Raw genomic sequence first — 143,794 nt, 5'->3', positions numbered from 1 at the left:
CATCCTACAAAGTTAATTTCTTCGAGAAACAGTTCAGCTATCTTTCGTCTTTCATTGTTAAAATTCAACCTTTTAAAAAAAATGCATAGTTTTCAAATTACTCAGCCATGTTTGACGCATGTAACATCAATTTTAGTGATATTTAGAGTGTGGCAGAGTGGAGGAGAGGGAATAAAAAAGAACACCAGAAATCTAAACGTAAACTGCTCTCAACTAAAAAGTTTTTACATTAAAGAAACACATTTGACACTGAATATTAATTGGAATCTTCTGATTCTCAAAGTACGATCATTTTTTCTGTCAGACAAACGGTTTGCGAGATATGAGAAGCAGTTTGGGCTTATGCGTTCATTTAAAACCTCTGTCTGTGTGATCTGGTTGGGGAGACAAGTGGCCGTACGTGTGTAGATTACCAGCTGTTTACAATTGACACTGATTAGCTGTCTGTTACCATGGTGACCCCTGAACGTGCACCTGCCTTTGACTCAACGATGACATTATTGGCTAATGTAGGTCAAACTCCAATCCCTTATGCTCCATAGAGAGGGAGAGGGAGAGAGGGACACACACACACACACACACACACACACACACACACAGACACACACACACACAGACACACACACACACACACACACACACACAGACACACACACACAAACACACTACACAAACACACACACTCACACCACACACACACCACACAGACACACACACACACACACCACACAGACACACACACACACTCACACACCACACACACACACACACACACACACACACACACACACACACACACAGACACACAGACACACACACACACACACCACACAGACACACACACACACACACACCACACAGACACACACACACACACAGACACACACACACACACACACCACACACACACACACACACACACACACACCACACACACACAGACACAGACACACACACACACACCACACAGACACACAACAGCCACACACACACACACACACAGACACACACACACACACACACACACACACACACACACACACACACACACACACACACACACACACACACACACACACACACACACACACCAGAGAGAGAGAGAGAGCGTATGGAGAAAATTCAAGATGCGTTAACTCAGTAATTTTTCATCCGATAAACTTCATACCACATTTTACATGTTCAGCTCCTTCAGGGCATTACATGGTAGTATCCTGATTGAGCTGAACACAGGGTTGGGGGTTCGATTCCCCTTTCCAACACCAAATTTTAGACTTCACCGGATTTTCTTAAAAATTTGCACAGATGTTGAGTATGACTCAGAGATGACATCACAAGAGTTTAGAGGTCAAAGTTCAAATTTCAAGGTCACTGTGACATTGCCTTTTGTGACTGCATTATCTCATGAACGCTTCCACGGTTTTTCTTCAAATTTTGCACAAATGTTGATTCTGACTCAAAGATGAACTGATTACATTTTGGAGGTCATAGTTCAAGGTCATAATTCATTCCTAATTCCAGCTAGAAAGTCCATTCAAACTTCCAAATATTCCACATTTCTCAAACATTCTATTTTTCAACCATTCTGTTCATTCAGATACATTCATCCTTCGTTCTTCATCAACATTCAGCAGTGAAGTTTATTCAGCATCAGCTTCAGTTCAGCAGCGCAGCATTCACACCGCAATTTCTTCAGGAATTGCATTTCTAGTTCTTAATATTATTGTGTGGGCTTCCTCAGGCCTTGGGTCTCATTAACCATATCAAATGTTGAGAAGATCAGACTGAGTATAGTGGAGTTACAGCTACTTCCTGTTTACTGGCGAAGACGCCAAGTTACGGCGAAGGCGTTTTGACAGGTGGCGCTCTCACTTTCTATGAATATTAGTGTTTGGGCTTCCTCAGGCCTTGGGTCTCATTAACCATAAAACATTTGGAGAAGATGAGACAGAGTATGGTGGAGCCAACTTCCTGTTTGTTTGGCGAAGATTTCAAATTAAAAGACTTCCTGTTGATTTTGGGGCGGGGCATCAAGAGGCTTTTTTGTTTGTCCTGGGATTGTACATTGCTATATCAAATATTGTGCATCTAGGTGTAACACAGCCTGATCAATTAAAGGGTTCATGAGGTCCGTTTCTGATGTTTTTTGCCGATTGGCGCGCCAGTGCTGCAAGACGGTTGTTTCCGGTTAAAACAAGCTTTCAGGTATATCATCTTCCATGTCGGAGGACTTACCCTATCATGTTTTTTTTGCACAAAAAGTTGTTACGTGGGGGACTTCCGGGTTACAGAGCATGGAGTAGGTACGATCGCTTTCTAGCTCCCACTAACTATTTCAGACTTAACTTGTCTTTTAAAGGTTCCTAGAGCTCATTCAAAGCTGGGAACAACTGCTTTTAGCTATAGTGCCCCCACCTCTTGGAATGCCCTTCAGAGCAACTTCAATATGACCATTCTCCCCACTTTTTCTTCTTTTAAATCTATGATTTCTGATTTTCACCATCACCACTGCATTTGTTTTAACTGAATTAATTTTTTAAGCTCTTTTATTGTAATTCTTTATTTATTTTGATCTTTTTTATCTTGCTAGGATTTTGTGTTTCTCTGTTTTATTCTGTCACTCTGTTGTTATTGTTGTTGTTGTGTTTGTTGTGCGCTCGTCGGCGTTGTAAATGAGGGGAACCTCAATGCCTTTCGAGTTTGTTTAAATAAAGGTTTTCATTCATTAACTGGTTAAACCCTATTTTCATCGATTTTTTTTGTGCTTGTATTGCCGGTAACACTAACACTGATCCGGAAAAATGCCTAGAGGAAAGAAAATCGCAAAAAGAGATTCGGCAGAGTCAGATATGTCATTGATGTTAATGCTAGCTCAATGGCTTCCATTCCGGACTTGCTTGAGCAGCATAGAGCAGCCATAGCCGCAGAGTTTAAGTCATCGTTCGCCAGCATGGACACTAAGCTAGACAACATCCAGGCCGTGGTCTCAGGCCAGGGGAAACGTATAACCGATCTCGAGGAGAATGCAGAAACTGTTTGCGGACGCCTGGAGCAACTTGAGGCTACGTGCTCCTCACTGCAGGAAGATAACAAGTCGCTGAAATCTAAACTATCGGATTTGGAAGGGAGAAGTAGGAGACAGAATGTACGTATTGTGGGCTTACCAGAGTCACTTGAGGGCGCCCGCCCCACCGCCCCACCGCCTTTTTCTCCGAGCTTCTCGTCAAGGTTTTTGGTGATCAGGCTCTCCCTTCTTCCCCGGAGCTGGACAGAGCTCACCGCACTTTGGCACCCAAACCGGGTCCGCGTGAGAGACCGCGGCCCGTCATCATCCGCTTCCACCGATACCAGACTAAAGACTTGATCATGAGAGAGGCACGTAAACGAGGCGAGCTGGAATACCACGGCCACAAGCACCGGTTCTACGAGGATTACAGCGCGGAGGTCTTGAAGCAGCGGGCTGAATACAAGGGGGTCATGGCTGAGCTTTATCAGCGCGGTCTCCGACCCTCTCTCCTCTTCCCTGCGAGGCTTCGCATTACTCTCCAGAGCGGCGAGAGAAGGTGGTTGCGGTCCGTCTCTGAAGCATCTAACTACATCTCTACATTGGGTGTGAGTCCGTAGTAAATACGATTGCCTGCTGTGAGTATACAAATGTGGACAAATGCTCTTTTCATATCCCCAGCCAAACTCTCAGACCGATGGTACTACACGCATTTTTTCTCCCTTTTTTTAAAATGAGTAAATCAGCTGGGTGAGCGAGACATTTTTGTTGCTCGTCATTTTGACGTATTGTCTAACTCACTCGCTTTTTTTTATTTGTATCTCTATTTTAAAACGGCTGGATAACGGCCCCCACACACATCCTGCGTCTACCTCTGGAGCGCGTCGCGTTACCTTACTGCTGCCTCTCCGGACTTTTCTCGGACACACATGCAACGTCTCAGCAGTTGCTGCTGCTGCAGCGCTGCTTCTAAAAGCCCTATCTTTCTACATAGAGTTTTCATAGATAATTCCCATTAAAAATGAAGTTCTTTCATGTCATCTATGATGCATATGATTTATATTGAGTCTGGACAGTAATCCGTGCGCCCCATTGCCATTTTTTTTCTTTTTTTTTGCCATATTTTCGCTTGTTGGAAGTTTTATTTTGAAGGGGACACACCAGGAAATGGTGAAACTACAGCGAAAGATGCCAGTATGAAGTCAATGCGACTCTCAGCAGAGTATTTAAAAAATCACTTTACTGATTTATACGGGAGAGAGAGGGGGGGTGTGGTCGGGGAAGAAGAAGGCCGTAGACACAGATAGAGCAACGGAAAACTGTTGCGCTCATCATGATCTTTTTTATTTCTTCACTATATTGGATCTCTATATGTGTCATTTATCCAAAAATGAAATGCCAGAACTAATTGAAAATTAGGTTTTAAATCCCTCGGATTTTGATTGCACAATTAAATCGTGAAATAAAGGGATTATTCGCGTATACGACTGAGGGATGTTTTATTTTGAAATAAACACACCGGGTAAACGTGTAACTAAAGTGAATGCTGCTGGTATGACCGTCAGCAGAGTATTTCTCTATCAGTTAAAGCACAGACACGCGAGAGAGACGCGCTCCTCTCAGAAAAAAATAGGCGAGCCTCCTGAGGTGAAGGGGAGCGTCGCTGCAGACATGCCTCCGACGCGCCTCAGCAGTGCGTCTGAGGTTGGATGTGTGCTCGCTCTACGTTGATTTCACAGTCTGTGACAAAAAGTCAGACGCAGACGCGAGGTAGACGCAGACGCGAGGTAGACGCACAGTAGAGGTAGGATGTGTGTGGGGGCCGTAAGCGTGTTTTTTTTTTGCCATTTGGACAGCTTGTCTAACTCACACCTTTTTCTTTTTTTTGTATTTTGAATTTGTTGGGTGAGCACGATATGTTTGTTTAGTGTGTTGTCATTTTGACAGTTTGCTCGATTGTTCATAGTGTTACTAGCTGTTATGGGGTGAATTGTACAAGACTTATGTGGGAAGCTAGCACAGGTCAGAAAGTTAAGGCTTGGAATGTTTGTTGTGAGACTAGTAAGGGTCTTTTGGGGTTTGCTGTTTAGAGCAATATATGGGGTGGGTTCTGGGTGGGATGGGTTGGGGTTTAGCTGATAAGTCATCACCTGCTGTGTTTTCAGTTATTTATGTTTTCCTTTTTTTTGTGTGTGTTTTTCCACTCCTCTGTATTTTGCTACTTTTTTTCTTATCGGAGCAACTCTTTTTATTCTCACTATAACTGAGCTAGATGAAGGGCAATCTTAATTTAATTAGTTGGAATGTCAAGGGGCTAAATCACCAAGTGAAAATGGGTAAGGGCTCAGGGCTCAGGGCTGGAATAGTTTTCCTTCAAGAAACCCACTTACATGACTCTGACCATGGGCGATTAAGTAAATGCTGCCGTGTACAATTTTTTCATTCTAATTTCAGGGGTAAGGCTAGGGGCACAGCTATCCTTATTGATAGTAATATTCCTTTTGAGTCCTCAAACATTATATCAGATAAAAATGGACGTTTTATTATTGTTTCAGGCAAACAATAATAACAATAAGTCATCTTGGCCAATGTCTACGCGCCTAACGTCGATGATGTAGAATTCCGATCACAATTCCCATTCTCTTATTCTTGGTGGGGATTTTAATTGTTATCTAGATCCAGTCTTAGATCGCTCTTCCCCCAAACCTGCCACTCTTAGCAGATCTGCAGGTTATATCAAATCATTTCTTGCTGATTATAGCCTCTCTGATCCATACAGGTTTTTATACCCCACAGGAAGAGAATATTAATTATTTTCACATGTCCACCACACTTACACCCGAATTGATTATTTTTTTGTTGATAATTCATTGATGTCAGACCTAAAGTCATGCAGTTGTGATCTCAGATCACGCTCCTCTGCTCCTTCAATTGGCTTTCTCTGACGTTGAGTATACAAGAAGACAGTGGAGACCGGATACATTGTTGCTCACAGATGAGAGTTTTCTTTCACACATCTCTACACACATTAAAACTTTTTTGAGTATAAATAAAACACCAGATGTGTCCAATGCAACAATTTGGGAAGCCCTGAAAGCCTATTTGAGAGGTGAAATTATATAATTTGCAGCATACAAAAATAAGTGTACAAAACAGAAACAAGCTGAAATAGCTGATCAGATTCTGAACATAGACAGACAATATGCTAATTCACCTTCATCTGAACTTTACAAAGAACGTTTAAAACTTCAGACAGAATTCAACCTTTTTTCCTCTCGTCAGGTTGCTGACCAGTTGCTTAGGAGCAGAAGTACTTTTTACGAGCATGGTGACAAGATTGGCAAACTCCTGGCCAATCAACTGCGCGGATTTAGAGCGAAGCAACTCATCCCTGGAATACGGACAGACAGTGGGTGTACAACATCAGATCAGAAATTGATAAACGAAAAGTTCAAAACATTCTATTCAAATTTGTATAGTTCTGATTGTACAGTAGACGCAGCGGTGATGGAAACCTTTTTCAGTAACCTAAACATGCCTTCCCTTTCTCAAGACCTGAGACATAGCCTTGAGGCACCTATTACTCAGAGGGAAATTATTGCAGCAATAACATCTATGCAATCAGGCAAATCTCCTGGTCCAGACGGACTTCCATCTGACTTTTTTAAGAAATTTTCAGCCGAATTATCGCCTTTTTTATGTTCAGTATTCTCAGACTCATTTGACTCAGGTAAACTCCCGCCTTCGTTCTACCAGGCCTGTATTTCCCTGTTGTTAAAAAAGGATAAAGATCCTCTAGATTGTGCATCATACCGACCAATTTCACTATTAAATACGGATGTGAAGATACTTGCTAAAATTCTCGCCCACAGATTGGAGGATGTTCTCCCCTCTATCATATCCCCCGACCAAACTGGGTTTATAAAGGGACGCCAATCATTTTATAATATCCGCCGGCTAATGAACATTTTATATTCCCCCAGAAATATTGAATCAGAATGCCTCGCTTCTATGGATGCTGAAAAAGCATTTGATAGAGTAGAATGGAATTATTTGTTTTTCACCCTTGAAAAATTTGGTTTGGGTCCTGTTTTCACTTCTTGGGTTAAATTATTATATGCATGCCCTTCTGCCTCAGTATTAACAAACAGCCGTTACTCAAGTAGTTTTGATCTGCACCGTGGGACCCGGCAGGGTTGTCCTTTGAGCCCGCTCCTTTTTACTATTGCAATCGAACCACTTGCGATTGCCATCCGCGGTAACAAACAGATTCAGGGGATATGGAGAGGAGGAATTGAACATAAGGTATCATTATACGCCGATGACTTACTTTTGTTTGTCGCCAAGCCAGCCACCTTTTTACCGGAGGCACTTTCTGTGTTGGAGGTCTTTAGTCAGTTTTCTGGCTATAAACTTAACTTGAGTAAGAGCGAACTCTTTCCGATTAATAAAGAAGCTCTTAAACTTGATTATACAGCTCTCCCACTCAAAGTGTTGACAGACCATCTGAGTTACCTTGGGGTATGTTTTACCAGAAATTTTAAAAACCTATTTAAATCGAACTTCCTCAAATTATTGGATCAGGCGAAGCAAATATTATCGAAGTGGTCTCCTCTGGCTTTCTCTCTCATAGGTAGAATTAGGGCTGGGCGATATGGGCAAAAATCAATATCTCGATATTTTTTTACTATATCTCGATACACGATATATATCTCGATATATTTCAAATCTCCTCTAGAGCACATCCTAAATGCTCAATTAAATTATTTTTTTGCATAACATCACACCAGTAATATGATTTAAATAGTCCCTGCAAAATGTGTCTGCACTAACAATGCATTAGGCTACATGAAACATGTTTATATTCTTTAGTGCTTTCTATTGGAACAATTTGAAACTTGCACATGGCAAAGAGTTTGCACATTGTATTGATTATTCCACATCCTTCCACTCCCATACAATGGATCCAGCATTATTTTATTTGGAAACTGTTTTTTCCATTTTCTGTTAATCTGTAAACTGAGAACAATAATTATGACTCATTACAACCACTTTCTAATTGTTTATCACCACTAACCCGCTGAAGATAGCAGCCACACTTTAAATGTAGAACAGGTTTTGCTCCATAATAGTAGGCCTAGTCTATGTGTATAAAAGGCTCTGACATTTATTATGGTTACTGTCACTTTAAGAGCAGTTGCTCCCAGTCTGTAGTGTATAAGTTAAGTTTCGTTTTCTGCCTGTTAGTACGAGAGGGAGATTCATGCGAGCGCCCACCAGCTGGTGGCTCATCGTCCCTCTGTTACCTGCCTTATTGTTTAATTAGCCCGCCTGCATTTTCACTAAAACACTATGTTTTGTTTATAAAAAATACTCGCAAATGTAGCCTACTTTACATAGACTTTTAGTTAATAAACGGTGTGCACCTCCCTTGGTGCTGACATGGACCTATTATAAGAGGCTGCCCGTAATAAATGTGATGCCGTTTGACGTTGGACCAAAAACTCTCCGTGAAGTCGGAGTAATCCGCCCCCCGGCGCTCGTTCACCTTCCTCTCATAAGGACCAGGCTGTACAGCGGCCGCTTATGCTGTCAAGCGGCCGCCTCCCCCGTTCTTTCGCATGTGTAGCCACCATAGATAGTATATCAAGTGTAGCCACTAGCCTTCCTCTCATAAGGACCAGGGCAGGCTGTGCTGTGTACAGCGGCCGCTAATGCTGTCATCTGCGCCCGCCTCCCCCTGTCGTTCGCCTGTGTGCTTCTTCTCATAAAGCATGGACCTACAAAAAAGGTCCATGCTATGAACGACGGCCACCATCGCCGTCTTTCGCGCCCCCCTCCACTCGCTCGTTCGGCTGTCATAAGAGCATAAGAGCCCTCGTCTTTTTTTCTCCCCCTCTCGTCGTTGTTTTCACATGGCGATTAAAGTAAACACTCACAAGGCACAGACTACGTCACAGGTGCACGCCCAGGAGACTCTGGTTGGGAGGGGTGAGTGAGTGAGTGAGTTGCCAATGCATGTAGTCTGAGGCAGAGAGCCACAGGAAAGAGCGAGAGAAGCGAACACCAGCGAGTTTGCCGGTGGCGGCGGCGGCTAAAAAAAACACATTACGTGCCAATTTGTATTCGATGGTCGCGATAGGGTAATTTTATACATCCCCTGGAGCACATCTCGCGATACATCGAATATATTCGATATATCGCCCAGCCCTAGGTAGAATAAATTCAATTAAAATGACATTACTCTGACATAAGTTCCTATATCTATTCCAATGTCTCCTCATCTTTCTCCCCAAATCCTTTTTTCAGGCCCTTGACTCTTTAATGATAAATTATATTTGGAATGGTAAACACCCTCGGTTACGGAAAGCATTTCTTCAAAGACCAAAACAAACAGGCGGAATGGCCCTCCCTAATTTCCAATACTATTACTGGGCTGCTAATATCCGTTCTTTAGTGTATTGGGTGCATTTTCACCTTGACGACTCAGCCCCAGTCTGGGTAACAATGGAGTCCAGCGCTGTTAGCCTATTGTCTCTATCTGCCCTCTTAAGTGCCGCACTTCCACTCTCTTCGGCTATTCCCAACAGTAATCCCGTGATTAAGCACTCCCTTAGAATCTGGACCCAATTTAGGAAGAATTTTGGAATGCAGAATTTTTCACTTCTCAGCCCAATTGCAGCTAATCATTTGTTTATTCCCTCGACGGTGGATGGTGCATTCAAGATCTGGCATAAAAAAGGCTTAAAATGCATCGGTGATTTATTTATTAATGATCTATTTGCTAGTTTTTCTCAATTGACAAAACATTTTGGTATCGAAAAGACTAATTTTTTTCGATTTCTGCAAATCAGGCATTTTACGCAGAAGTTAATTCCCCAATTCCCTTATAAACCGCCAGCCAATCATGTCGATTTGTTTCTTTCTGTAAACCCCACATTAAAAGGCTCAATTTCTGTGTTTTTCAACCTTATTTCAAAGTTGCATAGCCCCTCTTTAGCAGCTATAAGAACCCTGTGGGAGCAGGACCTAGGTTCTGCCTTCACAGATCACATGTGGGATTCAGTCCTGGACCGGATACACTCTACCTCCATGTGCGCCCAACATGCTCTTGTGCAATTTAAAGTAGTACATCGTATCCACATATCTAAAACTAAATTAGCTCGTATGTTCCCCGATGTAAACCCGACCTGTGATAGCTGTAAGAGCGCACCGGCATCACTCTTTCACATGTACTGGTTGTGTCCCATCTGGACTGAGTTCTGGACATCAGTTTTTCAAACAATTTCTGAAGTACTTCAGCATCAAATTGAGCCGAACCCTTTCACTGCAATTTTTGGCATTGATCCAAATCCGGGCTTGCCTAAAGTGAAGCTGAAGGTACTGGCCTTTACCTCATTACTTGCTCGTAGGGTTATCTTACTCAAGGGGAAAGATCCTGCTCCTCCTTCCCACTCACATTGGATTAGAGACATTATGTCATGCATGAATCTAGAGAAGATACGTTACACTACCCAGGGATCTGAGAATAAATTTGACAGAATTTGGCGCCCCTTCTTAAATTATTTCAAAAAAACAACGACAACAATAGAAGAGTAGCTACCCCCTCCCCTCTTTTATTTAATTCAATTGTATTTCTTTCTTTCGTTTTTTGTTTCATGTTGATTGTTTGTTTTTGTTTCTTTGAAGTGTGTATTTTGTTTTGTTTCGGATTGTGTGTGGTTGGGTGTGAGGGTGGGAGGTGGGTGGGGTGTGTGCGGGGTTAGAAAAGGGGAAAAAATTTGTATTTCATTGTCCTGCAATTGTTCTGCAACTGTCAATCAATAAAAAAACCTTTGAAAGAAAACTGAAAAGATGTAGTAGGATGAACTTTCAAGGATTACCTCAATAAATCCAACTGTTGGGGTGCAGTCCTTGAACTGGGGATAACCAGTTTGCTGCAGCATTTGGAGGGCCTTTGCCACAGACCGGCTTAGAGTCTGGGCTGCCAGAGACACCTTCAAGGGTTAAAGCAAGAAAAGATGTGTGAGCCTGTGAGGAGGAACTTTGTAAGATCAAGGTATTATTATTATATATATTATTGAATTAAACATTATAATTAGGGCTGTCAAATTAACGCATTAATTTCGATTAATTAATCACAGAAAAATTAACGCGATTAAAAAAATTAACGCAGATTAATCGCACTTCTATAGTGCCCTTTGACCCGGTGCTAAAGGGGTGAGACGAGAGCGCAGCTTGTGGACGCGGCCCGCACGGGATTAAACAGTAAAGAAAGAAGCAGGGCAAAGGGGCCGAGGTCTCTATGGATGTGTTATGGGATGTTTCGGGAAAATAAGCATGAAGGTAAGAAGACAGCTTATTTTATTCTCCGCAGTGTCTGTGAATTATTCATTTAGTGGCCGCCAACAATGTAGGTTCAAAACTCAAGTATCTCTCAATCTTCCTCCGTGTCTCACTTTCGTTTGCTAGCTGTGTGTGCACTGTTAGCCCGGATGTTATATCTACGTAAAATATTTATTAGAATGTACTTAATGATTTGAGTTTTATTGCATAACTAATACATGTTAGTATATTGTACTTTTTTGTAGACATAGTTGTATGTGTGAATGATTTTAAGTTGAATGGCTTGACATTTTAAAGTTTTAGTCATGGTCACCTGCATTTTTAAGTTTTAGACAGTCTGTTGAGATGGAGCCTATTTTTTCAAACATTCAGACATGCGCAGATCACGTACTTGGCCGTGCTACGTGACTCTCACTCTACGGAACATGGTTGGAGAGGAGGTGGTGCAGCTGGACCTCGCTTTAGAGTCTACGGTTATTTTCATCGGACTTATCGTGCTTCTTGTTCTCTGCACACTGCTGTGGTGAGTAGCTATTTTATCCCTGTGCAAACCGTGTTGCTATCTTGTTGTAATAGCCTAATGCACGAGGTTTAGGCCTACGTTAGCTCACTGCTAGTCGCGGAGCTAGTTAGCTTACTTGCAACTGTTGCTGATAGCCAACCATGCTGTTAAGTAGTTTAGCATCATGGTCGGAGCTCAACTCAACTTTGATAACGTAATTTTGATAAACATGTGCCAGAAGATTCAAAAGTAACCTAATATTATTGCAGCATATGGAGTGTTTCCCCCAGCATTTATTTAAAAAAAAAAATGTCATGCTGTAGCGCTGTGTATATCCACGTGCAGATGATGCAGGCCCTTAATCACATGTGTCGGAATAGCTTAAAATGAGTAAAACGTAGGTCTACCTTAAAATGGTTATAGATAGTATTAGTTATGTGATTTATATGATTGTGTGTCCTAAGTAGGCCTACCAGCTTTTTACATTTGTCTGTGGAAAATGAATACAGCAAATTGCTGCGACACAATTACTTAAACCATACAATTATGTGACTTGAGAGATTCTCATTGATTTTTTTTTTTTTTTTTTGTATAGCTGAATAGTCTTCGTCGTTTTCAATTTATGCACTATATTGAAGCAGCGCGATCCGCCTTAACTTCAGTGCAACCTCGGCCATGGCAGAGCGTCCGTCTCCGAGCCCCTCTCCCCCCTAAAGTAAAGTCAGTCCCCGCTCCGCTCCACTGAGTCACCGTCAGCTCGACGGTCCTTTTTATCAAAGCTCTGAACGTGAAGCTCATCTCCCATCTCTCTTAACGCTGACAGTTTCTGTCGCCATCAGCTTTCAATAATAGATTAAATCGACTTGATCTGCAGATAATTCGCCTTTTTAGTTCATACAATGTATTTGTAACTGAGATTTCAGTAAAACATATTATTTTTGTGCATATAGATTAGCCTACTTGTCAATTACTATGATGTGTTCTGCTATGCCTATTTTCCCCTTTTTTTACTTTCTGATGGTCAATGTCTTTAATTCAAAGGGATGTTGTCAACATTTTACTTTCTCGCATGTTATGTGTGGAAAAAAGTATTATGGTAGAGCATTTAATACGAGTTTAGCTTTGACCCAAAATGTTGTCATTCTTTGCTGTCCTTGATATCCATATTTCATTACTGGGCACTGTGTGGTTAAGGCCTCATATCTTTCACCTGCACTTAAAACAACATTTGAGGTGTAGTGATGATAGTGTGTACTTTTGAATAGTTGCCTAAAATGTTTGTGTTCTTCTTAACTACCTCCTATTCAGGCTCAAACAGAGGGTGACATCCCAAACTCCCCAAATTGATCTAAGCAGTTAAAGGTATATCAGCTGTGCTTCCACATTTAACAGTTATACTCAGTATTTGTATGTATTTTTTTAGTCGGAGTAAAAGTTTTAAGCTTACTGTGCCACAGTTGGATTACATCGAAAGCAAATACATTTTAGAAAAGGAAAATTAATTGATTCCTTCAACAGAGTGGTGGGGGAAAAAAACTTCTTTGATGCACGTGACCATTTCTCTCCGGGCCTGATGGACCTCTTCAGGAAGAAGAAAGGTTCCACCGGACAGCTTTTGACTCAACTCTTTAGTTAGACAAAGGTGGGTTCATTTGACTACTCTCTCTGTTCATCCTTGCTCCTATCTATTCAGTCTGTTCTCTCTTCTTCTCTTTTCTCCACAGTTTTTTATTTCCTCTTATCTCCTCTCCTTACTTTTTTTAACATCTGCTATTGCACTCTTCTATACTTGCAGTCCTGAAAATGCACAATTTAGCCATAAAAGATGGTATGTCAGTTCTGGAATTTATTTGATAAATACATGTGAATATCCCAGCAAACTGTGTTGTACTGTTCACTATCTTCTAGACAACACATCCAACGGATATCAGGTGCCTTTGCCTTCGGGGATTACCTGTCATCTTGGGGGATGATCCTTCTGCCTTTTTCAAGACCTGCTCTGTAAGTAATTGTTGTACATTTAGTTCATTTAATTTAGTTTGTTAATGAGGACTTGTTTATTAATTCTCAGAATCATTTAATTGGCTTTCAGTATTTCCCAGACTTAGACTTGTTTTTTATGGACAAACGCATTTTAACAAAGATTTTCGAGTATCTGTGTTGTTTATTTATGACATAGCTGAAACTGGAAAGATTTGACTTTTGAAAATGAGCTCAAATTAACAATGGACATCATTTTGATCTTGGATTCTTGCTTCTGTCTTTTACTTTGTGTGTCTGTCAAATCATTTTCTAGCTAGTGTGCCATCGAATATGGTTTGGTAGATTGGCAGCTAAGGAGAGCTAACCCACTTTTAAGTCCAAGTTCTGAAAAACCTCTCCCAGAAACTTATGTTGTATGACTCCCTTTTAATATTTATCCACATGTACACACACACATACACACACACACCCCGTACTGTCAGTGGTTAAAAGTTGCACTCATGTCAACTGAAGGTTGGTAATAGCTCCTTGGCTGCCAAGCTACAAAATCATTCATTTTAATGTACATATCCAATATGGCAGTTGACAAAACGTCCGTTTAAGACCAGTATTGTTTTAATAATAATTTTCAGTGCCATTTATATTGTACAAAGCTTTTCATTATAAACATTCAGAGGTACTTTTGGGTGACAAACACAGCATTAGCTCAATATGTCTTCTCCCTGTGAATCTGTTTCTTGTTAGGATGTGGACGACAATGACTCCTACAGCCAAACTCCAGTGGGGATTCTCAGCGTCGATCAAGAAAATCCTCAACTCAGCCCTTCCGGAGTAGGAGTCGTCTTGGAGGGGAGTGTGGTAGTGGAAGATCTGGCCAACCTTCCTCAAGACTTCTGTGCCCTTTTCGGACTGATTTATGCCCTTCACCTGGACTATCCTAAGTACATGAAGAACACTTTCCACTTCATCCAGCATGTAATGCTCAACCTGGGAAGGAATGTGATAGGGGGCAGGGGTGTTTTCGAGCTCGAGGGCTTACACTTTTATAGTAACATGTTCAGAGTTGGGAATAACGCCGTTTAAAATAACGGCTTATATTGTTTTGATGTGTTTTATTCAGTGTGGATGACATTTTAACTGTCAGTTAGCGCCATCACGTCAGTCAGCCGGAGCGCCTGTTTAGGGAAGTTTCTTTTTTGTTCTCTCTCTGTTGTGTGAGCGTGCACGTTCCCGCAGTAACCATCTATCAATCCACGGTTGAAACGTGCTCTCCCTGAGTTCTTTTGCATCGCCCTTGTGAGTAAGTGCATGGAGTTTCCCGATTTCTATAAATTATAATTTATGCACGTTATTAAACGGCCGCGGTTCGCCGGTTGCAACAGCTGTTTAGCGTGTCATCATGAGCCGAATATTGCTATTGTTATTTTCCTGGGATCTGTATGCTGCTGTGCATGTTAAAGAAGGAAATAAACAGCGGATAAATCCTTACTCCTCCTCTCATTGTTTCATGCTTCATAGTCTGACGTGTTTGGCCTTAAGTGGTGTTTTAGCCGACACCCCTGAAGTGAATCCAGTGATATTAGCAGATCAGCACGGTACATCCAGCTAAAGATAATGTTCCTTGAATTTTAAGTTTTATTTCCAAGAATATGGTTGGATTTAAATCAATCTAAATAAGAATGTACTTTTGTTGTACTTTTTTCTTTAACAAATCAATCATTTAAAGTATAAATACAAATATTACTCCCAAACTTAAAATGTTAAGTGGAGAAATTGGGTAAATCAATTGATACTACAAGAGATTTTAATTTAAATGAAATTTGCATATAATCTATTGAACTTAAAAATAATATTCACACAAACTTAAGAATTCAAGTGAAGTTACTGTGCAAAGCAATTAATACTACAAAAGATTTTAATTTAAATCAACTTTGCATTTATTGTATTGAACTTAAAATAACAATTGCAATCAACTCAAGTTTTAGTTTTACATTACTTACTTTTTTAAGGCAACCGGTTTACTGGAAAGTTTGAGTAAACTCTACTTGTCCGGGCTTACAGTGTGTGTGTGTGTGTGTGTGTGTGTGTGTGTGTGTGTGTGTGTGTCGGTGTGTGTGTGTGTGTGTGTGTGTGTGTGTGTGTGTGTGTCTCTATTTTTGGCTTTGAGTAGTACGATGGCGAATGAGTCGGCGCTATGCGCAGCTTTATTTCATGTAGCCTAGAAACCTGGCTAGAGAGAGAGACAGAGAGAGAGAGTCTACAGCTGAGACAATCTCTCAACGGCGGCCTATGCAGCAATAGCCAGACAACGACAAACCGGGACATTCACCATTTAGAAACAACAGCCGGCGAAATCGTAAAGTGCATGCGGAAGGAAAAAGGCGAGACGCGCAACTTTACAGTAGCGGACCTCTGGAATGGAGGAGATGCTGCGAAGCGCCACATATAGGCCTCTAGTAGGAAATTAAACCCAAACGTGACACCAACAGTAACTTTCAGTGCATCGTAAACCCAAAGCAACTGCAGGAAAAGGAACTTAATAAATATTTTATTATATACATTTAATAAATATAAATGTGTCTATACTTTCTAAATATAGCTTTACTAAGATCATTAACCCCTTACAGCTATCCAAAATACCATCAAATGGTTGTCTGTGATTTACTCTTAGTGACTTAGGAGTCCTCTTGATAGATTTAGGAGCTAGTTTTAGCGCTAAAATGCTTTGTGAATTACACTTATTTAAAAAAGTTAGGAGTCCTAAAATTAGGAGTGAAACGCCCCTTATTTTTGAGAGTTACTCCTAAATCAGCACGTTAGGACCTACTCTTAGCCGTAAAATGTTTTGTGAATACGGCCCCTGGTCGGCTCAGTAAAATGATTATTAGGCAAAGGTCAATAAATGGACATCATGATGTGTTCAAATGTAACATCAAGAAAAGAAGAAATTTGAGTTTTTCGCGAGAAGCTTGAATAACACAGTTTGGGTGAAAAACTCCCAGCAATATAAAATAAATAGTAGGCCTAAAGGCAAGGCAAGGCAAGTTTATTTATATAGCACAATTCAGACACAAGGCCACTCAAAGTGCTTTACAGGGGCAAGATTAGAATACATAAAACACATTATAAAACATTTAAAAGCGAATAAAAGAAGCAAATAAAAAAAAATGAAAACTCGATTTAAAAACATAATAAAAGAAGCAAATAAAATGAAAATTGCAGGTTAAAATGGAAACAAAAAAGTCTTCAGACTCGATTTAAAAGAACTGAGAGTTGCAGCAGACCTCAAGTTCTCTGGGAGTTTGTTCCAGATTGTTGGTGCATAAAAACTAAAAGCTGCTTCTCCTCGTTTAGTCCTAACTCTAGGGACTGTAAGTAGACCTGTCCCAGACAACCTAAGGGCTCTGGACGGTTCATAACTTATCAGCATATCAGTAATGTATTTTGTCCCTAAACCATTTAGTGCTTTATAAACCAACATCAGAATTTTGAAATCAATTCTTTGAGTGACTGGAAGCCAGTGTAAAGACCTCAGAACTGGGGTAATGTGATCCACTTTTTTGGTCCTAGTGAGGACTCGAGCAGCAGCGTTCTGAATTAGCTGAAGCTGTCTGATAGATTTTTTTGGAAGGCCAGCAAGGACACTGTTACAGTAGTCAAGTCTACTAAAGATAAATGCATGGACAAGTTTTTCTAAATCTTGCTGAGACATAAGCCCTTTAATTCTTGATATGTTTTTTAGGTGGTAGTAGGCTGATTTATTAATTGATTTTATGTGTTTCTTGAAATTCAAGTCGGAGTCTACAACAACACCAAGATTTCTGGCTTGGGGTGTAGTTTCTAACATAATGGATGTAAACTGTGCGCTGACTTTTAATTGTTTATCTTTGGCACCAAAGACAATTACTTCAGTTTTATCGTTGTTTAATTGAAGGAAATTTTGGCACATCCAATCATTGATTTGTTCAATGCACTTACTCAGTGCCTGTATCGGACTGTAGTCTCCTGGTGATATGGTTATGTAAATTTGTGTGTCGTCTGCATAATTATGGTAGCATAATTTGTTCTTATTCATAATCTGAGCTAGTGGGAGCATGTAGATGTTAAATAGAAGAGGGCCAAGAATGGAACCTTGGGGGACCCCGCATTCAATATTTGTCCGCTCAGATGTGAAATTGCCTATTGACACATAGTAGTCTCTATCCTTTAAGTAGGATTCAAACCAGCTTAGTACAGTTCCAGAAAGTCCAACCCAGTTTGCTAGTTGATCTAGTAATATGCTGTGGTCAACTCAACTGTGTCAAAAGCGGCACTGAGATCCAGTAAAACTAAGACAGAACTTTTGCCACTGTCTGTGTTTAAATGGATGTCATTGAGGACCTTAACCAGAGCAGTCTCAGTACTGTAGTGTTGTCGAAATCCTGACTGGAAGACATCAAAGCAGTTATTCATTGCTAAGTAGTTATTTAGCTGTTGATAAACAGCTTTTTCAATGATTTTACTTAAAAATGGTAGGTTAGATATGGGCCTATAATTTTTCATGTGTGATGTATCTTGATTGTTCTTTTTTAAGAGTGGCTTGATGACTGCTGTTTTCAGGGCCTGTGGGAATACACCTGTCTGAAGGGACATGTTGACAATTTGTAGAACATCTGAGGCCATACAGCTAAAAACAGTTTTAAAGAAGCCTGTGGGCAGAATGTCAAGGCAACAGGATGAGGAGTTCAGGTGTTGTATAATGTCCTCCAGGTTTTTGTGGTTTATAAGATAAAATTCTGTCATTGCATTTGAATTGATTTTAAGAGGGAACACATATGTTGAACTTGGTATTGATGCAGTGACAGCTTGTCTAATTTTGTGAATTTTCTCAGTAAAGAAGGAGGCAAATTCATTGCAGGCCCTCGTGGAAAGATGCTCAGACGCTACTGGCACAGGAGGGTTTGTTAATCTGTCGACAGTAGCAAACAGGGCACGTGCATTGTTGTTGTTTTTGGTGATGATGTCAGAAAAGAAAGAATGCCTTGCATTTCTCAGTTCTGAGTTAAACGTGCACAGTTTCTCTTTGAAGATGTCATAATGAACCTGGAGATTTGTTTTTCGCCACCTGCGTTCTGCTTTACGGCACTCTCTTCTTTCTATTCTGACCTGCGGGGCATTTCTCCAAGGAGATCTTTTCTTACCAGAGACAACCTTCATCTTAATGAAATAAATATTGCATTATGACCTGTTTTAAAGTCCTATCCTGAGCTCTGCTCATCTTATAAGCAATTAAAGCAATAATACCAGTTCTCTTTTAACACAATAATAGAAAAGTAACAATAACGATTTGGATTGTGGAGTCTTGATAATGGTATCAATATGAACAGAAATTAATGATCCCCCTCCCTACTTACAGTATAATTGGGCAATAGCTTTAACATGGTGGACTTCAATCATTTTATGGCACACAATCTCTTTTTGGCACAATGGGACTGTTTTAAATAAGTTAAATGTTTCTGAACACATTTGTGTGGAAGCTAACATTCAGCTTGACTCTGAGCTAGACTGAGTTTTCTGAGCCCCCCAAAACCAGGCCAGGTGCATGGCAAAAAGAGGCCCTTTCACGATGCTGCAGCAGGACCAAGCTCTTGGCTGTATGTGTGATGTCATGATATCTAGGCTTATATGAATTGTTGTTGGTTGTATGTGGTCAGGATGAGACAAGTAAGCAGTGTTTGCATTTAAGAGATACCGTTCGCTAAAATATATAATAATTTAATTAGCCTATATATCATTGTTTAACATTTTTATTTTTAATTTTTTTGGGAAAGTGAACACGACATTCGGGCAAGTAAGACATTACCTGTACTTGGGCAAGTGCTTTGGAAACCTTAGTGTCAACCCCTGTCCTGCCAGAGGGGGACCGCCCTTCGCTCCTGCCAGAGGGGGACCGCCCTTCGCTCCTGCCTCAGGGGGACCGCCCTCTGCCTCGCCTTCCTCCGGAAGGGGTCCGCCCCCGTCACAGTGGCCGCTGGCGTCCTTGGGGGTTCCACCTAGGCCGTTCTGCAGAGGGGGTCTGCCTTCGCCGTGGCCGGCCGCCTGAGTGGTTCTGCCTTCGCCGGTCTCCTGCGGGGGTCCGTCGATGCCGGCTACCTGTGGGTCTTCGCCGATGCCGGCCTCCAGAAGGGTTCCCTCGCCTTCATCTTCGTCGCCACCGGCCTCCTGAGTGGTTCCGCCCTTGCTGTCCTCCTGCGGGGGTCTGTCTTCGCCGATGCCGGCTACCTGTGGGTCGTCGCCTCTGCCGGGCTCCAGAAGGGTTCCATCGTCCTCGTCGTCGCCGAGGCCGGCCTCCAGAAAGGGTTCCTCGCCTTCATCTTCGTCGCTGCAGGCCTCCAGAGGGACGGAGCCCTCACCGACCAGGCCGTCCGCCTGAAGCTCCCGGCCGTGTCCCTGCTTGCCCCCCAGGCCGTCCGCCTGAAGCTCCCGGCCGTGCCCTGGGGCCTTTTTCTGGCCGCCCGCCTGACACCCCTCCATTCTGCCCCACTCCAGCTCCCAGGCCAGTCCGTCACCCCGTGCACTGTCCCACTCCTGGTCCCTGGCCAGTCCGTCACCCCGTGCACTGTCCCACTCCTGGTCCCTGGCCAGCCGGTCACCCCATGCTCTGCCCTGGTCCATTTTTTATTTTATTTCCCTCCTCCTGGCTCCCCTCCACCCACCCTGTTTGGGTTTGAATTTGTTAGTTCCAGTTTAAGGTCGCCTGGTAGTCGACCTTTAAGGGGGGGGGGGGTTCTGTCACAACTTCAGCCAGTATTTAGTTTGTTTTCATAGGTCTGTTTTCCTGGTTTCCTTTCTAACTTTCATGTAATTTAAGACCCGGCCACTCCCTCCTGCTCTGCACTCCCTGTTAATTACATTCACCTGGTCTGCCCCACACTCACCTACTCCTCATCAGTTAATCAGCCCCAGTATATATCTCAGTTCAGTTCCCTCAGTCAGTTGCCAGATTGTCAGATGTACTAGTGTTTTACCTAGCGCTCCAGCATTCAGATATCATCCTGTGTTCCTATCCTGCCTGCCTGCCTGTTCATGTTTCAACCTGTCTTTTGGACTTTGCCTTGGATTACCCTTTTGCCTGCCCCAACTCGACTTGTTCGCCACGCTTTCTTACCTGGTTTGTCATCCACTTTTCATTAAATTTTTCATTTTGAATCTGAACTGTTTCCTGAGTCTTGCTATTGGGTTCTTGTCTGTCATTATCCTGAAACCTGACATGTAGTTGACATCACAGGCTCCAGTACTGATGTTTTTTGTGTAACATTAGATTTTCCGTAACACTTAATATTAATGATACATGAATCATTAATTAATGCCTGCAATCATGTATCAGCTGATGCATTCATTAATGTATTGTCCTGCATTACAGCATGCATGAGATCCAATTAATCCTAATGACTGAGAGGTCATGAAGTACTACATGAATGAATTCATGCATTTAGGCATGAATACTGGACATGATTATTCATGGGAAAAAGTTATTTTAATTTTAGGCACTCAAATGGACCTCAAGCAACTACATTTTCATGTGCTTTATACATAAAGGACATCTTCAACGTTTTATACAAGGCAAAATGTGGACAAGCATGAAGAGAAGAACTTTTACACTCGCGTAAACTAGGTTGTGAACAAAATAATTGCTGTCTGCCCTTGGCTTGTAGACTACAGCAAAAAGTTGTTCATTTTGTATCTTATGCTGTAACACAATGTGATATTTCCACAGATACATTTTTGCTTTTACAATAACACACATTTATAAACGGTAGGCCTACATTAAAAATGAAAACCTTGACATTTGATTTCAGTTGGAAGTTGATGTTTGCTGATCTACTTGTCTTCAAAGGTTTCATTTAACTCGGTACAGGCGTATGTCATTATTTCATTCTTTTCCCCTATACAGTGTAAGCTATATTTAATTGCAAAGTGTATTACAGATGTGCTGAAAAAAGTTTGAGCATGTTGTCAATAAAATCCAGATAGGAACATCTCACATGAGAAGATATGAATTTGGGCAGGGATAGGGCGGGTTTTAGGAATTTGCAATGATATAATATTCTATGTAGGCTACACATAATTCTGTTTATTCCCTCAGGCACATGTTTTATCTGTAGCCTGCTTGTCGTTTGTGTATCCGTAAAGGTAATTTGTATTGACATCATTTTGCAATTATTAAAAGAAAAATTAGATAATTTAATTACATTTTATTTTTTTTGTTACCTGAAGTAAAGCCCTGACGTTACAACTCCATTGCAGTAGGTGGCGGTATGCACTTATTCACATAGATGGGTCTCCAAATAGGTACTCTTGGAAAGTTCAGTGAAGAAGAAGACAGAAAAAAATGACGTACTTCCTCTCTCCCCGCGCGCCGGGTCATTTTGGTGTTTGGTTTGGTCTAGGAACATCACACTTTAACTTGCAGCCGTGAAGACAAGCAACGCACAACCGTGAGAGCCAGCCCAGGAACACAGTGATACCGAAGTGCAGAAGGGCTCCTTATACATTGGAAATAAAGCTAGCTTCAGTTGGTTTTCCAGACGGAGTTGCCTCAGTAGATACCATTATGGCCAAAGTACAAGTGTTAAATGTTGCTGTGCTCGACAACCCGAGCCCATTTGGAAACCCGTTTCAGTTTGAAATGACGTTTGAATGTATGGAGGATTTACCGGAAGGTAGGTGTTGTGTTCAGCTAACGTAATGCCAGTTATCCGTACAATAGCCTATTAGCTATTTCACTGGGCGCATTCTGCTTAGGCGGTAACTTAAATATTGCTGTTACATAGGGTACATCGTAAGTCAACGAAAGGTACGATATTCATTTCTTAGATATAGCCTACTACCAATATAAATTAGGGTCGATAAGTGATATTTCATTTGACGAGTAGTTGTAAATTGGCGCTGGCGCGTTTGTGTTCAGCGCCCCGCCCACTGCCTGCGGTGATTGGTTTGAGAACGTTTTTCGGAGAAGCCCATTGGTTGATCACGTTATGTTACTGCAGCAACGAACGACCTCAACGAGTTGCCCCGAACCGCGCGCTAAAAGACAACAGAGGAGCAGCAGCACTAGTATATTGGGAATGCAATGCAGTCGGTTTACTTGCGGTGACATCAACTATTGATACAGTGAAAAAAAAAAAAGCTTGTGCATTGGTTTTCTAGGGCATATTTGAGATTAATTTTTTTGTAGTGGTGGTTTAAAACATCAAATTAAACCATACTGTTTCGATATACACCCATCAACTCATGTGAAGCAATATCAAATTACTTACTTATAGAAACACTTATAAAAACATAGTATTAACATTTGCTTTTATTGAGTACATACCCATGTGTATTTCAGTGAATGTGTACCACTGCAAACAGGAACACAACATTTCCTTTGTACACTATGTGGGCCTTCCTTAATTAAATTGTAATTCATCTGAATTGCAGTGTGGTGGTGTCAGACATGTCAACAGCATATATGTCAAAATCTGGGCTAAGAACCATATAGACAATAGTTTGAAAGCAAGACCTGAGGTAGAGTTCAAAAGCATCTCCTGAGTCCTGATAGTCCCAAGCCCAGTATCAACTGATGGGGTTAATACCCATTCATCACCATCATTACCGTGTGTGTGTGTGTGTGTGTAACTCGATCCTTAACAACAGAACTGTATGTGTCTCTATTGTGTGATGTCAGACCTTGAGTGGAAGATCATCTATGTGGGTTCGGCTGAGAGCGAGGAATATGACCAGGTCCTGGATTCCGTTCTAGTTGGACCGGTACCGGCTGGCCGACACATGTTTGTGTTTCAGGTGAGTACGCTGTGGCCATGTCTTAACCTTTTTTCGTCCTTTAAAAAAAATGAAATTAGAACGCAGAGCCTTACTAGGGCTAAGAATTGTAGGAAATGTTTTGTTGCTAGGTAGGTGCTGCATTACTGTCATGATTACTGTGATCTGATGTCTTGCTCTTTGTCTGCCCTCTCAGGCTGATGCTCCTAACACCGGGCTGATCCCAGAGAGCGACGCTGTAGGAGTGACTGTCGCCCTCATAACCTGCACCTACCGCGGACAGGAGTTCATCCGCATCGGCTACTATGTCAACAACGAATACACAGACCCTGAGCTCCGGGAAAACCCACCTCTCAAACCAGACTACACTCAGGTAACCCACAGGACATTGTCATTGATTTCAGTCATGGATAGTGTTAGGATCTGCTCTCATGATTTTGCATTTAAAAAAATGACCGCAAGATGTAGGTTGTAGGGCTGCCTCTGACTAAGACTTTTCCTAGTTGACCAGTAGTCATCATTTAGGTCCATCACTTTCTGACTGAACAGCCCCATGGAAATGATATTTTAAGCAATTGTTCATGTTATAAACTAACAACATTTGGCGAAGCAAGTTATTTAAAGTCATGATTATAGGCTAGACCAGTGGTTCTCAATTATTTTCTGTCATGCCCCCCCTAGGGGACAGAATTTTTTCCGCACCCCCCCTAAATTGAAATACTATTGAGAACCTGCTAATATTTATTTATTTATCTGTACAAAACCACTGTATGAGTTTCTGGCACGAGCATTCTGCATACAATCACCTTATTATCAAATTAGATAACAAAAATTAGCTGAGATAACTTCTGCAGCAAAAAAATTCAAGGTGCAGTTTATTAGCTCAATTTGTAACATTTAAACAAGACTGCTCAGTCTGTGTGAATCTCAGGACAGAGAAACAAGAGCAAATGATTCACTGAGGTTTGCATTTCATTCAAAAAAAAATTTAAACTGTAAACATAGTTAAGGTGGTGTTTTTTATTATTATTATAGGCCAATAGGCCTTCTGTGATGAGATAACCAATAATTAATTAATGTTATTATTAGTCTACATGCTTGATTTCTTTTTAAATAGTCTACAGAGACACTTGGAGACACATGTGGACATTTATTTACTGCAAATCGCAGCCTTTCGCACGGATATGACCATACACAAGCGCACATCGGGCTTGCTAGCACTTACATTTTTTTTTTTTTTTTTTTGGTCAGTTGGAAATCAAGGCAGCCCGCGCCCCACCATTTGAAAAGCACAGGGCTAGACAAATGAGACACATTCCATGTTCTGTTCCCAGTCCGACTTGTCTCAGCAGGCACTCCGCAGTTTTAGATAAAGTCATCCTAATTCAGTCAGTGAAGATCACTCTACATTAAATAGTAAAACTATATTTAAAAAAGTCTCTCCGTCTGTCTCTTTCTCTCTTTTTCTCTCCCTTATCCTGATCGAACTACTAGCTATAAGTCTGCTTATGTGCAAGATGCCCGCTTACAATTGTTTGCGGCAAGTTTTTATTTTTTGCCGGTGTGTCAGGTTCACAAACTGTTGCTATTAGGATTTTTATATTTTTTGCTTTTTAACCCAGCGCCTCAGCCAGGGTATATGCAGGTTTCAGCAAGTCAAATTTAAGACTTTTTAAGACCTTTTTTTAATACCACCTTGAAAGAAATTTAAGACCTAAAACCCAATACATATCAGCGATATTTGTGGGGTCCAGCTGTATTAATAAAGAATCAATAAAGTTTAATCAATAAAGAAAATGTGTTAGCTGCAGCATTAGAAAAAAATTGGGGAAGAATGTCCCTCAAATTTGATTTATATTTATTTCGTCCATGGATGTCTTCCAACAAAACTCATTTCAACATTCTCACATGTACAATCCATAAAACCATGACAAAAAGGAGGCAGGGTGAAGAATATCTTATATTTCCTGCCCCCTCAAAACAAAACAAACAAAAAGAAAAAAAAAACTCTACATGTCAACTCATGTCAGTGCATGACGATAATAAATGAAACAAAATAGAAACCAAAACATCAATCTGAAACTGATTCCAAAGCAAACCATGATCACAACCATCAATATAGAAATCATCAATTTCTATAAGTGCTCATACAAATTCATTGTTTTCTCTTTAAATCGTTTTTTAAACTGAAATATATTTATACATTGCTGTAGTTCACGTTGCAGAGAATTCCATACTTTCACTCCTACCACTGAAGTACACATTTGTTTTGCTGTTGTCCTTGCAACTTGATGCTTAAAGTGTCCTTTTCTTCTTCCTTCATTTTCTATAAGGATAAACAGATTTTGAAGATTTGCTGGCAGTACTTTATTTTTTGCTTTAAACATAACAATAAGTGTCTGTAATTCGACCAATTCTTTAAATTTCAAAAGTTTAGAGTGAAAAAATAAGATATTTGTGTGCTCTCTCTATAACCAGTTTTAAATATAATTCTTATTATTCTCTTTTGTAGCAGATAGAGTAACTTTGTGTTGCTTTGGTATGTGTTTCCCCACACCTCCACACAGTAGCTGATGTAGGGCAACACTAGCGCACAATACAGGGTTCTCAATGCCTTATAATGTAACACATATTTTACTTTATTTAATACAAAAGTACTCTTAGATATTTTTTTCTGTATGTGTGAGATATGTGGTTTCCACGTCAACCCTTCATCTAGAAGCACACCCAAAAACCTAATTTCCTTAACTCTTTCAATGATTGTTCCTGCTATGGATAGTACAGTACTTTGATATTTTTTTCTATTACCGAAAAGCATGAACTTCGTTTTCTTTAAATTTATCTATTAATATCAAACCATTCCTTCAGTTTGACCATTTCTTGTTCCATACTTTCTACTAATTAATTTAAATAATTTCCAGAGAGGTAAAAGTTTATCATCTGCTAATAGAACAAAATTCAGTAACTTGGATACATCACAGATGTCGTTAATGTAAAGTATAAATAATATCGGTCCTAAAACTGAACCTTGCGGTATCCCACATAGAATTTACATATTATTGGATTTGTTATCGTAATACTGAACATACTGTTGTCTTTTGTTCAAATAACTACTTAACCAATCCAATACTATTCCTCTCACACCATATGATTGTAGTTTTGATAGCAAAATTTAATGATCGAATGCTTTCTTTAAGTCGATAAATACACCTATTGTATGCTTCTTATTGTCAGTTGCATTTACTACGTCCTCAACTATATTCATGACTGCAGAGGCAGTAGATCTCCCAGAACGGAATCCATATTGGCTCTCGTTCAACAGCTGCTTCTTTTCAATAAAATCATCTAATTTTTGAACAAAAATCTTATTAAGGATTTTAGAAAATTGAGATAATAACGAAACTGGTCTATAATTTGTAAACATATGCTTATCACCATCTTTGTAAAGTGGGACCACCTTTGCTACCTTCATCCTATTAGGGAAAACCCCTGTTTGAAAAGAAAGATTAAATATGTAACTTAAAGGTTTAACAATGCAATCAATGTTTTTCTTCACAATGAACATATCTAACCCGTCCGTATCTGTAGATGTCTTGTTTTTTAATTTATTTACAATGGATAGAATTTTGTTTTCATTAATGTCTCCAAGAAACATGATTGGAGTACTCAACTCCCCCTTATCCCTCCATCCTGTGGCCGTGCGTTATGTTTATCAATATTTTCTGCTAGCTTGGGCCCCACATTCACAAAAAAGGAATTAAATTCATTTACTACTTCGTTTAAGTTCTCAATTTTCTTATTATTCTCGTTTATGAAATGGTGTGGTACACTGGCCTGAACTGAAGTAGGCCTACTTTTCCCAATCAGCCTATTCAAAATATTCCATGTTCCTTTTATATTAGTTTTGTTTTTTCTAAAAGGCTACCAAAATAATATTTTTTCGCTTGTCTCATTATTGTTGTTAATTTATTTTTATACAACTTATACTTCAAATTTGAGTTACTTATTCAATAAACAACACACTTAGTCCATTAACTTTCTATTTCAGAACTTATAGCAGAAACTGTTTAAAAATTGGTTCCACAGGTGAATGTTTTTGCATTTTCAATATTGGAAAATACTGTAGGCCTAGCCTACTGTAGATATAGGCCTACAGGTTTGCATAACTGGGATGCCCACGGGACCTGAGGTAATTTGCGAAAAAATAAAAATGTCTTCATATTGTTGCAGGCGGCCAGGCTAATAAACGGCGGGTATTAGGGTTGTACCGATTGGTGATGGAAATGTGGGCTACTGTCTGCGATTGATGGGACAATCGGCAATAGTTTTTATATAGCCTAGCCGTCAGAGAGGGAGGCAGTGGAGAGAAAGAAAGCGACAGACAGAGAGAGAAGTTGATACCATGGTTGAGACTCGCGTCTCACTCTGTGAGCTCACGGCAACGCGACCTGAATGATGAGCAGCTATTAATTAATAAATATAGATAAATAAAAATGTTTACTAAACACAATAAATCTGTTTGTTTCTGTGTGAGTTGCGTTTGGGTCAGTAGCCTACCTACATCGCCAGCAGGCGGGTGGTTGCGCACCTACAAGTAGCGGCTGCAGTGTAGTTGCGGTCGCGGGGTGAATAAAACCAGCCATATGTCGTCCTCCCTCCACCTCACTGAATTTATAATAGCTGGGCATGCATTCCGCTGCGTCGTTCTCTCCTTTCTTGCTTTCCCGCGACCGACTTCAAATTCGGAGGCAGGGGACACACATTCTTCTTCTCCGTTTAAATGCGAATCACAGCCACTCACGGCTGTACTGCCTCTAGCGAAGTGTCAGACTTTTATATGAGCAGTTAGTTAGAAAGTAGCCTCTACATCACCTCCTCGGAAAGTCCCGGAAGAAGAAAAAAAAACATTAAATTGTCCTGCCGTGACAAATTTAAGACCTTTTGAGTAATGGATTTAAGACCAGCATATAGCATTTTTAATGAATTTAAGACTTTTTAAGGCCTTCATTTTAGATACATGAATTTAAGACTTTTTAAGGATCCGCGGACACCCTGCTCAGCTGTTTGTCTCAGGTTTTGAAGCAGAAAAAAATTAAACCTAACTAACGGTGGTCTGTCTGATCTTAAGGTTCATCAGCTATTAATTCATTTATATCAGCGGGCGGATTTTGGGAAGGAAACCTTGCGACTTTGGGCAGCAATGTTAAATTAAGGTGGACTGCTGTTGAGCGTGTCTGTCCTTTTCAAATAACATTCTTACATGGTCAAGTCATATTGGTTGTGATGTATTTTGAAAAAGCGCATTTACTATTAGACATAAATGTATTCATTAATTTTTCCTAAGCGGCCAGTGAACTCTTGTTCGGCTAATGTCCTTTCTGGTCAACTACCGTTTGGTCGACTAAGGGGGCAGCCCTAGTAGATAGTGTGAACATATGATACATACTAGTGAGACGGTTCTATTGAAATATACAGAATTCTGAGTCTATTGAAATATACTGTCCCTGGGTTCCAATTCCCATACTTCCCTACTATTTAGTATGCCAAAAAAAGATTTAGGATGTCCCAATATATGCACGTCAATTGTGGTATGCTGAAAAAACATAAATGCCACACTAACTCCAATAGCATTTTGGAGTATTCGTCTTTTATTCTTGACATTTCTCAACATAATGAAAAAAAAAAAAAATCTTATCTGATTTTTTTTTTCTCTCCTGTGGCCCTTAAACTCATCTCTACTTTAGTATGTAGTGTAGTGAAAAGAAAGAGTATGTGACTGATTTGGCACGCAGGGACTGTTTTGGGTCTATTCAAATATACACTGTTTTCTACTGCCCTCTGGTGCTCTGAAATTGAAGTAATTGGGAAGTTATTTATCTTTTATTGTTTAGTGCAGGGGTGTCAAAGTCAAATGGACGGAGGGCCAAATAAAAAATTTAGCTACAAGCCGAGGGCCGGACTGTTCGAATGTTCATTGAAAAATTTTTAAATGACGCATATAGTCTAGTGAACCTAATTGAACCTACTGAAAACCTAACAAATATATTCCAATATGATCAGATAAATAAAGCAATATTTTCTTATGGCTCTGTCAGTAATCTTTAATTTTCAACAGACACAAAAGACAAATTTCCTTTATATAAAAATCCCCATAACATGAACATTAAATGAAAGAAACCGGTATTCAAGGCATCATCAGTAGCCTATATTTTCTATTTTAGCAAAAGTGGGCTAAATTTACTTCAAAGAAAAAAACAATAATAGCAATTTTCTATCATCCACTCAACTGAAATATTTTTAAAATATAATTGGATTGAAATACAATAAAATAAAGTGCAAAAATCTATTAATCAAAAACAACACTTTGTTTAAGGAGAAGTAACATGCAGTGAAAACAAATATTAAACTTTAACTTTTAAACTTGAACTGAGTAAAAACTCTAAATATGTGATTGCACAGTAATGTTCACTTGTTTGAGGTTGAGGGTGATACTTGGTGGTGTCCCATCTTTTCCACAAGTTCATCAATGTTCGGGGTAAGGCTCTGAGCTGAGGAAATCCTCAGAATTGAGTGGAGGTGTTCAGCAGTAAGTCGACTTCTGTGTGATGTTTTGTTCAGGTTCATCAAAGAAAACAGTTGTTCACACAGGTATGTGCTGCCAAACATAGACAACGTTTGAGCAGCCTGGATGCGCAGCTGGGGCATTGTGTCGGGGAGGAAACGGGCGAACTCCGCAGCACCCACTGCCGCATATTTTGCCCTCAGTGCATCATTGCATTGGAGGTCAATCAACTCCATTTGGAGGTTTGGTGGTGAGCTTTCCACGTCAACAGCAAATGGGTTACCGAGCAGTTCCAACCTGCTTTTTTGTGCTTCAAAGTCAGCAAATCGGCGTCGAAAGTCAGCGGCAAGCATACCTATTTTATCAGCCAACTGTGCGCTCGGGAACGCACTGGTAGAGAGCTTCTCTTTCATGGTCTGGCAGCTGGGAAAGTGGCTCAAATTTTCTTTCCGCATCTGCGTCTCCCACAGAGTCAGTTTGGTTTTAAATGCCTTCACTGTACTGTACATATCAGAGATGACATGATCCCGACCCTGCAGCTGCAAGTTCATTGCATTCAGATGACTCGTAATGTCACACAGAAAAGCCATTTCACACAGAAACATTTCGTCTCGGAGTTGTGTTGTGTCTTTCCCTTTGCTGTCCAAGAACAGACAAATCTCCTCACGAAGCTCGAAACATCTTTGAAGCACCTTTCCCTGGCTTAGCCATCGCACCTCTGTGTGATAAGGCAAATCACCATGCTCCGTTTCTAACTCCGTCAGAAATGCCTTGAACTGGCGGTGATTCAAACCTTTGGCTCTGATAAAGTTAACTGTGCGCGTGATGATGCTCATTACATGCTCCATTTTCAAGGCTTTACCGCACAACGCTTCCTGGTGTATGATACAATGATAAGCTGTCAGCTCACCTGTCGCGTTTTCCTCTTGCATCTTTTCCCGTATCTTCGCCACCAGTCCGCTCCTGTGTCCACACATCGCAGGTGCTCCGTCGGTTGTCAAACCCACGAGTTTTTCCCAAGGCAGCTCCATCTCATTTACACATCTTGACACCTCTTCATACAAATCATGCCCCTTAGTTGTGCCATGCATAGGACGTAAAGCCAAAAACTCCTCTGTCACGCTTAGGCTGGAGTCCACTCCGCGGATGAAAATTGACAACTGGGCAATGTCAGAAATGTCGGTGCTCTCATCCACAGCCAAGGAATATGCAATGAAATCTTTTCCCTTTTTCACAAGCTGCTCTTTTAGATTGATGGACAACTGGTCTACTCTCTCGACAATGGTGTTTCTGCTCAGACTCACATTTAAAAAGAGTTGCCTTTTTTCTGGGCAAACTTCGTCACAAACTTTAATCATGCAGTTTTTGATGAAATCCCCCTCCGTAAATGGCCGGGCTGATTTAGCGATCTCTTCTGCCAAAATAAAACTGGCCTTGACAGCAGCCTGGCCTTGTGATTTGGCTTTTTTGAACAGAGCCTGTCGAGATTTGAGGCCTCGTTTTAATTCCTCTGCCTTTTGTAGCCTTTGTTCCATGTCCATATTCTTGTTTTTGTCCGCGTGTTTCGTTTCATAATGTCGTCTCAGATTATACTCTTTCAGTACCGCCACACTTTCTCCACACAGAAGACACACAGGTTTTCCAGCTACCTCCGTGAACATATACTCCGACTCCCACCTTGTTTGAAACCCCCGGTTCTCAGTGTCCACCTTCCGTTTTGCCATTTTTGATGGGTATCTGAAAGTTAATTTTACTGTGATGCTGACGACTGCTGTGCCAATAAATATTGAAATGAAGCAGCCTACTGCTCGGTGCGTCACCGTTGCATTGTGGGAAATGTAGTATTGGTGCGTGTAAAAGATCTGCGGGCTGCCGGCTTGCTGCGGTCTGCGGGCCGGTTCTAATAATAAATCAAGATCATCCCAGGGGCCGTAAAAAACCTTCTCGCGGGCCGGATGTGGCCCGCGGGCCTTGACTCTGACATATCTGGTTTAGTGTATCAGTTCAGGCACCATGCAGGTGCATTATATAATCAGATAAGCAAAATGTAAATGATAGATTAATCCATAATAAGGATGTTTTTTTAGTAAGCAGTGTAAAAAAGAATCCTCCTCAACCTTTTCTTAATTTTTCCAAAAATCAAACATAAAATATAATATCAATAGGATTTTAGCAGTTGTGGAGAAACTGATTGAGACCATTCATTTGTGTTAAAATATGATGGTCGAGCTTAAACAGTAATGGCACTTTTACTTTATACATTAGGAAATTGTTTGAGTGCTGAAATCATTTGTCAATTAATTGTTGGACTTGTGATTTTTACAATCTTAGTCAATTCACTAGTTCTAGCTCCTCCAATGTAAGAATTTCAGGTTTTTTGTTTATATTATTAAAATTGTAAAATATCTTATAGGTTTGAAGGCGACATCCTGTGCCCTACGAGGTTGTAATGGGCATTATTATTATTTTTATTTTCTGATGTTGGGAAGATTTGACTCTTAATGGATAAACTATAAAAAGAATACATTCACTGATGTATGAATAATCCCCAATGTGCCACACTTCAGCGTTTTTCACCGATGTTGCTTTCATTCCCCTCAGCTCCAGAGAAATATTTTGGCCTCCAACCCCCGTGTCACTCGCTTCCATATCAACTGGGAGGGCTCTGCGGACAAGATGGAGGACAACGAGAACGTGGACCCATCCCCAAACGTCAGCGGCATGCTCCCTCCGTCCTGTATACCAGGAAAGATGCCAAGTCTGGGACTGATGCCGGACAACTCCATGGACTGCATGTAAGAATCATCAGGTTAAGATAATGGACAAGAAGTTCTTACCAGTACACTCACCCACAGCCCCAACACACATTTGGACTTCGTAACACGTGGACACTATCAGAAAGCAGGGACATTATTTTTATACCGCTAACACAAGTGGGACGGACCTCGAATTGTTAGCCCTCTCTTTTCAACACTCACAGATCTGCACACACGTCATTACCTTATTTTACCGTATTTCTCTTGGATTATGTTAAGGCTGAGCCAGAGAAAGGGTGGTCTCTTAACTATTGGCTGCCATATCCTCACAACCCGGAGACTTGTCAGTCGCACTCATGCACTGCCGTTGACCTGTTTGGTACCCACACTGTGCAGGTCATTTTGTCCAACTGAGCACAGAACAGATGTAGCTCTTGCTGCTTACAGGGAAGCATTTCATTGTTCTGAAGGTTTGTCAAATCTGGTGTAAATGTGTAGCATCTGGATAACCTCTGGACATAAATCTTGGGGTTAAAATAATGGGCCTGTTGTAAGAAGTAGCTCCACTTATAGTAAAACCACATACTTGCCGGTTTTACCCTTGAGTTTCCCATGCTTCTTATAACAGGTCACAGTTCAGATAATGTTATTTAAAATGTAACATAAAATGTTTGTAATTATACCCTAAAACCTGTAGGTGAAGGACTAGCAGGTGCCATACTGCAGTCGAGTTGTTTGGATGATTTAAGCATACTGTAAATAATGTATTACAAGCGCTTATTTTGTCTTCAAGATTAGAGGACATATTTTTCTTTTTGTACTTATATATTCTCTGCCTCAGTATTTGTATCAACAGCGATGGGGTTAATAAAGTTTGTTTTGTGGACCTTGTGCTGCTTCATGGTAATCACCTCATTGTACTTTACACTGCTGCTTTCACCTGGAGAAGAACAGTAGTGAGACTAGGCTTGTGTGTCTGTGTGCACGCATCGGCCCACTCTTACCCCTCCCCACTCTGGCTCCTTTATTTTTTCCTTATTTCATTCATAAAATGCAGCAGGATCGCTCCGCCATTTTCACTCCAGCCTCACGTTGCTTGGCAACTGCAACCCAAAAAGGGAGGGGGGAACTGTCTGCTCTCACCCATTTTATCTCTTCTTGGTTGAAGGGACTAGCTCTTCCATCCAGCCATCCATCTGTTCCCTCTGTCTGCTTTTCACGTCTACATTGTTTAGAAAGACGCAATGGAAAATGTGGTTAGCTAAAGGCCAGATAAAAGTAAAAGTATTGCTCACAGCTATCAACATCTACAGTGATTTGCTATTAAAATGAACTTTGTTCATGTTTAGGAACGTTTGATTTTTGATTATTTTTTACAGCAACAATACAATTTCCCTTTGGGGGTGTATAAAGTATCTATCTATATTCTTTCCTGTAGCAGTGCTCAAATGAGTGGTAAGTGGCCATCAAATGAATCAAATGTTTGATTACTATTGTCTCTCATTGTAGGGGCATGCAAATTGACAATGGAAACAAGCTAAATGCTGACCAAGACTTGTTTTTTGAAATGTGCCTGAGAAATTACCAAATGAACCTGACGGTGTCTCCCAGATCACAACATATGCCAGACAGAGACTGGTAATCATTTTCAAAACTTGTTTTTCATAACAAATATTAATATATTTAAATTTCCCCTAAACGTAGGGATTTAACACATACAGCTGTGGTCGTTAGGGCACCTTTTACATAATAAGGTAGATGGCTATAGAGCCTCAATATTATGGTGTCATACTCTGCAGTAGTTGTAGGCACCTCCTATTTATAGCACAGGTTCCATTTTAAATGTGTATTTTTACCAACACAAGCTCAAATGTATTATTGAAATTAGATATTCAAATGCAAACGTGTTGAGCTTTTTGAGGATCCTGATAGTACAGGGCCCTGGGGCCGTGCTACACTCCCCTGGTAGGTTCACCCGCTTTGGGACAAGTATGAAGGATGCTGTTTGAAGATTCTGTAAAGGTCGTTGGTACAAAGACTATGTGCCTCCGTTTTGTTTTTTATTCAAAACCGATTGTCAAAGGGTTATTTATTTCCTGTGATTCATGTCCCACCACATACACTATTGGAGGTTCTGACCAGCCAGACCGCGCCGCGCGTGCGTTTCATTCTGACCAACGTTTCTAAAAATAGCTTGCTGTTGACGTCACATAGCCAAACGCGTATCAGTCGCTTGGCGGTGTACGGTTGGTTGGGGGGGGGGGGGGGGGTGAGGGGGGACATTCCTGTCAGTCGCTACTGACAGCCAATAGATGTCCTCGCATTTCCCAAGATTCCCACGGTTCGACCGCGCCAAGCCAATGGTGGAGAGAGACAGGGAAAGTGGGCGCGTACATCGCTGGGAGGAATATTATCGGTGACGTTTCCCTTTTTTCTACGTTCGGTTTTGTAGGGCGGCTGTACGCCTCCGTCTGTGATGGATTGCGAAGGGCCAATCGGTGGGCTCCGTGCGACAGCTCCGTTGAGAGGCGACCAATCCGTAGCCTTGCCCCAGCTGTCAATCAACCCTTGTCCTAACGAGTAGGCGGGATGTTCGCTCGGCTGTAGTTCCGTCATTTCGCTCGTCTCCGAGGCTACAGCAGGGGGGGGGTGCAATGTTGATTTGGGCGAATTCCTGTCGTTGTCGGACCCCGCCGAGGTTTACTTTTTAGAGCTGGGGTCGGTAACGAGAGGCGGCGCGTTTTCGCTTGAGAATATCGCATTCCCGCCGTCGGTATCTGTGTTTTGGGGGTTCTGGGGGAGAGGTGGGGAGCCGGGGGGCCTCGCTCGGAGGGGGCTGCGAGGAGGGACAGGAGAAGACTGGATCCTCCGTGCCCAGGCCAATTGCGCCGAGGTCGGCCTGACAGCACCGTGAAGCGCCAGCGACCGAGATACCACAACGATCGCTCCCCGTGGATTTAAGCGCTATATCGGTCGCCGGTTGTTGATGGCTTTGGAGTGAGTGCACTACCTCGTCTCGCCGTGGCACTGCATCATCAGCTGTCAGACTTGTTACAAGATCAAGACCTCTGCGTGAGCGCTTGCTAAATGTTACAGCTGGATTCAGGAGATACAGTTCAGACATAATCGAGCTTAGACCGGCTTGGGAAGGCTGCAGGGCGGCCAAAACGCCACGGATCGCCCGTTGACAAGTTGTCATCATGGGCAACGCGCCCACGGCCAGGAAGGGCAGCGAGATGGAAAGCGGTGGGTACCGTCGCGAGCACACATCACTAGTCTCCTGAGCAGCACTCGCTCTGTTACAGCCTAGTAAAATTATCTGAGACGGTGTGATAGCAGCTATATGTAAGATAAAAAGGAGCCACACAATGCTGATTAGAGGCCTATTGCTGCTTTCCAAATAATTAAGAATCCACTATAACGTCCTTGCTGCAAACAAATGAGCTTTTCCCATACAATATAGAACCTGGGTGTAATAAACCCGATGTTTAGATAAAAAGGGAACCTTTGTTCAAATGAGTGTCAGAAGCACTGTTCAGTTTGAGACAATTTTTTGTTTTATGTAGTCACAATGGTAGGAGGATGAAGCAGGATGTAGGCTACTACTTCTCCTACAGCAGCCATCTGTAAGAGATGTGCATAACAGCTCAATGCAATTGTAAGCATCCTGGGATTTTCACCGTACTGTCATTTTGGCAACTGCAAACTAATGTATGTGTCAGATATTTCCATAACACTCCAGGCCTGTCCCTCCCTCTATTGGAAAGAGATGCTACTGAAAGTGTGGGTGAGCTGAATCTAAACTATGTGTGGTGGACTATTTAGTTTAGTCAACCCATCACAGTCTGCAGGTATGGCTGAGCTGGTCTGAATTTCTCTTTTGCACTGGAAGGTTACTGTTATACAAGAGGGTGAGAGTAGGCCTATGCTCATGTCTAAGGCGACTGGTGTATTTATTTTAATACATTATTTACCCTTTAACAGCATGTCCTTACAAACTATTAAAAAAAACAGATCCACGATCCATATCTTTTTCCTTGGGGCATATCTGTGTTAGTTGAGTAGAGTAGTTGATCTTAGTCTAATGTCCCTGTGCGAGCTAAGGTACGTACCATTAAACTCCCTTTATATAAAACCACAGTGTCACCTCTTTATACGTAATGTCATCCCTGCCATTGCCATTTGTTCCTCTTTCTATGTGCTGTGTAAATATTTCAAACAAGGGAAATCGTGCATTTGAAAACCAGTATACCAGCCTTTAAATTGTAAGCGAGCTGTAAATAGTATAAATGGGCTATATTTTCAATAAAGAAAAAACAACAGCTCTCTACAATCGTCTCTGATGATATACTAAGGTGTCCTACTGTTACGGTTTCCTTAATTTTTTACACACACACACTCCACTAAAGTTTTTTTCTTGTGTTTTTGTCTTTCACAGTCAAGGAGTTCCTTGCTAAAGCCAAAGAGGACTTTCTCAAGAAGTGGGAGAACCCTGCACAGGTTAGTGTTTGGATGGATGTGTGTTCATGTAGGAATGTGACTTCTCTTTCTTCTATTCTAATCAGCTTCTCTCTTTTTTTTGTGTGCGTGTGTTAGTGTGCATTCAAACATGTAGACGTTTTTTTTTTTTATCGGAGTCCGTGTAACTACATCAAGTTCATGTGTGGCATCTTCCTCTTGCAATTAAAAAATGCCTGTCATCGCAATTGGAATTTCACTCATTTTCTAAATGCATTCCAAAGTGGTCATTTGTAAATGTACTGTATGTACATTTTAACATCTTTGGATGGAGAAATAAATGTTGTTATAAAAAATACATGGACGATGCAGGGCTTTCATCAAGGTTCTTCTCCTAAGTAAGTTAGTAGTAAAATACTTGAGGTGGTGACAACTCTGTGTTGTTTAATTTGATCGTTTACTGACTTCAATTAAAATCACATTGTGCTGATACTAGGATCATATCGTCTTCTCATTTAGCAAATTCCTGTTTTCTCCGTGAATAATGTGTCTGAAGAGCTTTGTCTGTGTGTGTATTCAGATGCACCGCCCCATTAAAAATTAACAATATTTATCTTCTGATCGTTCGTGTGTGTGTGCTTATGGTAAAAGGGGATATTTTGCTCTTGACTTCTCTTGTTATGAAACTAGATCACACTGACTGTATTTAATGTAAACTTCCTGCAGATGATCTCTAAATTATTTTACAGGCTTACATAGCAGTTGTTGATTTGCATAGGATCTATATTAATTTCACCGTTAAACACATTTTTTTTCTAACCAACTAGTCTAAAATTTAAGGAAACGCTCAGAAAACCGCCAAAACTTAGCATTTTTAGATTTTTTTTGAGGGCAAACTTTGTTGGAAGAAAAGATTGTGAGTGTATATAAAAGCCATCTGAAATGCTTAATATAGTATTCGTAACAAAATCTCAGTCAAATGCATCAGAAAAGTTTGGCCTTTTTGCTACCACCATGTACTATGCTCATCGTGGGTATCCTACAAATTAGTTAATTTCATAAAAAAACATCTTCACGTTAAAACAAGTTAGTTGTTTGAAAGCATTGCTTTTCAATAAAGCTGAGTGGTACCAGGTATCTTGCGGTTAAAGCTATTCTTACCTTTGTAGAGTTTTTACACTTATTTTAAATGACTTTAAAATGGTATAAATAAGGTTTTTACACTCTAAAATGCATGGTAGACCCACCAGGAATAAAAAGAAACAATTATTTCAGTCTCATAATATTAGGTGAAAACTACAACCAATCAAATCGTTCGGACCGAACGATTTAATTGGCCGACAGACCTGTCTGTTTGCCGTCTGCTTGTGTACCGCGCATTCGTGCACGCGCGTCCTCAACGAAAGGGTTTGTTTTGATTCCACGGCAGACAGTAGCCTAGCGAGTAGCGACCATTGTAGAAAAGGTTACAGTGTTGTTATTTCTTGTTATTTCTTACAGTGTGTTAAGCTGTGTTTTGTTTAGTGTTGGGCCGTGACGTCAGTCGGCCAGAGAGCCAGTTCAGTAAGTTTCCTTTCGCTTCTCCCTCGGTGAGATGTGTGTGAGCAAGTTGCCACAGTAAGCCATCATTCGTGTTTATCTGAGTGTAAATGTGAATCACCCGTGTGTGAGTATGTACATGTAGTCCCGATCGCTGTTATAAGTTATAGTTTGTGCATGTTATTAGCGGCTGCGATTCGCGAGTCGCAACAGCTGTTCAAACGTCTCCTCACGAGCGGAGTTTAAGCCTTTGTTCTTTTTCCGCGATCTATATGCGGCTGTGCCTGTGAAAGAAGGAAAATAAAGAGCGGATAAAACCCTACTCCTCCTCTCCTAGTGTCATTATAAGCATAAGTGGTGTTCTGGCCGACATATCTGAAGTGAAACCAGTGATACAAGCAGATCAGCGCGGTACCGGTAGCCTACTACAGCCACCAGTTTCTTCAGCCACAATATAACTCACTTTGTGCACGGAGACAGTATTAAGCAAGTAAGTCTGCTTGTGTAGCCTAAATTAAGTTTCTTCAAAAACAAAACAAAAAAAACGGGGATAGGAATGAGGGGGTGGGGCTGCATTGGAGGAAGGCGGGATATTATGATTGTGCTGAAATGCTCAAACTCACATCCATCCGAACTGCTTTAACTGTGTGAGGAGTTCAGTTATTTAGTTAAATCAACTATTATTTCCAAGCTGTTTAACAGGATCTGAACCGTTAAGGCGGCTTACTGGGCACATCCCTAATTATCATAAACCACATCCGCCAAATTTCATATACAGTATATTATGTGATAACTACTGTATATAGCATACACATGATTGCTTGTATAAAAAAAACATACAAAATGACACACTGTAAATTAAAAACATTAAAAAAAATTATTTAAAAATTAAGCTAGTTTTTGTTTTGTCTGCTCAGAACACTGCTAGCCTGGAGCAGTTTGAGAGGTTGAAAACCCTGGGCACGGGCTCGTTTGGCCGTGTGATGCTTGTGAAGCACAAAGAGACGGGACAGCATTACGCCATGAAGATCCTCAACAAGCAGAAGGTCAGTCTGGTTCAGGAGGGGACCGGTGGGATGGAGGGTGTTTAAAGGTCACATATTATGCTAAATGCACTTTTTAAATGTGTTCTAACATATCCATGGGTCCACGGTGTGCCTAGAGACTGCCAAAATATTTTAAAAAATAACTATCTCTCCTTTTCTCACTCTCCCCCTTTCTGAAACCCACACCCCTCCCCCCCAATATACTCCAGTGGGCGAGGCGTATCTGGCTTCGCTTCCGGACAGGGGGCGGGGGGAGCTCAAAGATTGTATATTTACGAGGGGAGCTGCAGCTCTTTTTAAAAAATAGGCCATTGTGAGATTAGCTGAACATCAGCATAGTACAATAAATTATCTGAAAGTTTTTTTCAGCAAACAATTAAAGAAAAACGTATTAGGGACCACTAAGACCATATAATATGGTGTATAATAGTTCCGAAAAGTGTATAATATGGGAGCTTTAAATAAATGTACACACTCACAGCACGCTCACAGAAAATATAGAAATGTTATTCATGGGAAAAATTGGTACTCACAAGACATGAGCCATTCATGCATATTGGAGAAAAAAAAGGCTCGGCGCTTTCTCAGAGTAACATGGCCGTGCTCTCTGCTGTATACAAGTAGATGTAACTGGCCAATTCAATTCATGTATCCTACCTTAATCCTGCTCCGTCTCATTTTTTCGGTATATAAAATTTAAAAAATTAATGATTAATCACATACATGTGTATATGTTATTCGTCCAGAATCACAGATTTGGGGCTTTTGGTCTTCTTCGTTGGGTCTTTCTGTCCAAGCCAAAACTACTACAAAGAAGTACAACTACGTAGCATCTTAGAACAGTGTCGCACAGTGTTCACAGGGACTGTTGACTGTTAATGTCCATGTTTAAAAGAGTAAAAGTAGTCTATTTTTGGTGATAAATGATTTAAATCCCACGTTCATTACTTGTAACGCTACAGTATAACATCTCATTCTCCCTTTCTCTCTTTCTTTGCCTTCCAGGTGGTAAAGCTCAAGCAGATAGAGCACACTCTGCATGAGAAGAGGATTCTTCAGGCTGTCAGCTTTCCTTTTCTAGTGCGGTTAGATTTCTCGTTCAAGGTACGGACACATTTAGTTTGTGTGTGTGTGTGTGGGCTAGGGTTGCTGGACGGGTCCCGGGATTTCGGGATTCCCGTGAAATGAGTCAGTCCGGGAGTACCGGAAATTGGCCGCGGGACCCGTCCTCCCGTTTTTTTTTTTTTTTTAGTTTTTTTTGAGGGGGGATATATTTTTAAATATTATTTGGACAGGCAGGCATACGAAATACCAGCGCCTCTACAATACTGAAAGTGCTGTGTCCGAGGAAGAGTCTGATGATACCCAAGAATATGCGTATCAGCCAGAGCCAAGCGAGCAGACGATGACCCAGAGCCTTACTGCACATCTGCAGCAGGCAGTCATTAGCCTCGTTAGAGATGTTGCCGTCTTGCTCAGACCTGCGCAATTATGACGCTCGGCTTGCTGAGCGCACAGCATTTTTGTTGTGCGCTCAGCAAGACGGGCTTCATAGTTGCGCAGGTCTGAGCAAGACGGCTCCAAGTCGAACGAGGCTAATGACGGCATGCAATGTCCCGAGCCAGACCAGAGGTATGGGAATGACCTCCACAAAATAATTTCAAAAGAGTTTGCGCTCTTCGAGGCAACCAAAGAGCGACCCAAACACCTGCAGCAGCTCTACTCTGCACTTTCCACCATACAGCCGACGTCCGTGGAAGAAAGAGCGTTCTCGGTGTGGTCAGTTCGTGACAAAGCTCAGAAACAGGCTGAGCATGTTTCTTGAAGTCACACTTCATGAAAATAAAAGAAAGGAAAGCTGGAAAGTAATCTTGCTTAGCGTGTCAGTTTGAATAGGCTGTTAGTTCTGTCATGTCTTATTTCACACGTTAAGAGCAATCGGTAGTGCATTTTTTGTTATTTGCCTATCCTTTGAGGAAAATATTCAATTTAAACTGATTTCGTTCATAGAAATAAAAATAGATTGTTTGAAATACATTTGTTCGCCAAACACCGTTTTTTGGCCATGTTTTGATATTGAACCTCTGTGAATTTTTTTTCGTTTTTTCTTCATAAAAACACCGTTTTCAATAGGCATCTTCTGGAAAATATTTTGCCTAATTTGAATGGCTTTTCTTCATGTTATTTAAGTAGAAATAAAACGTGATGTAATATAGCATCGTTCTGCTGCATTTATTTATCTATTTGCATTGATTTAGTCCCATTAAAGTAGTATTAAAGGGCAATAATGGTTTCAACGGGAAATCCCGGGAAATCCCGTGAGGAGCTCTGAAATCCCGGGATTTGAAAAGGGGCCATTTCGGGAAATTTCAGCAACCCTAGTGTGGGCCCCTCTCGAATCGTAGCGCTGCCCAAATTATTGCCCACTGTTAAATGTTATCCCCACACCCAGTGTTTTCTGCTAGTGCATCCAAAATCCAGATGGGTGAAAATATATGACAGCTGAGAACCCGACCCTCCTAGGGGGATCCGGGGGTATGCCCCCCCGGGAGATTTTTTTTTAAAGTTTTTAAAGTGAAATGCATGAATCTGGTGCACTTTGAGAGAAAAATTAAGAGGCTAAATCTGAGAAAGTTTGTGTGAACAAATAATTTGGAGACACTGGGTCGGATGAATTAGAAGCTATTGAAGAAAGGCACATGTATTTTCCATGAAAATATTAATTTAAAATAAAATATTATGGAGGGTCCTCTGGGATGGGCTTGGAGCTCTTTATCTTTTATGGGACATATTTCTCTGTAATATAATGAATGGATTTAAATGCAGTGAGAGGAACGAAGCAGAAGAACTCTGTTGTCCAGCTTTCTTTTTTTACAGACAAGGCTGAAATAGGCTATAGACTATACACAGTGCATGGGCAACTGAGGGCAGCCCCATTTCCAAATGTTTTTAAATAAACTCAACATGACAACTCAACGTGATCAGTTAATTTCGGATTACCTCCCAGATAAACTGATTCAATTATTAGGCTATTAATTATCTAGACCAAAACATTGTATTGCTTTTTTGTATGATGACTTGCATTTGCATAATATGATGTCAATATCAAACACAGAAACTCAAAAAAAAAAAAGTTTTTTCTTTTTTTGGGAGGGGGCCCCCTGGCGGTATTGGGCCCCAAGCAACCGCTTAGTTCGCTTATGCCTTATACCGCTTAGTTCGCTTATGCTCTCTGTGTGTGTGTGTGTGTGTGTGTGTGTGTGTGTGTGAGATGAAGATACATTTTCCATCCGTCCGCTCATCATCTTGCCCTCCACCCGCATACCAGTGTGTATGTTTGTCTTGCTCTACATTCTAATTTTGTGAAGGTCTGACTAAACTTTGTATGAAATAATAATTTTCTGGCATAACTCGATTCTTAAGGTGCGAACACACCGGGCGCGTTGGCGCTTTGGGCCAAAGCGACCAACGCGCCCGATCTGGCGCTTGGTCATTTTGTGTCAAAAAATTGTCCAACGCGCCCAAAAGCAACGCGCCTACGTCATGGCCTACGTAGATGAGCCCGCCCGAAACTTATTTTCCCCCGCTTTTTCTATTGCTGATCAACCATGGCTGAGATAATCCCCATCGCTGCGCTCTATCTTTTGTGGGAGTCCGAGGAACGGAGCTACGCAGCTAGTCTCCCCCGATATATTTAACGCAGGTGGCCTTGATTTCCAACTGACCAAAAAAAAAAAAAAAGCGCAATGTGTGCTTGTGTATGGTCATACCCGTGCGAAAAGGCGCGATTTGCGGTAAATAAATGTGCACATGTGTCTCCAAGGCTATTTAAAAAGAAATCAAGCAAGTAGACTAATAATAACATTAATGAATTATAGCTTATCGCATCACAGAAGGCCTTTTGGCATATAATAATAAAAAACACCACCTTAACTATGTTTACAGTTTGAAAATGTTTTGAATGAAATGCAAACCTCAGTGAATAATTTTCTCTTGTTTCTCTGTTTTGAAATTCACAGACTGAGGAGTCTTGTTAACAAACTGAACTTCAAAATTGCAGTATGCTCGTGCCATCGACTCGTGCAGTGGTTTTGTTAAAAAGATAAATAAATAAATATAAGCAGGTTCTCAATAGTATTTCAATTTAGGGGGGGTGCGAAAAAATGTCTGTCCCCTGGGGGGGGGGGGGGGGGGGGGGGGCTCATGACAGAAAATAATTGAGAACCACTGGGAAAAGTCTTGCTTTGACCACTGAAGTCTCTATTAGTCAATTTGTGTGGAAGAGTTTTTATTCTATATACCGTATACTAGGGCTGGGCGATATGGATCAAATCTTATATCACGATATAGGTAATTTTATATCACGATATGGATTTATATCACGGTATAGTAATTTTCCTTTAAATTCAATGGATTACAATAACCGTACTGAACTTTAATCACATTAGATTATTTTCATCTTTTGCTTGGAACTTAAATTTCCATACAAAAGAAAAACTGGTGCAAAATACCACACCAGTCTGGCTTTAGTCAGTCAATGCAAAATAAAAATGACAGCATCAACCAAATAGCCTACATTTTCCAATTGATAGTAGCCTATATCAAAATAATGAAAGACTTTTTCCTGCAGTATTTGCTCATCTTCATTTAAAAAAGCTATCAAAATTAACTCCAGCTTCAACACAAATAATATTTTCAAGTTTGCCATGTTTTAAAGTTACATAAAACCAGCCTTGCTGGCTGTCTCCAACAATAACAGCACGGAGGCGAAGCCCCGAGTAGGCTAAATATGTCATTATTAGCCAGCTAGCCCACGAGAGCTAACCCATGTAGTTTGCGGCTTAAAACAAGCCAACTCTGCGTCACGGCAACAGCACGCTGAAGCAGCAAGCAAGTTTCCTATGCCCGATGACATTTTTGACCGTTAATACCAGCTGCTCTGCCACCGTGACTCGGAGTTGGTTTGTTAACTGTGGTGATGGCGCACCGGAGCTAGACAACTAGAGCAACAGATGAGGCTTCTTCTGTTGAGCGTAGAGAAGCTGTATTGCAGCCCAGAACTCTGCTGCAGAGCCCCCGTGTGGCGCGGCGGTGTAACTGCAGTGTAACTGTAGGGACTCGGAGGGACAGCTGCCTCCCGCTCTATCTATCTCCGCGGTATAAACGGTATGGCCAAATCTCTCCCGGTAGACACTTTCATATCGTCCATGATATGATATCGTCATATCGCCCAGCCCAACCGTATACTATACTATACCTGTAGGGGAGAGTGGGGGGAGTTGTGCCAGGGGGCAAGTGCCACCCCTTGTTTCTAGAAATCCTTAGGAGAAATTGGTCATGTGACCACATATTTTTGAAGAGCCATCCATTTGACTCATCCTGTAAAGGATGGAATGAGATGTAATTTTTGATGAACAAGTATAGACAGGTTTGAAAACATTTGACACATGTTTTAGTGCTTTAGTATGCTACACTATGAGTCTATACAAAATGCTGGGGTTGGGGTGATTTGTGCCAAAGGGCCTGGGGTGAGTTGTGCCAGTGGCATGGCTGTATACACTGGTCACAAAAAAGAAAGTGATTGTCTACAGTAGCTCATAAGAGACTGACATCTCCATTCCACTTAACGACACCACTGACGAGAGTTCAGATGGCCTGAATCAGTGCTTCTCAAATGGTGGGGCGCGATGTGTGCTTGTTTATGGTCATATCCGCACGAAAGGCCGCGATTTGCAGTAAATAAATGTCCACATGTGTCTCTGTAGGCTATTTAAAAAGAAATCAAGCAAGTAGACTAATAATAACATTAATGAATTATTGGTTATCGCATCACAGAAGGCCTATTGGCCTATAATGATAAAAAAACACCACCTTAAACTATGTTTACAGTTTAAAAATGTTTTGAATGAAATGCAAACCTCAGTGAATCATTTGCTCTTGTTTCTCTGTCCTGAGATTCACACAGACTGAGCAGTCTTGTTTAAATGTTACAAATTGAGCTAATAAATGAATAATAAATAATGTGATCCCTCCTGGTTGAGTTTATATTGTGATCCACAACAGAAGCCCATGTCATCACAACACAGACCCATTGTTTGTTTTTTATAAAACTCGACTTCTGACTCTTCAGCCTTAAACTTGTCACCCCAGGCAATTCCAGATGCAATAATCCATACATTTTTCTGATCTCGTCCTCATCATCATCGCCACCATGATTGACCAATTGTCCTATTTAAAGATGCTTCGAGGAACTTTTAAATATTTCTGAAACAGTCTAATTTTTCCTCTGGTGATCATAAATTACATGTCACAGCAAACGAGACCATCAGTGCAAAGAATGCTATTTTTCTTAAGTTTATCTTAATGCCTTTGTCATGGGTACGCTCAACCAGGAACAACAGCTGGCGTAGTAAAAACATTACCACCTTTGTCAAAAGGGGTGCAAGAATGAACGAAAACTGAATGTTCCTCGGAGCACCAGTGGCTGTTAGTACTCACACAGACCAGCTGATGGCCGTGCTCCAAATGAGGCCTTATTTAGGTTAAGCTGTTTAGATGCACCTTGGATACCCAGGGAACAAATATCCCTGATGCCTCAAATAAACCTATTAACAGAATATTCCAGTCCATGTGCCTCGCCCTTCGCACAGATAGAAGAGTCAACAAACGAATATAATCACAATTTTGGCCATATCATAATTTTTATGCATATTTCCCAACTTCAAGCTGTATACACCTAAGTGCTTATTGGATTTAAGCATACCAGGTGATGTGTATTTGTGTAATGAGTGAGGGTGTGGCCTAAGGAGAACACTCTATCAAGGTGTGCATAATTATTAGGCAGCTTCTCTTCCTGAGGCAAAATGGGCAAAAAAAGAGATTTAACGGACTCTGAAAAGTCAAAAATTGTAAAAAGTCTTTCAGAGGGATGCAGCACTCTTGAAATTGCTAAGATATTGGGGCGTGACCACAGAACCATCAAACGTTTTGTTGCAAATAGCCAACAAGGTCGCAAGAAACGTATTAAGAAAAAAAGACGCAAATTAACTGCCAAAGATTTGAGAAGAATCAAACGTGAAGCTACCAGGAACCCATTATCCTCCAGTTCTGCCATATTCCAGAACTGCAACCTACCTGGAGTGCTCAGAAGTACAAGGTCTTCAGTGCTTAGAGACATGGCCAAGGTAAGGAAGGCTGAAACCCGACCACCACTGAACAAAACACACAAGTTGAAATGTTAAGACTAGGCCAAGAAATATCTGAAGACAGATTTTTCAAAGGTTTTATGGACTGATGAGATGAGAGTGACTCTTGATGGACCAGATGGATGGGCCCGTGGCTGGATCAGTAACGGACACAGAGCTCCACTTCGACTCAGACGCCAGCAAGGTGGAGGTGGGGTACTGGTATGGGCTGGTATTAATAAAGATGAGCTAGTTGGACCTTTTCGGGTTGAAGATGGCCTCAAAATCAACTCCCAAACCTACTGCCAGTTTCTAGAAGATACTTTCTTCAAGCAGTGGTACAGGAAAAAGTCTGCATCTTTCAAGAAGACCATGATTTTTATGCAGGACAATGCTCCATCACATGCATCGAAGCACTCAACTGCATGGCTAGCCAGTAAAGGCCTTCAGGATGAAAGAATAATGACATGGCCCCCTTCCTCACCTGACTTAAACCCTATTGAGAACCTGTGGGCCCTGCTTAAACGGGATATTTACAGTGAAGGAAATCAGTACACCTCTCGGAACAGTGTCTGGGAGGCTGTGGTTGCTGCTGCACAAAAAGTTGATCGTCAACAGATCAAGAAACTGACAGACTCCATGAATGGAAGTGTCAGGTTTCAGGATAATGACAGACAAGAACCCAATAGCAAGACACCGGATGCAGTTCAGGTTTAGAAGCAGTTTTAATGGGAAACGGATGACAAACCAGGTAGACAGACAGCGTGGCAAAACAAGTCCAGTTGGGGCAGGCAAAAGGGAGGTCCAAAGTCCAGAATGCAGGTCAAAACACAAATAGCAGGCAGGATCAAGATAAAGCAATAATGTCCAGAAGCTGGAGCGTTTGTGGAGCACACTAAACAATCTGGCACTGACTGAGGGGAATTACTTACTTAGGCCTTTAAGTTCCCTAGGGAACATAGGCCATCGATGAAAACCCTCCATCCTCTTCGGTCTTGTGCCATCCGATCTAGTTGTTGCCATGTCAGCCCTTTCGACTTCATCTCCTGCTCTGTGGTTCTTCTCCAGGTGACTTTAGGTCTTACCCTCTTTCTTCTGCCTTGTGGGTTCCACATTAGGGCCTGTTTTGTAATTGATTTGTGTTTTGGTCCCGACCAGGCTAAACGTAAAGGATAAACTTATTCTGTTGCCTGATTGGCTCAGTCAGCTGTCACTCCGATCTGAAATCAAGGTGTTTAACAGTTATTCCATGATCTTCTGTGTACTGCTTTATTTTCATTAGCCTGTTTTAAGGTACCACATAAAAGACTGCATTGTCATTTAGTTAAATAGTTCTTCTTTTTTATTTATTTAACCTGAACCATTTATAATGAACTTAATTATAATTAGATTAAGATGCAATGATATAAATTATAATAATTTATGTGATAGTCTGTTCATATTGCAGGCTATATTTATAGAATTGATTATCGATGGCAGATGACGTTGCATATGTGGGTCAAATAAATTCACTTTGTACTTATAACTATATCGAGGTGCATCTAAAACAAAATTCAATATCAATGAAAAATTCCTTTTTTCTGTAATTGGATTCAAAAAGTGAAACTTAAATATATTCTATAAATTCATTACACATGAAGTGAAATTAATCTAGAATAAACATACTTTTCAGAAGGTCGACATTTCTGTATTATAAATCCTTTTTCTGATTAATGACTGTATGTAATATTCTAATATTTTGAGATACTGGATTTTGTATTCCATGATCAATCAATCATCCAAAAAAAAGGCCTGACATATTTCACTTTGTGTAATGAATCTATGAAAGTTTCACTTTTTGAATGGACTATGCATACCGCCACCAACTGTACCGGAGTGTAACAACTACATTTATGTCATATAATATATATATATATATATATATATATATATATAATAATAAATATATATATAATAAATAAATAAATAACTAGATAATTGTATAGGAGGAAAAAATAAAATAAAAGGGGGGGGGGGGTTAGGCTATAAATACTAAATTATTTTAAATAATCCTGTGTCCTTTAAATATTCGATCACTGCTTTCTGTGCAATCAAGATCAATCGGCAGAGAATACATCTGCTGTATGAAATGAACTGCCCCCTGATTTACGGTTTAAACTAGCAAGGCATTGTGGGAAAATGGGCCGTCTTTTCCATTTTTACATCAAATCTGTGTTCGATCTCTGGGTCTACTTCTGAAAGCTGTGGGCTGGCACTTAACAGAATTACTTACACCTGGCTTGACAAAGCGGCCCCTTTTGATCCTGGATTGGCGAGACATATGAAAACAAACTAAATACGGGCTGAAGTTGTGACAGGAAGGCTTGTGACAGTTATTGAAAAGAAGGGTGGCTATTTCGGAAATTTTTATTTGTAAATTTTGAGTTGTTTTATTATTCTCACTTTAACAGATGAAAATAAACAAGTGAGATGGGAACATTTTAGTTTTTTTATTTAGTTGCATAATAATTCTGCACACTAATAGTTGCCTAATAATTGTGCACATATTCTCGTAAGAAAGACAAAACCTCACTTTTACTTTCGTAAACATTCAGGTTTAGGTTCATTAACATTTTGGATTGACCGAGAGCACTGTAGTTGTTCAATAATAAAATGAATCCTCAAAAATACAACTTGCGTAATAATTGTGCACACAGTGTATATGTATATATATGTGTGTGTGTGTGTGTGTGTGTGAGTATCACTAACTGGTCCTTCTCGTTCTTCCCTTCCCCAGGACAACACCAACCTTTACATGGTGATGGAATATGTACCAGGTGGAGAGATGTTCTCCCATCTACGGAGAATTGGCCGATTTAGGTTGGTTGCAATGGAGTTTACCTTTCAGTTAACAGCCAGAAGCATAATATAGGCACATACACAACTCTGTTCTCTACAGGGCTCGACTCGGTTTGATTTATTCTGTACACTCCACTAAACTGTTCTCTTTCTGTCTGTGTTCCTGTGTGTGTGTGTGTGTGTGTGTGTGTGTGTGTGTGTGTGTGTGTGTGTGTGTGTGTGTGTGTGTGTGTGTGTGTGTGTGTGTGTGTGTGTGTGTGTGTGTGTGTGTGTGTGTGTGTGTGTGTGTGTGTGTGTGTGTGTGTGTGTGTGTGTGTGTGTGTGTGTGTGTGTGTGTGTGTGTGTGTGTGTGTGTGTGCCTGTGTATGCGTGTGCGTGCACAGTGAGCCTCACGCTCGGTTCTACGCTGCACAGATCGTCCTGACCTTTGAGTACCTGCATGCTTTGGACCTGATCTACAGAGACCTGAAACCTGAAAACCTGCTCATAGACCAACAGGGCTACATACAGGTAAATAACACCAAATCCGGTAGCAAACACACAGCAATTTACTTCTTCATATACAGTATAAAGCCCTGTGTGTATTCATAGAACTTGTTTGTAAAAGCCTAAATTATCTATTTTATCATCTATCATATATTGTTCGGAGTTCACAAGTTACACTTATGGCGCTTTTCCACCGCAAATGTAGCTCGGCTCGACTCAACTCGACTCGACTCAACTTGGTTTGGTAGCAGCACGGGTCGTTTTCCACCGCAAATAGTACCTGCTGAACGTGGGCGGGGTCGTCGTAAGGGGCTGAAAGCCTACTCCGGAGCAAAGTAGCAGAGCAGAAATTGCGAGCAGTTGTTGCACTATTAACTGAACCAACCGCCAAAAACACGGATGAAAAATGTTTAAGAAATACCCCCCTTGTATCTGTTTGCTAAATGAAGTAGAAGAATATTGCTACGGGCCATTAAAAGGGATGGTTGTTGTCCCGATGTGTGACTCTGCCACACAGTCAGCTGTAGGGATGCGGGATGCGTCACGTACATCCCTATGCACGTAAACACGGGCATGATAAAGTTGACTGTTTAGTGCTTGTTTCAGGATACGTGTTTTCAAATGCAAGCCGTGTCTCAGCCTGAATATTTTATTGAGGTAATCAGTTCAGTCCGAGGCTGGTAATGTAATCGCTCGCTATCATGTCTGTCCCAGCTGGCTACTATTAGCCTAGCTGCTAGCTGCCCTACATGTCTCCTCTCGTATGATAAGTAACTTCCCCAACAACCAACACTGGGTGAGCTTAGCGAATATATGGAAAATAAATTCAGATCTGTGATGCAAATCAAATGAAAGAGAGCCAGAGAAGGCTGCACGCGGCGTAAATACACTCAAAAGTCCCGGAGAGTGGGGGAGAATAAACAACAGAATGAAGCCGGTAGTCTCTGGCCACTGATTGGCCAGACAATAGTCTCTGGCCAATCAGTGGCCGGCCGTCTGCCGACGTCACCTTTTAGCATCGGCTCAGCTCGCTTGGAACCTAGAGCGAGGCGATACCAAAAAAGCAGCCGCTACGTGGTACCAGGTACCATGAAATTGCGGTGGAAAAGCCAAAAATGCGAGTTGAGTCGAGTCGAGTCGAGCTGATACCATGCGGTGGAAAAGCGCCATTACTTAACAAGGCCAGCCACTCTTGTGTTGTCTGCAGACTGGTCCAGTTCTGTGTGTTTGTTTAAATGAGGTGTTGTAATGGTTGTGATATGCTGCCACAGGTGTACAGTATCTCCGAAGAACTTGAAAGACGCTTTAAAGCTTTTTATAAAGTCTCAACAGATAATTTGCTAATAATAAATCTAGAAAAGGAGTCATTATATTTCTTCAGCTAAATTATTCCAAGTCAAAAAATTTGTGTGTTTTTGCATCAAAACAGTACACACAAAAGATTATTCGAATAAGCACAAGACATAACAACAAGCAATGGCAGTATAAATCAATCTGTGTGCATAGCCGTGCATGAAGTAAACACACACATAACATACAGGTTTGGAATATTGATGCGCATTTTGAACATAACAGAAACACATTCACAGGATTTCTTTCTCAATTGGCCAAACACAAATGACAAAAAAACTTGTTTTAGGAAAAAACAACAAAAAATAGGCAAAATCTCCCCTTTTGTGGGTCTGGAACACAAGATCTCACCCCCATCACATTATGAGATGTTGTCTTGAGTGAGGCAGCTGTCACTCGAATTTCTTCTTTGATTGTGTTCCTGCCTCCCCTTTGTCGGAGAAGCCCCTGACTGCGGCTCGCAGAGCCCACGTTGAGGGGGAGGAGACATTGAGGGGGCCGGCACATTGAGGGGGGGAGCCTAAGCCCACATTGAGGGGGACGGCGCTCGGGGCTCTCACTACTGTCTGTCACTCTCACACATTCACTCGCAGATTTCCGCTTCCACCTCAAGCAGGCTAATGCTAGCGCTATGTTAAGCTAGCGGGAGCCCATGCTGTTAATTAAATTATACAAACACATGGCACGGGAGTATTGTGACTGGCTATCTTTCTTGCAGGGTACCTATTATAATGTTAAACGTAGCCTAGCACATTATAATAGGTACCCTGCAAGAAAGATAGCCAGTCACAACACTCCCGTGCCATGTGTTTGTATAATTTAATTAACAGCGTGGGCTACCGCTAGCTTAACATAGCGCTAGCATTAGCCTGCTTGAGGTGGAAGCGGAAATCTGCGAGTGAGAGTGACAGACAGTAGTGAAAGCCCCGAGCGCCGTTGTGAGTACCAGATATGCTCGGCTGCCAGATAAGCTCGGGTTGCACAATGATGACGCACTTCCTGTAAATTATATTCAAATAAACTTCAAAAAAACAGTTTTCCCTACCTTTTCCTGAAGCGAAAATGTATTTACTGTATTAAAACCAACATTAAGCTTACGAGTTCGGCATTCACCTTTTATTAAATAAAACAGAGAAAAAAGTTTCATGTTCGGGCTGTATTGAACGCTCTCGCGAGATCTCTTGTAACGCCGCGTGATCTTGGGGACAATAATTACGTATTCCACAATCCCTTGCTATTCCGAACGATAGCTTATCTATTTTTTCCGAAAACTACACATACTTTCTTTCTACATGCTTATTGTAATGTTTATATTGTGAATGATAATATTATAATAGATTGCAGTTTGCAATAGATTCGTAAGAAAGAAGTGGATCTCGCGTAGTACAGGAAGTGCGTCATCATTATGCAACCCGAGTTTATCTGGCAGCCGAGCATATCTGGTACTCACACCGTCCCCCTCAATGTGGGCTTAGGCTCCCCCCCTCAATGTCTCCTCCCCCTCAACGTGGGCTCTGCAAGCCGCAGTCAGGGGTACTTGCTTTGTCGTCCTCTCCTCCGTATCCTTCTTTGCCTTCTTCCCCTGCTTCTCCTCCTCTTCTGGTTATCACAACTCCCTCTCTCTCTTTCGCTCCCTCTCTTTCTCTCTCTCTCTCTCTCTCTCTATCCGTTATTATCCAAACTAATTGATTTAGGTTTTTATTAAATGTCCCATGAGGGCAAATTTGTTTAAAACAGGAGAAGAAGTTTAAAAACACACGACAAAACAAGACATCAATGGACACAAAACAACATTATGTACACAAGCCTGAGGAGGACACAGAAAGTGCATACAAATAAAATGCCTGGTTATAAAAATAAATAAAAATAAAAGTCATCAACAACACAAAAATCAAATCAGCATCAGCAGCATTTACAGTGACACAATGGCTAATGAAAAATTCCATTGCTGCCCCAAGATCCTCGCTCTTCTTTCTGTCTCTCACTCTCTATCTCTGTCAGTCTCTCTCTCTCTCTCTCTTTCTCTCTGCTTGTCTATTCCCTTCTGCCTTTTTTCGTATTTAAAGTCAGCCGGGCACTGAGAGTACCTCTGCTAATTTCTCTTCTATTGGTCCTCTTACTCTATATCTCAATGTGTTTTGTCATTGCTTTCTCTTTCTTCTCTCAGGTGACAGATTTTGGCTTTGCCAAACGTGTAAAGGGCCGGACCTGGACACTGTGTGGCACCCCTGAATACCTGGCCCCTGAGATTATTCTCAGCAAGGTGAGCCACCACTGTTGCCCTTTTTATGTGAATTGTCTGCTGCTGTTCTTTCAAAACCAGATATTCTGCCTCTCATGATATCGACGTATTCGCAAAGTTAAACACTTTACAATGGTTTTCTTACAGGTTAATTTGTTCATTTGATTCTAAACTTAAATATAAGGTCCTACTTCCCTGAGAGCATGGAGATTAATGTTGGTCACTTGTTTTTTTCGTTTTTTTTTTACCCTTTAACAGCATTTGTGTTCAGTGGAGCACTATGCGACTTTAGGCTTGTCAGAGAAGTGAACATTTTCTAAGGTATATTGACTGTATAAACACATCTATCTATCTATCTATCTATCTATGAAGCAAGAAACGTCTGTCTGTCTGTCTGTCTGTCTGTCTGTGTGTGTTCCTGTGGCTCGCATATCTCTCGGACTGCTAGTCAGATCGGCCTGAGCTTCCGGATATGGAATATGCTAAACCCCGCCACCCTCTGATTTGATTGGCCGCTGCGACCAAAGCATGAATTTACGAACGGGACACACACAGCAGACCGACACAGCCTAGTGTTACTTCCTCATTCAATGCACCCAACTTTCCAAACATTCTTAAACCTTTCCACAGACATCACCAACTCCTCAAACCTGTCCGCTTTAGTGTTAATGATCGCATGCTACGCTATTTTCACTGTTATAGAGTTAATGTATAGTTAAATACTTCTAATTTCAGTTAGCGTGTCAATAGCGGTTTCCATTTAAACCATAGATAGTAAATAATATGGATGTAGCATCCGGGCTGACCTCTGTTATTCACACGGCATCCAATAATCCTGGTTTGTGCGCGTCGCCATCTTGTGAGATTTTTACTCCGCCTCACTCCCTTGCCGAAAAGGGGAATCGACGTCACGTCGGGGGGAGGGAGATAGCTGACGTATACCTCCGAGGCAAAGTGAGGGACAACGGGCGGAGAGCTGTCACTCAAGAGATCGCGCCAATACATTTTAACCTCCAAAATAATAAAAACTAGCGTGGACCAAAAAAATTCACCCCCCTCAGTGTTGTCATGGAGATATGACCTAAACATACAGACTAAAATGGTTTTGTGGCCCAGGCTGTAAATAGGTTTAATAAGACTTTGAAAACGGCCTATCTAACAAGTGAGTCAAAGAAAAACTGCTCGTCTTGGCGCCACCCCCAGTGGCACTTTCTGGTTACTACAGTTGTAGGTCACTTCCTTATTGGATGCCGGTAAACATCGCTGAGGTTGGGGCTTGATTTAAACTAGCACGGTCTCGGATAGCTCTGCTACCGGTGAATGTAAACATGATCGCTTACACAGAACGTTTTAAATTCGTTTGAAACTAACACCTAAACGAGCTAAAGACTATGTAAGATGCAAAAATGCCCTTCTTTTTGTTTGCAAAGATAAATGCTGCTGCCTTCAAGCTGCAATTAAATAAAAAAACATTTTCAGAGGATTATATGGCACATCAAATATTAAAGAAAGAACATAAACCACATTGACGATAGATGTGACAGCCATTTCAATGACTGTGTGACACTGCCTATGTGTAGGCTACATCTGTTTATGTGTCCCACTTTGATAGACAGGTTACATTTAAGCATGCATAAGCTACTGCTTCCTTCGGGCACTGCACTAGTTTTCCTAAAAGGAAAATTGGATCCCTGGAACCCTGTTGAAAGTTAGAAAGCTACCCGAAAAGTTACTGTTTTGTTAACAAACATATTCTAGTCTAGTCTTACATTTTTGTTCCAGCTGCCTCAAAATAATTTAGCTTTTATTTATGATGATAGAATTATTAAATTCTTATTTTTTAGCAGAAATGTGCCCTTATCTTTGTTGGAACATGTCACATTTGATATTATTTGATGCTTTTTCAATGCGACACACGTCAGCAATCATCATGACCTCCTTATCGCTAGACTTGCTCTATACTGTATAAGATGTCCTGGTACAGTACAAGATTCAATGTCCCACAAACATTTTACTCAATTCATTACTCTTAAATGCCATATGTACCTCTAAATGGGATGAAGAGAACATTTTAATCGCGATCCACTTTATCATGCTATGTCTCTCTGTCTCTCCCCCCTGTCCTCCCCCTCTTGTTAGGGGTATAACAAGGCAGTGGACTGGTGGGCGCTGGGTGTACTGGTCTATGAGATGGCAGCAGGGTACCCACCTTTCTTTGCTGACCAGCCCATTCAGATCTATGAAAAGATTGTATCAGGGAAGGTGAGCGTGACTCTGGTTTGCCACTGTGTGCTACATTCAGGATCCGTTTGTAACCCCACTCCTCGGCCCCAGTCCCTGACTTCTTTTAGTGGCTTTGACTGTAGATATTTGACTTTGGTTTATATTAACAGCAAAGCTCCATTTTTGGGGATTTTTAATTACAATTTTCTTCAGTTTTGGGTCAAGCGTGACTATTATGCATAATTTCAATCCTAATAAAATGCTTCATTTAGACACTTTTAAAGCTGCACTTTGCACAGCAGCTATGACAGCAGGATTGACCCTTGCTCGCAGCCATATTTTCCTGTTTCAATAAAGGTTAGAAAAACAAGCAAACATCATTGTGCCTTAGCACAGCAGGCAAAAACATGATTTGAGATCTTTTTAGCTAGTACAAATATTAAAGGGTTTTATTTAACTAAGCCTTGTCTGTTTGCATCTGTATTTTTTGTCCTATACAACCATCTTTGACAGCCATTATCTCAACATTAGTCTTTTTTTCAATGCTTTCCACTTCTTTTCTTTTTAACATGCTTGCAACAAAATGCATTTATTTTAAAATACAATGTTTTTTTTTAAATGTATAATCAATTGGATATTGACACATTTGCATATTATTTAAACAGTTCTGAAAAATTGTAATACGAAATGATGATGTCTATAAGTTAAAACATGTAACCTGCAGTGTCTATCCTTGATTTTTGTCCACCATTTGGCACTTCACACAATCACACCTGCGAACTGAGTAGTTGAGGGAGGCCAAGCATTAGTCACCCACTAACTCTTTCTATACAGACCTATTCATCTGCTCACATTGTTTCATCCCAAAACGTTACTGCTGAGTCATTCTTCTTCTGGTCTTCTTCCTCAGGTTCGTTTCCCATCTCACTTCAGTTCAGACCTGAAGGACCTCCTGAGGAACCTGTTACAGGTGAAATCAAAGCACTCAGTCCTTCTGATGTTAAGGGGACCTTTGTTTTCCTCAGAATGTGTTAGCATGTAGTAGTGAGGGTTATAATGTGTCATATTGTGCTATTATCCTTGTAGGTCGATCTCACAAAACGTTACGGGAACCTCAAGAACGGCGTCAATGACATCAAGGGACACAAGTGGTTTGCAACCACCGACTGGATCGCCATCTACCAGAAGAAGGTGCGTGTGTGTGTGTGTGTGTGTGCGTGTGCGTGTGTGCGTGTGTGTGTGTGTGTGTGTGTGTGGTGGAGTGTAATGTAGTGTAGTGTAGATATGCAACCGCTGTAAAGTCTGCTCACTCAACCGCTGCTGTGCCTTGTGATGGTCTTTAGGTGGAAGCTCCCTTCGTCCCCAAGTTTAAAGGACCCGGCGACACCAGCAACTTTGACGACTACGAGGAGGAGGAGGTCCGCGTGTCCTTCAGTGAGAAATGTGCCAAGGAGTTTGCAGAGTTCTAGAGTTAGAGGGGGAGGCAGCAGGGAGAGGCAGAGGTAGGCTGGTCCAGTGGAAGACATAGGGAGAGAGAGAGTACCGTCTCCAGTCCAATCACAAGCACCAGCTACAAAAAGAGGCGGGGGGAATGGGGATAGAGCAAAGAGACTGATAACCAGCAGTGTTGCCTTTTTTCTGTTGTAATTTTAGTTATCAATCAATCCGTTTAATTTATGGATCCCCCGTCATGACGAAAGCAGATTCCTGGGTGTTGGGATCCCCCACACTCGTTAAGGAGTTGCCTCTTGCACTCTTTCCACCACAGATCTTCCCTGCTCTTTTTTATTTTGATCATTCTCATCATCCACTCACTTTTTGGGCCACATCATAGAGAAATCAGTCAATCCTGTTCTAACCCTCCACATTCTGTTGGTCATCACACGCAGCCCATTGAGTGGAACATGTCGAGGTCTCAGTCCGCACAAGTTGCTCAAATTTTAAACTGAAAACCGTCTGATTTGCTCTTGCCCCCTGGGGGAAAAAGAAAAAATTGTTGAATCGATCACGCTCACACTCATTACTTTTTTTGGAATGATTTTCTTTTTTTTTTAATGCTTAAATAGTATCATCAAGTCACTGGCATGATTTGCCAAAAGAAAAAGAACACAATGCATTATGTGCTCAAACTCATTTGGGCTACAGACAGATGATACCTGCAGGGAGGGAGAAGTCACTCAAGTGTTTCTGTGTAACTCCATATGTACTTCTTATCATTGTAGGTATAGCCTGGCTTTGTTCATATATACAACACTCAACTTTAAAACTTTATTAGATACTAGCGGCTCCAACCATATCATGTCACGCTAACTAACTAAGAACATGGAGAAAAAGGATGGAAATGTCTCTTAATGGGGTTGTGAAGAAAAAAAAGTAACGTCATGGTATCTCAGGTTTGAACATATCACTTAATAGACATTGTATCAACATAAAGCATTAAGTTAAGCAGGTGATGTACGAGCAATGCTATTGATACAGAATATGACATTCAAAGTTCTGGTTAGCACAGAGAGGAGCATAAGGGAATAGTTTTTATAGAAACCTGTGGCTATGTTCATCTCCCCAGCACGCAGCCCTCTCCTCCAATCAAGCTCCATGAGACAGACACTCTATTCCCATCTGTGTTTACATGCACAGGTTAGCTTTCATTTAGTTTCTTCATGTGGTGACAATGTGAAGATCAAGTTAGAAGAAGCTAGCACATGGAGTTAAATAGAGCCGGTACTGAGGACAGACAGTGATGGTAGTGTGCGGCGCACAAGCTGCCCATTTGAAATACACGTCACATACCTCTGTAGCTCCTGAGCTGTGATGCAAGGTATGTTAGCGCTGTCTGTTTAATGGTGGTCCTTGTAGTTTTTGGTCATTCAGAATTGACAGAATAAAACAAAGTGACACTAGTGTCTGTTTCAAATGCCTTCTTTATAGCTGGAGTTTAATGTGCTACCACAATGACAATATTCTAATTTGGTTCATGCAGCCACGCTGTTTTTTTCTGATCATTTCAAAATTCTGGATATTTCAGTCTCATGAATCCTTCCTGTCCAAAACCAGACATGGGAAAATATAACAAGCATTTCCTCAAATTTACTTTTTTGGAGTGTATAAATTACCTGTGTCTATCATTTTTCATATGGATTGATATTTTAAAATGTTCAAAGTGGGCGAAATGATCCGTCGCAGATCCTTTAAAGGTCTATGTAGCCCAATGTCCAAGGTTGGCTTAACCAGTAGAAGGGACCCAAGCCCCTATTAATAACATGGTCCCAGGTTTAATGTGTGGTAAATTGATTTCAACACAAATGAATTAAGCACCATTGAAGAGCAGTATCAGCTGAAGTGATGAAGGTCTTAAAGGCCACTTAAGTGATTCAGTATTGCACTTCTATTAAAACTTTCAAAGGATCTCCAGCAGAGACCTATCGGCTGACTATGTTGCTGTGTTCACATCATGTAGGATGGATAGGTAGAGAAGCGTTCCCTTGTTAACAAACTCATCTGAAAACTCAAGGAGGTCTTATGATAACTGAGTTCCAAGGCCCTGAAAATGTGTGCTTGGACAAAATGACATGACATTGAATGATGGGCTGTAGGCGGTTGCATCTCAATTGTTTGTTCGGTCCTGATTGAAGACTGCCTCTTAAACAGCTGGCCAGGGACAGCAGATGAAAATGAGCCCTCTGGAGCAAACTGGCTCTTTTCCTGTTGTGCTCCTGTTGATCAACGAGCAAGCTCCCTGTCATGTACACATTTATGTCCCATTTTGGTGATCCGGCCTCAATGATGTCAAACAAATAGGCTTCTGATTGATTGATATCTTATGGATGAAATTAGTGACACTAATACTTCAAGGCAACCAACTTGTGACCAAAGGGCTCCATCCCCTGCCCTATTTATTATTCTAGTAATAACTAACCTATAACTTATTACCATATTCGGTGAAACTACTTTGCACTGACTGTCTCTACCTTATTTCTCACTGAGATGAAACAGCTGAGGACATGTCACTGATCAAGTCAAAATCACAAAGCCTAGGTAGTTAGATGTTGACAAGAGCTGCAAGGTGGATACTTGTAGTAATCGGCTGGCTTATCATGGATAATTTAAAGACCTTTTGTTATTATTATTATTATTATTATTATTATTATTATTATTATTATTATTATTATGACATTGTTGTAAACCACATGTTAACTATACATTTGCTGTATTTCCTCAATGTCAAGCTTAATGTTGGCTATATCATCATGGACAAAAGTTTGAAGTTATGATACAATATTATTCTGTCTCCGATGTTTTTTGCAGTGATACAACTTCCTCTCGATTCCGCACAATGCTGGTACATACTGTCGCACTTTTTAGGGAAATGAGACCCCAATGGAAACCATGTTAACCCCCGACATACACACACACACACACACACACACACACACACACACACACACACACACACACACACACACACACACACACACACACACACACACACACACACACACAGATACACACTGCAAAGGGAAGCGTCTAAAGTCACGGGAGCAGTGACGTAAAAACACGAAGTGTAATATTTTGCAACATGAGTATCATTCCAATAAAGTTTTACTTGTGAAATTCTACTGGAAGTGTGTGTTTGTGTGTTTCCTGGATGGGGTGGGTGTGATTATTTGATCGTTCAGCTGTTGCAAGTTTGGGGCAGAGTGAATCGTAGACAATGAGACATTTTCAATGTTCTCGGGTAGGCAGAGAGCTGTCGCCCAGAGGTCAGACATCCATCACTGTCGCCTGATGCGGAATGGAGCAGACATCCACCCATCTGTTGACCGCGCTGCTCATTCCGCCAAAACGCTTAAAAAACGCGACACTCAATAACTCAACCTTCTCCTCTCCCCGCGATTTGGAACGCGGCTGAGTCTGGCTTTGTGTTCACATCTGATATTACAAACTGCGGCTTGAGCGGGACGAGACTGCGAACAAAGAAACACGGCTCAGATACGTGAGAGGCTATTGCCGAATCCACCTTAAATGCCATAGCCATAGTGTGTGCGTCTCTGGCGGAGACCTAGGCGCCATCTTCGGTCCACCTTAAGCGCACAATGTGGCCAACAAAACGCAAGCGTAATACCAGTCAGGCTTCCGTCCTCATTCTCTAGCCGGGGAATCGCACTCACTCTGGCTTCCCAGCTTTGACACAGCAGCGTCACTAGTGGAACAACAGAGAGAAAGACGCACTCGGGCCAAACCCCAGCCGCACCAACGGGAGAAAAAGATGTCAGAGCCCAATAAGTACCGAGAGTGGATCCTGGAAACAATCGACTCGCTCCGCTCGAGGAAAGCCCGTCCGGACCTGGAGAGGATCAGTCGAATGGTCCGGAGACGACATGGGTCGGACCCGGACCGAACCAGGACGGAACTGGAAAAACTGATTCAAGAGCAGACCGTGCTCAAAGTTAGCTACAAGGGCTCCATATCGTACCGGAACGCGGCGAAGGTGCAGAGGAAAAGCAGAAAGAAGAGTGAGTTTACGTCCACTGGCAGCAGCAGCGGCGGCGGCAGCGCGGAGGCAGCGAGGGAGCGGATCAAACACGAACATCTCAACAACAACGGCGACACTAGTGCGCACAGCTTCACTGACCAGGAGGAGGGAGAGGAGGAGGAGGAGGAGGAGGATTCGGAGCCCAGCCCAGATACCCACACTCAAACATCAGCCAGCAGCAGCACGGGCAAGAAGCTCAAGCCTAGTCCGAGTAGCGGAAACGGTTGCCAGTTGATGAGTTGTGGCGCAACAACGGGCTGGGATGTCGGGGGCGGCTGCAAAGAGGAGGGAGCAAGTGCACCGAGAGACAAGGGATTAGGACTAGAGCAGGGAGCGGTGAACTGTCCCACGTCCGATCTCGGCCACAACAACACACGCGCAAACGACGGCGGAGGTGAACCGAGCAAAGCCGAGGCAGTTCTTCGCGGAGGAAATAATAAAGAGAGGTGTTTGCCCGGGGCTGACACCAAGATCAAAAGTTGCTCTGGGAGTGTCATCAGCAGCAGCACCCTCCCTCAACAACAGACTGTGACCCTCAAGTCCAAACTTCGAGTCGGTGGAGGTGGGGGCACCAAAGCAGCGGGGAGCAGCCACGCCAACTCCTCCGACCTGGGCGACAGAGTGGTGGCTTCTGTTCGCAGCCTGTCCGAGAGGAGCCTCCATCGTGGGGCGAGCAGAGGCCACGTGATGAAGCCGCTCGGGCTCAAGGAGATCCTGGGCTTTCTGAGCAGCCAGGAGCGGCTGTCGGAGGAGAAGCTGACTCGAGGCAAAGTCAAAGTGGTTATGGAGCGAGAGGTGGCGAGGGGGCGGCTGCGCAGGACCCGCTGCGGGAACATCACTCTCCCTCTGCGGGGGATGGTGCTGGCGGAGGAGCCCCTGCCGAAGAAGATTATTGCGTCCGCTGACATACTTGTGAAGAGCGCACTGCAGGACAAACACACATCAGTGAAAAGGGTGAGAGCGCTGCTGTCTGCTGCTAACTTAACATTTTCAACACGTCCCGGTTGAACAAGGCGCGCAGATCAGCTCTGGCTTTATTGATAGCTCGCTGATAAATTAATTATCACTGTTTAGAAAACGAGGACGCACTCGGCATTCCGACGCCCAAATATGCGTGTTTCATGTTCAGGCTCGATAATGTTTTTAATGCAAAAGTGTTTGAGGATGATTTCCACATTCAGGAAAACGAATTGTTTTTCTAGGCTATGTACTATTTGTCAGCAGGGTGCCACCGTGTGTTGCATTTGTCCTCCGTTGCCTCTGTAGCCTGTGTGTGCGTGTGGCTCGGCTTCCTGCACAAAAGGTGCGGATAACAGAAGCCGCTCCGGGGTTGAGCGCGCGCACCTTAAAAGAGCGTCTCTGCATGGCGCGTGCACAGAAAGGTTCTGGTTATCGTTGTCACATCACTATTGGAAGGGCAGTAACGCTTTATGTCGCTCTCGGGAACTTAAGCAGTGCGTGCGCAGCGTAGTGCGTGCGATGTCTGGGCCTGCCGCGCCTACGGTAGGCGGTGTCTGTCTGAACTTGAGACGTGCCGCTGCCGCTCTCTTGTGAGCGCTGCTCAGCCGTGCAGGCCAGCGGAGGATCAGCAGCCGAGTCTTGTGTTTGCTCATGCAGCCTATTGCGTTTCTGATGTGAAGCGATGTTTTGCTTTAGGCACACTTAAGGTTGGATTAATCAGACGTTGGGAGGATTTTATGTGGCATTTATTGTCGACGGTCTGTAACACAAACATTCGGTCGGATAACCACACTCGTTCATTTGCAGCTCTCTAGGTAACTTTATCAACAGTCACGCTTTCCTCCACTAAGACCTGCTGGCTGCCCCTATGTGCCTGGGTGTGGCATCCCCATAACTCCTGACAATTCTACAATAGAGCTATGTCTTAATTCCTTTCATTCTGCACATAAGTATTCAGTCACAGCTTAACTTAAAGTAAATAAACAAAACATCAAATAAAATATACAGGGGGGAGGGGGGGACAGTGCACCTTTTTCACATAATGTCCAATAGCCTAAAATAGCCTAATGTAAATTAACCAGAGTCCCACACCTACATGCCTCGTGAAATCCTTTGTTAAACTTCTAACAGACGCATCTCCCTTTCTTCCTCCCATGGACGCATAATTTAGTATGCCTATGCCTAGGCCTTACTGCTATAGCACAAGCAGCCATAAAGTTATTCCTGACATCTGTGTGTTTCTTGTTGTCTAGGCTATACTGTAGGCTATTTCTGCCACGAAGTAGCGCATTCTCTTAAATGCTGTTTCAAAGCTCAACTCGTAGCGTAGGCCTACAATTTGAACTTGAATCTAACTCAGGTGTTGCGCTAAAACAATTTATTTAAACGGTCGGTGACAAATCTAAGATCAACTCTTTTTGTCATTTAAGCCGCCGCCACCACCGTCCTCTCTCATGGAGAATGAGCCGGTGGAAGCAGCCTGCATAGAAGAGGAACGGGAGAGGAATGATGAAGAGGAGGAGAAGGTGGATAATCCCCGGAGTTCTACTGAGGAAGGAGGACCTTCCAAGGTAGCCATGACAACCGAACCAGAGCTCATTGGGAAAAGCACAGAAGATGCGGAGATCCAGACATCATCAAAGCAGGAGAGCCTCCAGCAGCGGCAGTACCATGCCAAAGGTCTGTGCGCATCAACCTGTGAGTGCGTATCTGTGCATCAGTTCTAATTGTCACTAAAACGTTCCTCTACCACTGTTCATCATAGGCTAATGTTTTCTACCTAAGTTAAGATATAGGCTACCTACAAGTAGACCTAGGCGACTTGAGTATTATTTATCCTATTTTGCCTCTTTAAATGGAATTATAACTTCATTATTTTCTTTTATTTACTTCGGTAAATTACTTTTAACTAACCTAAAAATAAAAATATGATACACTATCACCCTACTACTGTCTCCATCTTTATTAATGGTAATAGGCCTATACATACACTCAACAAAAATATAAACGCAACACTTTTGTTTTTGCTCCCATTTTTCATGAGATGGACTTAAAGATCTAAAATTCATTCCAGATACACAATATTACCATTTCTCTCAAACATTGTTCACAAATCTGTCTAAATGTGTGATAGTGAGCACTTCTGCTTTGCTGAGATAATCCATCCCACCTCACAGGTGTGCCACATCAAGATGCTGATCTGACATCATGATTTATTTATCTATCTATCTATCTATCTATCTATCTATCTATCTATCTATCTATCTATCTATCTATCTATCTATCTATCTATCTATCTATCTATCTATCTATCTATCTATCTATCTATCTATCTATCTATCTATCTATCTATCTATCTATCTATCTATCCTTTATTTAACTAGGTTAGTCTCATTGAGATTAAAATCTCTTTTACAAGAGAGACCTGGCCAAGATGGACAGCAGAACACAGTTACACATAAAACACAATACAAAATACAAGTTCGATATTAAGTACAGTTGTAAAACATAAAAATAATGATTAGTGCACAGGTGTGCCTTAGACTGTCCACAATAAAAGGCCACTCTGAAATGTGCATTTTTTTGCTTTATTGGGGGTCTGGGGACTCAGAACCAGTCAGTATCTGGTGTGACCACCATTTGCCTCATGCAGTGCAACACATCTTCTTCGCATAGAGTTTATCAGATTGTCAATTGTGGCCTGTGGAATGTTGGTCCACGCCTCTTCAATGGCTGTGCGAAGTTGCTGGATATTAGTGGGAAGTGGTGCACGCTGTCGTATACGCCGGTCAAGCACATCCCAAACATGCTCAATGGGTGACATGTCCGGTGAGTATGCTGGCCATGCAAGAACTGGGACATTTTCAGCTTCCAAGAATTGTGTACAGATCCTTGCAACATGGGGCCGTGCATTATCTTGCTGAAACGTGAAGTGATGTTCATGGATGTATGGCACAACAATGGGCCTCAGGATCTCATCACGGTATCTCTGTGCATTCAAAATGCCATCAATAAAATGCACCTGTGTTCTTCGTCCATAACAGATGCCTGCCAATACCATAACCCCACCACCACCATGGGCCACTCGATCCACAACATTGACATCAGCAAAGCGCTCACCCACACGACGCCACACACGCTGTCTGCCATCTGCCCTGAACAATGTAAACCGAGATTCATCCGTGAAGAGAACACCTCTCCAACGTGCCAGACGCCATCGAATGTGAGCATTTGCCCACTCAAGTCTGTTACGGCGACGAGCTGGAGTCAGGTCAAGACCCCGATGAGGACGACGAGCATGCAGTTGAGCTTCCCTGAGACGGTTTCTGACAGTTTGTGCAGAAATTGTTTGGTTATGCAAACCAATTGTTTCAGCAGCTGTCTCAGTGGCTGGTCTCAGACAATCTTGGAGGTGAACCTGCTGGATGTGGAGGTCCTGGGCTGGTGTGGTTACACGTGGTCTGCGGTTGTGAGGCCGGTTGGATGTACTGCCATATTCTCTGAAACGCCTTTGGAGACGGTTTATGGTGGAGAAATGAACATTCAATGCACGAGCAACAGATCTGGTTGACATTCCTGCTGTCAGCATGCCAATTGCACGCTCCCTCAATGCTTGTGGCATCTGTGGCATTTTGCTGTGAGACAAAACTGCACATTTCAGGGTGGCCTTTTATTGTGGACAGTCTAAGGCACACCTGTGCACTAATCATGATGTCAGATCAGCATCTTGATGTGGCACACCTGTGAGGTGGGATGGATTATCTCAGCAAAGCAGAAGTGCTCACTATCACACATTTAGACAGATTTGTGAACAATGTTTGAGAGAAATGGTAATATTGTGTATCTGGAATGAATTTTAGATCTTTAAGTCCATCTCATGAAAAATGGGAGCAAAAACAAAAGTGTTGCGTTTATATTTTTGTTGAGTGTATTTCTGTTGCTATCATTTCGGTTTTTCAGTTTTTGTTGTATTTGCTGTGAATCCCACTGTTGTGTAAGAATTAGAGGTGGGCATAGATTAATTTTTTTAATCTAGATTAATCTCATTGAATTTTGGAATTAATCTCGATTAATCTAGATTAAAATGGCTCATTTGAATTCATTCATAATATGTGTGTGCTCCCTAAATAATGACTCAAAGTAAGTCTTTGAGAACGTGTTTCTCAAGCCAGGTGGCGCATCAGACCAGGGGCTCATCTCCTGTTTCCAACATGCATCACAAACTGCTTGAGGAAGCTGTTCTACTATGATAATTGGTGATGAATGAATATTCAACAGGATGTTACTTAGTAACGCGTTACCGGCATCGGACCTCTTTTTTCAGTAACGAGTAATCTAACGCGTTACTATCTCCAAACCAGTAATCACATTAAAGTTACTCATCAAAGTCACTGTGCGTTACTTTTTCTGTCATTTTCCTTAGTGAAACATTTTACATAACTGCACAAATGACTGCGATTGCGATTTTATGTAAATAAATGTGCGCGCATGTGTCTCTAAACGCTCCAACTGCTCCAACCGCTCCTCTCGTCTTTTTGGTAGCGCCCCTCATCTCTGACATGCAGCGTGTGTGTGTGCCTGTGTCTGTGTGTGTGTGTGTGTGTGCAGCAGCATAACGGCCGAGTCTAAGCTGAACTGTGGCGCAAAACAAAGTTTTCCCCCCGATGAAATATAGCGTCTGCTATGGGGATATTTAGGATTCGGGTACAGTGACGTTGACGTTGAAGAGATAGAAGTGTTTAAAACTTGGAAACTTATAGTCACATGGTGACCGGTGGCCACACACACCCACCCTGCGTTCCAATACCCGATTGTGTCGTGGGCAAGTGATGGAGAGAGAGAGCGGCGGGTGTGTGAGAGAAGCTTTGCTCCTGCAATAAAGGCTCCTCAAGTGTCAACAACGGCCCCCGGCTATTATTACCCGACCAGAGAACACACGGAAGGGGGTTCACCCCGACGGCGAACAGCCATCGGCCCTGGAGGGAACCATCTCCCCTGAGCCGAACAGGAGGTGGAATAAGAGATTTACGGCGATATTTTTTTTATCGCCGATAAGAGTCTGGCGTTAACGCAGCACGTTAACGCCGATAACGGCCCACCACTAGTAAGAATATTAAGAATTTAACAGCAGGCAGGCCTACATGATTACTATTGAAACAACTATACTAGCCTGCGCTACAACTACTACGTTTCATACAAATGATAATAGTGATACAGGTAACAACTAGGGTTGCAAAATTCCGGGAATTTTCAAAGTTGGAAACTTTCCATGGGAATTAACGGGAATTTATGGGAATTAACGGGAATTTTGGGAATTAACGGGAATAAACGGGAATTTACTAAATTTAAAGCAACCCAATGCACTAAATTCACCCAACTATGTTATTTCAGTCCAGGCAAACGTTCTAGACTGTAAAAACAGTTTTTTACACAACGTTTTAATACATTTATGAACATTTCATTTCAAATCAGATTGTTTTTTAAAGTTTATTGAGACACCCAACTTGATATCATAAATTTGTTTTTGCTAGACCAGGTTTACAGAGGCTTAAACTGTGATTTTAAATATAGTTGGGGATAATATATTTTAGCATAATCTTGACTAAAACAACCAGATTTTATGCAAGTACACTAGGCAAATTGCACATAGCACAGATCCTACTGCAGGGGTACTGAGGCCACGCCCCCTACATGCACTGTGCATTCCTCCATCACATGGGGGGCATTTGACTTTATTCATTGAATGGGTGGAGTCAGACCCCATGGGTCAGACAGATGAGTAAAATTTTACTCAACATGCATCTTTTTGTTGTTCAGGGAAATTATTGATTGTTCATAAAATAATCAAAACTTGATAAAGCTCTTCTTACAAATAGGGGAGAGTGGCCTAAGTTGTGCCAGTGGGCAACTTGTGCCACCCATTGTTTCTAGATAACCATAGAAGACTCATCCTGTAAAGAAGGGAGAAACATGGAATAAGCACATTTAAGCTCAAAAAACTGTGTTTTGCCTTTCAAATTAAAATTTCCATGATCAATGTTTTTTGATTATTGTGTCTGAACAATTATAGACAAGTTTGAAAACATTTGACACATGTTTTAGTGCTTTAGTATGCTACACTTTGTGTCTATATAATTAGGACGATGTCAGCCCTAAACTGCTGCATCATGCTTATTATCCAAAATTCTGGGGTTGAGGTGATTTGTGCCAAAGAGCCTAGGTGAGTTTTAAGTAAGTGGAGTAAGTAATGGATGTGTCTTGCAATACAGTTTATGAGATATATATCAATGGCACAATTTACCCCATGGTATTTTCTCCAATGGCACAACTTACACCACACCGGGGGCAAGTTGTGCCACAAGACAACTTTTTTCCGAAAGCTATATTTCGTCAACAGTTTATTCCAGATCCAAAGTTTTTATTGTCGGGGATACACAACACCCTGAAATATATGTATATATTTGAGTTGGAGACTTTACTGTCAAGGCCTTACTTTAAAGTCACTTTGAGTAAAAAGTGGCACAACTTAGGCCACTCTCCCCTAAATCTGTTCAAATGTAATGTTTTTTAATTGTATTATTTTGCATGGATGTCTGCCTATGAACAAACATAGTGTTTAAATGTTTAGATTTATGTTTGTATGAAAAAAAAAATCATTTAAGTTACCGCCATTTAGTTAATTCCTATAATTTCCAATTTTGAATATTCCCAAAATTCCCGAGCGAAAGTTCCCGTGGAAAGTTTCCGGAAACTTTCCGGTAATTTACCGGAAACTTTCCACCCCTTTGCAACCCTAGTAACAACTCTCTTTTCTCTTGCCTCTTCTGATCTAGGTTTGTCTGCTGGTCACTTGGGGATGGAGGGGTTTGATTCGCTCACCATGACGTCTTCTGAACCTGTTGAGGGAGCTTCCCTGTTACAATGTACCAGCGCACATTTGGAGCAGAGAGCTGTCCTCCATGATCAGCTACATATGGAGGCACAAGTAAGTGTAAGCATTGTTCATCTCTCCGGTTGCCTTTTACCTCTGGATGATATATGCAGAATCTACACAGAACACGTCAAAAGTAGCTCAGTGGTTTAGATGTGGACCATGCAATGCAACGTCCTAGTGGGTCTGACCAGGGACCTTTGTTGAATCCCTCTTCCTTTCATTTCCTGTGATCTCTCCACTGTTTCAAAACGGGATAAAAATGCATAAAGATACCTGATATAATAGAAGTTACATTGAGATAGTTTAAGACATTTTTAGTTGCCTTTGTAGAATTTACAGTAGTCGCTGAGCTAAGAACAAATCCCGTGATATTATTCATGTTGGAAAAAGTTGGAGGCTACAGTGCAAGTTTTTCACAACACCTAGTAGAGTAACAGGTTAGGAATTTCACATATGTTTTAATGATTGATGAACATATAACCTGGACTATGATATATATCCATAAAGAAAAGTATACAGTATCCAGGGTTCGACATAACGTATAGCCCGATGGCCCGGGGCCAGTAAAATCATATGCAGGGCAAGTTGATTGGCCAGTCACTGTCCCGCCCGGGCCAGTGACTGGCCAATCACAGTTCAGTATCTTTTTGTAGACTACATCATGGTTCATTGAAATGCACGTTGAGAGTCGTAATGAAAGCAGTGTTTATTTAAGACTGAATATAATAAACCTAATATAAAATATATTTTTTAATGAAAGGCCAGTGGACAACCGATGCGTGGGCGTTTTGACAGGCGGAGCAACAAGCGGGTGCACTCTCGCTCCGTTGGCAGAGCTGCCTACCGTCCGCCTGCGAGTCGACAAATCAATCGACTTGCTTTGCCCCTTTTCTTTCTTCCCACAGCAGAGGTTGAGGTGTAGAAAATTTTAACTGCGCTTTTCCTTTATCTGCCGCCGTAATGTTACAGTATTTGCATCCAAGCCCCAATGATAATACAAATGAGAGGCGTTATTTAAACGCTGTGAATGCGTCTCCGGTGATTGTGTCGGTTGTAGACAGAAACGAACGGAGGGACTCCGCTCACTGTACAGTTCCTATAGTCGCGCAGTTTGGCACTGTGTTTTCAGGCTCGAGACATTCAATCAGATCGCGGAAGTCTTTCCCATTGAAATTGCTAACGGGGAGAATATCCCCGGTTATTATTTTAGCCACAAACCACAGTTCATCTGCGCGGCGGCTCACTCGCTGGCGAGATCACACGGTGAAACGCTGCTGTGATCGGACGAAGGCATTGTGTGTTTCTAAGGTGATTTAACGTCATAGTCTTAGACGAGCGTTTAACTTATGCTGCATATTTTGCACTGCATTGTTTTTTATCAATAGTTTGAAAAAATGGTCCCACACCGGACTCTTATGTGAAGCTGACACTTCATGGAGAAGTGACACTCCTGCAGCGCGCTCACGACCAGACGTGAACTCACATACACGGTGAAATCTCCCATTAAAAAAACGGCATAACCCACTGATTTTCGGATTTCTATTCTATTTTTAAAGTCAACTTGAGCGCAAGTGGAAAACCGGTCATTCGGTCGACACATTCACATCCCTAATGCATATAGAGAAAGTAATAAAAACAGCCTACCACACCACAAAGAATGATCAGACCTTCATCTCTTATTTTTTTTTTATGTTTGAACATGACCTCTGCAGGTGAACTATTCATTAAACTGCCCAAATTCAAGAATAAAAACCACCATCAAACTACTGGACTTTAAAATACTGGCCGACTCTTTCAACATACTTTCAGTTGTAGGCTTCTAATTCAATATGTTTGCCTGGTTTTATATTATGTGTATGAGCAATATCAACATTTCATATAATTAACTAAAAGAAAAATAACCAAATCTAAAGGGAATATCTATACTGTTACAGTATAGATATTCCCTTTAGATCTGGTTATCTTTCTTTATTTTTCTAATACAGGTATTATAATTATTGACACTAAATTATGAAGAAAAATAAGTGTGTGCAGGGCCAGTGAAAATATACAAGGGGCCAGTAAAACTCGGATCCACTGGCCCGGCGGGCCAGTAGGAAAAAAAAGTTATGTTGAACCCTGCAGTATCTGTTGCTTTTTCTTGGTCTGGTGTTCAAATTGTGCACAGCTTAGAGACATTTTATACAGGCGGCCTATACCTATAATGTGACTAACTACTAAATACAGAAATGTATGATCTCAGAAATATCTTAAGGTATACTAAATCATCTGCATACTACATAATCAGCCTTTTTTCTCTCAGGGCACATTTATGGCATGTCACAGTGAGGAAATCACAGGTATAAATAATAAAATGAGCACTGGCTGAATTCCATTTCAATTTTCAACACCAGAAAACTATGTTGATGCATTTCACCAAGTGTTGGTGTTGGTATTCACCAAACTGACCTCAGCATAATATGTCAAACACCGGCATCTTAACACAAGTCAGTAGTTAAGAAATTATTTTTCAGTATTGCACTATTATTTATTTTATTACATTTAAAGTCTCCAGGGAAGTGCTCTACTCACCCATGGTCCAGCCACACAGGTGTGTTCTTGTGCTTGAGTAGAATGTACCGACTGAGCTTGATGGACATGTGATTCTTTTATTAGTTTTGTTGCACCTGTTTGGATGAGAAAGTCACACCTTCTATAATTTTAATTGGTTGTGTAGTATACAGCACTGTTCTACATAACTTGAACCTGAGCAGAGGTCTAATCAATCAGAATACATGAAAACAGATGTGTGTGTAGGCAGGACCATCAACACTGGTCTGGGCCAACAAGTCATTCCACCACTACATGGAAGAATGACTTGTTCCAATGATGATGCAAATAACATATATGCTTAGAGAAATGATCCACATTGAGATAACATAACACCAACCACCATTAAAAAAAATGAAAGATTCCCCTGTAACCGGTACCCTGTTCCTCATCTAAATGCATTGTGTGTATCCTTGAGGCCTATAAAATAAAGTGATGAATGGGATTCCAGCTGCATCAATGACACACATCAATGGTGGTTTAAATGATGAAGTTTTAAAACGTTCCTAGCTAGTACAGTGGGTCCGTGGAAGAGAGCCATTTATCTTAGAATATGGACTGGAGAATTTTAAATGCATAACATTTCTCGATATATATTTTTTTGCTCTTGTGTTGTTTGCACCTGTTTTACTAGTGCTAACTTGTGAATAGCTTCATTCAGTACTACATTGTAAAGAGCTTCTATTGTAAAATCCTGGATCATGGCAGGGAAGCATTTCAATGCACATCATGCAGGCCTATATTTAAGGATGTACGTGACAAATAAAGATTGAAAGAAAGAAATTCTGAGGAAGACATTTTAGCTTTTTTATTGAAGAGGAGCCCAAGACCCCATGATAGACCAGCAAAGAGAATCCCTGCGTTCCAAATCACATACTCTTTCTTTTTACTACACTACATACAGAAGAGTACAGAAGAGTTTTAGGGACACAGGAGGGCTAAAAAAAAATCAGATAATGAAGTTTCTTTTGTTCATTATGTCGAGAAATGTCGAGAATAAAAACGAATACTTCGGAGTTATTGGGGCATTTATGTATTTTCAGCATACTACAATTGACTTGCATGTATTGGGACATCCTAAATCTTTTTCTGACATACTTAATAGTAGGGAAGTATGGGGGATTGGAACCCAGGGAATGTGTCAGTTTTGTCTCCCCACCATTCCACCTTATTCCTTGCACGTCGTTGTTCCCACTTCCACAGCAGATGGTCCTGTTGCAGTTTGTTTTTGGCATGCTGCATCTTGATCCTGCAGGCTCCTTTTAATCCTTGAGTTTAGTCGGAGGTCCTACAACTCTGATGATTTCCACATGGCTTTTCCACCTGTACAGTGGCGTGCACAGACATTTTGGGGGGCAGGTGCTCAGTGCAAAAAAAGGGCACAATAAATTCTATCGATGAATGACCAAATCATTTTAAAGTTACTTGTACAAAATCCCCCCTGGCCTAATGACTTTTAATACCCGGCCACACATTTGGGAGACTGTGTTTGGGACCCTGGACCTTCTCTAGGGGGTTCCGGGGCCGCCCCCGGAAGAAAAATTTGAGCCTTTTTAAGTAAAATTCATCAATCTGGTGCACTTTGAGAAGAAAACTAAGGCTAAATCACCTGTGTCAATGTGGGCTATTTAGTACTATTTTCTGGAATAATTTGGAGACACAGAATTACCAAAAAGCAGAAAGTAAAAATGTACATGTTTGAAAAAAAAAAAACTTCGGGATTTTTTAAATAATCCCTTATCCCGAAGCTTCTTTTCTCTTTTAAGTCTTCGTCATGTCAGCATGGGCAAGATACACTGCTTAAAATAAATAAACAAAATGTTTTAAGGGCACTTTATTTGTCCAGGGGGCAAAGGGCAGGTGCTCAGGCACCACTTGGTGTCTACCTGTGCACGCCCCTGCACCTGTATCATGTTCATTTATTACCATCTTAGTTTGATACCTTTCCTTTCTCTCTCTTCTCTCTCCACACAGAATCAGATGCAGCATGACACAATCAACCACACCTCCTCATGCTTTAACAGTGAGTCCAGCTTTACAGATCATCTCCAACTGTGTGTGTGTTTTGTGTTTGGGGGTTTAGGCAATGATGACAGGTAGTCAAAAATGGGCTTAATTTTTTTTACCCGTCACAGGCCTTGAGTCTAAGACAGGAGTGGGCGTGTCTTCTTCCTGCCTGCTCACACCCACCGCCTCCCCGAGAGACTCTGGCACGACGGAGGAACGAGGGATGAACGGAGGACTAAACAGTGGAGGGTGAGTACAGCAGAGATCCTGGAGTGACTGGTTGATAACGTAATAATAGCCTATAATGTAATCAGATTCATAATTATAATGCTCTCTATGTTCACCACGGGCGACCCCTTTACACAGTCACTTTTTCTCCACTATGTCATTTGATAAATTATCATTATCATTAAAAAATATTATATTTGTAATGGCTTTTCCTGTAGCATTACCGAGGGGTACGGGTTAGACGGAAGTCTGACGCGTGTGTGAATTAATGCAATGTCCAGAAGATGCCGTATTGTCGGATATGTCAATCCTTTTATTGACTACACAAAAAACAAACTGTTCCAAGGGTTATTGCTCTTTCGTATAAACACAAAATAGGCTCTTTCCAATAAACAAACATTTGCACGAGCCCGGTCAAAAACTGTGTGGCCTTCCCCATTACACACCTGAATCTAATCCCAGGTTGCCAGGTATTTATGCTATCCACCCTATGCAGACACCAAGGCCACACCTCTCAATCATTAATTAAAATAAACAAAACAAAACAAACAAAAACAGCAATTTGGCTCCAACAATATTAATTAATTAATCAATCATAATAATATCTGATACTCCTGTTTACACTCTGTTTCAGAGCAGTTTCAAGGTTCAGTTTATCCATCCATAAAAACATAGAAAACACATGACTCCAATTCTAAAACCAATACCGATAACCAAAAAAAAACATAGGAAATAGATTCCCATTTAATCCATTCCATGAATTAACTACAATTCCTAAAATGAACTGTTCGGACATCATTTGACAAGTTCACTGCCGGTTTTGTAATGTGCCCAGAGTCTTCTTCTTCTCTCTAGGTTTATAAAGTCTGAGGAAAGCAGTGGCAGCCCAGCAGACTGGACAGTGTCTGATGTGGTCAGTTATTTCACAGCAGCAGGTTTCCCCGAGCAGGCTGCTGCCTTCATGACCCAGGTGAGCCTGTCATCTCCTTTGACAGCCACTAGAGGCCACCAGAGACACACTATACTGTACTCACTGTAACGTTTGGAACAGCTGTAACATGCAGGTGAAACTCGAAAAATTTGAATATCGTGCAAAAGTTAATTTATTTCTGTAATTCAACTTAAAAGGTGAAACTAAAATATTATATAGACTCATTACATGCAAAGTGAGATATTTCAAGCCTTCATTTGTTATAATTGTATTTATTATGGCTTACAGCTTATGAAAACCCCACATTCAAAATCTCTGAGTTTTAATATTACATAAAAATCAATAGAAAAGGGATTTTAAATACAGAAATGTCGGCCCTATAGAAAGTATAATCATCGATATGTAGGGGAGAACGGGGTAATATGTCACACAGGTAGGTTGTCACAATCGTTATATCTCGGAACCAGAAGGTGCTGTCTGTTAAATTTTGGTATATAAATATCCACAACTGGGATCAGAGGTCACCTACATAGTCTTCCTTGGAGTTAGACTGCTGAATTTGAGGTGAGAGGACTGTTAGTGTTTTTCATGTCAAATATTTAGTTCCTCAGTATTTTTCTTCTAGACTTTTACACAATGGGTTTATAACAAAACACTTGTTACCCTAAAAAAGTGTGAAGAGTAAGCTATAGTTTAGATTGTTTTTAGCAAGCTAATTAGTTGTCAGATGGTTGTTGGCCTTGATGCTAGCAAGAAATTTCAGTTGGGGTTGGTCGTCACATTTTTTGGGGTGTTGGTTGTCACATGTTATCCAAAGGGTACAGCCAGGAAAGGAACCCAATAACAAAAGAAAATGTCAAGCTGTATCCTCACTGACACCCCAGAGAAGGAGAGAATAGAGCAGGAAAGGCAGCTAGCATGCAAAAGAGAAAAAGGGCAACAAAATCAAAACGACCCAGTGCATCCCAAACTAGACCAGTTGCCAAGGCTACTGCACCCCAGTGCACTCCACCCCAGCTGGGGAAGAAGAAACAGAAGAGAAAGAGACAGGAGGAGGAATCTTCATCAGATGAAGAGGATAGTTTGTGTTTGGTTTGTATGGAAACGTTCTCCAGCACCCGTTCAGGGGAAGTATGGGAGAAGTGTTGTATGTGCAACCAGTGGGCACACAATCTCTGCTTAGTTAGTGAGCAGACCCTACATTTGCCATCACTGTAACACAGATAGTGAATGTGTGTATCGTGGTTGAGTAGGCTATTATTGTTAGACCTATTTGTTTACAGTAGGTTGGTCTTAATATGGATTTCCTTTTTGTTTATTCCTTGCTCATTTTGTGTTGAGATGCATACAGTTATGTAGGCCTATTTTTCAACTTGACAATGAAATTAAACTTTCAAATTTAGTTCTGCTTTCTTGCCTTCTTTTTAAGATTTTTCCCATTAAGATAACATTGTGACAAACAACCCCATACTGTTAGAGTGTCTTTGATGGTAAATTTCTTCTTTATTACAATAAGTTAGAAAAAGTGAGGGGTTCACATGTCAAGCCAACACCTTAAGCTTCAATTTAATGTAGGAATGACTATTGAAAGATGTTTAGGTGATGAGCAATTCTCACTAGAGTAAAAAGTGTGCTTACTTACCCCGGTCTCCCCTACACAGGTTTGGGCCCCTTTTGCATGAATTCTTGCCTCAATTCCAATTCATTTTCCATGATATTCTAATAATATGAGTATCACCTGTACCACATTGCTTTGTTCTCTTCATTAAGGAAATCGACGGCAAGTCTCTTCTCCTCATGCAGCGTAACGATGTTTTGACTGGCCTGTCAATCAGACTGGGGCCCGCCCTCAAGATCTATGAGCGCCACGTTAAGGTTCTGCAAAAGACGCACTTTGAGGAGGAAGACTGCTAACGGCAGACACATGAAATACACACAGATGGACTGTAATGTCCTATGTATCTATCTGAAGTTATCACTCAAAAATGTATGCATGATAAACAGTAAACTTCTCATCTCATTTCAAACAGCACACATACCACACATACAGACTGACACACACACACACACACACACACACACACACACACACACACACACCTCTGCTTTTATACTCTTGTTCAGAAGGGACACAAGCAGAAATAAAACTGGATTTCCTGGATAACACTGATTTCTTCCCCTCAAATGTTGCCAGGAGGGACTAGTAACAAAAATCATGCAATTTCTCTTTTTGTTTACGACAACCCAGCACTTTGCAATTTCTCGATTAAACTGTGCAAGATGGTTTGTTTTTTCTAACTGTTATTAAGTGCGGACCTTTATGCACACTTTTTTTTTTCGGAGGCTGTGGTGAAAGAGTTCATCCCTTGTGGGTACATGTTTGTCATTGTCCACATACTGTATGTGTGTGGAGGCTTGACAGAGCGTGTCTAATGGAATAGAAAACAATTAGAAGGTGACCAGACTAAAAACATTCCCAGAAGCTGTGTGATGAGTGCAGCAATCCGGTGCAGGGTTCGATGACCTTGAGCAAACGGTTGTTGGTCAAAGCAATAAACGGATAACCCCCCCACCCCCTCCGATGTAATCTGGCCTGTGCAGCAACACATGATGGGGCGCTTTCACAAAGATGAACTTTCGACGGTGGCTTACATCAAACCAGCTATCCAGTGCTTGGCTATCTGAAGCAAGAGTCGGTTTGCAGAAATATTGCTCTAATACACCCGCTTACTGAACTGAAATCAGTAGAACAATCAACTCTCATCTAGATGTGATGGGATAAATATGTAAATAATATTGAAAAGGAGTCTATTTGTAAATTACTGAAAAACAATGAAAGATGTTATGGCAGGGTAAAGCTGATTCAATCAATCAACTAATCTCATACCACCAGCATTTTTTAACAGTTTGCACCAGCCAGACCTTAGAAACCAAATGCTGTTCAATGGTCACACACATCATTTTCTCCTTCACTGTCGGCATCTCATCTTTGCATGAATTATAAATTTACCGTTTTTAAATTTTTTGGGCATGTTTTTTAATTTATTTTTGCATCATACTGATTTTAATTTTGTTAGGGTTTCAGTCCCCTTCTAAACGCTGATGTTCAAATCAGCATTTCTTTGTGCATTTAAACCTCCTCTACCTCTCTCACCCCTCTCTCTCTCTCACCCCCCTCGCTCTCTCTCTCTCTCCGCTTCACGTTCACTTCCCTTTGCAACTTCCAAGAACACAGTTCTAGGTTATTACAGTGAGTAGAAGCTGTATGTTCAGGTGTGTGTTGCCAAAAATCATTGTGTTCCTTATTTGTTGAATCTGTAAGAGAGGCTGGCTGGGTTGGAGTCCAGGTTCTCACCAGGGAAATGTACAGCGCGACGACTATGCCCTTGTTGCTTGTCTAAAGGTGTTTGTTAAAGGTCAATTTTTGGTAATAAAAGTTTCAACCAAAACACCACAATGTGTCCACATTCAGTGTGTGTGTGTGTGTGTGTGAGTTTTCAAGGCCTTTGTGTGAGGGAGGAAAAACAATCGCAATACAGCATTTATTTTGACCCATATATATTTCACAGCAAGTCGGGAAGTGTTCTCGATGACCGGCAGGGCACTTCAGATTGCATTTGCTGTTAAGAACCAGAGGGGAGTAGGAAATATCACGCTATATACAGTATGTCCTGGGATACTCTCCAAGGTAAGTGTTTTGGATCTCTGTGCGACTAAGTGTGTGCACCATCGACCTATTTGTGCACGCAGGATGGGGTTACAAATAAGACAGGGAGGGTATATTCATACCTCCACTGATAAACAACACACAGGCTGCGCCTCCAGCAAACATGGTGGTTCAAGGCAACAGAGAAGAAAGGAAACACTGAGACTCTCTGCCGGGAACCTTGTGGGCTTCTGGAAGAACAAAACTGCACCAGATCAGACCAGGCAGAACCTGAAACCCTTGGCACCGATCGCAGCAGACATCATCAGAGCATAGAGGAGCAGCTGCTGCATAGACCACCACAGTAAACAACTGCAGACGACAGCGAGGGATAGTGGGAAAAGCTGAGGTTGTCTGAAATCCGACTAAAACAAAGGAGAGAAGTCATGCCAGGCTCAGGTGGAGCAGAGTGAGTGAAACAGCTGCATGTGTACTTACACATGCATCTTTAAATAAGCTGTATAATTTATCACAGAAATGATAATTTACATTTTTGATCCAATTTATATTTTTGTGTCATTAAACCAACACTGCATTTACATTTTTGTAAATCCATTTTAGATTCAGCTCAAAACTATTGATGAACTAACATGTTATTGGTATGTTTACAGACTTGTATAGTTGCTACGTGCATAGCCAAAGGGAGTCTAAATACAGCTCAGTGTCACATGGGGAAACCAGAGCTACAAGTGAGAGGGTCATAATGTGTTGTCTTGTTTGGAAGCCCAAAGGGAGAAGATTTCTCCACTGCCATCCTGAGGCAGAAACAGAGGCCTAACAGACTCATTGTGGACGAGGCTCTCAATGAAGACAGCAGCATTGTCAGCCTGTCGCAGGTCTGTGTGTGTGGGGTCTGTGTAAGGTGTAAAAGTGCTGTAGTAATCTATGTATTTCTTATGAGGTGTGTGTCTGTGTATTACTCATGGTGTGGGGACATTTTTCTGTTTCTACAGTGATATTTTGGGGACAAAATGGAAGTCCCCATAATGTAAATAATACAATTTTAGGGTGAGGACTTGCTTTAAGGTATGGCTATGGGTAGACCTAGGTTTAGGTTAGGGTAAGGGTTTAGGCAAGTAGTCGTTACAGTTATGGCAAGTCTCCAGGAAAGGAATGTAATTCTATGTGATGACCTCGGAAGTAATGAAAACACTAATGTGTGTGTGTGTGTCTCCCCACCAGAAAAAGACGGAGGAGCTGCAGCTCTTCCGGGGGGACACGGTGGTGCTGAGAGGGAAGAAGCGGCGTGAGACGGTGTGCATCGTCTTGACTGATGACACATGTGGGTTAGAACGAATCCGCATGACGCGTGTGACACGCAACAACCTGCGCGTCCGGCTGGGTGATGTCATCAGGTAGACTGCACACCATGTTTCTTTGCATGGCACGTGAGGTTTGGAGAAACTTTACATGAAATAATCAGGAGTAAGCCATGGCTTGCTGTGTGTGTGTGCGTGCGTGTGTGTGTGTGTGTGTTTTATCACAGTGTCCAGTCCTGCCCTGATATCAAGTATGGGAAGAAGATCCATGTCCTCCCTATAGATGACACCATTGAGGGCCTGACCGGAAACATCTTTGATGTTTTCCTAAAACCGTACTTTCTGGAGGCTTACAGGCCCATACATAAAGGTACTGCAGCACTTCTGCTGCTGATCACAACACAGTCAAATGGCCCTGCCCATAACTTGATCGTGTAAAATCTCATCCCGTAGGGCGGCTCATATATCAACTTGTTTGTTGTTCAACAGCACAAAGCGTCAATTCATATCTTCGCCCCACTGTCATCCAGAACTCAATTAGATGCTCCCATTTGTTAAAAGCCTTTTGCATGTGTTGCCACTTGCCAGATGACATCTTCTTGGTGAGGGGGAGCATGCGGGCGGTGGAGTTCAAGGTGGTGGAGACTGACCCCAGCCCTCACTGCATCGTCGCCCCGGACACAGTCATCTACTGTGAGGGAGAGCCAATCAAAAGAGAGGTCTGCCATATGGAGTTATGCCGTCACTGTGTGTCAACCATAGACTGTACAGTATATAAAATAAGTGTCAACACGCGGAGGCCACTTTAGGCGGACACTGAGCTAGTAGCAGGAAGAACTCCAGATGTAGCAAGAATTCTGGAAATGTTCTGTAATTATCGCAATCACTTCCTTGTGTCCCAGCTCAATACAATAATACTAGTTACTCAAAATATACACTGACAACTCATTAAATTGCCTATTATGGTTGTATGGTTGCAAGTGCAATAGGATGATTAGAAGCAATGAAATAACTTATAGCATGCTCTCCAGGCCTTAAACAGGCTGTTGAAACTGGGCAGGATGAATCCATGGATGCTTGCCATTGACGTGCAACAATGCCATAGCGATGCTGCAGCATAAACTTAAATCAAATCACCAAAGCAATCCAGTTTGAGTGATTTTATGTAACCTTTTCGGCATTAGGAACAGGACAATTTCACATTCACAGGCGAAAATATACTCGACCACATCTGACTCTGGCTTATTTCCCTGTGACAGGACGAGGAGGAGAGCCTCAATGACATCGGCTATGACGACATAGGAGGCTGTCGCAAGCAACTGGCCCAGATCAAAGAGATGGTGGAGCTTCCTCTCAGGCACCCCGGCCTCTTCAAGGCTATAGGAGTCAAGGTGACGTGCATACACAAACAACAACAACAACAACAACAACCTGATAACAACCACTCTGCTTCCTTTTATGACGGTGTGTTCCTCTCTCTCTCTCTCTCTCTCTCTCTCTCTCAAATTCAATTCAAATTCAAAATTGGCTTTATTGGCATGAAAGTAAAAAAAAAAAAAGCAATATTGCCAAAGCAAAACATCAAATAAATCCAAATATTCAAACAATATTCAAACAATACACAATATGTGTCAAAATAAAACAATATACAATATGAACGATATATACATCTGTATGAATATTATATAGTGTGTGTGTGTGTGTGTGTGTGTGTGTGTGTGTGTGTGTGTGTGTGTGTGTGTGCCTCAATCATTCACTGTCCCTCAGGTTGTGGCATGTAAATACATACTGGGCAGCAAGATGTGCCCGGTCTCCTTCTCCGAGGAGTATTTTTAATTTGGAGAGGTCGTTCAGCTCTTTGAAATCTTGTACTAAAGAGCTGAACTTGTTCAAATACAATTGTCTTGTGTCATTTAATTTTGTACATTGTAGGAGAAAGTGCATCTCTGTCTCAACCTCACCTGTCGAACAGTGACCACATTTTCTGTTTTCTTTTGGTTGCCATGATTATTTGTGTCTTCCTGTTTCAATTGCCAGTTTGTGGTCACTGAGTCTGTACTTGGTTAGGATCTGTCTCTGCTTTCTATCTCTGACAGTAGAGAGATATTCTGCTAATTCATCATTTCTTTTAAGGGCGGGATTTCAAACTTACAATTCAAATATTTTTTAACACTACCTCTGCACTGATCTGCCTTGCAATGTACTTATATTTTTATATTGTAATTCTTAAATCTGACCGTGTATATATATATATTTTTATTTTTATTTAATTCTTAATCACTAACTGACTGATTGCACCATTTCTTCCATCTCTTGAATTGTTGTTGTGTATTCGTTTTTGTCCATTTGTAATATTGTTTACTGAACAGTATTTTTAATGTTTTAGTTTTTAGTGAATGTTGTACTTGGAGAGCAAATGGTTGCCGAAGTCAAATTCCTAGTTTGTTTACGCAAACCTGGCCCATGAAGCTGATTCTGATTCTGATAACAGATTCCAATGTACTTTGGCTTTTAGTTGTTTCTTCCCAATGGTCCAGATAGGTTTCTTTACATTGTGCTATAATTTGCTTTACTCTGATTACTGTTTGGAGAGCAGTGTTGTTGTGAGGCTGGTCAGAGTGTGTCTGAGAGGGGGCAGTTAGCCTCAGTACCAACTGACATAGGGGACTCTTTTCTGGACTCAGCTCTTGGGTTTGGAGGGCTTTGGGGTGGAGGGTGTCTCTGGGGCTGGATTTTAGGTGGTTAAAAAAGTTGAGCGTTCTCTTTTGAATGTTAATTATAAGTGGGTATCTGCCTAATTCTGCTCTACATGCATTTGTTGGTGTGTTTCTGTGTACATGTAAAATGTATCTGCAGAATTCTGCATGTAGAGATTCTGTTGGATGTTTGTCCCAACGGGTATAGCTCTGATGACTGAGTGGACCCCATACTTCACTACCGTACAGCGCAATGGGCTGGATGACACTATCAAATATTTTAAGCCAGATTTTTATTGGAATTTGGAAATCATAAAATGTTCTCTTAATTGCAAATAGAGCTCTTCAAGCTTTTTCTTTTAGTGCATTCACTGCCATGTTGAAACTCCCTGATGCTGTTATGGTTATACCAAGGTAGGTATAACTCATACTGTGTTCAATGACATGATTATTAATAGTAAAATTATGTTTGTTCTCATGACACCTGGGGCGTTTTTGAAAGATCATGATGTTGGTTTTCTTCATGTTTACTGCCATGGCCCAGTTCTGACAGTACTGTTCTACTACGTCTAACTGTTGCTGTAGTCCTTGTTCAGTAGGAGACAGTAGAACAAGGTCATCAGCGTAAAACAAGGACTTCACCTCTCTATCTAGGAGGGAGAGGCCAGGAGCAGCACATTGATCTAACTCAACAGCCAGTTCATTTATATATATATTAAATAAAGTCAGACTTAGATTGCAACCCTGCCGAACGCCTCTTCTCTGGGGGAAGAATTCTGTTTGTTTATCTCCAATTTTGACAGCACACATGTTTTCCAAATACATGGATTTTACCAGATCAAAGGTTTTGCCACCTATACCACAATTTAAGAGTCTGTAATAGAGCCCTTTATGCCAAATAGAATCAAAAGCTTTCTTAAAATCAATGAAGCAAAATAATATTTTTCCATTTTTCGTTTGTTGTACGTGTTTGTTAATTAAAGTGTGAAGCGTATATACATGGTCAGTGGTGCGGTGTTTTGGGAGGAAGCCAATCTGACTTTTACTTAGTATTGACTGTTCCTCAAGGAAATCTATTATTCTTTTATTAATAATACTACAGAATAGTTTCCCTAGACAGCTGCTAACACAGATGCCACAATAGTTATTAGGGTCCGATTTGTCCCCACTGAATGAATGGGGGAAATGAGCCCTTTGCACCAGATGTTGGGAAAACATCCTGCCCGTAATATTACATTGAACAAATGCAACACTGCACCCTGCATCTCTGGGGTGCTGCTTTTGAGCATTTCATTTTGAATGCTGTCTGGACCACAAGCTTTCCTTGGCTTCAGACATTTTGTCTGTGTTGTTAATTCATCCAAAGTAATATCGAAATCAAGGGGGTTTTGATTGTCTTTTAATTGTTTCTTCTAATATTTGGAGTTTTTCTTTTATAATACATTGATCCGAATTGATTTGATTGATTGGTATGTCTTTGTACAGATTTTCTAAACGTGATCTCCAGATGTCACCGTTTTGGATTGGTAATGTCTGCTGTTGCTTTGGGTTGAACTTGTTCCACATATCCAGAATTGATTTTGGTCAATGGCATTCTCAATATCTTGAAGTTTCATGTGGGTATAATTTTGTTTTTTAATCCTAATTGTATATTTATATTTATTTAAAATTTCATTGTATCTAATGCGCAAGGCTGGGTTGTTTGGTTGGCGATGTTTCTGATTTGCTATTTTTCTCAGCTCATTTCTGATTGTTTTGCATTCTTGATCAAACCATTTGTCAGTATTTTGCCTTTCAACAGGTCTCCGTTTTTGCTTTATGAGGTCAGCCCTAATAGCTGCCTTATGAAATATCATATTGATATCGTCAATGGCCTTGTTTACACCATCTCTGGAAGGGATATACTGATTTTGATTACAGTCCCCTCCATAAGTATCGGAACAGTGAGGCCAATTCCTTTATTTTTGCTGTAGACTGGAAACATTTGGGTTTGACACCAAAATATTAATATGAGACAATAGATCAACATTTCAGCTTTCATTTCTAGGTATTCACATCTGGATCTGATACACAACAGAGAAGATAGCATTATTTGTAAAGGAACACCACATTTTTAGGTGAGCAAAAGTATTGGAACAGATAGACTTAAAATAAATTAAAGTGAATAAGACTTAATATTTTGTTGCAAAGCCTTCGCTTGCAACAACTGCATCAAGCCTGTGACCCATTGACATCACAAAACTTTTGAATCCTCCTTTTTGATGCTTTTCCAGGCTTTCACCGCAGCCTTATTCAGTTGTTGTTTGTTTAGTCTCTTCAGTCTCCTCTTTAGCAGGTAAAATGCTTGCTCTATAGGGTTTAAGTCTGGAGATTGACTTGACCAGTCTAAAACCTTCCCTTTTTAACTCTGATTAACTCCTTTGTTGTTTTTGCAGTGTGTTTTGGGTCATTATCTTGCTGCATTATGAAGGATCTTCCAATCAGTTTGGTTGCATCTTTCTTTAAATTGGCAGACAAAATGTTTGTGTAAACTTCTGAGTTCATTTAGCTGTTGCCATCATGTGTTACATCATCAATGAAGATTAATGAGCCCATCCGAGAAGAAGCCATGCAAGCCCAAGCCATGACATTGCCTCCACCGTGTTTCACAGATGAGCTTGTATGCTTGGGGTCATGAGTAGATCCTTTCTTTCTCCAAACTTTAGCCTTTCCATCACTTTGGTAAAGGTTCATCTTGACAACAACACAGTAACACATGATGGCAGCAGCTAAATGAACTTAGAAGTATACAGAAACATTCTGTCTGCCAATTTAAAGAAAGATGCAACCAAACTGATTGGAAGATCCTTCATCATGCAGCAAGGTAATGACCCTAAAAAACTGCAAAAACAACAAAGGAATTCATCAGGGGCAAGAAATGGAAAGTTTTAGACTGGCCAAGTCAATCTCCAGACTTAAACCCTATAGAGCATACATTTTACCTGCTAAAGAGGAGACTGAAGGGAGTAACCCCCCAAAACAAACAGCAACTGAATGAGGCTGCGGTAAAGGCCTGGAAAAGCATCACAAAAGAAGAATGCAAAAGTTTTGTTATGTCAATGGGTCACAGGCTTGATGCAGTTATTGCAAGTGAAGGATTTGCAACAAAATATTAAGTCTTATTCACTTTAATTTATCTTAAGTCTATCTGTTCCAATACTTTTGCTCACCTAAAAATGTGGTGTTCCTTTACAAAAAATGCTATCTTCTCAGTTGTGTATCAGATCCAGATGTAATACCTGGAAATGAAAGCTTAAATGTTGATCTATTGTCTCATATTCATATTTTGGTGTCAAACCCAAATGTTTCCAGTCTACAGCAAAAATAAAGGAATTGGCCTCACCGTTCCAATACTTATAGAGGGGACTGTACATATTGCTAGGTTATTCATCAGATCAGGAGAGTTCAAAACATTAATGAATTTGTCTCCACTGTCTGGGGCCCATCTGTAATTACGATTTAATTTAAACAGCTTACTGGTTTCTATTTTTGTGTCGCTAATTTGACCTGACAATTTAAGGAACACATTAATTTGATTGTGGTCTGAAAGGGGGGATTGCTGTCTGACAGTGAATGCACTGATAGTTGAGGGGTCCATGTCATTGATTGCATAGTCTACTACACTAGACCCAAGAGCTGAGGAGTATGTGAACCTACCTAAAAGTCCCCTCTGAACCGACCATTAACTATGTACAGGCCTAAGGCCCGACAGAGATGCACTATCTCCCTGCCACTTGGATTTAATAGTGGGTCAAGGTTATTCCGACGGGGGATCGTTGGTGTGGTAAAAACTCTCTCTCTCTCTCCCTCCCTCCTCTCTCTCTCTCTCTCTCTCTCTCTCTCTCTCTCTCTCTCTCTCTCTCTCTCAGCCCCCCAGAGGAATCCTGCTGTACGGCCCTGCAGGTACAGGGAAGACTCTGGTGGCCCGGGCTGTGGCCAACGAAACAGGGGCCTTCTTCTTCCTTATCAATGGTGAGGCTTTACTTTTGTGTTCAGCAGTGATGCCGGTAATGCGTTACTTAGTTACTTAGTAACGCGTTACCAGCATCGGACCTCTTTTTTCAGTAACGAGTAATCTAACGCGTTACTATCTCAAAACCAGTAATCAGATTAAAGTTACTCATCAAAGTCACTGTGCGTTACTTTTTCTGTCATTTTCCTTAGTGAAACATTTTACATAAATGCACAAATGACTGTGTCTCTAAACGCTCCAACTGCTCCAACCGCTCCTCTCGTCTTTTTGGTAGTGCCCCTCGTCTCTGACATGCAGCGTGTGTGTGCCTGTGTGTGTGTGTCTGTGTGTGTGCAGTAGCATTACGGCCGAGTCTAAGCTGAACTGTGGCGCAAAACAAACGTTCCCCCCCCTCCCCCCATGAAATATAGCGTCTGCTATGGGGATATTTAGGATTCGGGTACGGTGACGTTGAAGAGATAGAAGTGTTTAAAACTTGGAAACTTATAGTCACGTGGCGACCGGTGGCCGCACACACCCAGTCTATCAACACATGAGACATCGTAGAGAAAAGTCAAATTAATGCATGAGAGTGAATTACATTAAGTTTAAAGACTCTGCTACTGTCTTTGCACTTTGGAGGAATGCATTTATTTTCATGGGGGGAAAAAGGTTTTTTTTTATTACATTTTTCAAACCATAATTTTTATTATTTTGAAAACAGTATGCCTATAGGCTACTAGCCTACAAGCTTTATTTTATATATTTTCAATGATTCTTAATATGTGCATGTTTTAAATTGAGATATATGGGTTTCAAAACCTGCAAAGTAACGTTTAAAGTAACTTGTAATCTAACTTAGTTACTTTTAACATCAAGTAATCAGTAAAGTAACTAAGTTACTATTTCAAGGAGTAACTAGTAATCAGTAATCGGATTACTTTTCCAAAGTAACTGTGGCAACACTGGTGTTCAGTGACACAGAGACGAAAAAGCTAATTCTGCAATTTCAAAGTGAAAGAAACTTTGAGAATAACCAGAGTTATTACACGAATACAGTTAGAGTTCTCTCTTTTTCCAATTATTTATAGATATGTTGTGTTTTACATGCTTTGAATTTTTCTTTGAAGGGCCTGAAATCATGAGTAAGCTGGCGGGAGAGTCAGAGAGCAACCTAAGAAAGGCTTTTGAGGAGGCAGAGAAAAATGCTCCGGCCATCATCTTTATTGATGAACTTGATTCCATTGCTCCCAAGAGAGAGAAGGTAAACAATAGGGAACAAGAACAAAATGTCTGTTTTTGCAGTATAAGGTCAATGTAACACACTTTGTGTGTGTGTGTGTGTGTGTGTGTGTGTGTGTGTGTGTGTGTGTGTGTGTGTGTGTGTGTGTGTGTGTGTGTGTGTGTGTGTGTGTGTGTGTGTGTGTGTGTGTGTGTGTGTGCAGACCCATGGTGAAGTGGAGAGGCGTATAGTCTCCCAGCTCCTGACCCTGATGGATGGCCTGAAGCAAAGAGCTCACGTGGTGGTCATGGCAGCCACAAACCGGCCAAACAGCATTGACCCTGCTCTGAGACGCTTTGGTCAGGACAGTCACACACACACACACAGTACATGAACATGTACATGTACACATACACGTACATCTACAAGTATGATGGTGTCTCTCTCCAGGCAGGTTTGACCGGGAGATTGACATTGGAATCCCTGATTCCACCGGCAGACTGGAGATCCTGCAGATTCACACCAAAAACATGAAACTGGCTGACGACGTTGACCTGGAAAGGGTGGGAAGTTATTTATAAATTAAAGACGAAACAATTAGTTAATCTGTAACTATATTGGTAATTAATTAACTATACAGTATTTGTTCAGGTAGAGGTTTTGATGCTTCTCTTGGTCTTGTGTGATATTCGATTTCTTTACATAGACTATACAGTGGTAGCATGGTCCTCGTTATGACGTCATAAAGCAAGAGAATCTGACTGGGGTTTTTGAACACAGGTTTTCAGAAAGGTGTAGGTGGAGGAAACGAGAGAGGAGTGGTTTTTCCACATACTCTGGGACTCTCTAAATACACCGGGAACCCATATTATTATTGTCGATAAACCACCAAAAAGTGCATTTTGCATTATAGGTGACCTTTGATAAATAAACATTAATGTCCCTGACTTATTTTACGTACCTCAGATCGGTAAAGAGACCCACGGTCACGTTGGCGCCGACATGGCTGCTCTGTGCTCCGAAGCTGCTCTGCAAACCATTCGCAAGAAGTTGATCCTCATAGATATGGAAGACGAATCCATCGATGCTGACCTGCTCAACTCACTGGCTGTCTCCATGGACGACTTTGAAGTAAACAAACACACACACACACACACACACACACACACACACACACACACACACACACACACACACACACACACACACACACACACACACACACACACACACACACACACACACATGTACACAAACAAATACATGGAGACCTTTTGCTCTTCCCGGCAGTTTGGGGGCACAATAGTCCCTCCTTTCCCTGACACCCTCCTGTACTCCCTCAGTGGGCGCTGAGTCAGAGCAACCCATCAGCTCTGAGGGAGACCGTGGCAGAGGTGCCTAATGTGACCTGGCAGGACATCGGTGGGCTGGAAGAGGTCAAGAGAGAACTGCAAGAACTCGTCCAGGTGGATGAAAAAGCACACGCACACACACACACATTACGCACATACCCACATAGACAAGTGCCATCATCAATCCTTCTGTCTCGGTCTCACTCTCTTCAGTACCCCGTCGAGTATCCGGAAAAGTTCCTGAAGTTTGGCATGACTCCCTCTCGGGGAGTGCTGTTCTACGGCCCTCCAGGCTGTGGGAAAACCTTGCTGGCTAAGGCCATCGCTAACGAGTGCCAGGCAAACTTTATCTCCATCAAAGGACCTGAGATGCTCACCATGTGGTTTGGAGAATCAGAGGCCAATGTCAGAGACGTGTTTGATAAGGTGAGAGAGCAGAGAAAGTGTGGAATACTGAATATAAGACATGGGAAGATAGACGTTTAGGATATGTTTTATGTGCAAAGCGCTATGCAGATGAGTGTGTTATTTCTTCTATCTTTCACACTGTAACTTGGCTGACCCGCAGGCCAGACAGGCGGCGCCCTGCATCTTGTTTTTCGACGAGTTAGACTCCATCGCCAAATCCAGGGGAGGTGGAGCTGGGGATGCAGGGGGTGCCGCTGACAGAGTCATCAACCAGATCCTCACAGAGATGGACGGCATGTCTGACAAGAAGAATGTTTTCATCATTGGGGCCACTAACAGGTCCCTGTGTGGGAAATTGTATTGTGATTGTGGTCTGAGAGAGAGAGAGAGAGGTCAGTGCACTGACTTTCCCTGTCTGTCCATCTCCCTTTCTTTGCTGCTGTCGACACACCAGACCAGACATCATAGACGCTGCCATCCTGCGGCCGGGACGTTTAGATCAGCTCATCTACATCCCACTCCCAGACAAGGCGTCGCGCAAATCAATCCTAAACGCCAACCTGCGCAAGTCCCCTATCGCACGTGTAAGTGATACACCCACTATTAGAAATGAATTCCCATGTCAATGTTGCTTTGTCCCTTTTATAATGTAGATGACAATTCAGATGTACAATGTATTTAGGTATCACACAAGTACACATTCTGCTTCCTGTAGGATGTGGACCTGGAATACCTGTCAGGCATCACAGAGGGTTTCTCCGGCGCTGACCTGACAGAGATCTGCCAGAGAGCCTGTAAACTGGCTATACGTGAGGCCATCGAGGCCGAGATCAAGGCTGAGCGTCAGAGGCAGAACAGACCAGGCGTCCCCATGGTCAGACTGGCAGGCTGCTATTACACGCACACACAAACAAACACACACACAAACAAACACATAAACACACAAACCACAAACACACACACACACACACACACACACACACACAGTGTATTGTTTGACACATGGTCTTCATAGTATTTTTCCACCGTCTACAGGATGAGGACTTTGATCCAGTCCCAGAGATCAGGAAGGATCACTTTGAAGAGGCGATGAGGTTTGCCCGTCGCTCTGTCAGTGACAACGACATCCGCAAATATGAAATGTTTTCTCAAACTCTGCAGCAGAGCCGAGGTTTTGGAAACTTCAGGTACATACGGGGGCCAGGACAGTCAATATACAGTACACTTTGTTGATACATTTCAGACTCACTTATTTTTTTCCTTCACCACTAAGGTTCCCGTCCGCTTCTGATGCCCGGTCTGGAAGTCAGGGGTCAGGCTCTGGCTCGGGGTCAGGGAGGCCCAACCTGTTCAGAGAGGAGGGGGGAGATGATGATCTATATCAGTGACAAACACCGTATAGAGATTCTCCTCTTTAACTGCTGTGGTTGGCTAAACATGGATGAATGGAAGCTGAAGAAGAATGGTAGTCGAAATGGAGTGATACAAAGGGAAACAATAGCAATGATAATTACAAGGAATATTTTAAAACACAGGATACAATATGAATCAAACAAGAAATCTGATGAGAGAAAATACCGAATGTAGCTATTTATTGAATTGTTTTGAAGTAAGAACACAAACACTTGGCACTGAGGCAAAGCTCAGGGTGTTCACACACTGTCATCTGTTTGCACTATAACGATTATTGAGTCGTGTGTATGTGTGAGTTTAAAATGTGATAAATAAATGTAATTGTATTCCTCTATAATCACTGTGACGTGCATATTTTTGTATAGGTATCATTTGAGTGAAAGAAGTCTTTCCATTTAGCTGCTTTAGTTTCAATTTCCAGGTAGTGTAGCCTACATGCTGGCTAACTGTGATGGATTACTGGTCCACTTGAATAAAACAGAGCCATGCTAATGATATTGCTGAGAAATTTGCTTTTCAAAGGCCTTTTTTAATGAGCACAAATGTACATGCATCATGTACGCACAATAAAAAAAAAATTAACAATTAGGGTGGGGGACATGATTTGAAATAGTCTTTAATACATGATAGAACTGTGAATTTGATCCATCAATTAACACAAAAATATATATTTCCCTCATAAATATATATATATTACGTCATATCCACTCATGTGCAGATACTTTTATTTGCTGAAGCATTATATGTAACAAAAAACAATCAACAGTGTATCAAGGGCTGTGGCCTCTGAGTGTTTGGTACAGGGCCCTGGTGCAGTTGCCCCCTTGGTACCCAGCCTCGCCAGAACAAATAAGTAGATAAGTAATGCCTCGTTTCCACCGAGTAGAGCGGAGCGGTTCGGTCTGGGTAGTTTGGCTTTTCATTTGTCAAAAGTTGGGTAGGGTACAGTTTAAGCGCACCTAACCGCTCTGAGCCGCTCCTAATCTCAGTACTCCTCCCTAGGGGTACTAGGGTACTAGCCGCCTGAAAGGGTGCCTAAAAGGCGGAGCTACACACTGCTGTCATTTGACTGGTCGAAAGAATCATTTCCGCCATGTGTAGTCCTCTCGGCAAGAGTGAAGAGAGTCTTGTGTTTTGGCGAAAATGTGAGCACAGCACTGTTTATTGTGTGGTTTTTTTCCTCGTCAATAAATTAATCAGTTGGCTACACTGTGTCCCACTGCTAGTCACGTAGCTGCCGTAGCCAGCACTGTTCGCTCACTGTCTCTATGAGTTGCACCGAGCCGTCTCTGTGCTCACAACAACACGGGGGAATAAATAAAGAAGCGGCTGGTTTGACCAAGCAAAAACGAGAGACCGCTGGCTTGACCACAGTTGTTCCACAGCCCGATAGTTTGACCCACATTCTGGCGGCGGCTATCGCACTCCAGCCTATACCCCGCCCTAACAATAAGGGTAGGGTCGGCGGTGGAAACACCACCAAGATTCTTAAAAGTGAGCTGTCCCGTGTGAGAATAATTTAAATTTTATAGTAGTGTGCTTTTTAAACTTATACACTTTTGTATGTTTAGTAACTTCACATGCATTCACTATTTGTAACTGCACATAACAAAACTGTATATGCAGAGGCAGGCAGTTTCAGTAGATACTTTGCCCAAGGTCAGGGGAGAACTATTTGTGTGGGATGAGCCAGCACATGACAGCCGGCCTAGCAACGACCCCGCACCCTCCCTTCACCTCTCTTATGAGCACTCTCTTAGTAAAACATGAAATGTATCTTATGAAGACCAGCAAGAAGAAGACGTCATCGGCCAGCCTCTAACACATAGTCAACCAATCAGAAATAATGTATTTGTTTCCATATAACACTATGTCCCACCATTTTGTCTTCAGTCTTACTGGGGATGTTTTTTGAGAATCCAGTAAGCTCCATGTAGGCCTACATGTTTCTGCTCACTCAATTTAGATAATAAATCTTTAAGCTTTGAAATAAATCTTCTACTTGTTTTTCCTTCTTCAACTCTGGTTAAAAGAACACGGTAGAATTTTATTTCTAACACCCGCTCTGAGCCGCTCCGACCCGACCCGCTCTACTCGGTGGAAACGAGGCATAAGAAGGCTAAGTAACTTTATTTATAGCACCTTTCATGAGCATGGAGTCACAAATGGCTTCATACAGGCAAAAGCATAAAAATTATACACAACACAGTGACAAATGATACAAACTGAAGTATAGCCTACTAAGACATAAAACGCAATTAAAAGCTAAAACTAAGAATTACGAGATAAACCACTGTAAAAAGTAGAGTAATAATGCCTCGTTTCCACTGAGTAGAGCGGGTCGGAGCGGAGCGGCTCAGAGCGGGACAGCTCGCTTTTAAGAATCTCGTGGTGTTTCCACCGCCAAAACCAACTGATTCATTTAATGACGTGGAAAAACACCATACAATAAACAGTGCTGCGCTCACATTTTCGCCAAAACACAAGACTCTCTTCACTCTTGTCGAGGTGACTACACACGGCGGAAATGATTATTTCGACCAATAAACGGACGGCATGCGTAGCTCCGCCTTTTCGGCACCCTTTCAGGCGGCTGGTAGGCTACCCCATAGACATAATAATGTTATTATGTCTATGGGCTACCCCAACGGAGGAGTACCGAAATTAGGAGCAGCCGAGCGGTTAGGTGCGCTTAAACCGTACCCTACCCAATTTTTGGCAAATGAAAATCCAAACTACCTGGACCGAACAGCTCTACTCGGTGGAAACGAGGCATAAGAGTAAAAGAGAGAAGCAACATAGGCCTACTAAAGCAAGAATATCTTGAGCTGCTTTTTGGATTTTTCCACAGAAAATAGCCAGCATATATTTCATATTGAGCTGAACTGAAACGCTTGTATGGTTTATATTATTTTATATAACTAAATCAGAAGTTAAGTCATCATTACCAACATTATTAGACACATGGGCTGTGTCTTGATTCAGAGACCACGCACTTGGTAGGACGCAGTCTCGCGGTCTATGAAGGCTATAGCCTATGAAGGCCGATTTTAAGGCCAACGAGCCTTTTTAAATGAGACGGTCTCCGCAGCATAGACATTATAAAGGATAGACCCCCGCATTGGGCGTTGAGCGCGAGAAATGCGGGCGCCATCTTGGACCGGTCACACGTTCCACTCAGTGTAGTCTGTTTGGCAGGTGCAATGAACTGTCAGCGCATGTAATTAATCATATCTCATTAAATACCAAACTCTGATTTCACGCCGTTTTCTTTGCTGCAAAGATCATACATGTAGCTAAGATACAGGGCACAAGTTTCGACGTGTTTTAATATTCATAGTGGGCTTAACAGTCATAGAAGATTCTGATATGATATAGGCTAAGTAACCAGACGTCCGAGTCACACACTTCGTCCGGGAGGAGATTGAAACGGAGGATGTGTTTCTGCTTGGGGAACATATTGAGGAGACACAGTTTGGCATCGACAACCACCATTCCGACTTGTTGTCATTGGTGTCTGTCTTTCACAAATTAAGGCTGCACCACATTGCCAAACTCGCCTCGCTTGAATTTCTCTTCAGAGTAAAATGCGATTGTAAGGATGGTTAACTTTATTTTATGCATTTGAGTATTATTGTTTGCTGTTGTTGTTTGATTTTCCCTTAATTTAATACTTTTGATTGCTGTGGTTTTGTATTGAATGTGTTTTTAAATGTACCGCGCTGCAAGGCACGCATTGATTTCCTGTCTGTGTCTGAGGAACTCGAGTCTAGACTGAACTTGGTATTCCCCCCCTTAGTATAGAACATTGGACAACCAAGAAGACTTTGCTTTTAAATAATCCCGTCCTCTTTTAAGAGGCAATTGCCTAACAAGCTTGTGTTTTAAATTAGAGAAATAAAACTTTCCTTTATAATGTCTATGCTCCGCAGGTCTCCGTTTACGAGCATTTCCGGTTCACGTAACAAGCCGTTACCTTGCGTGACGACTCGCCGCTCCTGTGCTGCCTAGCAACCCTGATTGCTGCCAACAGAGACAGCCCTGTCAACGGAGGAAAAAAGAAAAAGAAGTTGCCTACCAGACGAAAAGAAAAAAAAGTACAAGAAAAAAAGAAAGGAAGATAAAAGTTAAGAAGATGGAGTAACACGTTGCTGTTTTGTTATTTTTTATTTTATTTTATGCCATCTCTGAAAAAAACGCAATGAATCTTGGGATATGTTGGGCCACGAAGGATACATCTGATGCAGCCTTCAAAACCGTGAAACGAAGGCTGCATTTCACGACCGCATATGAGGAGACTTGCAAGGAGCCTTGCAAACGGGACAGCCTTTGTGCGCCGCTATGACGCAATCGGTCTTCAAATGCAGCCTTCGTAGGCTGCAATACCCATGCAATACCTGAATCAAGACAGCCATTATCAACAGCTGCCCCCTGCCAGCGGAACCTTTGTAAAGGAAAGAGGGGTGGTGTTTCGCTGTAGCACCGCTCAGCTGTTTATTTCCTGTCAGAAGCGGAAATAGAGGCAGGGGGCTTGTGGAGGTGACCGAATGGTAGATAGGAGAAACTCTTTGGAAATATTAGCTTAGCGCGTAGCCTAAGCAAACAGAACATATTACTTTTAGCTAGCGGTGTTTCAACCTCGTCGGTGCCATGGGAGCTCACCTGGTTAGACGGTACGTCACCGAGACAGACACCGAGCCGGACCCGGCGAGGAAGCGCGACATCGACCCCCAGATCGGCTTCGACGTGAGGAAAGAGAGAGGTTTGTCTGCAGCCTGGAGAAGCGCATTACTGCATCCTGCCATGCGATCTGAATCTGAAACTGATCTCCCTATCAGCCCTGCTAGTCCAACTTTTCAAACTTTAGCCTTACTAGCTTTGTGCTAAGGGCAGTAATGATACAATGGTTAGCTTAGCGGCTAACAGCTGTAAGTGGAGTTCAGAGGAAAGTGAACTGCTGCCCTTTGGCCTGTTCCTGTCCGGGGCCAACCTGCTTCTCCCAGAAAACAACCCACATCATTCTGTTTCACAAGAAATACGAAAACATTAAATTTAACTCAGACCTAATTTAAAACCGAAAATTAAACTCTGACCTTCTCAACTAGGCCTTCTTCCAATACTTGAGGTGAACCCGGATTTAATAGGATACCAGAACAATACCAAATCCTGTGTTTATGCTTCATAAGCAATGAACACTTTGCATAAATGTACTGCCTATCAATGGTGGAGGAAGTATTCAGACCCTTTACTTAAAGGTGCACTGTTCAGTTTTAGAAGGGGTTTGTTTACATTTGCTATGCAGAGCCTGCAGTTAGTTTACAAAACGTATTTAGAGTCAGTTACTGCGGCAACATACGCCGTGGGTGGTTAGACCTACCCTGAGTTTGTTTTCACTTTACGCTGCAGCTCCGACTGAAGAAAGAGTGTCACTGTCATACGCGTCCCTGTACAGTTTGAAGCAAAATCACTCCATAGAAATCTCCATCGGGATGTTTTTATCATTTCCTGATGATTTTACGTTTGACCGATCATTTATCTGATCAGTAGCCTTGTTCTCAGCCCTCGGTCCGTTCATATAGGCGGCCACCTTACACATCGTGACATGCTCTACATTCAGATTAATAAACCTAATTGTATTGTATGCTTTTTAACGTCTGTGCCACTGAACAGATTTATGTCAGGTGGATTCATGTAACGCTGCGGCTGCACGCGATTGTTACTGTTCACTTGTGCGATCCTAAAGTCACAGACGAGCCTCGTTAAATAGCCTAATATGAATATAAAAATGATATAATAATTTAAATTGTGATCACTTGAGGAAAATGGATCTGGTAATAAATCAATCAGGCTCTTCAATGGAAACTGTCACCTTATGTGTCAGACGTTAATGTCTTTCACTCCCCATTTAAAAGAAGCGACAGTCTGTTTACTGCACAGTGGGCTATTAGGCTATAGCTTCCCAACATATTATACAGCGAATATAAAACACTGTCAGAAATGCTGTGCCGCGCCAGCTTTATTACTTTACTGCTGATATGCGTAACTTTTTAAAATAGACTATGGCATCTCATACGGAAGCGAAATGATTGCTCTGTTTTTTTCTGAATTGCCGAGGAGATTAGATCAGAGTTATGTGACAATATCCCAGTTAATTCTTCTCCATAGGCTACCATAAACTCATTCGTTAATATTTCTAACTCCAGTGGGAGTAGCGGAGAAGTTTTTTTTTTGTGGAGAAGTGGGAGGATCACGCATTTGTTTCTTCTGTTTCCATGGTGAATCATGTTATCAGCGATCCATTGACGATGGCTTTTATGCACACGCTCCACCCAGAGTGAACACGCTCAGAGTTGATTGACCCAACGCTGATCCACTGTTCTGAAACCGAAAACCCAGAGTTACTCGTCAACCCTGCGTTCTGAGTTGACCAACTCAGAGCGCAGGATTAAACTCAGAGTATGTAAAACCAGCTACCTGAAACAGGCCTCTGGGATCCAATGTCCCTGAGAGTAAAGTTTATTTATACAGTTATGAGAATATACTTGATACAATTAACTTCTCGCATACCAAAAGTTACATAGTGCACCATCCAGGTAAAGACTGTTCTATTACCGGTTTTGGATTATTATTACTCAATGCATTAATGTGAAAACAGGTTTTGTAGTGATGTGAGGAGGAGCACGGTTTGTAAGGGACTACAAATTAATTTTATTTTCATTGTGAGTAAGTATATATTTATTTATTCATAAATTGATAGGTTGGTTGGTAAAAATAAAAATAATTTAAAGGAAAAGCAGCAAATACTCAACTTTGAGAAGCTTGAAACGTTGCATTTTTGTTATTTTGAAATATTTGCACAGTACAAATGACTTTTTTGTATTATCAAAATATTCAATACAAAATAACATTTGTCAATTAAAATGATCTAATTGTTCATCTCTGTGCTTGTAGGCCTATATACAGTCGCCTAATATACAACATTTTATAAACACTAAAATCTTTATTTGTGTCTTTTGGTAATATATTGATTCCTTGCGGGGATAGACCCAAATAATGTCTTAGTATTTGTTTAGAGGAGTTAAAACATCTAGAAATTTCTCAGATTAGTATGTATTGTTGAAGAATATGCCGAGCCTTCATCCTGTACACGACTTACCTTACAGATAATACATCCACGTCCATATGGTAACATCAGACATTTTTATCCCTTTGCCAGAGATGATAGCAAGCCAGGAGCAGATGAACTTGGCCCAGCTGCCTTTGGAGCAGAGGGACTACTGTGCTCACCACCTCCTGACACTCATGAAGTGCAAGAGGGACAACTGGCCCAACTTCCTGGCCTGCAAGCACGAGAGGCACGACTGGGACTACTGCCAACACCAGGAGTAAGTGTTTAAATGTGCTCAGTAAGTAGCTGAGACATCAAGAGGTTTGGTTTATCATTATTTTGTGGGACTGACTCTCCAAGACCAGATTCTTTCTAATACCCACTTAATTAGCATGACTGTATGCAAGTCCATGTGTTATGTGTAGCCTGTAACATGTTAGTTTTCCACTAAAACTGTCCCTGCGTTCCAAATAGCATACTCTTTATTTTTTCTATTCTACATACTACATCCGACGATACAAATAATCTAGTTAGGATGCAGAAGGCATACTATTGGGACATACTTTTACTTATTTATTTCATCATAACATTGCGCCTTGATCTTGCCTCTTGCTTTTATATCCATCGCTTCCCCGTTTGTTTTCATATGTCATATGTTCATACGTCACTTCAGGTTCGCACTGGATTATGGGTCAGAATCGCCCAAATAGAATGCTGTTTTCAACACAAAAAATCGTGGCCGGATGTAGTAGACATCCGGGTCTTTCTAACCATCCTAAATTTGGCCACACGAATCGGGACATACTAAATCTTTTTTCTACTATACTAAATAGTAGAAAATATGCAATTAGGAAGGCAGGGTGTGACTTTCCTAAAAAAAAACTTAGTAATAACTTGTAATGGCACCTTGCAGTATATTCAAGATTTCGCTATTTCAGTTGAACACCTTTAACTTTTATCTTGTCAAAGATTTGATATCAACTCTTTACCTTGTTTTTGTGTTTGCAGCTATGTGATGCGTATGAAGGAGTACGAGAGAGAGAGAAGACTCCAGCTGAGGAAGAAGAGGATCGAGTCTCAGCCAGAAGCTGCATGATCAGTACATCCTTTGGTCCTTCTTCTTCTCCTCTGTATATATGTGCTTCTGTCCACAATAAACAATATTGTTTAAGCTCTACAACCCTCAGCCTTATTAATGACAAAAACCGTTGTAGGCCCTTCTAATCTAATTAGCAAAGCACTTATTCTTTGCAGATTGTATTTAAAAACACCAACTCCTTTCTTCAGATTTTTTTTTTTTACCCCAAAATAGATAAACTACCTTTTATGAATGTTTGACTGAAGGTTCATACAAATTGAATTTACATTTTTTACATACAGTGCTGCTCAACATTTTGTGAACCCCTTGAGCATTTTGGAATTTTATTCAGTTTAACCATTAATTATACATTTTTTTCAATACCAGTATTTTTTATATGAAATAACATTTTTTTATCATTTCAAAAGTTTTTTTTTCTGTAAATCAATTGTTAAAACAGATAAAAAATTATTTGCCGACTTTTGTATGTGCAAAAGTTTGTGAACCCTGAGCTGCATTGCTTAAATGGAGCAGGTTAACACAATCGGGTGGGCCAAATTGTGTGATGAAATGGACCAATGTAATGAGAGATCTTTAGGGAAGAAATTGGCAGCACTAGATAAAACATAGATAAAACCAGGTCAGTTTAGGCCCACCAAAGTGAACCCATACAGGTCAGACACCTAAAAGGGAAAGAAAATCTCAGAGGATCTCAGGAATAGAGTTTTGATGTTGCATATTTGTCTGGGGACAGCTATAAATTAATTAAAAAAAAGTTTGAGCTCCATCGGTCCTTGAGGCAAATTATCTACAAATGGAGAGCTTTAAGAGTGACTGAACATCTGTTTAGAAGTGGACTTCCTTCAAAAATACCCACAAGCGCTACAAGAAAAGTGATTTTTTTGGTAAAGGCCAACCCAAACATTACATCTGTAGATATGCAGACCATTTGCCACCACCGTTCTTCACTTGGGAGATGGTTCTCTTGGTGGTAGGCAGAGTTGCGTTTTAGCACAAACATGGCGGTTTTGGTTATGACCAAACAGTTACATTTTGGACTAAAGGCCTTTGCACACCGGGCGCGTTTTATTCGTGCGATTAATCCGTTAATTAACGAACGTATACAGAGTCAATACAAGCCTCCACACCAGCGCCGTCATTTCGCAATGCGAATTTGCGTTTTTAATTTTTTTGAACTGAGTTCGATTTTTCTAGGACGTCGCTTCTAAAGTGGGACGCGACAAAATTCACATTTCAAAACATTCGCTTTTACGTTGCGTTTATTCGCCCAGTGTGCAAAGGCCTTAAAGAATAGACTTCCAGAAGACTTCAGGTATCTCCAGGTGCTCTCTGGCAAAGTTGTGACACGCAGTTTTTTTTTTTGAGAGCAGAGGCTTCAGCAACCCTCCCATGGTAGCCACGTTGACTGAATTTTCTTCTTATTCTGAAACCATGCACATCTGTCCCAGATGCTGCAAGAGAGGTCTGCAAATCACTAAATGTAATGTTTGGGTTGGCTTTTACCTGAAAAATCACTTTTCTTGTGGCGCTTGTGGATGTTTTTGAAGGAAGTCAACATCTAGGCAGATGTTCAGTCACTCCTAAAGCTCTCCACTTGCAGATGATTTGCCACATGGTGGACCGATGGAGCTCAAACTTTTTCAAATCAATTTATAGCTGTCTTCAGACACATTTGCAACATCACAACACTATTCTTGGGATCCTCTGAGATTTCCTTTACTCTTGGCATGTCTGACCTGTATGGGTTCACTTTGGTGAGCCTAAACTGACCTGGTTTTATATCTGTTTTATCTAGTGCCGCTCAATTTCGTCCCTAAAGATCTCTAATTACATTGGTCCATTTCATCACTCAATTTGGCCCACCTGATTATGTTCACCTGCTCGATTTAAGCAATAAAGCCCAGGGTTCACACATTTTTGCATATACAAAAGTTGGCAAATCGTTTGTTTTATCTTTATCGTTTTAACATTTGATTTCCGGAAAATAATTTTTTTGAATTGATAAACAAACATCTGTTATTTCATATAAAAATACTGGTATTGATCAAAATGAATGATTAATGGTTAAAATAAATAAAATTCCAAAAGGCTCAAGGGGTTCACAAACTTTCAAGCAGCACTATACAGGATTTTTTTTGGTTGTTTTCTACAGTTCCTGGAGGGGTGGGCTGTGACAAACATCCATATTTGAACATATTGTGCAGATGCCACTAATTTTTTGCATATTGGGAAAAGTCTAATATGATCAATATTAAATGTTCACTGTTACAAAGCTTTACTCTTCCCAGACACGACGGGTGGTGGCAGCACAGTCTTTGTTACTGTAAGTAAGAGCCATTGACCCTTTTTCCTTGTTTGTTTGCTTATATTGTCTTGCTATGCCCAATTCGACCGCCTGGTGGCGGGACTGAACCGGTTGCAAGGCTATTAATCGGGCACACTCACACTAGCCAGGTGCTTGCATGCCAGAAGGCAAATAGTTTTCGACCGTGCCATGGAGCTTACATGTTTACAGTGGAATCAAGTTGTCTGTTCAAGTCTAACCTTAAAGCTCCCATATTGTGCAAATGCACTTTTCCGATGTTTTTGAACATAATTATGGGTCTACGGTGTGCCTACAGACTGCCAAAGTATCAAAAAAAAGAAAGCTCTCTCCTTTTCTCACTCTCCCCTTTTCTGAAACCCTCCACCTCTCCACCCAATATACTCCAGTCAGAATTCTCCCTGTTTCTGACATCAAAAACTGGAAAGCCAGAAGCTTCCACTGTGCAGTCCACCCCCCTATTTCTTATTGGTCCACGGCCCCGAGATCCTCTCGAAAAATATTCCTTCACCCCCCATGTTGTTTGCTTGTTGCTAAGCAACAAGATGCCTGTAGTACGGCAAAACATGATGAATGTTGCATAATCCACTAATTTATCTTAACCACAGCAGCCTCGTTTTTAATAACACAATGGATAGGAAGCTACTTGTGCTTTTTTTCAAACAGTGAAACTGAAATAAATGTTTTTATTGGTATTTTTGCCTGACTGGTGTATAGCTATTAGCTTTGGGTCAAGCATTCAGCTTTTGCTCATAAAAACATATTTCTATTCCCCACACCAGTGGAAATGCCTCGTTTTTAACAGGACAAAGGATTGGAAGGTATACTGAAGAAGTCTGACTTTGAAGATAATTTTTTCACTGATTTTAGTGGTATTGTTAGCAGCTAGCTCCCGAGCTAGCTTCGCAGTAGCCACTATCTTTTGCAGCATTTTTATTGTGAACATGCCGTTTCCATTAGCGTGTGGCTGTCAGTGCGTCTGTATGAACATAGTCTTTCATGTAGACGAGGATAGGTCATGTCAAACTGTTCAAAGTGCGTTACTAGCACTAGACTTGGTTCTTCTCATGGGTAGGCTAAACCTAACTGTGCTAACAGGCTATACGTCATCATTGTTTACAAACAGACAGAGGGCGAGGCGTATCTGGCTTCGCTTCCGGACAGGGGGCGGGGGGAGCTCAAAGATTGTATATTTACGAGGGTAGCTGCAGCTCTTTTTAAAAAAATAGGCCATTGTGAGATTAGCTGAACATCAGCATAGTACAATAAATTATCTGAAAGTTTTTTTCAGCAAACAATTGAAGAAAAACGTATTAGGGACCACTAAGACCATATAATATGGTGTATAATAGAACCGAAAAGTGTATAATATGGGAGCTTTAAGCGAATAAACGAAGCATCATAAAACACTAAAGAAACGAGTCGACATTCGTAAGTTGTTAACTGAATCTGTATGGCTATAGGCACCAAACGACATGCAGCCTAGTGGCTAATGGGAAGCCTCTACAGTTACAATAACACACAAGTAAACAAGGCAATGACTTTTTGGTTAACCTTTTTTTTTTAATAAATTACTTGAGCCATCAACTAAATTAAATTCTGTGATGGTTTCAAATTAAGATGAAGGGATATCAAAACTGAACAGTTTTAAGATACAGATTCAGCCCCAAAACAGTATGAGATGATACAAGAACGGTTAGACCTCTTTACAATTATACACTGAAACAGCATAAAGGTGAAGACGCACATGAGTTCATTAACCAATAAGGAGGGGGAGAGTTTTTGGACAATAAAAAAAGCAGAGCAAGTGTAGCGTTTTACATTTTCACTCGACATGACAGGGATTGCAGACTGGAAGGGGATGTGGGGCGGGGTTAGCTCCCTTTAATCAGTCAGTCTACTAGGTTCCAGTGTAGATTTTTTTTTTGGAGGGTGGGAAAAGGGAAGGCACCCTCCCCAGGTAGCGTTAGGGGGATGTACTTGACTCCTTCACACGAGGAGAGCTGAAAGCAGGGAGGGTGAGGGAGCGCTCAAGCAGTCCTCTACTACAGGACAAAGGGCAGGATAGGTGAGCGGAGGGGAGGGTAGTCCCTGAACTCCTTCAGGTAGCTGCGGTGCTTCCCCTTGGCCCACACGGTCATCTGGATGAAGCCCACCAGGCAGAAGAAGGCCACCGGCGCACACTGGGTCATCAGCGTGAAGCCAAACCAGGAGCCCAACTGCAAGAGGAGCAAGGGGCAAGTTTTACTTAATAACTTTCAGGGTGCTTTCAAAGCAAAGAAAAAAGGTAAGGTACATAAATGCAATGAAAGAAGCTAAACATGGGATCATATCATCAGAGGATAAAACTGTTTTTGATTTAAAATTTGATGATTCCCCACTATATTTTCAAGCAATGATGCCACGTTCACAGAGAGAAACTCATCTGCCATCATTTGATGAATATTACCTCATAGGTGTAGTTGGGGCAGGAGACCAACAGGAAGATCCAGGTGAATGGGTTCTTAGTTGGATAGGGAATCTTCCTGGTCTTAGAGCCTGGATACAAGTAGCAAAAGAAAAGGAATGTCAGAGGAAGTGTGTGTGTGTGTGTGTAATTGCTGCTCGTTCTTTTGTTGATATCTGATCCAAAGTCCACATACTGAATAATGATATTCCAATGTAACCGTTTCCAACATGAACACAAAATGTTTCCGACAATGTATGAGGTTTTTTATTTGGCATAAGAGGTTTCTGTTCCCCCTACTCACTGGTTTGCAACATGGTGGAGCAACATAATCTACATAGCATGGTTGAGAAGCATGTGTTTCAGAATTTCTATTTATGACACACTAACCATATAGCTTGCTTTGTCAATATTTAATGTTACAGGGGAATATCTAAAATGTGAAATTGTGTTTTTAGAGGCTTAAACTAAAAAAGGCACTCAAAACATATCTGTATACAACATCATTTTAAAGATAATATGCCGTGTTTCCTTGTTATAAGAGCCATGACCATGGACATTTTTCAATACAAAGAAATGTCAAATATGCATTACTGTTTTTTTCTAAAGAAGAGGACAGTGCAGTTGTGTGCGTGCTTGAGTGAGTGATTGACAGGTGTTTGTACCTGGTGGACGGAGGTTCCGCAGGGCAATGTGGATGGAAAAGTTGCCAATCTGACAGAACTAAGAAAGAAACCAGTCCCACAATGATTAAATGTGTATGCATGCGCTCTCATTGCACACTTTGGAGTATAAGAAAAGAGATAGATAAGTTACACAAAAACACAACAAAAAAAGCTATTTAAATTGTGCACGTTACTTGTTTTTGTGCATTTTTCAGTCATGTTAAATCAAAGGAATGATAAAATACAGGACAAAGTGTGAGTGGTAGAGTTATCCTTACCAAAAATATGATGAGGGCCAGTCTGATTTGTTGCTCCCCGTACACTGCAAAAAGACACAGATCACATGGGTGATGGTGAGAAGGAGTTCATGGCACATTGGTTTACAGTATATATGTGTGTTGAGTGTATGGACTTGGTAGGGTGCATTGCATGCTCACTGGGTGGTGTGTACAGCGGGTGGTTGATGTAGTAGGCCATCCATGCTGCAAAGCCCCAGTAGTAGGTACAGTTCTGAAACGAAGAATGTGACAGGAACATTTAACAGTGTTTTTTTCAAATCGTATACGGATCATTGATTCACCTCTATACATATTAATGAAGGACACGCGATAGTTTGAGTGGGAGAAAGTATCTCACCTTAAAAATGTTGCGTAACGGCATTGTTCCATGCGAGAAGCGGTGGACAAACAGCGTCTCTAACAGCCTCTTGCAGTAGTGGAAAGAGTGACACATACACGCAAGGCTGGAAAGAGCACAGGCAGTTGGGTTAGGTTGACTAGTTATTATAACGAGGGTGCAGGTACTGTACTGTACAATACTATTCTACAATGAAGTCAATCTAGCATGACTTAAAGCAGTGGTTCTCAATTATTTTTATTTTAATACTATTGAGAACCTGCTAATATTTATTTATTATTATTATATCTATATATTATTATCTGTACAAAACCACTGTATGAGTTTCTGGCACGAGCATTCTGCATACAATCACCTTATTATCAAATTAGATAACAAAAAATAGCTGAGATAACTTCTGCAGCAAAAAAATTCAAAGTTCAGTTTATTAGCTCAATTTGTAACATTTAAACAAGACTGCTCAGTCTGTGTGAATCTCAGGACAGAGAAACAAGAGCAAATGATTCACTGAAGTTTGCATTTCATTAAAAAAAAATAAAACTGTAAACATAGTTTAAATAGCCACTTGGAGACACATGTGGGCATTTATTTACTGCAAATCGCGGCCTTTCGTGTATGACCATACACAAGCACACATCGCGCTTGCTAGCACTTAAAAAAAAAATAAAAATCAGTTGGAAATCAAGGCAGCCCGCCCCTCCCCCCCCCCCCCCCCCCCACACACACACCCACCATTTGGGAAGCACTGACTTAAAGTAAAAGAGTTCTGACATTTTGGGGGAACAGGCTTCTTGGCTTTCTTGCTGAGAGTGACATAAGAACAGGACACAAGTGAAGTGAGTTCAATGCCAGCAGCCTTAGCTTAGTTTTAAGTCTGGAAACAGCGAGCCTTTTAGCATTACATTCTACTTTATACTTTCACAGGTTATTATTGCAATTTTTTTTATTTCACAGCATTGATTTATTTGAAACTACGGTTACTTATTTATTTTTAAGTAAGAATATTCCAACTTATTTTCAATGCACTTCTCCTCGTTTAATTTTTTTCTTAAACAGTGTCATTGTTCATAATTCTAGTAATTCTAAATTCACTCTTTCCTGCTTGAAGCCAAACATACACCTCCCTTAAGCATTCTTGAATCGATCTTTTTCCCTTGTGACCCTGTGTAAGGTGACACTTTGTGCTCTAACCCATTTAGATTAGATTAACTTTATTGTCATTGCACAGTAAACTGAGTACTGAGTATGCAACTAAATGTAGGTGGGTCCAAACAATGCAAACAGCAGTTATACGCATATGCAGCTATATATATACACACACACATACATATAACATATGCAGTATACACATACAGCAGTAATGACAGAATCCAAAAATTCTGATATGCCATATGTCCAATGATAATCACAAGTAAGCCCAATCAAAATGTATTTTTTTCTTCTTTTGCATCAAGTGAAAATATCACTGTAGTATCTAGATTCTAATCTAGTTTGTAGTTGAATGAGGGAAAGAGTGATAGCTGAAGGATGAGCTCACTAAACCAGTAGGGACATTTTATATTATAATATTCTATAACTATTTGTTTTGTGCTAAAGGCAAATTTCCATTTCATACTGTATAAGGAAAGGGACAATAAAGTGTCTTATCTTAATTTAACTATATGACGGAATTTCAAATGCTTGTGTGTATTTCTGTTGGAGACACTCACTGTACAACCCAGTGTTTACTGGTGGTAAAGTCATATTTGGGTGCGTAGATAAAAGGAACCCTGAAGTAGAACATCAGATAGATGACCAGAGGGCCAGCATACTCCGTCAGAAAGACCTAAAAAAAACAAATTAGGATAAGATGAGAAAGGAGCATTATTATGTATTGTCATGCTATTTATATATTATAAAGTTGAGGGAACTTCCCTGCACTAAACACACACACACACACACACACACACACACACACACACACACACACACACACACACACACACACACACACACACACACACACACACACACACACACACACACACACACACACACACACACACACACACACACACACACACACACACACACACACACACACCACCCAGCGGAAAGTCTCAATATAGCTCTGCTTGATCCCATCCCACTGCTGGGCCCGTCTGTCACAGAGCAAAGTGTTGTTGTACTCACAGTGACCCAGCTGATCTGGGCTCCCAGGTCTCTGAAGTAGAAGGTTGCCGTGGTTCCCACAGGGAGATGCTGCAGAACATCATCGTCCTTCAGAGACTTCCCCTCTGAAACGCACAGACACACACGCATTTGGTAAATTATGAGTTGAAAATAAATACCAAAATACCTTGTTTTGATGGACAATAGCGCTTTGGCTGACTCACTGGCATCGAGGCGGATGGACTGTCTTGCTGGGTACCACTGAGGATCTGAAACAGACAGATAAATACTTCACACACATCTCAAGGCATGACGTAAAGTGAGTATTTCTGGGTGTTCCGTGTGATGTTAAGTCAGGTTTATGATCGCCTGGAGAGAGATGACACTCACGGCTCTTGTGGAACATAGACTTGATCTCCCCGATAGTGGCATTTGGCTCCACCTACAAAGAACACCACAATAAATAAGTGGAGAGAAACACACACGCACAAAAGGGACAGATAACAACCCTGTTTTACATTCACGAAGGTGATTAGGGATAAATTTAGCTCTGGCTGTGCCCAAACACCCCATGGATGTCCGCTATTTAACAGCTGGTATTGGGGTTTCAAAGAGTCATGGCGCACGCACACAGAGACACACACACATAGATGACCAGAGGGCCAACAGCCAAAGTGTACGACCTTGCGCCAGGCTGCCAGCTATGAACCAACAACAACCAAACAGAAACATAAAGAGCAAATGGAGACCGATCGGGACACACAGTTGTAACAGGCATGATGACAGCGCAGGAACACTCCATCACTGTCTGAACAAATGGCATCATCTGTTTGAGTTCAGGCCTTACAATACAACCCTGAGTTTGGTTATTGGCATTGGGAGAGAAAACATGAACAAGTGCATGTCTGACTGAAAAATATAATTATTCAGCAAGACGTAATCAAAACTGTTCATTTAACCTATTTTTTTTCTTCGTAATTATTACACACTTAAAGAAAAATTGTTTTTACATGTTTCACCCCATTTGCTACATACGTACGTGTCACGTACATATGGAAGTAGTATATGTACATTGCTGCTGAGTCTGACCAGCTAAAATGTATCTTAGTTATGTTCAGTTACACTAGTTAATGCTGGAGCAAGCCAAGAGGGGCACTCATGGTGTAGTGGTCGGGTCACCCCACCCATAGAGGCTCAGTCCTCTTCCCAGCAGACCTGGGATCGAATCCGTCCCAGATCGTTCTCTGCATGTCATTCCCCTCTCTACTCCATTTCATCTCTGTCTCTCCACACCATTAGGGTCGCTGACTTAATCTTTAAGTTTGCGTTTTGCTGTTTAGGATTCCCCATCTCATATCAAATATGCTCCAAAAATAAAGGTTGACTGATGCATTTAACCGTCAACCAACTTTTTAGAGAGACAGACCTTTTAAGCAACTTTTAATATCCATTAAAATCAAAAGGTTATGAAAAATAGAGTGGAGCGACTTGAAACATGCTTGAGAGGTGAATATCATCCCTTTCCCTCATTTCTGTGTAAGTGATAGATTTAAGTTTGTCTTAGAAATGAACCAACAGTCAGACAGAATAATAATGCTTTAGAAAACTCCCTATTAGTAAGAAAAAAAGCTCTGCAATGCTATCTGCACTGTAGTGGCATTCCGTCTGTCGATTTCTAATTTCAATACCACAATCGAGCTGTAGGCACAGTAACTGAGTCTGACACGAATGACATGGGATACTGCATCTGGTTTCAAAGATTTACTAAAAAAGGTCAAAAACATACACAGTGACACGATCACACGGTAAAGAAATAATATGCCTCCGTGCCTAGGGCAGCTGTCTTTAAAACTGAAACTTCGCATGTCAGCATCTTCAAATAAATAAAAGCATTGGGCCTAAACATATTCAATATTACAAAATTACTTTTAGCTGTAAATACACTTATCAAATGTGAATAGTAAGAACTGTAAATTATTATGAATTATAAAAAACACATAAAACTTGCACAAATGTAAATAAACAATTTCTTATGATTCATGCAATCTGGTTCTTACATGCACTACATCATTGTAGCGCCTCAGACATCGGTCGTGTATGAGCTCAGCGACAGCTTTAACAGTCAACTGATATTGCTGGCCCAGACTGGGAGAGCTAAGATGCTGTTGAGAGAGATGTATGACTTTATGCACATCTTTACGAGCCAAGGTGTAACATCGGTGGAGTGTTACAGAAGACATTATAAAGGCATATTGTTCTATACGTGTGTTGGTCTGTGGCTGAGCACCTTCTGGTTGAGCTCATTAGCTTTAATGTAACTGTGTGAACCAAATACTAATGCACAAACATGTTAAATTGACAAACGCTCCCTCACTTGAAGATGGGTGTCTGTTGAAGTTAAACTATTGGATCAGCCCAGTGCCACTCTGGATCTGCCAACCAATCGCATAACGTTTGGTCGTGACGCAAGTCATGCGCTGGCTTTTGAGCCACTCCTTCTGTTTGCTGATTGGACTGGCAGAAATCTGGCTGGAGAGAACCCACTAATATACTGCACACCCAGACTGACTACTGAAGGGAAATGAAAATTGAGCGGAAGTATGTAGGCGGGCGGTGCCAGGCTATCAAAGAATAGGTTCACAGTCAGTTTTGTCTATACATTTAAGTGTGTAATTTAAGCCTAATATGTAAAGTGCCGCGAGATAACTTCTGTTATTATTTAGCATTATATAAATAGTTTGGCACGACTCTACAAGAAATCTAACAAACAGACCCGGGTAAGCACTGTTCAGATTGGTTTGTAGTAGGGCTAGATTATCTCATGTTTTGCAGAAAAATGCCTAAACTGTTTATTTTTACATAACATTTTAGGAAGCGTGAAAATCAAAGAGTATATATTGCCTTACTGGTTGCTCACAGCAGATGCTCTAACACATTCAGAAATATTGTCATGAACAGATTAACAATCTTCTGGGATCATTGTTCCAGATCGTGTGGGCCATCTGTAGTAGACTTAAGACGTCCTTGCCATTTTCAGCAGGATTACATCACCGAGAAACCCCCTCTCTGTAACCCCTCCCCCCTTCTGGAGACTTCGTTAAGTATCCAGATCATGAAGTGTATCCCAAACATGATACAAGACTTGAGTTGTATTTCTAACTCAGTCTGTTGGCCTACTTTAGGAAAGCAGTCCACCAAAGGGCCCTCCGTCCAGATCCATATCTATGTCTGGGAAAGGTTCCCTCCAAAAGGTGTTAGAATTGTGCATGCTATCCCCATGGAAACATGGCGACATGCTATAATCCAGCAAGGGTAGCACCTTATAGTTGACGGGCTGGAGGAGCTGCCTTTAATAACCCGAGTCTGCCCCAACTGACAGACTAACACCACCAACTTGGCCAATGCAACTCTATACACCCAGGCCTCATACCAACAATATACTAAACCCCACTAATGCAACAGCACTGACTTACAGACCTGGCGATAAGAAATTAAAGCCGTCTCACACACACCAAAAACAAAATACAGGCCAAGTACAAATTACTGTGCATATACCTGATAAATGTGGCTAATACGACAGGCCTACTCTTAGATCACAACTGTAAACACAACTTAAGTCCTTCAGTGAATCACACTGGACAAATCTCTCACCTCATGACATTAACGCTTCACATTACAAGAACATGCTCAAACCAAAAGCCTGCGAGCTGCCGTAGATGGCAAAACATAAACAGGAAGAAGTCAAGGTGAAGTTTGGCATCGGACAGTTGTAGAACTTAGAACCTAAAATAACTAAGTTCATTAAGCATTGTGAAACATTGTATAAGTACAACACTTAAACAAACCGAATTATGTACCACTTGTACATTGAAGCCTACATCCGACCCTGTTTAACGTGTCACGTTAGCGCCGCTAGCATTAGCGGCTAACTTTAGCGTCTATGCTTTCGTACTTCGCCTTCATCAGGGAACTAATTTGCACATTTTAGATGATGATTAGATGAAGTAACGTTAGGTCCTTTACCACTCAGAGAAACGTGCCGTGCCCTTATGCAGTCTTTGGCAGCATCTTAGGAGGCGCATATGTGTTTAAACTTTAAAGGTATCGTAGCATTGGCTCATTGTTGGCTCAGAAGCCTCGGGCTTTAACCAGCGCCGCATTTTATTATTATTTTATTTTAAAAAGTTGCCTTGTCTTTATAGATTGTTGTTTGCCTAGAAGATCTTGGAATAAAGATGTAATTGAGTAAAAACCTCTTGTACAGTCTATGGTAAAAACGCTGTATTTTGGATGTTCTGTTGGCATTTTTAATATGTAAAAAGTAGTGCTGTCAGTTTAACGCGTTATTAACGGCAAACCCATTTTAACGGCGTCAATTTTTTATCGCGCGATTAAAGGTGCCAACACACTGCACTCGGCGGCGCGGCGGTTGGCCGCGCGAATCGCAGGTTCCACGCCGCGTGATCATATTGTGTCCTCCGCCGGCCGCCCGACCAGAGTAGCCTTCTCCTACTTTAGGGATATGCTGGCGCTGGTGCTAACCGGTGCTGAGAGCACCAGTCTGCTGTGCTGATGGTGCTTTACCCAAGCTAAGGTGCTAACTTGGTTCATAAAGCAAAACTGATAACTGTACACAGCAGGCAACAGACACATAGGCTATTCACAGAACGTATGGGAGCAAACTGTGACTATTATGTTTTCATCCATCTTAATTTCCTCTGTCCGTCGTCCCGAAGTGTGTGACGTCGGGAGGAGCTCAACGCTGATTGGCTATCGCGGCGCGGCTCGCGGCAAAAAGTTCAATATTTCCAACTCCTGCGGCGGCCGCGCCGCCCTATTCGCGCCGCGTGAACCGCTCGCCGCCCATTCGCGCGGCGGAGCGCAAAATACATTGACTTTCTATGTAAACTCGCCGCGCGGCGGTGTGCAGTGTGTTGACACCTTAACGCTCGTCATGGTCTAGCAAACGTTGTGGTTTTTTCTCATGCTGTTGTATCAACTAGTAATGTTAGAACAACTGAAACACCACAAACTATACATATGGCTCGCATTTAAGTTACTGTCAATTCAAAAGGAACATGTCCTACAGCGTAATTAAGTACGGGCCCTCAATGTATTGAGAAGAGTGGTCAAAACTAAAGAGGAAATGGCAAAAGAAAAAACCAAAGCAGATGTATACGTTTGCGCTGTGCAAATTGCGCACCACATATGCCTATTGATTCTGCTCTGCTATGTGCTGTAGTAAAGATAGGTCACCTTGGAAACAATTAAGCCCCCGTAGGCCGCGATGATCTTGTCTTTTTTACTCGCGCGAATCACCATTCTCTGCAGCCGTCACCGGCTCTGTGTTGTTTCTCTCTCACCGGCTCGCGGAGGCTCGGGCACGCTCGCGCTTCAGCTGCACTCTAACTCCCCGGTTCACTCGTAAACTGAAATTCCGAGTCGGGGACAGCCCTACTGTGAAACATAAGCAGCCAAGGATGTATAAATATAATAAGTTTTTTTGTGCAAAACGATTGATAGCCGCTCAACTCTTGACTAAACTGTACATAGATACATGATAAAACTGGTTTGGTTAATAAACTAGTGAGCGGTTGGCAGGGCCGCTGCTACGCTTTTGGGTGCCCTAAGCAGAAATTGTCAGTGATGCCCCCCCCCCCCACCCCCCCAAAAAAAATAAACACCCAGAAGCTCGCGTCCACAGGGCGCAAAAAAAATAAACTATTTTGGGGGGCCCCCGGACCATCTCTTTTTCCTTTTTAATAAAAAAAAAAAAAAATTATAATTTTTTTTTTTTGGGGTGCCCCCCCCCAGGAACTTGGTGCCCTACGCAGTCTGCGTATAGGGAGCGGCGGCCCTGGCGGTTGGATGCTGGGTCTGGGGCGAGGGCGTTTCGCCAAATTGTGTGACGTTTCGCCAAAATGTGTCCACACCAATATGAACATCAAAGTTACGCCACTGAGCCAATCACATGACAGCAACTCAATACATTTAGGCATGTAGACGTGGTCAAGACAACTTGCTGAAGTAAAAAAAAGCATCAGAATGGGGAAGAAAGGGGGTTTAAGTGACTTTGAACGTGGCATGGTTGATGGTGCCGACAGGATGAATCCATAATTAATGTTGTTTTTCGCCATATGCTGAACCTGCCATGTGAATGTCGCAACTGAAATCGAATTGTGTGAATTGTAGCCTCAGTTTCCTGTTCTTAGCTGACAGGAGTGGCACCCGGTGGGGTCTTCTGTTGCTGTAGCCCATCTGCTTCAAAGTTGGACGTGTTGTGTGTTCAGAGATGGTATTCTGCATACCCTGGTTGTAACGAGTGGTTATTTGAGTTACTGTTGTCTTTCTATCATCTCGAACCAGTCTGGCCATCCTCCACTGACCTCTGACTTCAACAAGGCATTTTGGTCCACACAACTACCGCTCACTGGATATTTTTCCTTTTTTGGACCATTCTCTGTAAACCCTAGAGATGATTGTGCGTGAAAATCACAGTAGATCAGCAGTTTCTGAAATACTCATACCAGCCCTCCTGGCACCCTCAACATTGCCATGTTCAATGTCACTTAAAACCCCTTTCTTCCCCATTCTGTTGCTCTGTTTTAACTTCAATAAGTTGTCCTGTCCAGGTCTACATGCCTAAATGCATTGAGTTTCTGCCATGTGATTGGCTGATTAGTTACATGTGTTAAGAAGAAATTGAACTGCTGTACCTATTAAAGTGGCCGGTGAGTGTATATAATAATATAACATAAAAAATATCAAACATTAATTTGCAGCGAGAGAGTTGAACCAACAGCTCTCAAAGTCACGATAAAAATAAAAGTTTGCAGTTATTTATATGTTGTTTACCTCCTGTATGTGCCAAAACCCCTTCCTTGCCCAGGTAACTGAACCAGGCAGGGAGTCCCTTCCCTGTCAAAGGGTGTGTTACTGGTGCTGTTAGCCAGGACACACAGTGTGTGTGTCCTGGCTAACAGCTGGCTGACAGCCAGGACAACAGCTATTGTATGGCAGCTCGACAACATGTTTGCCTGACTCAAATACACTAGAGCTGCAACGATTAATCGATGAATCGATTACTAATCGATTATTAAAATAATCGCCAACTATTTTGATAATCGATTAATCGTTTTGAGTAATTTTGGAGAAAAAAAATGTCCAAATTCTCTGATTTCAGCTTCTCAAATGTGAATATTTTCTGGTTTCTTTAATCCTATTATGACAGTAAACTGAAATATCTTTGTGTGTTTTGGACATAACAATACATTTGAGGACGTCAACATGGGCTTTGGAAAATTGATCAACATTTTTCACCATTTTCTGACATTTTACGGACCAAAACACTAATCGAAAATAATCGACAGATTAATCGATTATCAAAATAATCGTTAGTTGCAGCCCTAAAATACACACAGACTTTCTACTCTAAAATAGAACAAGCCATTTAGTAGCAATTAGTATACAGGCAGACGATAAAATGTGCACAGACAGCAATATGAGGTTAGAAAAGTTTAGTTCAACTTCATTGTAACACTGTAACAGATAGAGGAAGGAAAGAGATTTGTTCTCACCTTGTCCAGGAAGCAGAGCTTGTCCTTGGTCTTGGCGTCCAGTATCTCCACCTCAAAGAAAACAACAGCTTTTTTAGCTTTTTTAGCAGGTTTGCGTTTGGCCGGAGTCGCCGCCGGGGCCGCCGCTGCCCCGTTGGCCGCTGGCTTTTTACCGATGGCGGCCTCTAGCGCTAAGGTATCCATGTCTCTGCGGTCCTCCTCCTGCACTCACTTTATTCCCTTCTTCCACTCACTCTATCCGTCAGTTCTCTCGTCACCTCTGGAACCCTCCAAGATCCACCCAAGACCATAGAGGAGAGGGGCAGCAGTCAGCTGTGGAAATAAATCTGTCTGTCTGTCCCTTTCTCCTCGGCCCCTCCCTCTTCTTCCTCTCTGTCATTCCCTCTCCCTCCCTGTTTGCCCCTTTCTCATTCCTTCACTTCTGGTGCGCTGCTTTATTTAACTGCTGGCCGACCACCGGAGCGCGAGCATATGCCACATGTGTGTGTGCACAGTTGCATACACAGGAATGCCCAGCATTCCCCCTGGCAAACTGTCCACAGTAGATCATCTGTGCGTGTCTCATGAAGGAAACTTGAAGAGGAGCGGCAGCACATATCTTAGAGCTGCGGTGACTTGGTTTTGAAACATAACTCCTTCCTAAAAAAGGACACCCGATGAGCCCTAACACAACTCAGCCCCCGGCTATGTGGTGAGATGGAGAAAAAAATATTATGAAAGACAGCATACCCCCCTTTTCTAGTTGGACCCCCTCTCTTTCTTTCCCTAGCTAAATATAAATATCTATTGCTAACTCTGCATAACCAATCCATCTACGCTTATGTGGTGATGTCATGGGCTCCCTGTTTGCCTTTTTAAAAAGCACTGTAACTGTCCACTAGGGCTGTCCCCGACTCTACATTTCCTCGGTCGAATCGGATCTGCCCGTTCAATCCAGAGATTCGACTATTCGTGATAGTATATTTGTCGATCAGAAAATCACATTGGTGTTTGATATTTGGCGTCCCGTCAGCACTAAAGGGGAAAAACTGATTCCAGATCACTGAAAACTGACCTTTTAGTGTACGCCCTCCAGCTTGGAGATCTTTGAAAAATGGGTTCCGACACCTCAGTGAACCATTTTAGGGTCTGACACACACACACACACACACACACACACACACACACACACACACACACACACACACACACACACACACACACACACACACACACACACACACACACACACACACACACACACACACACACACACACACACACACACACACACACACACACACACACACACACACACACACACACACACACACACACACACACACACGACTTCTACAGCATGGCGTACCTTAAAAGCCAAACTAGACAGCAAGACATACTGGGGGGAAAATGCCCTTCCCTGCAGTGGCGTTTTCTCCCGGAGGCCAAGGGAAGCCAGGCTTCCCTGTTTTTTAGGCTGTAGTTGTCATCCAATAAAAACATTTTTATTAACAGTTTCGGTAATTCTTTGGTGCTGTGTTGCTGTCATTTCTTTCCCATTTTTCTCCTCTCATTGAGCATTTCACAATGCGCGAAACAGCGCCCCTTTACATTTAGATTCTGAAGACGCGGCGAAACACGATACTGCACACTGTATGTCCGCGAGGAAGCCAGCCCGAGCTGGCATCCCTTGGTGAAAAAAAGAAAGAAGGATTGACCAATCAGGTGAGGCTATTGTCTTGACACTGCCCTCCTGTGATTGGTCAGGAGGGCGTCATGAGGGTGCCAAGGGAAGCCACTCGGCCCTTGGCTTCACACCAATCAAATCAAAGCATCATTATCAACGTCACTGAAATTTAACAACAATAACAATAGCGGGAGATTAGCATGTTTGCATTGTTATCATATTAGCAAGAACAGTTATGGAGGGTGGAGATTTTGAGTATTTAGTAAAAAATTATTTTACCAAACTGCCAATTGAGGAGCCATTAAAAATCTAAGCTGACGGCAGGCCAATGCCTGTGGAGAGAAAGAAAGTTTATCGCACTTTCAGGGAGGAGAACTATGTCCGCACCGAGTGGCTAGCTGGTAGCGGCAATCTTCAGCTAATGGCCTTCCTCTACAAATAGTGAGTAAAATACACACCTTCTCCCGGCGCGGGTTAACTGTTCCCTTTACTGTCCGTGTAGCTATGTGTTATGTTTTGTGTTATTTTATTGCTAATTGTGCCTTGATTAATTTGCATTGGTATCCACTGAAGTTGTTCTGGGTTGTCTTAAGTAGTGTTGTATAATGAACATTTGGCCTAGTTCTTAAACGAAGCGCCTGGTAAAGTGACCAGGCGCTATAATAGCTCTTGTAGTTACATTAAATACAAGCTGCGACGTAGCCTGCTCTTTTCTGTCCCCCACCTTCCAATAAACATGTAGATTAAAGGTGTTGTCTCACTTGGCTTCCTCAAAAAAAATCCCCACGCCACGCCACTGCTTCCCTGCCACCAAAGGGTGATAATACTCCAGACTCTGAGGGATTAGTTAGGGCATTCCCCTTGGTGAAGACCACCCCCACCCTTCCACTCTGTAATGACAAACAGTCGGGATACGGTTTCCCTAATGAATGAAAGACATAAAGTGACAAGTGGCACCATGGAATTGTATGTGTGCTATATCAAATGGACCTAAATGCATGCATTTAGTGTTAATTTCAAATGTTGACAAGGCCTGGACCATGTGTACTGAATACACCTGACATAAAATGAGATATATTGTCATGATCCCGTTTGGGCTCCTTGGCCTTATATGTGTTTTCCCTTTTCACCTGTGTTTGTGTGCTGAGCTAATTGCAGGGGTGGAGCCTGGTGTGCTGGAGTCAATTAACAACATTCGCAGCTGCCTTCAATCTTCATCAACTGCGCTACTTATACCCGGGCCTACCTTCCAGACACTGCCAGATTGTAGCTTCTGTTTTTCACACAGTCAGTTCACTCTCTCGCTCACTTGTTTTCAGCTATGCTCTGTTCCACTTTTTCCTGGTTAACCCCTGTTTCTCTGCCACAGTTCTCCCGGCCTGACTCCAGCCACCAGCTCCAGCCCTAGCTCTCCAGCACTACTCCTCGGACCCCTCCTGCCTGCCCGCTCTAGCCTGCTTCCACTCAGCCCCCTGGACTTGCCCCGTTGCTCTCTCCCTGGACCCCCATGCCAGCCAGTTTCCCTCCCCGGATCCCGGTCCTAACACCCTGCTGGTTTTCTCCTAAAATAAATCTTCTTTTACTCACACTGTCTCTGCGCCTGTGTCCTCCAGACCCAACCGTAACATATATTTTTTTTTAACGTTGAAAATCATAACCTGAGACTATCTAAAGGACTTGTAGTCCGTATTATTAATGCTCATTCATGGTGCTTTGGACATTTTTAATCCACCCACAGCTCGACTTCCATCTAGACGTCCAATTTGGAAGAACCCACCACCAGCTGATCTCACCATCCAATCAGTTTGGAAAAAGGAATGGGAGTCCAAGGACGTCCCAAATCAACATCTGGTGTCAGACCCCACCCTACCGGTCCCTGGCACCAATCTCCCAAGGAAGCAGTGGACAACATTGAACAGATTCAGGACTGGACATGGCCCCTGCTTGGCCAGCCTTCACAAATGGGGCAGCAGCCCAACCCCACAGTGTGCTTGTGGAGAGCTGCAAACAATGCATCACATCATTGAAGCATGCCCTCTACAAAAACTTGAAGGAGGACTCGTCACCCTTCATACAGCAGAGCAAGAGGCAACTGCTTGGCTAAAGGACTTTGCATTCGCTAAATAAATTGTGCTTTGATTTACCGTGGCATTGTAAATTGGAGGCACCAACAAAGTTGGAGTGATGTATGTGTTTCTGATGGCAATATTTCATTAAGGCAACTGGCCTTTTAATAACTTGAATTTGTGCTTTTTATGAAAACCTTTTTTGAATGAAAGATGTTCTTTTTCTTTTAAACTGAATTCATTGAGTTGCCCTATTACTGTATGTAACATGCTTAACTTGAGGCAGGAAACATGACACTGGGGTTGAGACTTCTGGGAAATACCTCCATCTCAGGCTTCTGTGTGCCAGGCATACACAGTGCCACTGTACCTCCCCCCATCTCGTCTATATATAAAGCCTGTGTCTGGCAGTGGCAGCCTGTCCGCTAATGCACTCTGTGGGGGACGGTGCACGGGTGAAGCAGGGAAGAATAAGCTTTGACTGCAAAGGGGGACTTCTTAGTGCTCCCACCCCAAGGTAAGAGACCATTATTTTAAAACTAGAAAGCCTGGCTGTTTAACACTAGTATTTCTGAACACACTGATGGGAAGTCGATGCATTAACAGTAGAGATTGGCTGCGATAGTGGTGCAGCTCTCTGGTGCTATCTGGTGTAAATGCAATGAAGCAATGAATGAACTGCTCGATTATTTACCAAATGTAAAGAAGTTAGAACATCCTGATGACTGAATGCATAAACTTAAAATTGAACTTGATTTGATAAACAAATGCAGTGCATAGAAACAAAGAGCTCGTGTTGAAGCATGTTTCTTTGCACTGGTGTTTTGACGTGTGCAATGCTTGTTATTGTGTGAGTCGGTTAACACCCAACAATGTTCCCATTGTTTTTTTGTCTTCACGTGGCATACCTGTCATAATTAATGTTGAAACAAATGCACAATTTTTGAAAAGTTGTGTTGGTCAAATAGACAAAAAAAAAATAGTTCACCGCTATACCTACATGCTGGTGTTACTACGACTTATTCTGTGACCTGTGACACACAGTGCCCTTTGTATACTTCAGAAATGTAAATGCTAGAGGACAAGGCCATGAGTAACAGAGTTCAGATTGTGATATCGTAATATGGCCATGAAAAAATGAGCAGACTGATGTGGCCCAATACTTAACTTTGGCCAGTGTAAACAAATGAAAATCTCAAATTCAGGCATGTTTCCCAATTCAATGTGTTTAGTGATGAGAAAACACGATCAACTTCTATGCTTTTTCTATTACCATATTTCTATTATCTTGCATGATTCGACTGTTGTTTCTCCCCCTCCACAGAATGCAAAAGCCACACACGTGTCGACAGAAAGAAGGGGAACAGGAGCAGCCACTTTGGGTCGGCTTCTGTCAGACTACTTCAGATCCTGTCTGATGGGTTTTGGTGCACAGGAATCTCAATGTGTCCACATTTGTGAGAACCTTTCATTGCTTGCAAGACTGTAATGGTTAAGTAGCATGGGGAAAAGTTTTACAACCATTTACACGTTAACCGTGAGGGTATTTATTTCGCAGAGAGGGCTGAGATTGCGCACTTGACTCTTCACCTGCGTATTGGGTAATAACAAGATAAGAAGCGCCATGAGACAGTCCGGCCACAGATGGAGATGATGCCGAGCAGTATCCTACACAGAGGTGCCCCGTGTTTAGCTTACAGAGACGAGAGGCTTGTTATATCGAAGACCAAACATATACATAACGCGAGTAGGCCTATGCCTACAACTCGTCGTGACGGTGGGTGCAAATTGACTTTAAGACCCGATATTAGCCAATTGAAACTCTATTATCCATGCACGAGAGGCCACAAATCTCCCAGTCACAGCAATCAGCCCGTGGCAGGCGGTGTTGCAGCACTGTGCGGTCCTCACTGTTGACGTTTATAGCTATACATTTGACTGTTTTGCTCGAGTTTACTCTTGGAAAAATCATAGGAAAAATCCGAATGCGTCCTATTAATTAAATCCTGGCCCCAGCAAGCGCTCCATTTAGGGTTTTGAGTTTCATAGACACCACTTACCTCGTAGTGCTTCATCTTGGCAGTTGGCAGCCCTTTCCTTAATATCCGGGATGAATGACAGATCTGCCTCCAATCAGCGGAGTAATATGCGACTGCTGAGGCCACCGTAGGCGGGCACTACTTCCATGGCTCAGCCAATGACAACCGGTGGTATTCGGAAGTGCACGCCCACACGATCAGCGACGGTGCCAATGAGCTTTGAGTAAACATAGAGGTCGCTGCTAGTGTAACATAATGGGATTTCCCTAGAGTTGGGATTTATTTCTCTTTGAAGAGCAGAGCTGTCTTTGTGCACATCCGTATTGGTTCAACTGGAGACTGAGAACATATATTTTTCTGGTATACTAGTAGTCTAGTCTAGTAGCCTAGATAGGCTATATATGCCGGACTAGAAAATATTTTGCATCTGACTTTTCATTACACAATTTCTAGACTAAAAGCCAAAGTTTATATACTATATGCTAAAAGCCAGAATTTTTCCAATGTTAGCGGTCCCTCAGTTGTTTGCCTTATTTAATTGTGATCGCACTAATGCACATTACATGATTTCAGCTTTCAATATTTGCTCTGTCCCGTTTAAATGCATTTATGTGAACATTATATTTTATTGTCCAAATAAAGTTTGCCATTTGCCCATTGTTTGTTTTCAGTCTATAATCTCAAATTATTAAAGCCAAAACTGTCTCTAATGGGGAATTTGCAGGCTATGACTGGATCCTGAGCTTCCTGACAGGCAGACCCCAGGCAGTGCGGATAGGAGGCGCAACATCATCCACCCTGACTCTCAACACCGGCGCACCCCAGGGCTGCGTGCTCAGCCCTCTCCTCTACTCCCTGTTCACACATGACTGCGTGGCCACATACAGCTCCAACACCATCATCAAGATTGTTGACGACACAACCGTCATCGGCCTGATCACCGACGGCGACGAGACGGCGTACAGAGAGGAGGTGAGAGCCCTGACATCTTGGTGCCAGGACAACAACCTCCATCTCAACCTCAGCAAAACTAAGGAGCTGATTGTGGACCACAGGAAGCAGCAGGGAGCCGGGCACGCCCACATCACCATCAACGGGACGACAGTAGAGAGAGTCAGCAGCTTCAAGTTCCTCGGGGTCCACATCTGCGAGGACCTGACCTGGACTCACCACACCGACGCCATCACAAAGACGGCAAGACAGCGGCTCTTCTTCCTCCGCAGGCTGCGGAGGTTCAACATGGACTCAAGGATACTCTGCAACTTCTACAGGTGCACCATAGACTAACCCAAGACTAAAGAATTTCATTGCCAGCGACTGCTCTGCAATTGTTGACAATAAAACCATCTTGAATCTTGAATCTTGCTTGCATTTGTCATGTGCATTCATCCCCCAAATAACATTAAAAAAAGAGTGAGGAGGAAATATAATATATACATTTGAAATTTGAAAACATTGAGTTTCTGGATCTGGAAGTAAACATCAAACATGTTGTATAATAAGTATTGTCAGTAGTGGATATAAAATGACAAAAAAAAAATCATGCGATGGTATGAATTAATTCAGTTAACACTGTATCCAGGTAGGGGTGTGCCACTGTGAGGTGAAAATGGTTGGATCTTACCGAGTTATCTGAGCTGGACTAGCGCACAGAATTGGCAACTCACAGCCGGGATCTTCCTGTAGCTTACCTCCATGCGTGCACTTGAGAATAATCACAAATAATAAAAAACATTTTTGAGTTGGGTTTTAGGAGATTTCTCTGTTGGTGAATGAGGCCCATTGTTCTGAGCTCCTTAAAAAAACATGTTAGGGTGGGTCTGTAGAGCTTTTGACACCTGCAGTCATTTTTGAAATTTGACACTGTCATCACTGAAAAACAGGTTGAACTTAAAGGTGAAGTAAGCGATTTATTTATGTTAATATAAGTGTTAAATCGCTCTTTATCATACAGTGATCACTTATACAGTGTGCACGTTTCATAACTCCGATCTCTCGGTCACCCGCTCTGCATGTAATCGGCAAATAAACTTTTCTGGGATCCCGAAACTGATATCCAATCAGAAGAGACAACGCTACAAACCGGCACCCGTCTCACTGCCGGTGCATGCGCAGAGCAACAGATGGGTGAATGTGTATGCGCCTAAAATGGCGCAACAAGGATAATAACAAGCTTTAACTGACAGCAAATGGTGGCCCAAAACATTACTGTGTCATTTAATGTTATTTTCCTCTATTTGTTATGTAACCCTTTTTGCTCGATTAACTTATCAGTTTGGGAATATTATTTATGTAGGCCCCCCTGAATGTAACGTTTGATAATGTTATGCAGTGCATTACCAGCTAGTAGGCTATGCAGGGGGTTTAGTAGTCTTTAATCTAGGCCACACTGTAACATAACAAAAGCTGGCAGCAGCCGAGCCACAGTAAATTCTGCTATGGTAGGATCCAGTAAGGGCAGTCTGTCTTATTTCCCAACCCCAAAACATACTTAAACCAGAAGTAGGACTATTAACGGCTATTGTTTTTTGTTGTTTATCCGTAGCTTGGATTTAGTGTAATAGTGTAATTTGGTCTATGTCAATAGGCTAGGCCTACTGTCCATATGAATATTTAGGCATAGGCCTAGGTTTACTGGTTTTTTCCCTTTATAAATAAAGTTTAACCTATTATATAGCCTACATTATGCTTAATTAAATGGATAGCCAATCCCAAAATGTTTCTTGTTGTGGTGTTTGATGCAACCCCGCGTTTAAGACATAGACTCTATGCTATGTTAGGGAGACTAATAAGGCATGGTATGTACTGTGCAGGAATATTTCCGACAGCACATGAAGGCAGCGTGACGTGACGTAGCGCTGGGCGTGCCTCAGCTGGTCTGTCTGTAACATTGGGAGATCGCTGTGGCATGTTGTGGAAAACTCTGGAAGTTTCTGAGCGCTTTATCAACGAGATAAACGGGGCGCAGTTCTCTGATAACAGACAAAGGACGGACTGAGGAGGGCGTGCAGCTAAAGTTAACAACCAGCTGTTTGCGAAAAGCGTTATAACTAAACAGGCTGCCGAATGGTTAAAATGGGCAAAGACTACTACGATATTTTGGGAATTAAAAGAGGAGCGTCGGAGGACGATATAAAGAAAGCTTATCGGAAGCAGGCTCTGCGCTATCACCCCGACAAAAACAAGTCACCGGGGGCCGAAGACAAATTCAAAGAAATCGCTGAAGCTTACGACGTTTTGAGCGACGAAAAGAAAAAGGATATCTACGACCGTTATGGAGAAGAAGGTAGGCTAACTTAAGTCAACAAACAGAGAGTGCCATCATTCACATGAATCTGACCTCCAGCGGGTGTTAGCCTTTATGTTTATGTTATGTTTATTTATATTATGACTTCAATGAAAAGTATTTGGCGAAATAGTCACATTATATGTTGTTAATTGTACCAAACGGGGGTCTGTGTTATCCCGTGTGTGTCATGGCGCTCACAGCTCCTTTATGCCCTTTGTCACTACACGATCTGAGGAGCCTGCACGATATGAGGACCGCATGCGCAGAACGGCCGCCATCTTGGAAAGCCCGCAGTCGCCTAGGCAACGCACGTCAGCGTCCTCACCCCCGCCCCCTCCTAAAGTTCCCCTTGAGCACAAACACGCACACAAACACAAAGTCCGTGGGTCAGCGCCCCCGTAACTAATTCCAACACGTAATCAGTAGGATGATTAATTGTTCTATCTTCACAACAAACTAAATTTAATGAAAATCGGTTCAGAATTGAGCGAGTTACAGTCTGTTTTTAGTGCAGTCTGTGGCTCTCCAAAACAACGATGGCGGCCATTTTGCGCACGCGCACCTCATATCGTGCAGGCTCCTCAGATCGTGTAGTGACACCCTTCACGGAAGCCTTATATTTCTGAGCCAGGAAAGGCGAGGCTCTTCTGACAGGATAAGGCTGTATTAGTAGGCTACATGTTTCTACAAGAACTCACTCAGTTAACTCTTTACTACAAATGGGTAAACTTGAGTGCAGTAGAGGAGCTAGACGGGTTTGTATTTGACGACGGGAGAGGGGCGGGCATCAGCTCACAGCGTGCCTCTGTGTGGATGTTTTACTGGTGGTGTCACTGACAGGTGGGGCCGACCTGAAATAATCTATTATTCTTAGCTGCTTAGTCACCATGGAAACTATAGAAACACGACATGTAGGTGCACGTTAGCAATTATCTTACATTGGCAAAAGTCTTTAAAATGCCTCATTCATTACACTTGGCTAGCCTACAGTCTCCTCAACATGGTGCTTGATGTTGTCACCATGGCAACATCATCATTTAGAATCAACATGCCATGAGTTTGCCTGCATGGATCTAATGTTTTGATGGTCTACATCAAAACATTAGCTGCCCTCAACAATTAAATATTATAATAATTATTTTGTTGACAAAAACTGTTAGACATTTCAGGACAACTTTATCCAGTGGAGTCGCACCCACGTTTCGTTTCAAGTCATTTGTCAGCAGTCAGTGAGATAACTTATAACATTAAATGATAAGTTTTGCATTATCCATTCACAATGAGAGTTGTTTCCCTCACTCAGGTCTGAAAGGTGGAGGCCCCTCTGGAGGTGGTCCTGGTGTCCCTGGTCCTGGAGCCTTCAGCTACTCCTTCCAGGGCGACCCGCATGCCATCTTTGAAGAATTCTTCGGTGGACGTAACCCCTTCGGACAGTTCTTTGGTGCCCGCAACGGAGGCATGGATGAGGACATGGACACTGACGATCCTTTTGCCCGCTTTGGGATGGGCGGCGGTGGGATGGGAGGAGGTGGGATGGGCGGGTTCCCACGCTCTTTCAGCACCGGTATGGGAGGAATGGGTGGCCACAGTAGCGTGGTAAAGAAGCCTCAGGATCCCCCTGTGGTCCATGATCTGAGAGTGACCTTGGAGGAACTTCTGTCGGGTTGCACAAAGAAAATGAAGATCTCCCGTAAAAGGCTGAACCCCGACGGGCGATCGCTAAGGACAGAAGATAAAATCCTGGAGGTGCAGATAAAGAAGGGTTGGAAAGAGGGAACGAAAATAACGTTTCCCAAAGAAGGGGACGAGAATCCCAGAAACATTCCAGCTGACGTGGTCTTTGTGTTAAAGGACAAGCCACACCCGGTGTTCAAACGGGACAGCTCTGACATCGTTTACACAGCAAAGATCTCACTCAGAGATGTAAGTTCAAATTAAATATGTGTTTTTTTTTTGACATTCATTGTTGTTAAAAACACCTTTGTTTAAAATACATTTTATTTTTCAGGCCTTGTGTGGCTGCACAGTCAACGCACCCACGCTGGGAGGCAAAGCGGTGACCGTGGCAACAACAGATGTTGTACAGCCAGGAATGAGGCGACGCATCAGCGGCGAGGGGCTGCCGTACCCCAAACGGCCCGACCGGCGAGGGGACCTGATAGTGGAGTACGAGGTCAAGTTCCCAGAGAGGCTGAGCCAGAGCGCCCGGGACACCATCGCTCAGGTCCTCCCGCGATCTTAAAACAAGACCTGCTGAACTTTTGTATTGTCTCCCTAAGCTGCCAAATCTTTTCTTTTGTCAATTATCACATGTGGAGTATTAAAAGACAGACTCGTGGGACAGATTGTGCTGTGTTTACACTGTCAACCATAGTGTTTAAACCACCATCGGGAAAAAAAATGCATTACCGTGAATGACTGCAGCATTTCACAGGCTGCAGTCAATGTAAATATGACCGACATTGCTTGGTATTTGGTTAACTGAAATAAGATTATATTTTGATGAAAACATAGGTATATTATAATATTTTAGACATATGCACTATCCTGTGGAAACTATTTTGTGGGTATTAAAGGTTCTCTCTTTGAGAAAGAAAGTGTATTTTTGCATGAAATGATGTGCTTCGATTGTTTACGTAGTGAAGATGGAATGCTTGTAAAGTATGCACAGTGGATGGAAAAAGAGATTTCCTTCAGGATGTGGTAGAAGGTTTTCTTTTGTTTGAATGACCTGCATCGCAGATCATCCAGTGTGAAAGGACAACTTTACATAGAAAGTTTTTTTTTTAAATGATCAACTAAACCATTAGCCTGGCTCCGCCCGCTGGGTGTGTGGTGTATTCATGGGCTCCTGCTCAGGCAGATTTCTGCCGGTCCAATCAGCGAACAGAGCGAGTGGCTGAGAACGATGACGACAAAGTCGAAGTCGCGCTCCAGTTTCAGTTGAATGCTGCGTTCCTTTATACTCGGAAATCGGAAATTTCCGACTTGGTAGTTCCGAGTTCCGACCTGTCTGTGTTCCAGTGCATCTGCTTGGGAAAGTATGGACGCCTACAACCTTTCTCATCCAAATAACTAAACGTTAGGCTCTAGCAAGTTACCGTTGCCAGGTAGGGTAGATCCATAGACTACAATATGTAGTGAAGTTGGAAATTTCCGAGTTCCCTGTACAACTGAAACGCACCCCCGGAAGCCGACTCATGACATACGTCTGACCAAACGTTATGAGATTGGTTGGCTAATCCATAGTGGCACTGGGCAGATCCAATAGTCTTAAACTTCAACAGACACCCGCCTCCAAGTGAGTGAACGTTTGCCAATTACAGCACTTCCAGACCTTCTGTACAAATGAAATGAAGTACGATGGTCTGGTAGCACCAGGCTACTAAACCATTGCTCTGATAAACAATAAAGTAATGAAAACCAGTGCTGTAATCAATAACAATTGGCCTTATTATAGTAACGCGTGTGTTGACTGCAGCCACTGCTGACATCATATAGTCAGTGAGGCTCAGAGAATCGGGCTGCAAGGCTTTTGAAAGTGACATGCCCTGCTTTCCATATCGCATACTTTCTACTATTTAGTATGGTAGAAAAAAGATTTAGTATCCAATTTCCCAGCATCCTATTTGGGCGATTCTGACCCATAATCCAGTGCGAACCTGAAGTGACGTCACATCAACAGAGCCTCCATATGAAAACAAACAGGGATGCGACGTCTATAAAAGCAAGAGGCTAGATCAAGGCGCAATGCTATGATGAAATAAATAAGTAAAAGTATGTCCCAAATGTATGCCTACTGCATCCTAACTAGATTATTTTTATCGTTGAATGTAGTATGTAGAATAGAAAAAAGAAAGATTCGGAATGCAGGGCTTTCAATCATTTGCCAGTCTGATTGTAGTGTATTTCATAATGGAGCTGCGGGGCTGAAGTTCATGGAAGATCATTTCTCTTCTGTTTTTCCCCTATTACATCATAGGTCAAGTTTTCTTTCTTCACACAAACTTTCTACATTATTCAATCACGCTGCTCCACGTAATAAATTCCTCTGCAGCTAACCTAAGTAACCACGGTTACACTTCCCGCTGACCTCTGCCTTTTACATGAATACTGTGGGAACACTGTTTCCAGTTGGCTCCATAACTGGTTGTGATGTCAAAAAATCTTGTGAGTATGCACCTTGAAGTTCAGAAAGCAGTTGATTAGCGTATAGCACAAATTGTGGAAACATGGAAGCATTTATTTATGGTTGAACATTTTGGCTTTTGTACAAATGAAAGAAAGAAGATAACGTGTCAATAAGTTAGTCTCAAAGAAACTCACATATACTGTATACACACACAAAAAGAAAAAAGTATATAGGCCATAACCCTCCTTTCAATAGCATGCTAAGCTAACCACATGCTAGCTCTAGCTTCGTATTATATGGAAAGGTATAAGATTGGTTAGATTTTCTCAAGCTTGAAGACCTACTTCACCGGTGGGAATATGAAGGTGTATTGAACTCTGAGATCCTATGTAGTATAAATGTGCAAACATTTTTGAAAATGGTTCATCCTAGCCTGAGAAAAGGCAGAAAGAATGTTTATGGTCTCACTGTCTAAACCAGGGGTCACCAACACAGTGCCCGCGGGCACCAGGTAGCCCGCAAGGACCATATGAGGCGCCCGCAGGCCTGTTCTATAAATAGCATAATAATCTGTTTCCCACCTTTTTTAAGTCATTGTTGATCATTATTGTGAGAAATCTTTAACATGATCAGTGTCTTCACATAGATGAGTATCATTAATCATTAATAATAATATATAACTAAAGGCAAACTGAGCAAATTTGTTATTTCAGAAGAGTGTATCAAACTGGGTGCCCTTCGTATAGTAGCCCTCAGGTTCAAAAAGGTTGGTGACCCCTGGTCTAAACCTACATTTTACAAGTGTGACATCACACTAGTAAAAATGTAGCGTTAGGATTAACAGGACAGCTGTGCCAAGGAAAGACTGAGGGGAAGGAAAACCTGATTCATTATATTATAATACCGATTTTATAATGATAGAACGACGTATGGGTGAAGTATTCCTTTAAGCTTACATACCAATGCGTATTTGCCCTAACATGTTGAGCTGCTGCACTTTCAACTCAGAATCAAGGTCCGCTCAGAGAAACTTTTCCCCTTCAGGCGGTGGATGTGAAAACGTCCTTGTTGTGTCAGGGAAAGGTCAAACGTTCAAATGAAGTAACGACGTTGAAGCAACACATGATTTTGAGTGGAACTAATCCATGCAAACGAGAGAGAAAGCTCACACTCGAGTTGTAACACAGTTTGAGCCAAAGGTAAAGCTACGCCTAAAAACTAGCCCGAGGGATGAATGGCTCTTCCATGGTAATATAAAGTAAATCTTACTTCATGAAACACTGCTCAGGGTTTTTTCCCCGATTACACCCGTGACACAGTCGACACACAGAATGCTTGTTGAGTTTGATGTCCTCCAGCCTGGTGTACTGTGGGCGCATGAGGATAACAGCCGCTTCATAAGCCTGGGTAATAAACAAACATCATGAGTTAGTTCTTCAGAGCAGGGCCAAGCAGAGAAGGGGACTGGAGAACAAGGCTATACTCTCTACTTTAGGCTATATTCTTTATTTTTTATTTATTAATGTTGTTAAATAGAAATTACACAATTATTTGCCTGCCTATTTTATTGACGACACGCTGAAAATTAAAACAACTGCTGCAGTTATTTGCTGCACAATCACATCCTTGTGGCTTTATTGGATCTTCACGGCACTCAATTTGTATGGCACTGAATCAGATGACTTGTTTGAAACAGATCACGTCCATTTTATAGTTTCTGCTGGACTACATTTTTCTTTTGCTTGGGTTAAATTATTTTTTAACCTGGATAAAGAATGAAGAGTCTTCTTGTTGTCATGTTTTGCTGCTTCTCAGGTGAGTTTTGACATAAACTATGTCCATAGAAAGCATCCATGTCAGTGTGTGGTAAAAGTTACATTCTAAAATCAATGAATTTATAAATGGGAATTTGGAGGAATGTATGAGTTTGTTGCTAAATACATTTGTAAATGTGTAAATGTGATATTTTCTGGTTGGTTTTGTCCAACAATTCCTTAAACATCTAAAATACTTGAGTTTTATGGAATGTTTGTTAATTTTTATCAGAAAAACTAACAGTAACTACAAAGTTGTTATTGAGTTTTTCATTTTGTATTTCTTACAATTCCACTAAGAATTGTAAGAAATATTGAAACACGGGATGACACGTATATAACCACAATGTCCTTGGTTAGACTCCGGACAGGGACCTTTGTTTTACGTCATCCCTCTCTCTCCCTGAATTATACCTTTCTGTGTCTCTAATATTTCATATGCAGGCAAAATGCCAAGAATAGCAAAACAATGTAACAAAAGAAACAAGAAAAAAAAAGTTAATCGTGTACAACCAACCCCACACAGATACAGGTGTAGGACGAAACAGCAGAAAGAAAGAATAGGACTGGCTTTCAGTGACGATTCCCATTTTAAGCAAAGGTCAAAGAGAATGACGAGTAGCCTTCTTTAAAAGTTGAAGCAGCTTATGTTTTATTTTTTTACAACAAAACTGCGTCAATGTAAAAATGTGAAAGTAGCCTTGTCAGCTTCATTTGTAGCCACAGCACACAATTCACAATTTTGCCTTTGCTGCCCACAAGTAGCTAAAAGTGAAGTGGTTTTGCTGTCATATCAGAATTTATAAGGAAAGAAATAACTCCAGAACACAAATATAGATAATAGATTTGGATTTGCTTGTACATTGTGTATCACTTCCAAGAAAAATAAATTCTATCAGATATTGTGTGTGTATTATTAGTCTTTGTTTATATACCCGTTTACAGAGCCTATAGGATGTGTATTAACAACAGATTTTCTTCATCGTACACACACACGATCATGAGGAGACATTCAATGATTTTGACAAAAAGTGATTTTGACCATAAGCGTTCTCCAGAACCGCTGACTCCACCTTTAAATGCATTTCCCTGTCCAGCAAAGCAACCCATCCACATTTCAAACATTGATTTCAATCCTTCCAACCATAGCCATAGTATACACTGTTAGCCGTCAGCTGTAACCAGACCCTTTGTGTTATATTTCAGCTGTGTGTATGGAGCGCCCAGTGATGCTGGAGGTGAGTGGCCATGTTGGAGGAGAGGTCTTCATTCAGTGCTCTGGTAGCTGGACCTCAGACAACAGCTCGGAGCACCACACCCTGTACTTCTGCAGAGGACCGTGCTCCAGAGGGAAGGCTCTCATTCAGACAGAGGCCGGCAGTGTGGCTGTCTCACGGCGAGGCAGATACAGCATCCAGGTCAACAGAGGAGCCTTCAACGTCACCATAAGGAGGCTGAGGAGGGCGGACGCTGGGACGTATCACTGCGGTGTGGACAGTCCCTTTGATGTGTTGTACCAGAGAGAGGTCAATCTCGCGCTCCTCGAGGGTACGTTTTTGAGCTAACTGTTACGGGGTGACCATCAACTATCCATCTCTGGTTCAGGAATTGGGAATTCTGTATGAGACTAGAGATCAAATTGTTTATGACTGAAAGATCATTGTGTGTGACGTGTGCTGCGTGTAAAGACAACCAGCTGTTCATAACCAATGGCCCCTAGTGGGATTAATAAAGTTCTGAGATTGATATATACGTACTGTGTCACATCTTGTGATGTTTCTTTCACTCCGGTCATCCTCTAACCTGTCCTTTTCAAAGCTGCCACTGTTCCTCCGGGCTCCCCTCCCTACTCCTCCACCCAGCAGACAGAAGCAGACACTCTGTCCTACTCCCTAGGCCACTTTCCATTCAGCACTGAGAAGCCATCAGCATCATCAACACTGCCGGCTACACAGGAGGAGACCAACCAGCAAGCCACAGCCAGACTCACAGGTATTTCCACACAAATGGCTGGTTCACCTGAAATACAATGTCAATGGGCCCCCCTTTGTGCATGCTTTACTCGTATCAATGTGTGTGCATGCGTTTTTTACTACAGAATTTTTTTTGGAGAATCCCGAAAAATTACAAACACACTGAACATCAGTGCAAGCTTGATCTCAAGAACTGGTTGCATTGATAGAACAGTATAAGTTGAAGACAAATGTACTGTAAAAGTGAGGCGTATGGGTTTTAGACAATAAAGCATGGCACCAGAGGCACATACTGTACATATCGATAGAACCCTTTTTTGGTTGACCTTTTGACGTTCCATGCGTATAGGCTTACGAGGGGAAAAACAACTACTATCTTAAGTTTTAAAGATGAAATAGGATATATTTGATTCAAGTAAGAATAAAATGTTGTTGTTTTTATAATAAGCGAATATTTTGATTCAAAATAAAAATGTATCTTAGTCATGTTCTTGGCCTCCAAAGACAATTGGCCCCCCTGTATTGGCTTGGCCCAGAGTGTGTTTTGGGAGTTCAAATTTGAGTTTATCACGTGTCCGTACGATTGATTGGTTGATTTTTGTGACATCACAACTAGTCTGGAAGCCAATCGTGGTTCAGTGTGCATCGTCAACACGTGTGATGTGTGATGTTGAAACCTGAAGCCTCCAGGCTTTCTCAGGCACACAAACTGAGAATGGCCTATTCAGTGAAGTATGAGGCGTCTTGTGTCCGGTTGTTCAACTTTTGAAATTTGCAAATTCATAGGTCCTGGCAAAATTAATGCAAAATATTCCAGATTTATTTAGACACATTATACAAGAAGAATATCCTAACACATGACATATAAGGCATGACATAAAGTTGAGGAATAACAATTCAATATCATTACCTTATTGTTGAAAATCCAGCAAGGAAAGTGGTTGTAGTGGTTGCTGTAAGTGTCTGCAAAGGGTGTTGTCGGCCTATATATTTTTCGAGTAGTTATATGTATGTTTTTCATAGTATTAGAATGGATTAAAACCATTAAAAGCCATTGTAATGTGTTGTTACCAAAACTGTTGCTTATGTATGTGTAAAGAATCTTTAGCTGTGTTTTTGCTGACTCATAGCTGAATGCAACAGGTTCACACTTGAAGGTGTGAGTGCACTAAAAGAAATGACTAACTATACCCGGCATGTTGAGGGGAAAGTGCTTAGAGATAGAAATGTGAAATACAACAAGGGGTTGACACTAAGGTTTCAAAAGCAATGCCCATTAGAATGAGAATAAGCATATCCATACGTATATAAAATTAACAAAAAAAAGTGTTGGGAATATGTATTGTTGTTGAAACGTTAATAATATGGTTGCACATCTGTGTAACACATCTGCCTCTGCTGTTTTACAGATACCACAGTGGTCATCATTGTTTCAGTGAGCATGGCTCTTTTGGTGTGTGCCATTATACCTCTTATATTCTACTGCCGGAGCAACACGGGTGAGTTGACTGATGCAAACACACGTACATGCACCTACATGTGCACGCACACACAATACTCTCACTTACCCAAAAACATTTTGAACAAACGTGTTGTTAATTTTTTTTTACTTCTTTGTTTTAAAAGGTCAGAACAGACCTGCAACAAGCAAGGGTCCGGTGAGTGTTAATTTTTTGCATGAAGTGCTTTCAGCATTCAAGATTACTGCTCTGATAAGACTCTTTTTAACAATTATCCTTATTTATTCTTAGGCTAATTATTGTGAAGAAAATGCAGATGTTGCATCTGCTCAGGCTGCAGTGAGCCTGCAGTCTTTGGAACCAGATGCTGATCTAGAGTCCAGTGCTCAGGATAGCCCACACTATGCTGCCATCTACCAGGCTCTGGATCCCCAGAGTCTGGACTGAGCTGGGATCAGTTTGTGTTTCTGAGCTGACAGCTAATCTCACTCTCTAAAGTTTGAATTAACCCTAACCCTAACCCTGAGGGAAAGAATAAAATATGTAATTAACAAGACCATTATGTTCAGGACAAGTCTATACAGTCCCCTCCATAAGTATCGGAACGGTGAGGCCAATTCCTTTATTTTAGCTGTAGACTGGAAACATTTGGGTATGACACCAAAAGATGAATATGAGACAATAGTTCAACATTTCAGCTTTCATTTCCAGGTATTTACATCTGGATCTGGGGCCGTATTCACAAAACATTTTAAGGCTAAGAGTAGGTCCTAACGTGCTGATTTAGGAGTAACTCTTAAAAATAAGGGGCGTTTCACTCCTAATTTTAGGACTCCTAACTTTTTACGACAAGTGTAATTCACAAAGCATTTTAGCGCTAAAACTAGCTCCTAAATCTATGAAAAGCTAAGAGTCCTCGAGAGGACTCCTAAGTCACTAAGAGTAAATCACAGACAACCATTTGATGGTGTTTTGGAGAGATTTAATGCTAGTGAGCTTTATAAAAGGTACCTTTAATAGCTGTAGCCTAAGGGTTTAATGATCTTAGTAAAGCTATATTTAGAAAGAATAGACACATTTATATATATTATATTTATGTAAAAAAATATTTCCTTAAAAGTTCCTTTTCCTGCAGTTGCTTTGGGTTTATGATGCACTGAAAGTTACTGTTGGTGTCACGTTTGGATTTAATTTCCTACTAGAATATGTTGCGCTTCGCAGCATCTCCTCCGTTCCACAGATCCGCTACTGTATAGTTGCACGTCTCGCCTTTTTCCTTCCGCATGCACTTTACGATTTCGCCGGCTGTTGTTTCTAAATTGTGAATTTCCTGGTTTGTCGCTGTCTGACTATTGCTGCATGGTCGCCGTTGAGAGAAATACAGTGAGAGTGCATGGCGTGCAGCTGTTCAATGAGGATATTTTTTCCAATTCAAATCATTGTAAAATTTCAAATGAATAGACCTATGTGGCGCTATTGTAGGCTAATTGTGAACGAAGGTGTGGGAAACCCTGCAGTATCTTGGTTTCATGTTAAATCAGTGTCACTTGTCATTAATTGTATATAAAAACTCTTTACTTTAATACAGCGACACAATATGGATATCTCCCACAGTGTTTCTATCATAAATTCACTCTTAGGGACTCATTCCCTCTCAGCCAATCACTGTGGGCATAGAAGGTATGAACATGACGTCATCCATAGCAACAGGGTCAACCACGCCCTCTATTCTTAGCTTAGGAGTCCCTCCCATTCCTTAGTAAAAGTTGGTCTTATCAGCTTTGTGAATAGGTTTTAAGAAATTACTCCTTACTAAGAACTTTTAGTGCTCCTTGGGAGTACTCTTAGCGCTAAGATAAAATGTTTTGTGAATACGGCCCCTGATACACAACTGAGAAGATATCATTATTTGTAAAGGAACACCACATTTTTAGGCGAGCAGAAGTATTGGAACAGATAGACTTTAAATAAATTAAAGTGAATAAAATGTAATATTTTGTCGCAAATCCTTTGCCGCATCAAGCCTTGTGATGCTTTTCCAGGCTTTCACCGCAGCCTCATTCAGTTGCTGTTTGTGTTAGGGGGTTACTCTCTTCACTCTCCTCTTTAGCAGGTAAAATGCATGCTCTATAGCGTTTAAGTCTGGAGATTGACTTAGCCAGTCTAAAACCTTCCACTTCTTGCCCCTGATTAACTCCTTTGTTGTGTTTTGGGTCATTATCTTGCTGCATGATGGAGGATCTTCCAATCAGTTTGGTTGCATCTTTCCTTATTGGCAGACAAAATGTTTGTGTAAACGTCTGAGTTCATTTTGCTGTTGCCATCATGTGTTACATCATCAATGAAGAATAATGAGCCCGTCCCAGAAGAAGCCATGCAAGCCCAAGCCATGACATTGCCTCCACCGTGTTTCACAGATGAGCCTGTATGTTTGGGATCATGAGTAGATCCTTTCTTTCTACAAACTTTAGCCTTTCCATCACTTTGGTAAAGGTTCATCTTGACAACAACACAGTAACACATGATGGCAACAGCAAAATGAACTCAGAAGTCTACAGGAACATTTTGTCTGCCAATTTAAAGAAAGATGCAACCAAACTGATTGGAAAATGCTCCATCATGCAGCAAGATAATGATCCAAAAAAACTGCAAAAACAACAAAGGAGTTCATCAGGGGCAAGAAATGGAAGGTTTTAGACTGGCCAAGTCAATCTCCAGACTTAAACGCTATAGAGCATGCATTTTACCTGCTAAAGAGGAGACCGAAAGGAGTAACCCCCCAAAACAAACAGCAACTGAATGAGGCTGCGGTGAAAGCCTGGAAAAGCATCACAAAAGAAGAATGCAAACATTTTGTAACGTCAATGGGTCACAGGCTTGATGCAGTTATTGCAAGCAAAGTATTTGCGACAAAATATTACGGTTTATTCACTTTAATTTATTTAAAGTCTATCTGTTACAATACTTTTGCTTGCCTAAAAATGTGGTATTCCTTTTCAAAAAATGCTATCTTCTCAGTTGTGTATCAGATCCAGATGTGAATACCTGGAAATGAAAGCTGAAATATTGATCTATTGTCTCATATTCATATTTTGGTGTCAAACCCAAATGTTTCCAGTCTACAGCAAAAATAAAGGAATTGGCCTCACTGTTCCGATACTTATGGAGGGGACTGTATATATATACAGGTGAAACTCGAAAATTTTTAATACCGTGCATTTATTTCAGTAATTCAACTTAAAATGTGAAACTAAAATAGTATATAGACTCATTACATGCAAAGTGAGATATTTCAAGCCTTCATTTGTTATAATTGTATTTATTATGGCTTACAGCTTATGAAAACCCCACATTCACAATCTCAGAAAATTTTAATATTACATAAAAATCAATAAAAAAGGGATTTTAAATACAGAAATGTCTGCCCTATATAAAGTATAATCATCGATATGTACTCAGCACTTGGTTTGGCCCCTTTTTGCATGAATTCCTGCCTCAATTCCAATTCATTTTCCATGATATTCTAATAATATGAGTTTCACCTGTGTATATATATATAGGGGAGAACGGGGTAATCTGAGCCACTTTTTACATTTGCTCCCCTCTAAGGGAGCTAAAATGATTTATCACTCAAATTTCCCATTAATTCAGGATGTTTCCTAGAAATTGGCATTAGCAGAATTTTTTTAAGACAAAGGGCAGTGAAAATATGATTGTTTAAAAAAAAGATGTCATGTGGCTCACTTTACCCCAGCTGTGGGGTAAACTGATCCACTTACTTTTTCCACTCTGAAACTACCATAACACATATTGTAACAGTAAGAATCCTGAAAGCTAGCCACACATTCCAGAACTAATGTCGGACTAGTAAAAGAATGATGGGGTTTGGTCAATTAAGCAAAGCAAATTTTCTAAACACTTGAAAGTAACTCTGAACAAAATCAAATACAACATATTATAATTCAAGAGATTTTAATAAGATTCAAATGAAAGATAGAACCAGTTAGATTAGAACACAGTCTGGGGGTCAGAAGTCAGAACACAGGACCCTTAGAGCCAGCTAGTGTCTGGGGGTCAAAGCATAGGCAAATCAGAACCAGCGAGAACAGCCTGGGACTCAGAACACAGGAGAAGACCCAACTGGATTATAACATCAGCCTGTCATACTCTACAACTAGGCCTATACATTCCAGCCCTGAAGGTTACAGGGAAAGATGAGAAGGTGCTCTTTCCGTGTGGTTGTCCCAGGTCGTCTTCCTGGTGTATTTCCTTGGCATGATGGCTTTTCTACAATGTGTATGACATTAAAATAAAACATATGTTATGTAGTATTACATTAAAATATGTTTAAGACTAAACTTAACTTGTGCCTCATGGTGGGGGAAAGTGAGACAGTGGCTCACTTTCCCCCACAGCATTTGGCTCACTTTCCCCCACCACCACAATTTGAGAAATAACTACCTCTCTTAGCATTTCAGGATCATTTTCAGTTATCAGCATCACATGGTTTCATATGTTGGTAGTTCATCAACACGTATGATAGAAGTTTTTTTACGTGAATACATTTGCTTTGGCACAACAGTTGATTAAGTTGACAGCAAGAACATTTACTTTTACATGCAAAATACCTATTTTGGTGAAAAAAACATGCTTACCACCAGTGGCGTGGCGTGGGGATTTTTTTTGAGGAAGCCAAGTAACACCTTTAATCTACATGTTTATTGGGAGGTGGGGGACAGAAAAGGGTAGGCTACGTCGCAGCTTGTAACTAAAAGAGCTATTATAGCGCCTGGTCACTTTACCAGGATTTACACACGCCTGTAATCTGTCCGACACCGCTCGTTCTCTCTCTCTCTCTCTCTCTCTCTCTCTCTCTCTCTCTCTCTCTCTCTCTCTCTCTCTCTCTCTCTCTCTCTCTCTCTCTCTCACTCACTCACTCACTCACTCACTCACTCACTCACTCACTCACTCACTCACTCACTCACTCACTCACTCTCTCTCTCTCTCTCTCTCACTCACTCACACACCTCCTTATCGTCTTATTAAATTATACATTTTATTATAAATGAACCCCCCACCCCGACCGGAATGCACAACTAGCCGCTGAATGGCCAATGCAGATTCAAATTCATTCACAATATAATTAGGGGACGTTTTAGGCTATTTTAAGTTTCACGTTCACGTGAGACACGACTCACACAATCAGTTGTAGGTGCTTGACATACACACATACTTTCGAGACATCCTTTTCGTTTAAGAACTAGGCCAAATATTCATTACAACACTATAGCCTACTTAAGACAACCCAGAACAATTTAAGTGGATATACAGTAGGCCTACCAATGCAACTTAATCCAGGCAATCAAGGCACAATTAGCAATAAAATAACACAAAACACAACACACAGAGCTACACAGACAGTTAAGGGAACAGTTAACCCGCGCCGGGAGAAGGTGTGTATTTGACTCACTATTTGTAGAGGAAGGCCATTAGCTGAAGTTTGCCGCTACCAGCTAGCCACTCGGTGCAGACATAGTTCTCCTCACGGAAAGTGCGATAAACTTTCTTTCTCTCCACACGCATTGGCCTGCAGTCAGATTAGATTTTTAATGGCTTCTCAATTGGCAGTTTGGTAAAATAATTTGTTACTAAATACTCAAAATCTCCACCCTCCATAACTGTTCTTGCTAATATGATAACAATGCAAACATGCTAATCTCCCGCTATTGTTATTGTTGTTAAATTTCAGTGACGTTGATAATGATGCTTTGATTTGATTGGTGTGAAGCCAAAGGCCGAGTGGCTTCCATGGATGGCTTCCCTTGGCACCCTCCTGACACCCTCCTGACCAATCACAGGAGGGCAGTGTCCTCACCTGATTGGTCAATTCTTTTTCTTTTTTTTTACCAAGGGAAGCCAGCTCGGCCTGGCTTCCCTTGGCTTCCTTGCAGACATACAGTGTGCAGTGTCGCGTTTCGCCGCGTCTTCAGAATCTAAATGTAAAGGGGCGCTGTTTCGCGCATTGTGAAATGCTCAACGAGAGGAGAGAAATGGGGAAGAAATGACAGCAACACAGCACCAAAGATTACCGAAACTGTTAATATAAATGTTTTTATTGGATGACAAGTACAGCCTAAAAAACAGGGAAGCCTGGCTTCCCTTGGCCTCCGGGAGAAAACGCCACTGCTTACCACAGCACCATGAGGTCCTCTCTTTCAGGGCCATGGGGAAATGAGAGGGGCTTGAAAACATATATCTCACATGACCACAAATGTTTTCCGTTGCCTAGATACAGGGGGTGGCTCACATTACCCGATGCCTCAGATTCCCCCGTTCTCCCCTACATTTATATATATATATTAGGGCTGTCAAGCGATTAAAAAAATTAATCTAATTAATTACAGGCTCTGTGATTAATTAATCTAAATTAATCGCATACTTTTATGACACTTTTATACATGTTTATAAACAGCTGTATAGCCTGCTAGTCTCTCTCTCTCGCTCTCTCTCTCTCTCTCTCCGTCTCTCGTAACTTCTGTCTCCACAACAGACAGCGCTGCACTGCCATAGGCAGTACTCATAGGCAAAAATATTGAGAGACACACGCACACACACACACACACACACACACGCACACACACACACACACACGCACACACACAGACAGACAGACACACACACACACACACACACACACACACACACACACACACACGTTTACACGGACGACGAGACAGCTAGCAAACAAAATTGAGACACGGGGAGAAAGATTGGGAGATACTGTTTTGAACCTAGCCTACATTGTTGCACCCACTAAATCAATAATGCACAGACACTGGCTGCGGAGAATAAAGTAAGATGTCTTCCTACCTTCATGCTTATTAAACCGTCTATAGAGCCCTCGGCCCCCTGCTTCTCTCTTTACTTTTCTTCCTTTCACCCGCGCGGGCTGTGTCTGCTTCAGGTGCAGCTCGGTGCAGCTACGCACCACTTTTGCACCGGGTCAAAGGGCATTATAGAAGTGCGATTAATCTGCGTTAATTTTTTTAATCGCGTTAATTTTTCTGTGATTAATTAATCAAAATTAACGCGTTAATTTGACAGCCCTAATATATATATATATATATATATATATATATATATATATATATATATATATATATATATATATTAGGGCTGTCAAATTAACGCGTTAATTTTGATTAATTAATATATATATATATATATATATATATATATATATATATATATATATATATATATATATATATATATATATATATATATATATATATATATATATATATATATATATATATATATATATATATATATATATATATATATATATATATATATATGTGGTAGGATGGCCTAGAGGAAAAAGGTGGCCGACCAGTAACCATGAGGTCGCTGGTTCGATCCCCGGCACCGGACAGGAGGGTGTTAGTTGTAAAACTAGCAGAGGCTGGTATTGCGTCTACGGTGCCCACCATCTCTACCATTGTGTCCTTCAGCAAGACACTTAACCCCAAAACTGCTCCAGGGGCGCTGTACTGCGGCTGACCCTGCGCTCTGACCCCCTCCGAAGTGTGGTAACTTGAGAGGGGATATGCGAAAAGACGAATTTCAATGTGCCTCGTGTACAACTGACAAATAAACTTAACTTAACTTAACTTAACACAATTGTACCATTTCTCTCAAACATTGTTCACAAATCTGTCTAAATGTGTGATAGTGAGCACTTCTGCTTTGCTGAGATAATCCATCCCACCTCACAGGTGTGCCACATCAAGATGCTGATCTGACATCATGATTAGTGCACAGGTGTGCCTTAGACTGTCCACAATAAAAGGCCACCCTGAACTGTGCAGTTTTGTCTCACAGCAAAATGCCACAGATGCCACAAGCATTGAGGGAGCGTGCAATTGGCATGCTGACAGCAGGAATGTCAACCAGATCTGTTGCTCGTGCATTGAATGTTCATTTCTCCACCATAAGCCGTCTCCAGCAACTTCGCACAGCCATTGAAGAGGAGTGGACCAACATTCCACAGGCCACAATTGACAATCTGATAAACTCTATGCGAAGAAGATGTGTTGCACTGCATGAGGCAAATGGTGGTCACACCAGATACTGACTGGTTCTGAGTCCCCAGACCCCCAATAAAGCAAAAAAATGCACATTTCAGAGTGGCCTTTTATTGTGGACAGTCTAAGGCACACCTGTGCACTAATCATGATGTCAGATCAGCATCTTGATGTGGCACACCTGTGAGGTGGGATGGATTATCTCAGCAAAGCAGAAGTGCTCACTATCACACATTTAGACAGATTTGTGAACAATGTTTGAGAGAAATGGTACAATTGTGTATCTGGAATGAATTTTAGATCTTTAAGTCCATCTCATGAAAAATGGGAGCAAAAACAAAAGTGTTGCGTTTATATTTTTGTTGAGTGTATATATACAGGTGAATCTCGAAAAATTAGAATATCTTGCAAAAGTTCATTTATTTCAGTAATTCAACTTTAAAGGTGAAAATAATATCTTATACAGACTCATTACATGCAAAGTGAGATATGTGAAGCCTTTATTTGTTATAATTGTGATTATTATGGCTTACAGTTTATAAAAAACCCAAATTCGAAATCTCAGAAAATTAGAATATTACATAAAATCAATAAAAAAAAGGTTTTTAAATACAGAAATGTCGGCCCTCTAGAAAGTATAATCATGCATATTTACTAAGTACTTGGTTTGGGCCCCTTTTGCATGAATTCTTGCCTCAATGCGGCGTGGCATGGATGCTATCAGTCTGTGGCACTGCTGAGTTGTTATGGAAGACCAAGTTGCTTTGATAGTGGCCTTCAGCTCCTCTGTATTGTTGGGTCTGGTGTGTATCATCTTCCTCTTGACAATAGTCCATAGTTTCTCTATGGAGTTCAGGTCAGGAGAGTTGTCTGGCCATTCATGCACACTAATAACATGGTCAGTCAACCAGTTACCAGTGGTTTATGATACTGTGGGCAGGTGCCAAGTCTAGCTGGAAATGGAAATTGTCATCACCATAAAGCTTGTCAACATACAGAAGCATGAAGTGCTCTAAAATCTTCTGGTAGATGGCTGTGGTGACTTTGGACTTGATAACACAGTGGACTAACAGCAGCAGATGACATGGCACCCCAAATCATCACTGATCCTAAAGAAATGTTGCGTTTCATTTGGAAATCAAGGTCCCACAGTCTAGAGGAAGAGTGGAGAGGCACAAAATCCAAGTTGCTTGAAGACAACTGTCAAGTTTCAACAGTCAGTGATGATTTGAGGCACCATGTCATCTGATGGTGTTGGTCCACTGTGTTATCAAGTCCAAAGTCACCACAGCCATCTACCAGAAGATTTTAGTGCACTTCATGCTTCCGTCTGTTGACAAGCTTTATGGAGATACAGAATTTCTTTTTCCAGCAAGACTTGACACCTGTCCATAGTGCCAAAACCACAAGTAACTGGTTGACTGACCATGGTATTACTGTGTTGATTGGCCAGCCAACTCTCCTGACCTGAACCCAATAGAGAAACTATGGAGTAATGTCAAGAGGAAGATGAGACACACCAGACCCAACAATACAGACGAGCTGAAGGCCTCTATCAAAGCAACCTTGGCTTCCATAACACCTCAGCAGTGCCACAGACTGATAGCATCCATGCCACGCCGCATAGGCAAAAATTTGTGCAAAAGGGGCCCAAACCAAGTTAGTTAGTTAAGCCCGTCGCTCCGCGTGGTGCATAGGCCATCAACGA

The 143,794-nt window shown here is 41.7% G+C and overlaps 7 protein-coding genes across 8 annotated transcripts; 6 read left to right on the top strand and 1 right to left on the bottom strand.

Moving 5' to 3' along the window:
- The first annotated feature begins 22,251 nt into the window (after positions 1-22,251).
- On the top strand, positions 22,252-33,848 carry LOC307251838 (histone chaperone asf1b-B-like). The gene is made up of 4 exons (XM_080029263.1): positions 22,252-22,537; positions 23,545-23,660; positions 23,836-24,012; positions 32,803-33,848. Exons 1-4 carry the CDS (start codon positions 22,429-22,431, stop codon positions 32,998-33,000), a joined length of 600 nt encoding a protein of 199 aa, XP_079885389.1. The 5' UTR covers positions 22,252-22,428; the 3' UTR covers positions 33,001-33,848.
- Positions 33,849-35,802: 1,954 nt separating this feature from the next.
- LOC307251949 (cAMP-dependent protein kinase catalytic subunit alpha) lies at positions 35,803-60,906 on the top strand. The gene is made up of 11 exons (XM_080029422.1): positions 35,803-36,203; positions 37,396-37,457; positions 39,872-40,000; positions 41,006-41,104; positions 49,961-50,043; positions 50,406-50,532; positions 54,026-54,121; positions 56,240-56,362; positions 57,234-57,293; positions 57,410-57,514; positions 57,667-60,906. Exons 1-11 carry the CDS (start codon positions 36,158-36,160, stop codon positions 57,790-57,792), a joined length of 1,056 nt encoding a protein of 351 aa, XP_079885548.1. The 5' UTR covers positions 35,803-36,157; the 3' UTR covers positions 57,793-60,906.
- A 396-nt stretch (positions 60,907-61,302) lies between these two features.
- Positions 61,303-78,884, top strand: samd1b (sterile alpha motif domain containing 1b). Its single transcript, XM_080029125.1, has 7 exons — positions 61,303-62,810; positions 64,247-64,496; positions 69,650-69,801; positions 74,314-74,362; positions 74,475-74,595; positions 75,430-75,544; positions 77,276-78,884. The coding sequence occupies exons 1-7, from the start codon at positions 61,590-61,592 to the stop codon at positions 77,417-77,419; spliced, it is 2,052 nt and encodes a 683-aa protein (XP_079885251.1). The 5' UTR covers positions 61,303-61,589; the 3' UTR covers positions 77,420-78,884.
- Positions 78,885-79,335: 451 nt separating this feature from the next.
- On the top strand, positions 79,336-91,769 carry LOC307251554 (transitional endoplasmic reticulum ATPase). The gene is made up of 18 exons (XM_080028922.1): positions 79,336-79,620; positions 79,936-80,047; positions 80,394-80,566; positions 80,698-80,840; positions 81,059-81,189; positions 81,730-81,861; positions 87,075-87,177; positions 88,288-88,421; positions 88,603-88,738; positions 88,830-88,942; positions 89,346-89,510; positions 89,723-89,845; positions 89,945-90,157; positions 90,300-90,478; positions 90,594-90,723; positions 90,855-91,013; positions 91,175-91,326; positions 91,413-91,769. The coding sequence occupies exons 1-18, from the start codon at positions 79,598-79,600 to the stop codon at positions 91,525-91,527; spliced, it is 2,436 nt and encodes an 811-aa protein (XP_079885048.1). The 5' UTR covers positions 79,336-79,597; the 3' UTR covers positions 91,528-91,769.
- A 4,271-nt stretch (positions 91,770-96,040) lies between these two features.
- On the top strand, positions 96,041-100,509 carry ndufb7 (NADH:ubiquinone oxidoreductase subunit B7). The gene is made up of 3 exons (XM_080029149.1): positions 96,041-96,314; positions 98,769-98,937; positions 99,669-100,509. Exons 1-3 carry the CDS (start codon positions 96,203-96,205, stop codon positions 99,754-99,756), a joined length of 369 nt encoding a protein of 122 aa, XP_079885275.1. The 5' UTR covers positions 96,041-96,202; the 3' UTR covers positions 99,757-100,509.
- A 3,122-nt stretch (positions 100,510-103,631) lies between these two features.
- On the bottom strand, positions 103,632-121,884 carry LOC307252161 (very-long-chain enoyl-CoA reductase). 2 transcript variants are annotated; one of them, XM_080029752.1, is made up of 12 exons: positions 121,350-121,884; positions 115,558-115,608; positions 108,371-108,422; positions 108,205-108,249; positions 108,002-108,105; positions 107,539-107,654; positions 105,830-105,935; positions 105,631-105,703; positions 105,472-105,515; positions 105,194-105,251; positions 104,532-104,620; positions 103,632-104,301 (listed from the first exon to the last, which is right to left on the bottom strand). In XM_080029752.1, exons 1-12 carry the CDS (start codon positions 121,362-121,364, stop codon positions 104,128-104,130), a joined length of 927 nt encoding a protein of 308 aa, XP_079885878.1. In that variant the 5' UTR covers positions 121,365-121,884; the 3' UTR covers positions 103,632-104,127. The 2 variants fall into 2 exon arrangements, with proteins under 2 accessions (XP_079885878.1, XP_079885877.1); XM_080029751.1 differs by lacking the exon at positions 121,350-121,884 and having other exon boundaries at positions 115,558-115,944.
- A 2,339-nt stretch (positions 121,885-124,223) lies between these two features.
- Positions 124,224-127,231, top strand: dnajb1b (DnaJ heat shock protein family (Hsp40) member B1b). The gene is made up of 3 exons (XM_080029191.1): positions 124,224-124,614; positions 125,921-126,540; positions 126,626-127,231. The coding sequence occupies exons 1-3, from the start codon at positions 124,395-124,397 to the stop codon at positions 126,857-126,859; spliced, it is 1,074 nt and encodes a 357-aa protein (XP_079885317.1). The 5' UTR covers positions 124,224-124,394; the 3' UTR covers positions 126,860-127,231.
- Positions 127,232-143,794: the final 16,563 nt, after the last annotated feature.

This window comes from Ammodytes marinus, assembly GCF_949987685.1.
Source record: "Ammodytes marinus genome assembly, chromosome: 6".
Classification (NCBI taxonomy): Eukaryota; Metazoa; Chordata; class Actinopteri; order Uranoscopiformes; family Ammodytidae; genus Ammodytes; species Ammodytes marinus.
The sequence above is the reverse complement of the archived record's forward strand: the minus strand, read 5'-3'. Positions and strand labels throughout refer to the sequence as shown.

Bases quoted from the DNA above. Each gene is read 5' to 3' on its own strand.
- LOC307251838 (XM_080029263.1), top strand. From the start codon at position 22,429: ATGGCCAAAGTACAAGTGTTAAATGTTGCTGTGCTCGACAACCCGAGC. The intron at 22,538-23,544 runs GTAGGTGTTGTG...GTGTGATGTCAG, and splicing joins TATGGAGGATTTACCGGAAG to ACCTTGAGTGGAAGATCATC. The intron at 24,013-32,802 runs GTAACCCACAGG...CATTCCCCTCAG, and splicing joins TCAAACCAGACTACACTCAG to CTCCAGAGAAATATTTTGGC.
- LOC307251949 (XM_080029422.1), top strand. From the start codon at position 36,158: ATGGGCAACGCGCCCACGGCCAGGAAGGGCAGCGAGATGGAAAGCG. The intron at 41,105-49,960 runs GTACGGACACAT...TCCCTTCCCCAG, and splicing joins GGTTAGATTTCTCGTTCAAG to GACAACACCAACCTTTACAT. The intron at 57,294-57,409 runs GTGAAATCAAAG...TTATCCTTGTAG, and splicing joins TCCTGAGGAACCTGTTACAG to GTCGATCTCACAAAACGTTA.
- samd1b (XM_080029125.1), top strand. From the start codon at position 61,590: ATGTCAGAGCCCAATAAGTACCGAGAGTGGATCCTGGAAACAATCGAC. The intron at 64,497-69,649 runs GTCTGTGCGCAT...CTTCTGATCTAG, and splicing joins GCGGCAGTACCATGCCAAAG to GTTTGTCTGCTGGTCACTTG. The intron at 75,545-77,275 runs GTGAGCCTGTCA...CTCTTCATTAAG, and splicing joins CTGCTGCCTTCATGACCCAG to GAAATCGACGGCAAGTCTCT.
- LOC307251554 (XM_080028922.1), top strand. From the start codon at position 79,598: ATGCCAGGCTCAGGTGGAGCAGA. The intron at 81,190-81,729 runs GTCTGCCATATG...TCCCTGTGACAG, and splicing joins GAGAGCCAATCAAAAGAGAG to GACGAGGAGGAGAGCCTCAA. The intron at 88,422-88,602 runs GTAAACAATAGG...GTGTGTGTGCAG, and splicing joins TTGCTCCCAAGAGAGAGAAG to ACCCATGGTGAAGTGGAGAG.
- ndufb7 (XM_080029149.1), top strand. From the start codon at position 96,203: ATGGGAGCTCACCTGGTTAGACGGTACGTCACCGAGACAGACACCGAG. The intron at 96,315-98,768 runs GTTTGTCTGCAG...TCCCTTTGCCAG, and splicing joins CGACGTGAGGAAAGAGAGAG to AGATGATAGCAAGCCAGGAG. The intron at 98,938-99,668 runs GTAAGTGTTTAA...TTGTGTTTGCAG, and splicing joins GACTACTGCCAACACCAGGA to CTATGTGATGCGTATGAAGG.
- LOC307252161 (XM_080029751.1), bottom strand. From the start codon at position 115,740: ATGGATACCTTAGCGCTAGAGGCCGCCATCGGTAAAAAGCCAGCGGCC. The intron at 108,106-108,204 runs GTGAGTCAGCCA...TGTGCGTTTCAG, and splicing joins GTCCATCCGCCTCGATGCCA to AGGGGAAGTCTCTGAAGGAC. The intron at 105,704-105,829 runs GTGAGATACTTT...TCTTCGTTTCAG, and splicing joins CGTTACGCAACATTTTTAAG to AACTGTACCTACTACTGGGG.
- dnajb1b (XM_080029191.1), top strand. From the start codon at position 124,395: ATGGTTAAAATGGGCAAAGACTACTACGATATTTTGGGAATTAAAAGA. The intron at 124,615-125,920 runs GTAGGCTAACTT...TCCCTCACTCAG, and splicing joins CGACCGTTATGGAGAAGAAG to GTCTGAAAGGTGGAGGCCCC. The intron at 126,541-126,625 runs GTAAGTTCAAAT...TTTATTTTTCAG, and splicing joins CAAAGATCTCACTCAGAGAT to GCCTTGTGTGGCTGCACAGT.